Below are 144,179 nucleotides of genomic sequence, written 5' to 3'. Positions count from 1 at the left end.
CGTTCAATATCAACGGTAACGCACTCCGTGATCTACAGACGGCACCACACCAGCCAGGTCGTTCAATATCAACGGTAACGCACTCCGTGATCTACAGACGGCACCACACCAGCCAGGTCGTTCAATATCAACGGTAACGCACTCCGTGATCTACAGACGGCACCACACCAGCCAGGTCATTCAATATCAACGGTAACGCACTCCGTGATCTACAGACGGCACCACACCAGCCAGGTCATTCAAGATTGATGTCGAAATTGAACGTCTATCCATGTCCTGAGGACGTTGGGAAATGCTTATAAAACCGGTCACTAGGGGCAACAGTGAGCGCTACTACAATCAAGTAGACTTGAGTGTCCGATCCCAGTCATGGACACTGTTTTTTTATTTTGACCCTTAACTTCAAAAGTTGATGTTTGGAGAAATGGAACGATTTAGAGCAGCAGCAGCAACAAAACCACGTTTGGAGCAACTTCGAAAATTTGACGTTTGGAGAACGTGGATGAACGTCTAATTCTGCAGTGAGACTGTGAGGGCTTGTTGTTGACCACACGTCAATTAAAAGGGCAAGACATGCCCTAGGTCTGTTGTCCTGCAGTTATGGCCTTTTCTTTAGCGGTTGCCCTGACAATATTTAATTCAGTACAATGTACGGTATCAAGTGTGGCTGTTGTGTATCAGTGATACACAAACAACATTTAAGACACATCGTTGTTCTACAGCCTTTCATATTTAGTCCTGCTATTTTAGTCCAGATGCATGTAAGATATAAACACCATAGGGCTATGTACAGTTATAATAGTGTTCAAATTTTCTATGGTAAGCACATTCTTCTCCGTACCCCTATATGACCCCTGTGATATCCACCTCCATTCATACCAATGCTGTCAAGCTGTCCTCCTCTTCCAGTCCTCTACACAGCAGGCTCAATGATAAATAGACTTATTTCACCAAAATCAAACAGTCACATTTAAATATAGACAAGATAATGCAAAGGTCAACATTGTAATCTGATCCTTTGATCCTTTGATCTTTATAGAATTTCTGGAGTAGCACCATGATAAATCTTAAACAAGGCCATTTGCGTGTGTGTGTGTGTGTGTGTGTGTGTGTGTGTGTGTGTGTGTGTGTGTGTGTGTGTGTGTGTGTGTGTGTGTGTGTGTGTGTGTGTGTGTGTGTGTGTGTGTGTGTGTGTGTTTGTGTGTTAGTGTGTGTGTGTGTGCTAATAAAATTCTAACGATCAGAGCCTTAACGCACTTATGGAGAGTTTTATTATAATCGCCATGGAGAAGCTATCCATGCATTGAGATGAGGGCATCACACAACACGCAGTAGACACACACATCCTACTGTTTACTACACATCTTCTGTGTCCTGGGTTTACCCTCTTAGATTCTTTGCCATGTACAATTTGCTGTTAACAGAATCACAGTATCATGGTCATAAAATAACAAAATAAATCAAATAACTAAACATGTGTTCCAAGGACTATATACACAAAAGAAATGGAATTGTACAAGTGCGAAGACTCCTAAAAAGCTACAATTGTGCCATGCTGAGGAAGACCGAAAGATTGAGAGCAAACGGGAGCGAGACAGGGAGAAGGTGGAAAGGGTCGACGAGAGAGAGAGAGAGGAAACGTAACATTGAAGGGAGAGTTTGTGCCATTGAATGATGAAAAGTCCATATGTTACAATGGCATCATAAATTACGTCCAAGCGTACGGTGGGGCCAGCGAGGGGTGATCCTGAAATAGGCCACAAAGAGAGACAGGCAGAGAGGAAACAAATAGCCCCAATATCTGCAGGAGAGACCCACTGATATACACACAGACACACGCATGCATGCACAAGCACTGCTGGCCACACACAAGCACATTCGCAAGGACACACAAACATACACACGCACACACACGCGCACACACACTCAAACAAAAACACATCTATATGCAAGACCTCACGCGCACTCCCACAAACACTAGGATTGAGTGTGAGAGAGAGAGAGAGAGCAAGGAAAGATGGGAGGCCGACGGGCGGGGAGAGAAAGTGGAAACCGAGAGGGGAAAGGGGGAAGACTGGACGAGGAAAAGATGGCGAGGATAAGAGAGAGATGAGGGAGAGAGGTATAGAAGAAATATAGAGATATTATACCACACAGGCACCAGGGTGAAAGCTCATCTACCCTTCTCCACTCACCTACGCCCGTGGAGAGAGGATGGAGGAGGCAGGGAGGGATGGGGGGAGGTACGGCGTCAGAGAGTGAGTCAGAGTGGAGGGGTAGATTTACTAGAGCTGTGAATAGGGAGAAGAGAGGGGTTTCCAACTAGCTCTCAGTCTCTCGTCAGAATTAGACGTTCATCAATGTGACCTGGCTGGGGGTTTCATGGTGAGCAGGTCCACAGCTACAGGGTGTGGGGGTCAGGAGACCCCAGAGAGCTGCTTTACATAGCACACTGATGCTGGCCGTTGATTCCAGGTCGTTTTGAGCATAGGACACCTACCGTCACCCTGCTCTGTTCAACCAACTGTTTTGCACGTGCAAATGTACTGTTATTCATGAAGGTGACTATTTATATTGGCCAGCTGACAGAAGGGGAGAAAGAGCGAGAGAGATAGTTGTTTCAGTGACATCATGCTGTAGATGAGGGGTCGATGTAGCCCTGGCTTGTCCATATTGGCATGCCGAGCCCTTAGGGCTGCGATACCTGTGTGTAAATGTTATGTCCATGTTTGTGTGTGTTTGCCTCTATGTACATGCTTCCATGCATGTGTGTGTGTGTGTCTGTCTGTATGCTTGTGCATGTGCGGGTACTGTATGTATCTGTGATCATACATATGTGGCCAAAAGACTCGATTCGGTCATATGTAGCGAAATACAAAATTGTGTTTTTTACATGAGATAAAAGTAGAGACTCCGAGCTAGAAAAGTATATATTATACACTACAGCTGAGGAACAATGGGAAAGTCATTCTACTTTGAAAGTTGATAAACTTGTAACCCCATTTTTGAGAAAATGGGCCATGAATGTTTTTGTGCACCGACTGTAGAGCTCTTCTTTGTCTACACCCATTCAGAATTGTTCACACCGTCTTAAGCCTTAGCCCCACCCATCTCTTTAAGGATTCATGTGAGGCCATGTGCTACACAGAGTGTACAGTAGTATACTAAACAACCAAAGATTTCGAGACTAAAGGCTGGTTTGTACTACTTCTATCGACAGTTGTCGCAGTGACATCATGAAAATTCTATTGTCGTCTGACATCAAACTTGTCATTGTCGTTATGAAAAAGTATAAACACAAAAACAACAGGCAGCATGACATCAGCAGCCTGGTGGTCCAAAATAGCATAACTGGTGTATTTTAACACCAATAAACCATCCGTTTAAAAATGTATTTAGGGTATGTCAGTCTAGCACATCAGGCAACTAAAAGCAACTTTCTAAATAATGTTTTGCTTTATTTCTAGCAAGTTAGCTAGCTAGCTAACGTTAAGTTAGCTAGTTCAAATAATGACCATATCATATAGCTGACAATGTCTTAACTTTAGCTCGTTTGTATTCATTATTACAGGAAAATAAACAGACAACAAGATCATTTTTTACAAGTTAATGGCTAGCTAATTACAGAAAATAGCTTACAGTTGTGAGTGTGACGAAATAAAAGCAGGGCATTCTACAGATAGAATTTTAGAACTTGGACACCATCTCGTTGGCCTACCATTATTTCCTAATTTGACTTTGGTGCAGGTCATGTTGTTCTTCATGTTTCCGTTTCCGGTAAACACACACTATATCAAATAAAATCAACGTTTATTTGGCACACAGAAGGTGTAAACGGTATAGTGAAATGGTTACTTGCATAGTGGAGTCTGTTGTTTAGACAAGTAGCTAGCTAGCTAGCTAAACAATGAACCAAAATCCCAAATCATAACGTTACTACCCTACATGAATCTACAGGTAGCTAAAGCTAACCAACTAGGTTCAATGTTAGTTATCTAGCTAACATTAGGCTAAAACTAGCCATGCAAATGTCTCTGAGATATGAATAATAATACTATACAGATTATACACGTAACGTTAGCTAGCTAGCGAGCCAGCCAGCCAGCCAGCTAACGTTAGCTAGCTAACTAACAGTACGCTTTAACTTGCAATCAAAACAACTTTCTAACAAAATCAAAAATATATAATATCTGAAAATGTAGCTAGCTAGACTTTCTTACCCGTATACATGGATAAATGCTTCTCCCTCTCTGTCACGGATGCCATGGTTTCCCTTAGTTTGAAGATGTAATCCGGAGACAGGTGTCATATACAACAGCCTTCTGTGTGTTCTCTTTTCGACTACCTCCTCATATTTGCAGTCAAATGCCTGAATTTTCTCAATTTCCTTAGGTATTATACTCTGCTTCCATCAGGCATTCCACTGATTTCAAATCTCGGTCCTCCAGAAAGTGGAGAGCATTAGCAACATTTTTGCAGTTCTTCATGATATCTTTCAAAAAACCTGCGTTAGAAAGGATTGTTATAGACAGAAGAGTGATACATGGCATAGCAATCTGAACTCATCTCTGGGTCCAGCCCATCCATTGTCTCAGCTAATCATAGCTAACGGAAAGGTTCCTTACTTTTTCCATGGCTGAATCAACTAAGCTCGTAATTTACAGATTGCATAAAAGTTTGCTATTTAGGCACATGAAATATCACATGCTCCAGAAGGCATTTCTGCCCCCCAAAAAAACAAATTTTGATTAAATGCCTCTCCTGTGAAGTAATGATGTGTGAGCATTGTTTCCTGAAACCAGTCACATATGGTGTGTACAGGACTATTTTGCTAGCACAGAATGAAATATTTTCTGCGATTCATCCGACGGCATTGAGGAGTTTACCACATCAGTCATCTGCTTCATTAATTAATAAGTGCATTGACAATGTCATCCCCACAGTGATTGTATGTACATATCCCAACCAGAAGCCATGGATTACAGGCAACATCCACACTGAGCTAAAGGCTATAGCTGCCGCTTTCAAGGAGTGGGACACTAACCTGAAATCCCACTACACTCTCCGACGAACCATCAAACAGGCAAAGGGTCAATACAGGACTAAGATCAAATCCTACTACACCGGCTCTGAAGCTTGTCGGATGTAGTAGGAATTGCTGCCCAGTGACACGAGCCTACCAGATGAGCTAAATTTTTTCTATGCTTGCTTTGAAGCAAGCAACACTGAACCATACATGAGAGCACCAGCTGTTCCGGATGACTGTGTGATCACGCTCTTTAAACAGGTTAACATTAGCAATGGGTGCAGAGCCAGATAGATTACCAGGATGCATACTAAGAACATGTGCTGACCAGCTGGCAAGTGTCTTTGCTGGCATTTTCAACCTCTACCTGACCCAGTCTCTAATATCTACATGTTTCAAGCAGACCACTATAGTTCCTGTGCCCAAGAACACCTATCTAAATGACTACCCCCCTGTAGCATTTACATCTGTAGCCATGAAATTCTTTGAAAGGCTGGTCATGGCTCACATCAACACTATTATCCCAGACACCCTGGATCACTCAAATTCGCATACTGCCCCAACAGATCCAATGATGACACAATCTCTATTGCACTCCACACTGCCCTTTCGCACTTGTATAAAAGGAACACTTACGTGAGAATGCTGTTAATTGACCACAGCTCAGCTTTCAACACCACAGTTCCCTCAAAGCTCATCACTAAGCCAAGGTCCATGGGACTGAACACCTCCCTCTGCAACTGGATCCTGAACTTCCTGATGGGCCATCCCCCAGGTGGTGAGGGTAGGCAACAACACATCTGCAACGCTGACCCTCAACATTGGGGCCCGTCAGTGGTTTATGCTTAGTCCCCTCCTGTACTCCCTGTTCACCTACGACTGTCTTGCTGAGCACGACTCCAACACTATCATTAAGTCTGCTGACTACACAACGGTGGTAGGCCTGATCACCGACAACAATGAGACAGCCTATAGGGATAAGGTCAGAGACCTGGCACTGTGGTGCAAGGACAACAACCTCTACCTCAACATCAGTAAGACAAAGGAGTTGATCATGGACTACAGGAAACAAAAGGCTGAGCACGCCCCCTATTCACATCGACAGGGCTGTAGTGGAGCGGGCCGAGAGCTTCAAGTTCCTCGGTGTCCATATCACTAAGGATCTATCATGGTCCAAACTCGCCAACTCTGTCGTAAAGAGGGCACGACAACGCCTCTTCCCCCTCAGGAGAATAAAAAGATTTGGCATGGGCCCTCAGATCCTCAAAGAGCTCTACAGCTGCACCATCGAGAGCATCTTGACTGGCTGCATCACCACTTTGTATGCCAACTGCTTGGTATTGGACCGCATGGCGCTACAGAGGGTACTGCATACGGCACAGTCCTGGGGCCGAGCTCCCTGCCATCCAGGACCTCTATACCAGGCGGTGTCAGATGAAATTGTCAAAGACTCCAGCCACTCAAGCCACAGTCTGTTCTCTCTGCCACAGCTTGGCAAGTGGTAGCAATGCACAAAGTTTGGAACCAATAGGACCCTGAACAGCGTCTTCCCCAAAGCCATAAGACTTCTAAACAAGGCTGCTAAATAGCTAGTCAAATGGCTACCCAGACTACCTGCATTGACCATTTTTTTTGCAAAAACTCTCTTGCACTGACTCTATGCACGCACATTGGACTCTACCCACACATTCACATATATTTACACTGACAACCCAACAAACATATACACACACACACACCAAATACACTGCTGCTAGTCACTTTACCTCTACCTATACAGTATGTACAGTACATACAGTTGAAGTCAGAAGTTTACATACACCTTAGCCAAATATATTTAACTCAGTTTTTCACAATTCCTGACATTTAATCCTATTAAAATTCCCTGTCTTAGGTCAGTTAGGATCACCACTTTATTTTAAGAATGTGAAATGTCAGAATAATAGTAGAGAATGATTTATTTCAGCTTTTGTTTCTTTCATCACATTCCCAGTGGGTCAGAAGCTTACTTACACTCAATTAGTATTTGGTAGCATTGACTTTAAATTGTTTAAATAGGGTCAAATATTTCGAGGAGCCTTCGACGAGCTTTACACAATAAATTGGGTGAATTTTGGCCCATTCCTCCTGACAGAGCTAGGGTAACTGAGTCAGGTTTGTAGGCCTCCTTGCTTGCACATGCTTTTTCAGTTCTGCCCACAAATTGTCTATAGGATTGAGGTCAGGGTTTTGTGATGGCCACTCCAATACCTTGACTTGTTGTCCTTAAGTCATTTTGCCACAACTTTGGAAGTATGCTTGGGGTCATTGTCCATTTGGAAGACCAAGCTTTAACTTGCTGACTGATGTCTTGAGATGTTGCTTCAATATATCCACGTAATCTTCCTACCTCATGATGCCATCTATTTTGTTAAGTTCACCAGTCCCTCCTGCAGCAAAGCACTCCCACAACATGATGCTGCCACTCCCGTGCTTCACGGTTGGGATGGTGTTCTTGAGCTTGTAAGCTTCCCCCTTTTTCCTCCAAACATAATGATGGTCATTATGGCCAAACAGTTCTATTTTTGTTTCATCAAACCAAAGGACATTTCTCCAAAAAGTACGATCTTTGTCCCCATGTGCAGTTGCAAACCGTAGTCTGGCTTTTTTATGCCGGTTTTGGAGCAGTGGCTTCTTCCTTGCTGAGCGGCCTTTCAGGTTATGTCGATATAGGACTCGTTTTACTGTGGATATAGATACTTTTGTACCTGTTTCCTCCAGCATCTTCACAAGGTCCTTTGCTGTTGTTCTGGGATTGATTTACACTTTTCGCACCAAAGTACGTTCATCTCTAGAAGACAGAACGCGTCTCCTTCCTGAGCGGTAAGATGGCTGCATGGTCCCATGGTGTTTATAATTGCGTACTATTGTTTGTACAGATGAACGTGGTACCTTCAGGCATGTGGAAATTGCTCCCGAGGATGAACCAGACTTGTGAAGGTCTACAATTTTTTTTCTGAGATCTTGGCTGATGTCTTTTGATTTTCCCATGATGTCAAGCATTTAGGCAAAGAGTTTGAAGGTAGGCCTTGAAATACATCCACAGGTACACCTCCAATTGACTCAAGTTATGTCAATAGCCTATCAGAAGCTTCTAAAGCCATAACATAATTTTCTGGAAATGTCCAAGCTGTTTAAAGACACAGTCAACTTAGTGTATGTAAACTTCTGACCCACTGGAATTGTGATACAGTGAATTATAAGTGAAATAATCTGACTGTAAACAATTGTTGGAAAAATGACTTGTGTCACAAACAAAGTAGATGCCCTAACCTACTTGCCAAAACTATAGTTTGTTAACAAAAAAATTGTGGAGTGGTTGAAAAATGAGTTTTAATGACTCCAACCTAAGTGTATGTAAACTTCTGACTTCAACTGTAGCTACCTCAACTGCCTTGAACCCCTGCACATCTACTCGGTACTGGTCCTCCCTGTATATAGCCCTGTTATTTTCTAATCCCTATACATAGCCATGTTATTTTTACTCGTTATTTTAATTCTTTATTCAATGTGTAACTATTTACGTTTTTTATTCCGTTTTTTATCTTGGCTTTAACATTGTTGGAAATGGACCTGTAAGTAAGCGTTTCTCTGTTAGTCTACATTTGTCTACAAAGCATGTGACAAATAAAACGTGATGTGTGTGTGTGTATGGCTACCTGCCTGCAGTGACAGACAGCAGCAGTCAGAGGAACAGTGGGAAGCAAGAGAGACATGTCCATTTACAGGATGCCAGATGAGACCTGCAGGACACCTGCAGATTTAATTTCTTCCTGGTGCGGGACCTCCGATGTGTGCATGTGGGCCTAATCATAGAATTCCATACAGAACCCCTATTAATTCAATCGGATCTCTGTGGGCCTAGTCGTTAAGAACTTGTCATTTAACTTTTAAAATGTTTTATATTTTATTGTGGCATGAACACAACCAGTCACAATGTTTTCATCTGATTGTCAAACAATCACTTTGAAAGGATCCTTTACATGTTCATCCATGCACAACGTACAATTTCTCCAACCTCCAAACAGTGTTGAATGGAGAGAGACTTATTTTACACAAAACACCAAAAAGTGTAGGCCTATTGACATTTGAAGATTGTCATTAGGCCAGAATTTATGTCCATTGCTGTCCGTGCGCGTCTCGGTGTCGGCCACTCATCTCTGCCCTGGCAAAAAGTCTGTGTTCTCATTGAACCACATCACATTTTGGAGAGTAGGCTAACACCCATTTTCAAGTCCATTCGCAAATGTTTCATGCCTCTGACATGCGGTAATGATTAATAATGGTGTATTAGCCTACAGTTTGACATTGTCTTTTAATTATTGTGATTGTGGTTCATGTTTTACCAGTACGGCATTCCCCAACTATTTATTTTGCCGGGACGCCATACCAGACCGCCTTACTTTCACCCCTGACTATGCTACACAACTCCACAACACGTATAGTACAGGACATCAGTCTCCAGACCTCTCGACACAATCAAACTACCTACCAGCACCACCAACACAGTACAACCCAGCCCAGAGTAGAATAGAATAGAATAGAGTAGAATAGAACCGAATAGAGTAGAATAGAAAATAGTAGAATAGAGTAGAACAGAATAGAATACAATAGAATAGAGTAGAATATAATAGAATAGAATATAGTAGAGTAAAATTGAATATATTAGAATAGAATAGAGTCGAAATGAGTATAATAGAATAGAATAAAGTACAGTAGAATTGAATAGAGTAAAGTAGAATAGAGTAGAATAGAACAGAGTAAAGCAGAATAGAATAGAGTAGAGTAGAATAGAATAGAGTACAATAGAATAGTGCTGTCTCAGACCAGCCAAGATTCCCCCTATTATATCATATACACTAGTGGAAAATAACCACTCCCTAAAGATTAGATTAGATTTTGTATTTTCTTTCATGTCAGATAGACTAGCAGAGTGAAAAGTGTCTTGTAAAGGACTTCCCCTCTTCAGACTTTTTAAATATATATTTTTTTTATTTAACCTTTATTTAACCAGGTAGGCTAGTTGAGAACAAGTTCTCATTTGCAACTGCGACCTGGCCAAGATAAAGCAAAGCAGTGTGAACAGACAACAACACAGAGTTACACATGGAGTAAACAATAAACAAGCCAATAACACAATAAACAAGTCAATGACACAGTAGAAAAAAGAAAGTCTATATACAGTGTGTGCAAAAGGCATGAGGAGGTAGGCAATAAATAGGCCATAGGAGCGAATAATGACAATTTAGCAGATTAACACTGGAGTGATAAATGAGCAGATGATGATGTGCAAGTAGAGACACTGGTGTGTAAAAGAGCAGAAAATTAAATTAAATAAAAACAGTATGGGGATGAGGTACGTAAATTGGGTGGGCTATTTACAGATGGACTATGTACAGCTGCAGCGATCGGTTAGCTGCTCAGATAGTTGATGTTTAAAGTTGGTGAGGGAAATAAAAGTCTCCAACTTCAGCGATTTTTGCAATTCGTTCCAGTCACTGGCAGCAGAGAACTGGAAGGAAAGGCGGCCAAATGAGGTGTTGGCTTTGGGGATGATCAGTGAGATATACCTGCTGGAACGTGTGCTACGGGTGGGTGTTATCGTGACCAGTGAGCTGAGATAAGGCGGAGCTTTACCTAGCATAGACTTATAGATGACCTGGAGCCATTAGGTCTGGCGACGAATATGTAGCGAGGGCCAGCCGACTAGAGCATTGTCAGGTCGTAGTGGTGGGTGGTATAAGGTGATTTGGTAACAAACGGATGGCACTGTGATAGACTGCATCCAGTTTGCTGAATAGAGTGTTGGAAGATATTTTGTAGATGACATCGCCGAAGTCGAGGATCGGTAGGATAGTCAGTTTTACGAGGGTAAGTTTGGCGGAGTGAGTGAAGGAGGCTTTGTTGCGAAATAGAAAGCCGATTCTAGATTTGATTTTGCATTGGAGATGTTTAATATGAGTCTGGAAGGAGAGTTTACAGTCTAGCCATACACCTAGGTGTTTATAGTTGTCCACATATTCTAGGTCGGAACCGTCCAGGGTGGTGATGCTAGTCGGGTGGGCGGGTGCGGGCAGCGAACGGTTGAAAAGCATGCATTTGGTTTTACTAGCGTTTAAGAGCAGTTGGAGACCACGGAAGGAGTGTTGTATGGCATTGAAGCTCGTTTGGAGGTTAGTTAGCACAGGGTCCAAGGAAGGGCCAGAAGTTTACAGAATAGTGTCGTCTGCGTAGAGGTGGACCAGAGAATCACTCGCAGCAAGAGCGACATCATTGATGTATACAGAGAGAAGAGTCGGCCCGAGAATTGAACCCTGTGGCACCCCCATAGAGACTGCCAGAGGTCTGGACAACAGGCCCTCCGATTTGACACACTGAACTCTGTCTGCAAAGTAGCTGGTGACCTGGCGAGGCAGTCATTAGAAAAACCAAAGCTATTGATTCTGCAGATAAGAATACGGTGATTGACAGAGTCGAAAGCCTTGGCCAGGTCGATGAAGACGGCTGCACAGTACTGTCTTTTATCGATGGCGGTTATGATATCGTTTAGTACCTTAAGCGTGGCTGAGGGGCACCCGTGACCGGCTCGGAAGCCGGATTGCACAGCGGAGAAGGTACGGTGGGATTCAAAATGGTCAGTGATCTGTTTATTAACTTGGCTTTCGAAGAGGGCAGGATGGATATAGGTCTGTAACAGTTTGGGTCTAGGGTGTCACCCCCTTTGAAGAGGGGGATGACCGCGGAAGCTTTCCAATCTTTAGGGATCTCGGACGATACGAAAGAGAGGTTGAACAGGCTGGTAATAGGGGTTGCAACAATGGCGGCGGATAGTTTTAGAAAGAGAGGGTCCAGATTGTCTAGCCCAGCTGATTTGTACGGGTCCAGGTTTTGCAGCTCTTTCATAACATCTGCTGTCTGGATTTGGGTGAAGGAGAAGCTGGGGAGGCTTGCGCAAGTAGCTGCGGGGGAGGCGGAGCTGTTGGCCGGGGTTGGAGTAGCCAGGAGGAAAGCATGGCCAGCCGTTAAGAAATGCTTATTGACATTTTCGATTATCATGGATTTATCAGTGGTGACCGTGTTACCTAGCCTCAGTGCAGTGGGCAGCTGGGAGGAGGTGCTCTTGTTCTCCATGGACTTTACAGTGTCACAAAACTTTTTGTAGTTGGAGCTACAGGATGCAAATTTCTGCTTGAAAAAGCTAGCCTTTGCTTTCCTGACTGACTGCGTGTATTGGTTCCTGACTTCCCTGAACAGTTGCATATCGTGGGGACTATTCAATGCTATTGCAGTCCGCCACAGGATGTTTTTGTGCTGGTCAAGGGCAGTCAGGTCTGGAGTGAACCAAGGGCTATATCTGTTCTTAGTTCTGCATTTTTTGAACGGGGCATGCTTATCTAAGATGGGGAGGAAATTACTTTTAAAGAATGACCAAGCATCCTCGACTGACGGGATGAGGTCGATATCCTTCCAGGATACCCGGGCCAGGTCGATTAGAAAAGCCTGCTCGCAGAAGTGTTTTAGGGAGCGTTTGACAGTGATGAGGGGTGGTCGTTTGACCGCGGACCCATAGTGGATACAGGCAATGAGGCAGTGATCGCTGAGATCCTGATTGAAAACACCGGAGGTGTATTTGGAGGGCAAGTTGGTCAGGATAATGTCTATGAGGGTGCCCATGTTTACAGATTTAGGGTTGTACCTGGTGGGTTCCTTGATGATTTGTATGAGATTGAGGGCATCTAGCTTAGATTGTAGGACTGCCGGGGTGTTAAGCATATCCCAGTTTAGGTCACCTAACAGAACGAACTCTGAAGCTAGATGGGGGGCGATCAATTCACAAATGGTGTCCAGGGCACAGTTCGGGGCGGAGGGGGGTCGATAGCAGGCGGCAACAGTGAGAGACTTATTTCTGGAGAGGTTAATTTTTTTAATTAGAACTTCAAACTGTTTGGGTATAGACCTGGAAAGTATGACAGAACTTTGCAGGCTATCTCTGCAGTAGATTGCGACTCCTCCCCCTTTGGCAGTTCTATCTTGGCGGAGTGTGCTAAAGCAGTGAGTAAAACAAACTTAGGGAGGAGGCTTCTGATGTTGACATGCATGAAACCAAGGTTTTTTTCTATCACAGAAGTCAACAAATGAGGGTGCCTGGGGACACGCAGGGCCTGGGATTACCTCCACATCACCCGAGGAACAGAGGAGGAGTAGGATGAGGGTACGGCTGAAGGCTATCAAAACTGGTCGCCTAGAGCGTTGGGGACAAAGAATAAAAGGAGCAGATTTCTGGGCGTGGTAGAATAGATTCTGGGCATAATGTGCAGACAGGGGTATGGTGGGGTGCGGGTACAGCGGAGGTAAGCCCAGGCACTGGGTGATGATAAGAGAGGTTGTATCTCTGGACATGCTGGTCTCAATGGGTGAGGTCACCGTCAGGCAGACCTGTCGTGGTGATGCGGCGGGGCGCCGTGTCGACTAAGGATCCAAGCCAGATGGCGAAAGAAGTTGTAGTTGTAGTAATTTACAGACAGACACTACAGAGCCAACAACAAGACAATCACTTCTGAAGTTCTCCAGTGATCATTCACTCTGTCTCTTTCCTTTTAAAGATGGTTATTGTATTCTTCTTGAGAGGCAAAACACAGAGGGCCAGCTAAGTGTTTTGATCAACAACAAAACAACATGCATTTTTATAATGATGAGACAATCTTTCTCTTGTTATTTACCTTGATAACTCAGGAACAGTTCTTCTCTTCTCAGAGAGCCAGGGGTGTGGTTTGATCTTGACGATGTGTCACACGGGTCTGTGTGTGTGTCATACGGTGTGGTTCATAAGAAGCTGTCGCGAGCCTGTGTGTTTATTTACTCCATAAATCATCACATTACACATCATAAGTAGGCCATCATAATTAATTGGCCAAGAGAGAGTCTCACTGACAGCAAGCCTCCAGCGGCCACACACACACACACGCGCGCTCGCGCACACACACGTACGAAAACAGACACACACGCATGAAAACACACACACACACACACACACAGGCACGAAAACACACACATCACACTCAATCTCACACACACACACACACCACATCCACCAAATGTCGTTCATCTTACAGCTATGTTACTGCTGCTGTGTGTGTGTTTGTGAGTTTGAGAAAGAGAGAGAGGGAAAAACAGAGTGCAACGATGATGACATGAAAAAATAGATGGTTAATGTCATCATCGTTGCCCTCTCTTTTACATTCGCAATCTACGCATGTACATTCACAATCAATGTTCATGGGCAAATGAAACCAAACCCTTGGCCTTAATGTTCATTTTCTATATTCAATGTACAATATTATTATTACAATATTGGATTTACGTCAAGTCATGAAAGGTCTTTTAAAACGTACACTGAAAAGTTTCACTGTTATGTTGATCATCGCCGTACTGCACTCTTTCAATCCCTGCTGTCCATCTCACTCATCTGTCCTCATCCCTTAGATGTCCTCTCTCTATCCCCTCTCTCTCGACACTCTTTTTCCATTCTTTTTCTCCCTCCTTCCTGTCCCGATTTCCTTCACATCCCTCTCTCGATCCAGCCTGTCTTTGTGTGGCTATGATTAGCCCCTCTATTTAGCCTAACACTCTTCCATCTCTTCCCCCTCTCCTCTTCCTCCCCATCTCCTCCTCTTTACATCACAGATCCCATTGTTGGCTCTAAACTAAAGGAAGATGCATTTAAAGCAATAAATTCATCAGAAGGAAAGGTCACTATCAATGGTCAGTATGTATAAAGCATAATGAACAAACTGACTATAATGAATGTGTGTGCGTGTGCATGTGCGTGACTCTGACCTAACGCTACTGAAAGAGAGGAGAGCCTTTCAAACAGTGCTGAAAGAGAGGAAGAGAAAGAGCGAGGGAAGGAGACGCCAGTGAAAGAGAGAGGTAAGGTGACCCTGTGCAGGAAGAATGGATGACCCCTGATGTCTATCTGGTGATCCGGGGAAAGCAGATGTGATTGCGTTTGAATAATTAAATGGCCGTTCAACACAAGCAGAAACACACACCTAAACAAACACACATTAAACTCCTTTTCACATGAATAGCTGAGTTGCTGTTCTCTAAACTGTGGATAAAGCTATTATCTATTTGCTCGATGTATAAATAAAATGTAGGATTTCTCATCTCATATCTGCATAAAATCGGTTTTCTTGTCTTTTTTCATTATTGAATATGGAAGTATTCATAAGGGTGGTAGGTTTTGTAATCAGTATAAATAAATTGTAGTTCTTCCCTGTCTAAGATTTGAGTCTTCAGAGGTCACAACCATAGAAATAGTATTCTATCGATTGATCAATGATTCTGTTTCTATGGTCAAAACAATGCATAGTAAAAAAACAACAGAAGCCATGTCTGTGTATCAGAGCCCGTGTGATGAGAAGATATTTAATGTGGATTGGAATGAAAAGGTAATGTACAGATGCTCTCCCTCTGATGTAAATGGGCCCTAAGCCTCAGACACAGATTTATTGGCATCATTTCCCCACCTCTTACTCACGGACGCATATACACAAACACACACACACATGCACACAGACACTCACGCACACGCACACACGAACACGCACACATACAATCTCCCAGTCAGTGTTAACCAAGGTAGGAGGTGTGTGTGTGTGTGTGTGTGTGTGTGTGTGTGTGTGTGTGTGTGTGTGTGTGTGTGTGTGTGTGTGTGTGTGTGTGTGTGTGTGTGTGTGTGTGTGTGTGTGTGTGTGTGTGTGTGTGTGTGTGTGTGTGTGTGTGTGTGTGTGTGTGTGTGTGTGTGTGTGTGTGTGTTTGTGTCAGCGGAAAGGGGTCAAGGTCATCCACTTTTAGCTGGGTCAAGTTCACTCTGCCTCCTCCAAGGCTGCTCCATTCTGCATTCAATTACCCAGCAGCCACCTCACTCCACATTAGCATGACAACCTGATTTACCTCTTCACCCCAAACCTTACCTAGTACAGTTGCAAGATCTTAATTTGGGCCAGTTTGCTACAGCAGGAAAATAATTAGTATGTAGATTATGATTACTGGACATTTTTATAGGGGTTAATATAATAATTTAGAAGTTGAAATTAGAATCTTCAGAAGTCCTGCATCGCAGAAACGATTTCCTGCGACAGGGTGGTCAAACTAAGATCCTACACATGTACGTACCTACCCTACCCCTTCACAAAGACCCTACCTATAGTATCTATACTGTATAAACAAAAGTATGTGGAAACCTCTTCAAATTAGTGGATTCGACTATTTCAGCCACGCCTGTTGATGACATGTGTATAAAATCGAGCACACAGCCATGCAAACATTATTAGTAGAATGGCCTCACTGAAGAGCTCGGTGACTTTCAACGTGGCACAACCATAGGATGCCACCTTTCAAACAAGTCAGTTCGTCAAATGTCTGCCTTGCTAGAGCTGCCCCGGTCAACTGTATCTGTTGTTATTATGAAATGGAAACGTCTAGGAGCAACAAAGGCTTAGCCACGAAGTGGTAGGCCACAGAAGCTCACAGAACGGGACCGCCAAGTGCTGAACCTCGGGTTGCAACACTCACTACCGAGTTCCAAACTGCCTCTAGAACATCATTACAAGAGCTGTTCATCAGGAGCTTCATGAAATGGGTGAGCAGCCACACACAAGCCTAAGATCCCCATGCTCAATGCCAAGCATCAGCTGGAGTAGGGTAAAGCTCGCCGCCATTGGACTCTGGAGCAGTGTAAACATGTTTTCTGGAATGATGAATCACGCTTCACCATCTGGCAGTCTGACGGACAAATCTGGGTTTGGCGGATGCCAGGAGAACGCTACCTGCTCGAATGCATAGATCCAATTGAAAAGTTTGGAAGAGGAGGAATACTGGTCAGGGGCTGATTTTTATAGTTTGGGCTAGTCCCAAACACAACACAATTTCACAGATGTCTCAAGTTTTGAGGGAGTGTGCATTTGGCATGCTGACTGCAGGAACGTCCACCAGAGCTGTTGCCAGATAATTTAATGTTAATTTCTCTACCATAAGCCGCCTCCAATGTCATTTTTTAACTGGCCTCAAAACCGCAGACTACTAGTAACCATGCCAGCCGAGAAACTCCACATCTGGCTTCTTCACCTGCTGGATCGTCTGAGGAGGGGGGGTTGAGGAGTATTTCTGTCTGTGAAAAAAACCTTTTTGGCTGGGCCTGGCTCCCCAGTGTGTGGACCTATGCCCTCCCAGGCCCACCCGTGTCCCTGCTCAGAAATGTGAAAACCATAGATTAGGGACTCATTTATTTAAATTGACTGATTTCCTTTTATGAAGTGTAACTCAGTAAAATCTTTGAAATTGTTGCATGTTGCATTTATATTTTTGTTCATTATATCTATCTATCTTTCAAAAGACCTTGTCACGCCCTGGCCTAAGTATTCTTTGTTTTCTTTATGCTTTTTAGTTAGGTCAGGGTGTGACATGGGGAATGTATGTGTTTTTGTTACGTGTGTGTATTTTGGGTTGTTGGCAAGTGTTTCTCTGCGCCCTGGATGTTCGGGCTTATTCAGTTTTGGTTAAGAGTAAAACAGGAATATTTTTCCCAAGCGGCTCTCTCTCTCTGCGTCTGGTTCTTTCGCCCACCTAGTCCCGCGTGACAGAATTACCCACCTGAATCGGACCAAGCGGCGTGTCAAGCGTCAATAGGAGCAATACACACAGGATTTATGGCAAAGGGAGCAGGATCTGGGCTACACTACGTGGGAGGAGATCGACAGGTGGGCGATAAACCCAGGGCGAGTGCCGGAGCCCGCCTGGGATTCTCTGGGCGCAGTGCGAGGGGGGATACCGGCAAATGGAGGCAGCACGGAGACGTGGTAGGAAACCCGAAAGTAAACCCCAAAAATGTATTGGGGGGGGGGGGGGGGGGGTTAAAAGGGAGAGTGGCGAAGTCAGGTAGGAGACCTGCGCCTACTCCCTATACCTACCGTGGAGAGCGAGAGTACGGGCAGACACCGTGTTACGCAGTAGAGCGCATGGTGTCTCCTGTACGCATGCATAGCCCGGTTCGGTACATTCCAGCTCCACGTATCGGCCGGCTAGATTGAGCGTTGGGCCGGCTTCATGGCATCTGGCCACCAGTGCGTCTCCTCGGGCCGGCTTACATGGCACCAGCCTTACGCATGGTGTCCCCGGTTCGCCTACATAGCCCGGTGCGGGTTATTCCACCTCCCCGCACTGGTCAGGCGACGGGGAGCATACAACCAGGTAAGGTTGGGCAGGCTCAGTGCTCACGGGAGCCAGAACGCCTGCACGGTCCGGTATTTCCTGCGCCACCTCCCCGCCCCAGCCCAGTACCACCAGTGCCTACACCACGCACCAGGCTTCCAGTGCATCTCCAGAGCCCTGTTCCTCCTCCACGCACTCTCCCTGTGGTGCGTGTCTCCAGCCCAGTGCCTCCAGTTCCGGCACCACGCATCAAGCCTCCTGTGCGTCTCCAGAGCCCTGTACGCACTGTTCCTTCTCCCCGTACTCGCCCTGATGTGCGTGCTCTCAGCCCGGTACCACCAGTGCTGGTACCACGCATCAGGCCTATAGTACGCCTTGAGAGTCCAGTGTGCCCTGTTGCTGTTCCCCGCACTAGCCTGATGGTGCGTGTCATTAGCCCGGTACCTCCAGTTCCGGTACCACGCACCAGGCCTACAGTGCGTCTCAGCCGGCCAGAGTCTGCCGTCTGCCCAGCGGCGCCTGAACTGCCCGTCTGCCCAGCGGCGCCTGAACTGCCCGTCTGCCCAACGGCGCCTGAACTGCCCGTCTGCCCAACGGCGCCTGAACTGCCCGTCTGCCCAACGGCGCCTGAACTGCCCGTCTGCCCAACGGCGCCTGAACTGCCCGTCTGCGCAACGGCGCCTGAACTGCCCGTCTGCCCAACGGCGCCTAAACTGCCCGTCTGCCCAACGGCGCCTGAACTGCCCGTCTGCCCAACGCCGTCTGAACTGTCCGTCTGTACTGAGCCTTCAAAGCCGCCCGTCTGTACTGAGCCTGCAAAGCCGCCCGTCTGCCATGAGCCTTCAGAGCCGTCCGCCAGACAGGAGCCGCTAGAGCCGTCCGCCAGACAGGAGCCGCTAGAGCCTTCCGCCAGACAGGATCAGCCAGAGCCTTCCGCCAGACAGGATCAGCCAGAGCCGTCCGTCAGCCAGGATCAGCCAGAGCCGTCCGCCAGCCAGGATCAGCCAGAGCCGTCCGCCAGCCATGACCAGCCAGAGCCGTCCGCCAGCCAGGATCAGCCAGAGCCGTCCGCCAGCCAGGATCAGCCAGAGCCGTCCGCCAGCCAAGATCAGCCAGAGCCGTCCGCCAGCCAGGATCAGCCAGAGCCGTCCGCCAGCCAGGATCCGCCAGCCAGCCAGGATCCGCCAGAGCCAGCCAGCCAGGATCCGCCAGAGCCAGCCAGCCAGGATCCGCCATCCAGTCCGGTGCTGCCCCTCAGTCCGGTGCTGCCCCTCAGTCCGGAGCTGCCCCTCAGTCCGGAGCTGCCCCTCAGTCCGGAGCTGCCCCTTAATCCAGTGGGGTTAATTTGGAGGGTGGCCATTTGGAGGAGGCTACCAAAGCGGGTATTGACAATGTTGGAGTGGGGGCCACGTCCCGCACCCGAGCCGCCGCCATGATGGGGCCCACCCCGGACCCTCCCCTTTCTATGTCAGGTTGTGCAGTCGGGTTATGCGGTCGGAGTCCTCACCTTTGGGGGGGGGGGGGTACTGTCACGCCCTGGCCTTAGTATTCTTTGTTTTCTTTATGTTTTTTAGTTAGGTCAAGGTGTGACATGGGGAATGTATGTGTTTTTGTTACGTGTGTGTATTTTGGGTTGTTGGCAAGTGTTTCTCTGCGCCCTGGATGTTCGGGCTTATTCAGTTTTGGTTAAGAGTAAAAAATGAATATTTTTCCCAAGCGGCTCTCTCTCTCTGCGTCTGGTTCTTTCGCCCACCTAGTCCCGCGTGACAGACCTAGGATACGAACCCACTTATCAATATCACAACATACTCCGCAATGGACCGTCAATACATTTGAACCTTAAAAGCCAAGGTATTTATTGGTCCAGGGCAACATAACTTCATGTCTCTCGAAGGTGATGCTAACTAAAACCTCCACAGCTCCTCTATAGGGTTAACCAGTAGGGTGTAAGGGTGTGTACTGTAAACTCAGCCCAGGTATGGGTAGCGTCTCTCTAATCCGATAAGTACTTTCTGTCTCTTTGTTGGGGGCTGAAGTTAGCAAAGAGTACGACTTGTCCTCTCCCATTGATCAGAAATTCAATTCAAAGTCTATAAATATAAATAAATGAGCTTCAGTGAGCCGGGGCCCTCCCTTCTCACACACATACACACGCGCACGTGCACACACACGCACACACTCCTTTCAGGTGCCAGCTGGGTGGAAATCAGATCTATAATCCTTCAGCGGAGACAGCAGAGTCTCCAATAAGGGACACACACACACTCATACACACACTCATATACACACACACACACACACACACACACACACAGTGAATCATTCACATGCAAAACTGGGACAGAGGGCGCAGAATTAAATGAATTCCCAGTAATGGAATGAATGACGCAACTTGAAAGAATCACTTACACTTGCATACATCTCATACATGACTAGTGTCTGAAGACAGAGATGGAGGGAGAGAAAGAGAGAGAGAGAGAGAGAGAGAGTGAGTGTTAGCAAAACGAGAGAGAGAGAGAGAGAGAGAGAGAGAGAGAGAGAGAGAGAGAGAGAGAGAGAGAGAGAGAGAGAGAGAGAGAGAGAGAGAGAGAGAGAGAGAGAGAGAGAGAGAGAGAGAGAGAGTGGAGAAAAAAGCGAGTTGGCTAAGTCAACATTAAGATGTTAGATGTGAGGTATCCAATAGGACCTTGACATAACTGTTGACCCACTCATGACAGGATCACAGTGGCGCGGATTTGGAATTCTATTAGTATTACCTCTGGTGGGAGGGAGAAAGTCTGGGAGTCATCAGGAAAGCAAATCCATAGCTTCTATCCATCAGCCAATTACAGCTGTTAAAGTGGTATTAGATGGGTATTGACAATGAGAGAGGTGTGGGGTGGAGGAGAGGAGAGAGGGAAGGAGAGGAGAGAGGGAAGGAGGAAGGGAAGGAGAGGAGAGGGAAGGAGAGAGGGTTCGGAGAAGAGAGGCGATGAAAGAGAGCAGGAGAGGAGGGGGGAGGAGAGAGTGAGATATAAAGAGCAAAATTGGGGGAGAAAAAGAGAGGGACAAATTAAGAGAGGAGGGGAAATGGAAGGAGAGACATTTGGAAAGGAGGGGTAGAGGGACAATAACACAGGGGACAAAATATAAAGGAAGCATGGAGAGAAGGCCAAATGAGATGAGCGAGTGAGAGATGAGAGGAGTAAAGAGAGAGGGAGAAAGATGTGATAAGATATGATTATGAGATGGGAAGCATGACTTTATGATTCTCAGATTTGAAATAAATTTGAAGATTGTGAGGTTTATTAAAATGAACTAGAAAACACTGTGCGATACTATTTCATTGTAATCAAATATGTAGTTTCACCTTCAGACCAGTCCACTGTAGGATACAGTCTATAGCGACCCGTATTCCACAGAAAATAACCCCTCTGCTCTTTACAGATAGTCAATACACATCACACAGAAACACAGAAACACCCTGTTCATATGAACTATTCTAATACAGAGTAAAAGTCATGGCGAGGAAAGAGCGGAAGAAAGCGAGGGAAGGGAGGAGAGAGAGAGGAGAGTAAACTCAAAGCGATGTAATGAATTTATGCCTGGCTGGCAGATCTTTATAAGTTATTGGAAAAATAGCTGGGTTCTGTATTGACACTGCTGGGTAAGAATCAATACAATGAGAAGGAGCAATACATTTTAATTTAAAAGTGCTCAAACTTCAGCAGCAAATCCATGCAGCTCAGCCCCTGCCCCACGCGTGCACACACACACAGACACACACAGACACACACACACATATACTTGGCTTTTGCGACTACTAGATCAGAATCCCACTCACCCTGACCCCACACACAAATACATGTGCGCACACACACCTTATAGACATGCCCTGTCACTTTGTATGGACTCCATATGAACTGCGGGGCAGAGGAGTACAGTGAGGGAGACTGTGAAGAGGACTAGGATGTTTCAGGAGGTGTGTCTTCTTCTTCTTCTTTCAAAGGCCTATTCCTCCAAGAGTAGAATAAAATAATTTGTAAAAAAGGAGTAAAATAATCCTGCTGCATGGGGATTAGATTATTATAAAAAAATGTAATTGATCATTTCTATCAGGAAATTACCTTTGATAGGCTACAGCAATGTGGTCTCAGGGCAATTTGTATTATTCTGTCCTGGAAGGATACCCATTTAGATTTGAAATGGCCCGGGTATCCTGGAAGGATACCCATTTAGATTTGAAATGGCCCGGGTATCCTGGAAGGATATTGACCTCATCCCGTCAGTCGAGGATGCCTGCTCGTTCTTTAAAAGTAATTTCCTCACCATCTTAAATAAGCATGCCCTTTTCAAAAAATGTAGAACTAAGAACAGATATAGCCCTTGGTTCCCTCCAGACCTGACTGCCCTCGGCCAGCACAAAAACATCCTTTGGCGGACTGCACTAGCATCAAATAGTCCACGCGATATGCCACTTTCAGGGAAGTCAGGAACCAATACACGCAATCAGTCAGGAAAGCAAAGGCTAGCTTTTTCAAACAGAAATTTGCATCCTGTAGCTCTAACTCCAAAAAGTTATGGGACACTGTAAAGTCCATGGAGAATAAGAGCACCTCCTCCCAGTTGCCCACTCAAGAATTTCAATAAGCATTTTTCTACAGCTAGCCATGCTTTCCTCCTGGCCACCCCAACCTCGGCCAACAGCTCCGCATCCCCCGCAGCTACTTGCCCAAGTCTCCCCAGCTTCTCCTTCACCCAAATCCACACAGCAGATGTTCTGAAAGAGCTGCAAAACCTGAACCAGTACAAATCAGCTGGGATAGACAATCTGGACCCTCTCTTTCTAAAATTATCCGCTGCTATTGTTGCCTATTACCAGTCTGTTCAACCTCTCTTTCGTATTGTCCGAGATCCCTAAAGATTGGAAAGCTGTCGCGGTCATCCCCCTCTTCAAAGGGGAGACACTCTAGACCCAAACTGTTACAGACCTATTATCCATCCTGCAATGCCTTTCTAAAGTCTTCGAAAGCCAAGTTAATAAACAGATCACTGACCATTTTGAATCCCACTGTACCTTCTCCGCTGTGCAATCCGGTTTCCGAGCTGGTCACGGGTACACCTTAGCCACGCTCAAGGTACTAAACGATATCATAACCGCCATCGATAAAAGACAGTACTGTGCAGCTGTCTTCATCGACCTGTCCAGGGCTTTCGACTCTGTCAATCACCGCATTCATATCGGCAGACTCAACAGCCTTGGTTTCTCAAATGACTGCCTCGCCTGGTTCACCAACTACTTCTCAGACAGAGTTCAGTGTGTCAAATCGGAGGGCCTATTGTCTGGACCTCTGGCAGTCTCTATGTGGGCCGACTCTGTTCTCTGATCCACCTCTATGCAGACGACACCATTCTGTAGACATCTGGCCCTTCTTTGGACACTGTGTTAACTAATCTCCAAACGAGCTTCAATGCCATACAACACTCCTTCTGTGGCCTCCAACTGCTCTTAAATGTTAGTAAAACCAAATGCATGCTCTTTAACCGATCGCTGCCCGCACCCGCCCGACCAGCATCACTACTCTGGACGGTTCTGCCCCATATACCACCCACCACTGCGACCTGTATGCTCTAGTTGGCTGGCCCTCGCTACATATTCGTTGCCAGACCCACTGGCTCCAGGTCATCTACAAGTCTATGCTAGGTAAAGCTCCGCCTTATCTCAGCGATAAGGTCACAATAACACCCACCCGTAGTGTGCGCACCAGCAGGTATATCTCACTGGTCATCCCCAAAGCCAACACCTATTTTGGCCGCCTTTCCTTAAAGTTCTCTGCTGCCAATGAGTGGAACGAATTGCAAAATTAGCTGAAGCTGGAGACTTATATTTCCCTCACTAACTTTAAGCATCAGCTATCAGAGCAGCTAACCGATCACTGCAGCTGTACATAGCCCATCTGTAAATAGTTCATCCAATCTACCTACCTCATCCCCCATATTGTTTTTATTTACTTTTCTACTCTTTTGCACACCAGTATTTCTATATGCACATCATCACCACAGCACACATCTGCTCATCTATCACTCCAGTGTTAATTTGCTAAATTGTAATTACTTTGCTACTATGGCCTATTTATTGCCTTACCTCCTCACGCCATTTGCACACACTGTATATAGACTTTCTTTTTTTCTATTGTGTTATTGACTATACGCTTGTTTATTCCATGTGTAACTCTGTGTTGTTGCTTGTGTCGCACTGCTTTGCTTTATCTTGGCCAGGTCGCAGTTGCAAATTAAATCTTGTTCTCAACTAGCCTACCTGTTTAAATAAAAGTGAAATAAAAAAAATAAAAATATATGTGAACTCCATTTAGTATGATATGTTACGTTAGGTTATATTATGAATGGAATAGCGGTCGTACAATATCATGGGAATTAGAGGACGTACAATACCATACGATTGGATGATGTACTCATGATCTTGGCGAATGTATAGTATTGCACGTCTTTATCTGAGACCAGGTTGCTTGTTGCGCCATTACAACAAAGGAGCATTACAGGGATCATTTACGTTGGCAGTTAGGGGAACGATCAACAAAGGTTAGGAGAACTAAAACAACAAAGATTAGGTGAATTTATGTAGCAGGTTTTAGGTGAATTGGGTTAAGTTTAGAACAAAGTTTGGAGGAAGACTTAAAATGCTACAGATGTCCCTGAAGCGACTCAAACAATATGCCCACCTATCCTCTCCCGACCAACCTCCATACTTTTGTTTCTGTTTCAAGTAATCAGACCATTAGTAGGCATCGTAAGTCTTGGAGGTGCTCAGAAATACATCAAGTATATTTTGTTTGGCTCTGAGGCCAGGCTTGCTACAATAGGCAATAGCTTAGGTGTGAGATCTATTGAGAGAGAGAGAGAACAGCTGGTTTTCCATGAATTCATGTAAATCACGAGGCTCATTTGAATTTCATGTGCCGCAGTTCCTGCGACAATAGGGTGAGCAAATTAAGATACTGCATATGTACTATGATGTAATATTACAGGACACGAAAGCTAGCATAGAATAGTATATTAAAGCTAGTGAAAGCTAGCAGTGGAAAGGAAGTGTCAAAGAGCCTCAGTTGACTTCTCCCACTAATCAGACTCTCACTGGGACAAGCATTCTTTTATAGACAGACGAGTAGCAGTGTTTCCCATTTCACACAAACACAAACACAGACAAACACACACTCACACGTACACACACATACATACAAGTCTGTCATTGTGAGTAAATGACTTTGAGGAGGCGAAACTCAACACACACACAACTATGCACACTATATGTCTGCCACACACAGGTGCACAGAGACATGAGGTAAAACAGACGCTGGTATGATCTATTTTTCATCCCGGCTATCAATAACAGTTTAAGTGCATCATAGCGGACAGCTCTCGTCTCTGTATGGTTACGGCTCCCTCCCTCCCTCACCCCCTCCTCCCCCCCCTCTCCTTTCTGCTTCGGAAGCCTGTGATTCCCGGGAACGGGGAACCGTCTATAAATCACAACAAACACATTTCCTGGAAGAGAGCAGGGATTGAGTTAACCTCTTCTTCTCCTCTCTCCTCCCCTGGCTGGGAAAGAGGGTTAATGTAATGTACTGGATGAAATGCATGGTGATCACTGTAATGATGTAGGTAGGTGTGTGTGTGTGTGTGTGTGTGTGTGTGTGTGTGTGTGTGTGTGTGTGTGTGTGTGTGTGTGTGTGTGTGTGTGTGTGTGTGTGTGTGTGTGTGTGTGTGTGTGTGTGTGTGTGTGTGTGTGTGTCTCTGTGTGATACTAGTGAACAAATTACTTTTTGTGAACAGAAGATAAAATTAAACGCTATAATGGGATTTGCAACAACAACAACAAATTGCAAGTATCCATTGGATGAAAAAAATTGCAAACAACAAAGGTGTGTGTTGTGTGTATGTGTCTATGTGTTGATGTGCCATCCATCCCTGTCCAGCACCTCGGGACAGACTTGGCCTGTCTGTCTCTGTGTCAGTAGGTCAGCTGGAAGGGACAGACTATAGGCAACCCCGTCATTAAGAGCAGTGCTCATTATGGAAGATAGTTACTGTACCAGAGACTGACAGACAGACAGCAGGACAGTTATGTACCAGAGACTGACAGACAGACGGACAGTTATGTACCAGAGACTGACAGACAGACAGCAAGACAGTTATGTACCAGAGACTGACAGACAGACAGCAGGACAGTTATGTACCAGAGACTGACAGACAGACGGACAGTTATGTACCAGAGACTGACAGACAGACAGCAAGACAGTTACCGTACCAGAGACTGACCGACAGACAAGCAGGACAGTTACTTTACCAGAGACAGACAGACAGCAAGATAGTTACTGTACCAGAGACTGACAGACAGACAGCAGGAGAGTTACTGTACCAGAGACAAACAGACAGCAGGAGAGTTACTGTACCAGAGACAAACAGACAGCAGGAGAGTTACTGTACCAGAGACTGACAGACAGACAGCAGGAGAGTTACTGTACCAGAGACTGACAGACAGACAGCAGGAGAGTTACTGTTCCAGAGACTGACAGACAGACAGACAGCAGGAGAGTTACTGTACCAGAGACTGGCAGACAGACAGCAGGAAAGTTACTGTACCAGAGACGGACAGACAGACTGACAGACGGAGAGTTACTGTACCAAAGACAGACAGCAGGAGAGTTACTGTACCAAAGACAGACAGACAGACAGCAGGAGAGTTACTGTACCAAAGACAGACAGACAGACAGACAGCAGGAGAGTTATTGTACCAAAGACAGACAGACAGACAGCAGGAGAGTTACTGTACCAAAGACAGACAGACAGACAGCAGGACAAAGGAGTATAAATACCACAACAGATGGCAGACCAACTCTATTATACCAGTAGTCTTCCGCTGTTGATTCGTCTCAATAAATGAATCTTCCTGATCAATAATGTGTGTTAATTCCCTCCCATCTCCTCCCTAAACACTCATAACTCACTCCCGTCAGCTCCTTGTACAAGATTAGGTGAGGCTGATCATAGACGCTGATATAAGCTCAGTTTGTGTTTGCCTCCTAATGGTTAAGGTTAGGATTTGGGGAGAGTGATTTAACTTATCCCTGGAGTAAACTGATACTAGTAGTGTTATGTATTTGAAGGTAAACTGGTAGAACTAGTACACTTTCAGAAAAAAGGTTTTCAAAAGGGTTCTTCAGCTGTCTCCATAGGACAGGGGTGTCAAACTCATTCCACGGAGGGCCGAGTATCTGCCAATTTTTATTTTTTCCTTTCAATTAAGACCTACACAACCAGGTGAGGGGAGTTCCTTACTAATTAGTGATCTTAATTCATCAATCAAGTACAAAGGTGGAGTAAAATCCCAGCAGACATTTGGCCCTCCGTGGAATGAGTTTGACACGTGCCATAGGCAAACCCTTTTTGGTTCTATGTAGAACCCTCTTAGGAAAGGGTTTTATATGGAACCCAAAATAGTTCTACCTGGAACCAAAAGGTTTATACCTGGAACCAAAAAGGGTTATTCAAAGGGTTGTCCTATGGGGACAGCTGAAGAACCATTTTAGGTTCTAGATAGCACCGTTTGGTGTAGTAAACCAGTAGCACTAGTAGTGTTATTTATTTGTAGGAAAACCAGCAGCACCAGTAGTGTTATTTATTTGTATGAAAACCAGCAGCACTAGTAGTGTTATTTATTTATAGGTAAACCAGCAGCACTAGTAGTGTTATTTATTTGTAGGTAAACCAGCAGCACTAGTAGTGTTATTTATTTGTAGGTAAACCAGCAGCACTAGTAGTGTTATTTATTTGTAGGTAAACCAGCAGCACTAGTAGTGTTATTTATTTGTAGGTAAACCAGCAGCACTAGTAGTGTTATTTATTTGTAGGTAAACCAGCAGCACTAGTAGTGTTATTTATTTGTAGGTAAACCAGCAGCACTAGTAGTGTTATTTATTTGTAGGAAAACCAGCAGCACTAGTAGTGTTATTTATTTGTAGGTAAACCAGCAGCACTAGTAGTGTTATTTATTTGTAGGTAAACCAGCAGCACTAGTAGTGTTATTTATTTGTAGGTAAACCAGCAGCACTAGTAGTGTTATTTATTTGTAGGTAAACCAGCAGCACTAGTAGTGTTATTTATTTGTAGGTAAACCAGCAGCACTAGTAGTGTTATTTATTTGTAGGAAAACCACTAGCACTAGTAGTGTTATTTATTTGTAGGAAAACCAGCAGCACTAGTAGTGTTATTTATTTGTAGGTAAACCAGCAGCACTAGTAGTGTTATTTATTTGTAGGAAAACCAGCAGCACTAGTAGTGTTATTTATTTGTAGGTAAACCAGCAGCACTAGTAGTGTTATTTATTTGTAGGAAAACCACTAGCACTAGTATTGTTATTTATTTGTAGGAAAACCAGCAGCACTAGTAGTGTTATTTATTTGTAGGAAAACCAGCAGCACTAGTAGTGTTATTTATTTGTAGGTAAACCAGCAGCACTAGTAGTGTTATTTATTTGTAGGAAAACCACTAGCACTAGTAGTGTTATTTATTTGTAGGAAAACCAGCAGCACTAGTAGTGTTATTTATTTGTAGGTAAACCAGCAGCACTAGTAGTGTTATTTATTTGTAGGAAAACCAGCAGCACTAGTAGTGTTATTTATTTGTAGGTAAACCAGCAGCACTAGTAGTGTTATTTATTTGTAGGAAAACCACTAGCACTAGTATTGTTATTTATTTGTAGGAAAACCAGCAGCACTAGTAGTGTTATTTATTTGTAGGTAAACCAGCAGCACTAGTAGTGTTATTTATTTGTAGGAAAACCAGCAGCACTAGTAGTGTTATTTATTTGTAGGAAAACCAGCAGCACTAGTAGTGTTATTTATTTGTAGGTAAACCAGCAGCACTAGTAGTGTTATTTATTTGTAGGAAAACCAGCAGCACTAGTAGTGTTATTTATTTGTAGGTAAACCAGCAGCACTAGTAGTGTTATTTATTTGTAGGTAAACCAGCAGCACTAGTAGTGTTATTTATTTGTAGGTAAACCAGCAGCACTAGTAGTGTTATTTATTTGTAGGTAAACCAGCAGCACTAGTAGTGTTATTTATTTGTAGGTAAACCAGCAGCACTAGTAGTGTTATTTATTTGTAGGAAAACCACTAGCACTAGTAGTGTTATTTATTTGTAGGAAAACCAGCAGCACTAGTAGTGTTATTTATTTGTAGGTAAACCAGCAGCACTAGTAGTGTTATTTATTTGTAGCATCCGTAATTAAGTTCTGGTCTTAGAGGGAGGGGGCCGACATCTGTTTTCTTCCTGCACAATTAGCATAATTAATTAACATTAATCAATCCAAACAAATTATTTTTTAACACCTAGAATAAATCACGGGGCATCTTTCTCACCACTGGCCCAGTCTGCTGAGAACAGGCTCATTGATCAACAACAAATGAGACAACGCACCGCAATGAGCCGTATTGTATTCCTGCATCTGAAGCACACCCCGCTCATTAGTCAGACAAAACAGATGGATGGAGGGGTAGAGCTAGCAGTCCTCTCCTCTTTTTCCTCTCTTCCCTTCTCCGTCTGTCCCTCACCTCGTCACAAACACAGTTTTAGGTGATAGAACCGCTAAATATGCTAATGCTAGGAGAGGGGAGGAAAGGTGAAAAAAGCATTTTCCCGGTTAAAATTATAAACACTATTGAACGTGCACATGCACGCACGCACACACACACGAACACAGAGCCACGAGCACACTCATACCTATAAACATAGATTCCAATGTGTGGTGAGGGGTTTATGAAGAGACATGGAGAGGCCTGTGGGGATCCCAGCCCGACACAGGGTGCTATATTGCTGCCAGCTTCCTGCTAGTCCGATGGGTTAATCACAGAGGCAAGGGGAAAGGTGCTATCTGCTCCACACACTGCCACTTTTATTGATTCCATTTACACCCCGAACGCCGCCATGACACTCCTTTAACTATTAAATTGGCCCAAAATAGATTTTTCCATTTTACGCTGCAGAGACAGGGAAAACATTAGAGCAGAACCCAAGTGATAGAAACGTATCAAAAAACAGATGAACAAACATTGGGGAAGATTTATTACCAGCATTTTTTAATAAATGGGAGGAGAATGAATTGATTTTGGTTCGAGGTATAAGCAACAATTTATTGGGTGGGAAGAAGCATTATTTTCCGATTGTTATCAAGCTACAGTAAAACTGATTTGTGCCCTATTGCGTTTTATGGATAAAACGGCAGAGGAACCTCCGATGATTTAGATGGAATGTATTAATCAGAGGCAGCCACTGTTAACCATACATCTAGAACTAAAGAAGGGCTCTGACATGTCATTCTGCCCGGCTATTTTGGCGGCTCCATCTCCCTGCCTTTCCGCGCCGGCGGGGACACGCTCCTTTTTAATGTTATGGGGCTTCAAGTAGCTTTTAGTCATCCATGCGGTAAATAAGTGGGGATTAGGGCTGTTTATTGTTTTCCTGCCCCTGTAGAGGTGCCAATCCTTCACACGGCTACCATTGTGACCTCCACTGACTCTCCGAGACAGAGGCTTGTCTGTACTCTGTACACCAGCTTTCTCATTGTCAAGACAACACTCCCACAGAAAGAGAACCTTCGGTTTAGATACAATAGCTACGCATTGTTTTCGATGCTGCCGTCAATTGTTGTGGCAACATTTTGACCATCGTGGATTTCAGAGAGGATCCTTGCCTTGTAGAGCGATTTTGAATAGGACATACCATACAGAATCGCTCTAAATGACAAATAATCCAGGTATAACCCACAGAAAGAGAGCAAGAGAGGAGCAAAACATGTCGGACTGGTTTCCCGAACCCAGATTAATAAACCTACTCCTGGACTAAACTAAGCATGCTCAATGGAGTATCTCATAATGGCCATTCATGGGAGGAATTGCCCATTACATTAAGACCAGGGGTCCTCCAGACCTAGACCCATTATTAAAGGACAAAAAACACTGCCACATTGGCCTAATATGGAGAAACCCAGAGCTCTCTAAAGCAAAACGTACGGTAAATAATGACAAACTGTTTGGCCAGGGCAGTGGACAGAAACCCCTTCAGCACCAAAAATAGGAAGTAAATAACCTCCCTACAGAAACAGAAAGGGCTATGCAGTGTGACTGTGTGAGTTTATTTGAGTTGATTTGATAGTTAGATTGGAGAAGTTTTCCCTGGTAATGGTGTTTTATGCTGTTAGTTAGGCCTGCCTGGTGTGATTGGGGTTGAGAAAGCTAATCTATCAGGGGCAATAGACTCCCTACAGGCCAGCGGAGGGAGGGAGGAAAGGAGAGAGGGAGGGCGGAGGGTGGGAAGGAGAGAGGGGGGACGGAGGGAGAGTGAGGGGGAAAGGGGGAGGGAGAGAGAAAATCAGGGAAAGCAGAGAGGGACAGACAGACCGACAAATTCTCTGGAAAGTGCTCGAGCAGGACATACGCCGGGGCAAACACCTGCACACATATTACACACGATAAAACAATCACAGACATATGCTGGGGCAACAACGCTGGTGAGGTAAAGATACACTCACCTACACACACTTGAAAACACATATACAGTATATACACACACACACACACACACACACAGAGAAATGGGATCAGGGGCCTAGGTACCTCACGGCTGAACCATATCCACAGAGGCCTAGAGAGGGCAAGGGTCAAGGTCTTTACGAGGAACCAAACCCCCGCTTTGAAATATAGACACACACAACACACACTCTCTCTCTCTGTGCCGTAAAAGATGGATTGCAGTGCTGACTGGGGATCGCACAGATTAGGTTCAATTCCCAGCAATTATAGTCTGTTTCAGGAAATGAACTGCTAATACACTGTACTGCTCTGAGCACTGCTAATACACACCAGGTCAAAATTCTTTGCTGTTACTGGAGAAAAGAATCTGAGATTACAGAATTTGACATTATAACATAAAATAAAGCCAATCTAAGGAAAATTGAATTAGAAGTGATGTGACACACACACACAAACACAAACCCAAGCCTGCACGCATGAATGAATGCACGCACACGAACACACACACATGCACACTGATGGACAAACAGCTCTCTCTTAGCAAGCTAACAAGAGAGGAAGACAGACAGGCCACTGTGTGTGTATGTGTTTGAGTGTATGTCTGCAAACCTGTGTGTGTGTGTCCTTGTGTGTGTGTCAGTTCTGATTGCTCATGACTTCATTAATCTCTGCACCGCGGTTATGATTAGCTTTCCCAGCTACGCTAGAGGACGTCCAACCCCTCACCTGACAGGGTGGTGGCACACACACACACACACACACACACACACACACACACACACACACACACACACAGGTCTATGGTCGTCGCTGCCATGATCCCCAATTAGTCCTGGCAGAGAGAAATGGAGGGCTGCCACGACAGATCCAACCGCCTGCCATGGCTACATTGGGGATGGATGGATGAAGGGATGGAAAAGAGGAGAAGTGAAAAGAGGGAGACACGTAACCCTGTAGCCATGTAGACTGGCTACTGTTATTGGCGTTTTGTTGTCTGTGTTGCCGCCTTTGTTCAGGCCCCGGCGTTTACTGTTCTAATACAGACACCCTGCCATTACAAAGAGAGAGAGAGAGAGAGAGAGAGAGAGAGAGAGAGAGAGAGAGAGAGAGAGAGAGAGAGAGAGAGAGAGAGAGAGAGAGAGAGAGAGAGAGAGAGAGAGAGAGTAGGAGAGGGCAGAGAGAGAGAGAGAGTAGGAGAGGGCAGAGAGAGAGGGAGGCAGATAGAGAGCATGAGAGAGGGGAGTGGAAGGAACAGACAGAGAGAAAATATCAAAAGAGAGAACAATTGATTTCTGAATCATAAAATGATATAGAGGGAAGGCAAGCAGTGGTGGCTCAGATGGAAGCTTTAAGCCTGGTGGTGATCAGAGCAGGATAAGATTATTCATTTTCTCTTCGGTCCGCTGCAGTCAGGCCGCGCAAATATCTCTTTTCCATTAACCACCCAGGGTATTATTTTGGCCACATAAAGCCAGTCTGCTTGTGATGAAGAGAGGGAGGGAGGGATGAGGGGGCAAAAAGGGTCGGTGGAGACTGGAGGGAGACTCAGACAGCAGTCATGCATCTCTCCTCTCTCCTCTCCTTTCCTTTCCTCTCCTCTCCTCTCCTCTCCTCTGCTTGGCTCTGCTCTCCTATCCTCTCCTCTGTTAAATTTGATACAGTGAGTGACACAGTGATACAGTGAGTGACACAGTGATACAGTGAGTGACACAGTGATACAGTGAGTGACACAGTGATACAGTGAGACCCCTCAGCTCGGGGAAAACCTCAATCAGAAGCCGACTGAGCCTTTTTTGTGGATCCCCGATCTCCTATTATTGCTACCAAGAAAAATAAAAGAGAGGGAGGGAGGGAGGGAGGGTGGGAGGGGAGAATGTCTAGAGTCACTTGGATGATGATGGGGTGTTCACGAGTGGGGAGGAGGCAGAGAAATAATTGTGTGTGTGTGTGCAGTGATGAATTTCCCGCTGTGACGGTGGGGCCGGCAGCAGCGAATGTCCTTCTGAGTGGGACACACACACACAAACACACACACACACTGAGGATCATCATCGGACCTGCATGGTGGCGGCCATCTTAACAGATCACCCCTGTCTGCACGCACTCCGCCACAAATAATGATAAAACACCCCTACATTAAACTATTTTAAACAATGCCCAATTCATTACCCCCTTCCACCTCCTATATGGGCAATGGTGAGCTAATAAAGATATTATTTTTATTTTACTCCGCCGGCAAAATCACACTTTTTATCCATTAGTAGGATATTAGGGTGAGTTGAAGGGAGGGATGAGAAAGAGAGAGAGAGATACAGAGAGAGAGAGAGAGGTTCAAATTGGTCTAAAAGCGTGTGGGAAAGAACGGGAAACTAGAGGTATAAAAAAAAGTCATAATGGATTTCAATTAGGTGATCCCTGGGATGTGAGGGATGCCTAGCCACATGGATTAATGTGCTGCAGGCAGATGTTTAATAATGGTAGTCTGGTCCTGGAGAGAGCACTCCATCCACCACACCCCATGCCCCCTGGAACACACACACACACACACACACAAACACAGTCTGCAGACAGACAGTGAGCGCTGGGGTGGGGTGGGTAGGCAATGAGCTGTGTGAGAGTGTTTTGCCGCGTGTGTGTGTGTGCGCCGTGTCTGTCTGTGCATGGGTGCATATGAGAATGCGTGCACCTATATGTGTGTGTGTGTGTGTGTGTGTGTATGCCTGCATGTGTTTACCAGCTATATGAGCAGCCCTGGCCCCAGCCCTTGTGGCCCTCATTAAGAGACAATAGGCAGGAAGGAGGATGAGTGTTAGGATGAGTGTTCTGGCTGTGAGAGGTGACCAGAGGATTGGTAAATGACATGCACAATGTGGCCCTAGCCTGGAGCTGGCTATTTCATCTGCCTTACCTCAGTAAGGACCATGGCTTGCACACACAGGCCTAATGCAGGCCTACGGCACAATGGGCAAAATAAAATGTATATGGGTTAGTTGATAAGTTATATGAAAAATAATTGTATAACGTTAGAACAATATAATATATAAAGATATGTGTGCCTGTGTGTAATTGGGCACATGGCTGTATTCACACTGTTTGGGGAGATGTTGAGGTGTGTGTCTGCATCTCCGGCGGTCTCAATCTGGGCAGAAGTGGGTCACCTGGCGCCGTGTAAACAGCCTGCCTCTCCACAGCCTCTCCAGGTGACACCTCATCAACGTGCGCCAGGAGTGATGGCTTACACCCGTCTGCCTTGTCAAAACAACACTTCCAGGGCAATTACCAGGGTGGCCAGCCCACTGCAGCCCCCGATGGATGGGCCTGGCTGCCATGGGGTCACCCTTCTCCCCATAACTCTACCGGCCAGCACCGCAGTGGAGGGACAGCAAATTGGCCTGCGTCTTTCCGCTTGCTGAGCCCGTCCTCGCTGGTTATCTGTATTGCAGGAAGGGAGGGAGGGAGTGAGGGAGGAAGCTGGCGGATGGACACCTTGCCTCTATTGCCAAGGCAGAATATTTGACGTGTGGATAGGGGGGAAAGAGGGGAGGGAGGGTTGGAAAGGGGGGAAGAATAAAGTGATAACTCTGTGATGAGGGGCGATAACGTCGGGATGGGAGCAGGCTGAGAGTTGGTGAGCACTGACAGATCAATCGTCACTCCGACATTCTGCATCCTGGGATCTGTCAGCATTTAAAACGAGGGAAAGAGAGTGGAGCAGAGAGAGAGGGAGAGAGAGAGAGGGAGAGAAGGGGAATGTGACCAAGAAGAGGCGCTCTCCACAGAGGTAGATGTTCAGTGGCTCGATGTGGTGATTGAAAACCGTCAGAGCACTGACAGACTGTAGAGAACACAGAATAAGTATGACTTCGTACCTGCCTGCAGTCCTCCATTTTCAGTGTTGGCCTAAATGCTTGTTGTGAGGCAGGCAGCGCAATGGCAAATAGTTGAAGTTCACTAAAGAGTGTTTCGCTAGAAAGATTATATTCCAGCTGTTCTTATGCATCTTATTTTTCTGGATCCATTTTGTAAAATGTCAATTGAACTGCCTACCTGACTTCATCTAAAAGAGGTTGTCAAGCACCTTCCTTTGCCGTGTGACATGTTACTTTCTCACAGCAGGTAAATATAGGTATTATATTATAATAATATAGTATTATGTTAGTAATTTAAATCAGATACAATAAATAATCCATCAATTTACCTTAATTTTTCTTGCCGTAAATATAATTGATAAAACACATTATTTGAAAAACATAGGTAACCTACACAATGCTTGCAATATTCAGATAATAGATAACTATAATTTTCATATAACGTTCAAATGTATTTCCCCATCTGATACAATTCGCTAGGCTAAGGCTACGAGACTGAGCAAATTGCAAGGGTGTAAAAATAAATGCACACACAACAGCGTCCTTTAGCAATTCACTGGTACACAAATGTTTTTTTTCCTGTGCTTATTCAGCCAAACAACGGCCAAACTACCTTACAAGTTGGCTTCTGACGAGAAGAGAAAAACATTTTGACAAACGCCCGGTGCCCACAACTTTCCCACCCATAAGAGACGCGCAAATGGAGAAGGAAACGGTTGTGTCTCTCGTTGTCAAGGGAACATGTAAACTCTTGTGTCTTGGTCCGGAGAGCATGGCTAGGTTGGTCAGGTTGCAGAATGAGATTGAACGAATTAAAGAAGAATATTTCACCAGAAACAGGTAACGTTAATGCAGCTGTCGCAGCATGCACATTTAACTTGTAACCTACACTCTGTAACACGGTGAACTATTTCTAACAGTACCTGGCGTAACTGTTTTAAGTTGAGAAAAAAACTAGCTACTGTAGCTAGCTTACATTAGCTAGTTACTGGACCAGTAGCTAGCTAGTAAGGCAGCTTTGCTAACAACAACAACAGCGGATGCCTTTTATAGTATGATGAACAAACATCTGACTTGGTTGAACCATGCATGCTCGTACATTTCTGCATTTGCTGTGTAGGATAGCCGAGGAGAACAGACAGAGAGAGAACGAAGCAGCCATCCAAATACAGAGTTGGTTCAGGGGATTTCAGGTGCGGGCCTACCTCAGGTAAGAGATGTGTGTGGGAGTTAAAATAGCTAATTTTGTTGCAAAAGGGTTTTCCTAGTACATAAATTAACTTTGACAATGTAACAATAATTATAACACAAACTCCTAATTTCATCTCTAAAACATAAATATTATCATGCATGCAATTTCAAAGAATGAATACACCTAATTTGTAGTATTCTTTATCAAAACACTGCACCTTTTCTTCACCCCAAATAAAAATTGACCTTCAGCCGCATGACCCTGAGAAGAACCCCCACCCCCCCAAAACCTAAATGATCACTTTACAGTATGAAATGACCCCCTCTTGGTTTTAGAGAGCTGTGCAAATGGCTGAGGGAAATAAAGGCCTATTCCACTCTCTGCCTTGTACTGTGACCCTAACACCATTTTGCAGGGTCAGCTGACAAACTTCCAGACTGCAGGTTAATTCAGATTACTTTAGTTAATTGATCAATGTGTTAAGTGGCTAATTAGCCACATTTTGAGCTTCTTAAGTGCAACTCCGGGGTTACCATATCCCCCCTATAAGCATTGATTTTCTGGGCATATAAATGGCCTTTTGGAAATTGATGGCCTCGTTGAGGCTGGAATCGCAGTAGACTTGTATTTAGAGTATGTTTGATGATGAATACAAATGTCCACTTGCTCTGGGAGCCATGATCGCTGGACATAATTGAAAAGCCTTAAGTAAAGGTTGCTGTGCATTGTCCTGTCTGCAGGGGGGTGGACTATCTCTTATCGTGACCTTTCAACTCAACCAAAAAACTGATTTTTACATATTTCTTTCCTTTTTTCTGCAGATTATCGGCAAGTCGAAATACTAGTCCACATACTGTACATAGTATATCCCATATTGTCTTATACCAGTAAATTAATCTCTTCATATTTCTTCTTTGTAAAAGCATATGTTTTCACAACCTTTTCTCCCAGTCACCTAGACAGGAAGGCCACCATTATTCAGAAGATATGGCGAGGATTCACAGCAAGGGCACATTTCAGACAAATGGTGAAGGTACGTTAGCCGCTGAAATGCTACGGATATATTGATTATGTTATGATAGCATACATTAAAATTCAATTGCTATATTCAGAAGCCGCAACTCTGAACTGAAGACATATAATTCACCTATTACACATTTGGAAATTAGCACTTAGGAATACGAAGTCATATGGTATGGAATTGCAGCTCTATCGCTTCTGGAATGCATAAACGAGAGAGGAAGAGAGTAAAGAGGGAGGGATGGTGGAAGGGTTTAGATTGCCTCCAACTGCTTCTTAATTGAACAGATTGTTGATACAAAATCCAATCCCCACTGCTCTCACAAATAATTTTCTCTGGATTGAGTTTTGTAAACAAATCACAACAGCTATTTATCACCTCCTAAATTGACTGTTTGGTAAAGCATAACTGCCAGGCACATTTAGGAAGCTTTCACGAGCTGGAATCTGGGGATAAACCCTGATTTAATGTTAGGTAAAGGACATGTCACCAGACACACACAGTATCTGAAAAATAAAACAGAACTCATTGAATCTCTCAAAATTACCAAAACAACGTTCTATGACTTCAGAGTTCAGACTTTGCAGAGTTTAACTTGCATTATTATACATGACACAAAACCAACACCCTTATTTTTCCCTCTGAACTCTCATCTCCACATTAGGCCAAACTTCCTCTCGTCTTCCACGTCTTTGTCTTCCTCCCTGAGCGTTCCCTCTTTCTTATGTCGTTATTAAAAGAAGACATGTTTGAGATATGAATTTCTTTTATATCGTTCTCTCAAGTTTGCTCCTGTAAATGTGCCCCCAGTGGTCTGGGCACAGCGGAACGAGGCGTGAGGCGAGCCGTGTGAATATTCTGGCCTTTGTTAGTCTATCCTGGCTGGAGCGTCATTGGTTATCAAACCCAGCGGAGAGCACTGGGCCATCATACATCTCCATTAGCTCTCAGCTTGACTACCATACATTTTCTTGGCCTTGTCTGCATTATGTATTAAGAGAGGAGCGCCGTCCCCTCAATACAAAGTCTGACTTATATCTCCCTCTCCCTCGACACACACACGTAGACACAAGCTTGCATGTGCACACACACTCTTTCCCTCCCTCTCTCTCTCTCTCTCTCTCTCTCTCTCTCTCTCTCTCTCTCTCTCTCTCTCTCTCTCTCTCTCTCTCTCTCTCTCTCTCTCTCTCTCTCTCTCTCTCTCTCTCTCTCTCTCTCTCTCTCTCTCTCTCTCTCTCTCTCTCTCTCTCTCTCTCTCTCTCTCTCTCTCTCTCTCTCTCTCTCTCTCTCTCTCTCTGTGGTGTCTATGAGACTTATTATGTATAAGGTATAAAGACTTCTTTATCTCTGGGCTGCTCAGGACAGATCAGAGAGCCTGGATAAGGCGACAGAGATGTAACGCCGTCTCTCCTTTTGTTCACAGGCCGCATATTTTATCATGAAGATGAATTTCTACCACGAGATGTCCGTCAGGGTAAATATCACACTGTCTGTTTTAGCAAATGGAGAGTCCCCTGGTCTCACAATGTGATCCCCACGAGTAGTTCTGCAGTGCTGTTTCATTTCACCACCAGTGTCTCTGTCCCTATGTGGGGGTGCACAGTAGAAATACTACACATCCTGGATAATTCTACCTATATACCATACAGCAATTGATTGTAATGGAATGTTATCAGTATTATTTTGCATCGGATGGGCAAAATTCTTATTATATTTAGTCTAGATTTTAATATGCAGTTTTGATCAGACAATCTTATTTAAATTAAATTCAGGTCTTTTTCCGGATCAAAAGGGGTCTTAGGTGGTGGGCGTGGCAGGGGTGTGGCGGGGGACACGGTCGGCCCGTTGGCGCTGCTGAATCTTAGAGAACATTCTGGACACCTCCATCTTAGCGGTCAGCGACATTTTAGCATTTTTAAGCCGATTCACTGCAATTCCACACATTTCTCTATTAAAGGTAGACTCAGCGATTTTGACGTAGATGCAGAAAGTAAACGGTATAGTCGGTCAATTTACGCATCAACTAAGAGCGTTGAAGCGCGAGGCTCATCGTCTCTGCTGTTTTGGTGCCCTGGTTACCACGCTGTGAACAGCATGAAGCGAACTTGTGCACTAACACAGATACTGCGTGACTGTATGGGAGCGAAGTCTTGTATCTCGCTCATTTCAATATCTGCGGTGCTGCTTGTGGCAACGTCATTGCCACAAGCAGTCTACCATTAAGCTGAGACAAATTTGAGCAGTTTTAAAGCAAATTTCTTGCAATTCTACACATTTTGCCATGCAGCTGAGAGAAAATGTTGAGGTTTTACAGCTAATTTCGAGCAATTATGTGTTATTTTGCTCAAACATATCAAGAAAATCTATACTGCTAATTTCATTGTTTTGGGATTTTTCAATTGTCCCTGACTGTCTAGCTTTTATTTTGGTAATTGTTACTTATCAAAGATTATATTCTTAAAAAATATATAGGTCCATTATCTTTTCTACATACTTTATATGTGGTTTCAGTCGTTTAAGTTAACGCTGAAAGCATTTTTCCATCCCGAAAATTAATTAACACTGTTTGGACTCGGGCGACCCCCCCCCCCCCCCCCCCCCCCCCAAAAAGAAAGTTTTTCAATGGCAGAAAATCCCTGAAATTATATTATACCCTTTTGCACAGGCATTTATGTTTAAACTAAATGGAATAGTTGTACTCAGTTATGCTAAACCAGTCAGGAGAGAAGTTAGCATGTTTAGCCTTATTATTCGCATTTTTAGCTAAGCTGTGACAAATATCTGATTGAAAAACTTTTCTGCTGGCTTTTCCTCTAGAGCAGATCTCTCTGTCATAGCCCATATCGTCATAAGTCCCATTTGACCAGTTTAACAACTCCTACCACACAACCTATAAATCAAAAGCCTTTGCATTTGAGTGATGCTTTGGCACTTTTATGCGAGGATATCGCATCGAAACCTTATATTTTACAATTCCATATAGCCTCTCTTTTCCACCCCAAGTGAAATTGTTAAAGATTTTTTTATAAGCCCACAAAATGCTATGCTTTATTGAAGAAGGGTACATTACCAGTGAGTTGTTTGGACATTTGCTGAAACCACAGAAATTTGAGAAAAAGTTTTATGACAGACAGTTATCCAAACAAATAAAGAAGTCCAGGCCCAGTGTTTTAGTCAGGCTCATGTTACGTGCAGCCATCTGGATCTGACCAAGTGCCTGAGGTCACAGGGCCAAAGGTTAAAAGTCATGTCGGCACTTAGAGGAGAACAGAAGCTTCACAGCAGGATAGACCTGCTTTATTACTCCTGTAAAACATGTCATATGTTCAGGAATCTGAAAGGATGTCAAAATCTGATCAAATCAAAAATAAGGAAGGATTATTGTAAAATTGGTTGTTGTAAAATGCTGGGGGATCTTGAAAGGCCTAAGCATTTCATTCAAATTATACAAAATGTTATCCTCAAATGAAACAAATAGGGCCTCGTGCTAATGTTTTGCTTTTATTTATATTCATTTCTTTAAAAAAAAAATGTTTTAGGTAACTACACGATTGTATTTGTAAGTGGGAAGATTTAAACTGTACATGTACTGTACACTGTTGACCATATCAGCGACTCTCATATTTGAGTTGTATATTTCTCAACCTTCTTATATCACGATGAAGTCGGGTTTAAACCTGGTCGAATCAGTGCAGTGAGTCACCAGCCCACCAACTGATGAGAGGGATATAGAAGAAACAAGCGACAGTTACACCGACATGTAGTACAATCATGTTTACTGAGATGCTGGCACACCGGTTTCGGTGTGCCGGAGTGTAGACGCTATTTTTTCAAAAAGGGCCCAGTGAAAAAGCTGCATACACAGGTGTAGTAAACTTTGGAGCAACGCAGAGTATGTTGTGTGTGATAAACTCAGTCTCTAACTCTGTGTGTGTGTGTGTGTGTGTGTGTGTGTGTGTGTGTGTGTGTGTGTGTGTGTGTGTGTGTGTGTGTGTGTGTGTGTGTGTGTGTGTGTGTGTGTGTGTGTGTGTGTGTGTGTGTGTGTGTGTGTGTGTGTGTGTGTGTGTGTGTGAAGGACATCTCCACCCACCGCCTCTCATTGACCAGAAAAAAAAAGATACAATCATCTCTGAATCCCCTTGTGGCACTTCCTTTTCAATCAATTTTTACTCTAGTCCTTTTTCTTCCTTTCCTCCGATGTCTTTATCATCGTCGCTCTAGCAAAGGCTAATGTATTAGCACGTTAATAGAAAACAGTGTTTACAAGAGGCCCGAGACTTTTGATTAGATTTAACCCGGCCAATATGCATCATTGATTTCACTAGTCAAAAAAAGGTCAACAAGAACTTTGAGTAGCGAGCCGGGCAATTACTTTATTTAAAATGATCTATTGACTGCGGATCAATCGCAATTCTCATTTTGGTCTTATTTATTTTCTACTGGCTCTCCCCTCTTCTGATAATTCTTCTACCTGCTATTGTTTAATCTTCTAATTAGAGTGAAGGACATCCGCTCCCCTCTGTTTAGAGATCTGGCCCCAGCTTAGCGGCACACTCGTTGTGTGTGGGTGTTTGCGTGTGTGCGCACGTCCATACCGTGCATGCATACGTGTGTGTGTGTGTGTGTCAAGTCAAACTGACATAAATGCAAGGGACCTCTAAAGCAAGTGTTGCCAGTCCAGTTTGCATAAAGTTGTATTTAATACAAACAACAAAAAAAAGTGTCAATTTGGTCCCATCTCATCTAACTGGTGGATTGTTAAGTTAACTATAGATGTGTGTTGCTGTGTTTTTCTCCTACAGATACAGAAGAGGTGGAGAGGTTACTGCGTGAGGAAATACAGCCATAACTACTACGCACGCAAGAGATACATGGAGGGACTGGCCCGCAAAAACAAACAGATCAGGTACTATACATTAAGAGGACTGATAGAAGCCATCTGTCTAAAGTAGGTAACATACCAGAGATATTAACAGAGATAAATAGTCCGTGTCTAGCTATGTACTATACAAATGTCTCTGGTGAGTTCTCTATCCCTTTCAGTCGATTCAGTACATACCCAATTATGTATTCATTATTCCAGTTTGTAGTTTTATTTCGGAGGATAAGTTGTAGGCTATTGGAATAGATGTGTTTTCTTTACAGAGTGCTACATCACTCTTCCTATTGGCCAGTCTTTGCCGTGTGCAAGAAAGTCTGAAAAGGTATGGGTGTTATGCTAATGTGTATCGTGGCACCAAGAGACTCCTATTAGTTAACAAGGAGCAGACTTTATGCTTAACAGGAATTCACTCTGGGTGCTTGGGCAGAGATGAATTGATCTGATTAATCTAGAGGCGGCGAGTATGATGGCTATACATGTGTACCGGTAACCTGAAGGAGAAAAAAAAGTATTCAGAAGTGCCTTGGGTGGCCAGCGAACGACGTGACAAAATAAAAAGAAATGTGCCTGTGATTTTTTTTTTCCAGCGAGAGCTCCGGCATTAATAAAACATGCTAGGCTCCAGGGGCCGAAAAAGATGCCATCGTTTATTTTATACAGTAAAAAAAATAAAAAAAATAAATGTACGTTTAAGTCACATTTTTTATGTCGCTAATATATTTTCGTGGGGGGGTAAAAATATCTTAAGGCTTCAGCTAAAATTAAATGTAAATTTGTTAAGTGCTCGTCGGATCACTGACTCCCCCCTCCCTCCAGAGGTAGGCAGGCCTGGTGAGAAGTAATGAGGTTTGTCACCTCTGAGTTGTGTCACCTCAGACACCTGCACAGCTACAGCAGACTTGCAACACTAGGTTATACTGGTATGTGTGCAGTGGGATAGCCAGGGACATGATGGGTATGATAGAACCTGGTTACATTTGCATTTCCATGACGTCTCTGTATGATTCTAGCACGACAACCCACACGTCACCTGTCTTCTTTATGAGCATTTGTTAGTCCACAAACACAGTGGTGTTGAGAGGGTAACACAAACACCAGGTAGACAGTTGTGACGTTTAACCTGGAAGCCTGCTTCCCTGTTTAAGGTATAGGACACACAAAATGGCCAAATACGTAGAGATTTCAGTTAGGCCTCTTCCCCTATATTCAGCCTCGGTATTTATCTGGACTCATAGGCCAAATATGATCTGATTCATAGACCAAATAGGTTGTTGGGAGGCAGACTATGTGTTGTGATAAACTGGCTGTGGGTGAGAGTGGGTGAGATGGTTGTGGGTGGGAGATATCGCTGAGAGTCAGGAGGATGTTGCCATCTCAATGTTTCCCTGTCTATCATTCCCAGACACACACACACACACACACACACACACACACACACACACACACACACACACACACACACACACACACACACACACACACACACACACACACACACACACACACACACGGCCATTGAGCCCCTCCTCTCTGGCTGCTCCTCTCCATGGAGAGGTCATCCTCTCGCCAGTTAATCACTTGTTTATTTAGTGCTTCTGGGGCCGCGATCAATTAACGCAGCGCCACGTTTATTTAAAATATCCTTTCTGTGTTCGCCAGGGCCCCTCGGATCGCACACTGCCCGATCACTCACCCCGCAAAGGTCCGCTTTTTAATCCGCCGCTCCCTCCCTCCCACCATCCCTCCACCCCTCTGTCTGTCCACTGCATAAATTATTCAAAGTTTTACTAATGGCTCCCATTTAGTGCAGGCCGACTGGCCTGGCATGCCAATGACGGGAGACTGCCCGACGGGAGGACCCTCTCTTTCGCGCTCTCTCTTTTTCTTCCTGCTCCTCACTGACGGATCTCCCCATACAAAACCATCTGTGTCATTTCATTAACCGCACCCCCGACGCTCTCTCTCTCCCTCCTACCCTCTCTCCCCCTGGCCGGGGTTCACCATGTTAGTGTGTCCATCTTCATGGAGCTGTCCCCTCCTGCATAGCCTAATGAAGTCAGGACCTCTCGGCACCACTGTAATTCAAGCGACTAGAGTTGGTGCAACACAACAATTTATCACTTGTCAGGAAGACACTTAAAGTTGTGCTGCTTAATAAGGGCATCCTGCGAGCCTGGGCAATTAGGAGGGAGCCGTTTGCATATTTACTAAATGCGGAGTGTCATTGCCACCACGGCCTGTTGCCTGCATGAATTATTATTATATCTGCAATAAACAGCTGGGTAATTATTACTGCCATAATCAGATAAATTCTCTCTGTAATGTTCTAACGTGGCAAAATCTTTTAACTCATCGCGGGCTGAGGGAAATTTATGGACTCGGAGTGGTGAGGCTGAGGGATTTTACTCTCTGTGTGGCGTCCCGGTTTTCGGCTCAAGGACATCCATGAAAGGAGATCTGGGAGGACCGGTCCTCCAGTTACACACTTCCTGACGCTACACCAGGGGTGTAGAGGAGGTCACGTACACACTGGCTTTGATTGGAGGGTTTTGTCTCCGTGTGAAAAGTCTGTTGCTCTCCAGTTCAGTCACTGACTCGTTAGGAAGTACTTCGCCACAGGAAGGAAAGTGATGAAAAAAATATTGCTTTTGGTTGTCATCACTTTTTTGTGTTTTTTGGGGGTTTTGGTATTTTTGTTGAAGTTGACACCTCACCCTGGAAATCCGCTGTTTCTTCTTGTTACAGGAGGGAATCTGTTGAATAAACAAACCTGGTTAACTTCTGTTCTGTGATTTGTTTTTTTTCTGGTTTTGTGGTTCTATATAATTGCAGTAAACTTGTCCTGTTGATGGCGATGATGTTGTGTGTCCTCTGCCGTGGTAGGGTTACAGGTTGGTCAGGGTTGAGGCCTTCTCTATTAGAGGTCATAGGTCAGAGGTCAATATATCGAGTCAGACACTGGAAGTTAATGGACTGCTGAAAATTCCCTCCCTGCCAGCTATTGAATTATTTAATTGGAACAATTAAAACAGCCAATCGGCTTGTACGGTCATTAAATATTTAGGAGAGCCAATTAGCTGCTCCGGTGTTGGCCTGGAGGACTGGTGGGCCGGCCTGCTACCCCACCCCGCTACCCCACAAAGCACCAGGCTATGATTTCCCCATCACCCCACTCTACCCGTACCCAGCTCTATGCCCCAAGATTTTAAATATAGATAAAGCAGCTGTATGCATGTGTTTATGCTGTAATACACTGTCATCATCGTCATAGTTTCAACAGGGACTACAGAACAGCTGCTGGGATCTGATAGTTCACATGCGCAACATGAAAAGGAGACTTGTGTTCCAAATACAGATCCAACACTGTTGATTTAGAAATGTTTTCATAGAAGTAGTATTTCCTTGACATCCTATTGGATCCTTTAAACAGGTTAAATGTTGTTAACAGTATTTTGTCAATGAGTTGTATGTATACTCACATGTTATATTTAATGACCTGTTTTTTATTTATATGCTTTGTCATTTATATACTTGTATGAAGAGGCCTATATGACTTTACAATGAAAATGTTCCCTGTTTCATCAAATCATATCAAGCTTTATTTAAACCACATTTACCAGTCTCGACACATACAGACATACAAAAACAAAGATTAACAATGTCTAACAGACAAGTACAAATTCTCATAAAAGACAGATTTGTAAGAATATATCACAAATATCTAGAACACCTAGTACAAATACGTTGTTGTACACTCTGACCACTGTAATATTTCTCTCCTATCTGATTTTCTTTCCTTAATTGCTAACTATCATGAAAGTGCTTCTACAGTTTAAGTTGAGCATGAGACAACTTTCCTAAAAGAGAGGTTAACCCCTAGAAAAGTGTTCTGCCTTACTTCTGCCCAGCTTTGACTGAACTTCTCTCCTGTGTGAGTTGAGTGTTGAGGACACGGAAAGGTCACGCGTGTTGGGCCGCTCCCGTGCTCCCCCCTCACCCCCCCCCCCCCCCCCCATGACCATCAGAAGTAATGAGGGTTGTATGTTCTCCTGCTCAGCCGTGACACAGATCGAGGTCCCTTCAGCCGTTACAAATCTGTTTGGCTTTTGTCCACTACACTGCAATTAATAATAAACCTGGGATATAGGGAGACAAAGGTCACCGACACAGCCACCAGCATACATCGATGCACACATGGGCACACACACACCAGTGGCCGGAGACGGTGGAAAAAGAAAGGGGAGAGAAACCTGAAACAGACTGTCCCACAACTTCATCTTTTCACATTAATAAGCAATTTCCCCTTCACCGGGTGGCCAAATGGGGGCCACGCTACTCTGCATATTTCATTTATTTTGTCATTTAATCTTGTGTGGAGGGAGGAATGAAAATGCTGCGACGCAAAGGGAAATGGTGGTGATTTTTAAATGTCAATACGGCGGTGTGTGTAGTAACCTTACGTTAGGACGGTATGAATATTCTCCTTTGTGAGCACATAATTGAAAACTGAGAGCAGCTTGGGAACGAAAGCCTGATGAGCAATGGTTACCTTTTTATATCTCGCGCTTGCTGATGAATTGGATGGGCTTTTCTTTTAGTCTAATGTCTTTGTGCGTTTGCGTGTGTGTGTGTGTGGGCGCGCATTGTCATGCCCGTTTTGTGTGCGCGCCTGTTTGACTGCGCCGTTGTGTTTGCGTGCGCGCGTGTGTATGTTTTAGTAATTGTTTCCGATTCCCCTTAAGTTATTACCCCACACAGTAACAGTGTGTGATTGTAAAATGAGATTGCGTATGGGCTTTTAATGTGTCCCATTTAGACAGCTCGGATAGCAGATGTCATGGAGCGCCTTGGCTATTCTGATGGAATATATTCATCATCCCACTGCCTGGCACACTGACGGCTTCACTCTCTCTCTCACTCAGTCTCTCTCTCCCTCTCTCTCCCTCTCTCTCTCCTTCTCTTTCTCTCCCTCCCTCTCTCTCTCCCCCTCTCTCTCTCTCCCTCTCTCCCCCCCTCTCTCTCTCTTTCTCTCTCTCTCTCTCTCTCCTCTCTCTCTCTCTCTCTCTCCCTCTCACCCCCCCCCCCCCCCCCCCTCTCTCTCTCTCTCTCGGCCCTGATTGGAGTCATTAGGCATGTGTTTCCTGCTAGAGGAGAGATCAGGGATTCGCTTGTAGCAAGAAACTCCCTGATCCCTGATCACTGTGTACTCAGTCTTTCTCCCTCACACACATCCGCGCGCACACACACACAAAACACACACACACACTCAAGCGGGTAAATGGTCACTAAACAAACTGCAAACTGCTGTGTGTGCGTGTGTGCGTGTGTGGGTGTGTGTAGGAGGGATCTGGAGGAGTTTTCAGAGTTCCAGACGAGAGAGAGGGAGCGTCTGGCCATGGAGAGAGAAGAGGAGGAGAAGACTGTCCAGGCTCAGAGGATGCACTTCCTACTCAGCACAAAGCAGGTACACACACACACACTGGATTCAGAGAGCCATGCCTACAGCCACTGCCACTGACAAGCCTTCATGTTCCTTTTAGCGGGGGTGGCGTTGGCAGTAATTGAGAAGGGGATGTATAATTTAGGGGGCACGTCCAGTAGCGCACGTGTGTGTGTGTGTGTGTGTGTGTGTGTTTGTGGGCTGTAGGCGGCTGTAGGTATCTGCTGAGTGGGAGGTTTACACGGCTGCTCTCTCCTGGCACCCCTGTGTGCTCATAATGAAGATGAAGTAGTGTGTTGCTGGTCAGTGGGTGTGGGTGGGTGTGTCTCCACCAGGTAGTCATTTCCTTGTTGCCTGTACACTCTTTTCGTCGTCATCGTCTTTCCATCAGATTCTGATGTCTGTGTCCGTCCGCCTGTCCACTTACCTGTCCTGCTTCCATAATCACCCTCACTCCGGTAAAGGAATGTTCACACGGGCGTCATGACAACCGTTGCCCGGGAGTCATTGGGTTTGAAAAGGACCAGAACTGTGACATTTGACCGAAGCTGTTAAAGATGGGGTATAAAAGAGGCTGATTGTGAGAGAGATAGTGAAGGAGAGAATGGACTCCATGGCGCTGGGCTGTGCGTATGGCGGGAGAGAGGAGGAGAAGGAAAGAGAGTGGAAGAGAGATGAACAAAAAAAGTGGAGGAGTATAAAAAAATAGTTAGCCAAATGTCTCTCTGTGGCACTCCGCTGTGGACACGGTGCGAGAGAGAGAGTAGAAGGAAATAGCTATAAGAAAATGAGAGTGAAGAGAGAGAGAGAATGTTTAGTGTCTCTGGGTGGTAGTGGGCTGTGCATATGGTCGCGGGACTCCTTTCCTCTCCACTGTCTGACCTTGTCACCAGGAAATGGATGGGTCTCCCACAGTTCATCCTTAACGCCAGCCACTCCGCTGGACACAAGTGGCCGCTCTGACATAGATTTACTTCCCCTGTTCAGGGGGTCAACATCATTGCTCTTCCCCAGCACAGGGCGGTGGCCAGTCGAGGTGGGTTCACAGTGTGTTACCCCCTGCTACGATGCTACACCACCCTACAAGTCCCTCTACCCACAGTGGCCAGAAACTAGCAGCTACATGCAAGCACACACACACACATTCCACCCTGCCCTGTCCCTCTTCAGTGGCCAGGCAAAAGTAGTAGCACGAAGGCAGTCCCACTCCTAGTCTGGCCTAAAAAAGGAAGTTATTAGCATATATAGTAGCTAGCTAGCAGAGCTCCTCAAAGCTTTGGTCTCCTAATTAAAGCAGAGCAGTGGATCAGTCTGATGTGAATAATTATTATTTCTCGGCCTGTCTGTCTGTCTGTGACCAATCTCTCTATTTGAAGGGATGCGAGTCTGAGGCTAGGGCTTGGACAATACGTTCTTAGTCTGTGTGAACTTACATTGGCCCTGTGTTGGAGTTATAGCTGGAGTGGCCAACTCTAATCCCGGAGGGACACTGTGCGTGCAGGCTTTTGTTCCTGCTCAGCACTAACACACTAGCAAACAGTCATTTGTTACAAAACATTTAATCACTTGGTAATTCTCTCTTTTCCTCATATGTCCAGTGTAACTGGTACAACTACTGTAAAGCGTAAGTAATGGCTGGTGCGTGGCAAAGTGTTACATTCATTTTCCTGTTTATTCTCCCGTGCTGTATTTGTAGATAATGCATTGGTTATACGATACTGTACATTCCCTGTCTTTCCCTTCACTCTATCCTGTTCTTCCTCTGCAGTGCCCTGGAGTATTCAACTCTCCATTCAGACCTGGGCCAGATGAAATGGAGCTGAGGCTCCGGAGGACCAAGCCCCTGCCACCCAGAAACTTTCCCAGGGACAGAGCCTCTCTCCTGGGTAACACCAGCCCCTCAGCCCCCTCCTTTCCGGGAGTCCCTAGAGCCTTTGGAGCCAAGCCCCTGCCTCCCATTCCCAGCAAGAAACCACAGGTGAGACATACTCAGCAATGAAAGGAAAGAGAAATATCATTGCACTATATTCCCAGTCTGGTAGTGTTATTAGTAACAGTATAGCAGTCAAGTATCAGTATAGGGCCAGTATAGTTGTCTTATTAGTATCATTATAGTAACAGTATAGCAGTAACGAGTTATATTAGTACCAGTATTGGTACCAGTATAGTGATCGTATTAGTATCTTGATATCAGTATAGCAGTCTTACTCGTAACAGTATTAGTACCAGTATATCAGTATTATTAGTAACAGTATTAGTAGCAGTATAGCAGTCTTACTAGTAACAGTATTAGTACTGTTATAGCAATCTAGCAGTAACAGTATTAGTAGCAGTATAGTAATCACATTAGTAACTTAGTAGCAGTATAGTAATCGTATTAGTAACTTAGTAGCAGTATAGTACTCGTATTAGTAACTTAGTAGCAGTATAGTAGTCGTATTAGTAACTTAGTGGCAGTATAGTAGTCATATTAGTAACTTAGTAGCAGTAGAGTAATCGTATTAGTAACTTAGTAGCAGTAGAGCAGACTTATTAGTAACTTAGTAGCAGTATAGGAATCGTATTAGTAACTTAGTAGCAGTAGAGCAGTCTTATTAGAAACGTAGTATCAGTATAGCAGTCCTAATAGTAACAGTATTAATACCAGTATAGCATTCTTTCTAGTTTAGTTTGTTTGCACAAATAGAAAGACAGTTTGTAACAGTATGTGCAAGAGGGGAAAAGGCCCAAAAGGGCTTAAATCACACAGATTCCGCAGTGTGGACAAACAAACAATAAAATAAAAACTAGACGCAAAAGAGACAGACAGTCAAGCTACTGCGGTGTAGAACTGTGATGGACAGTATGTGCCTCTTAATTTCTTTCTTAACAACGACAGGGATAGCTTGGCAAAATCAGGCGAGAATGAGTTCCAGATCATAGGGCCTCTATAGGTCCTTCAGAATTGAGAATTGGTTGTTCTTGAATATGGCTGATGTAGCTGTTGTCTGAATTATGGAATTAATATATATAAAAAATATCTAATGTATGATTTATGCGGTCATTTGCCTCATGTATTTCGTCAATTAAGTAAGTAACAGCCATGTAGCGAGAGAGATTTTCTGAAGCCATACTGATGTCTGTATAACAGACTTTCCTTGTTAAGATATTTGATAAATCTGTTTTGTGCACACTTCTCAACCCAAAAAATTATCGCTGGCAAAATTTGTATAGAAGTAGTAACATTATTAGTATAGAAGTCTTACTAGGAAATTAGTAACAGTACTACTACTAGTATAGCAGTATATCTGTAAAGTCTCAGGCCTCTTAGAGGAAACAGATGTGTTCACTGACTTCCTCTGACTGGTCCAATCAGGCTCCAGAGATGGGGATAACAAAGTGTCATAGCAATTATCGGAGGAGCTCTCCCCCTGGTGAGGATGATGAAAGGGGGCGCGTGGTGCCGTGAGATGATTCTTTAAACTCCCCTTAAAAAAGAATGATATCATTAAAACATGGCGGCGTGTCTCTCGCGGGGCCACTGGAAGACGTTTAGACCCTCCGATCCAGGCAGATCAGCAGGTCCTGTCAGCCCAAGCTGCTGCTATTAAAGTGAGCCCATCAAACCAGGCCTCCGCCAGGGAATACTCCGCCATTTAAAACAGCCTTGATGAAGAATTCTTTAAGTACCCCTGGATTCCGGCGTGTCATCTCGTCCAGCTGTGAGAAAGATTTGATGAGAAGCGTTTGCCATTTGTGTTATTTACGGTCCAAGGCTTTTATGGTAACTGGTTCCTATTATTGGTTTCTATTAATGTAAAACATAAGTGAGCAGAAATGAGGCGTGGATCATCTCTTTTTATTAGCCCAGAGTCCCTCACCCCGGGCACTGAGATGGTGCACACACACACACACACACACACACACACACACACACACACGCATACACATAGAGACATGCACGCACACACTCTTATGCACACCCTGCTCCGGCTCCATCTGGCTCTTGCTAACAGGAATTCATTATAGAAGGCTGGGATGTCTAGCACTGCTCCATGGATGAGATGAGCCTATATTATTTATCTGTGTTTTACCCTCGCTAAGGACAGGGTTCACCCCCATTTCCTCTCCTCCCTCCGCCTCATCCCTCTCTTTTATCTCTCCCTCTTTCTCTCTCCTCCCCCCCACGCTCTTTCTATTGCTTCCTACCACTGCCTCTACCAACCTCTCTGTCTCCTTCCCTCCTTCCCTTTATCTTTCCCAGTCTCTCCCTTTGTCTTATTGTCACCCTTTTCTCTTTACTTCTCTCCCTCCCTCTCTTTCTCTCCCTCCCTCCCTCCCTCTCGCTCCCTCTCTTCCTCTTTCTTTCCCTCCCTGTGTTTCCCAGTGTTCTTGGTGTGTGTGTTCTCCAGTAGTGTGAGTCCTGGCCTGTCCCCAGTGTGATAACATCAGTGGTGATGGATAGGTGGAGGTGGTTGTTTGGGAAGTGTTTGGGTCTGGTCAGGCCAGGGTGCTGATCCTGTGGTGATAGGACCAAGGACAGGGGCTCCCTGCTAGCTACTCTCCCCAACCAACCAACAGCAACAACAGCTGAAGGTCACTCCACTAAACAACAGCTACCGAACAACACAACCACATTGAGAGAAGTTACAGGACTAAGGAAAGTTAAAGGACTATGGGAAGTTAGTGGAGACAAGGGGAAGTTACTAAACTAGACTAAGGAAAGTTACTTAACTACACAAAGAAAAGGTACTTAACCAAACTAAAGAAAGTTATTCAACTAGACTAAGGAAAGTTACTTAACTACACACAGGAAAGTTACTTAACCAAACTAAAGAAAGTTACTAAACTAGACTAAGGAAAGCTACTTAACTACACAAAGAAAAGGTACTTAACCAAACTAAAGAAAGTTACTAAACTAGACTAAGGAAAGTTACTTAACTACACACAGGAAAGTTACTTAACTAGAATAAAGAAAGTTACTAAACTTGACTAAGGAAAGTTACTAAACTAGAATAAAGAAAGCTACTTAACTACACAAAGGAAAGCTACTTAACTAGACTAAAGAAAGTTACAAAACTAGACTAAGGAAAGTTACTTAACTACACACAGGAAAGTTACTAAACTACACACAGGAAAGTTACTAAACTAGACTAAGGGAAGTTACTTAACTACACAAAGAAAAGGTACTTAACCAAACTAAAGAAAGTAATTTAACTACACGAAGGAAAGTTACCAAACTACACAAAGGAAAGTTACTTAACTAGAATAAAGAATGCTACTTAACTACACAAAGAAAAGGTACTTAACCAAACTAAAGAAAGTTACTAAACTAGACTAAGGAAAGTTACTAAACTAGAATAAAGAAAGCTACTTAACTACACAAAGAAAAGGTACTTAACCAAACTAAAGAAAGTTACTAAACTAGACTAAGGAAAGTTACTTAACCAAACTAAAGAAAGTGATTTAACTACACAAAGGAAAGTTACTAAACTACACAAAGGAAAGTTACTTAACCAGAATAAAGAAAGCTACTTAACTAGACTAAGGAAAGCTACTTAACTAGACTAAGGAAAGCTACTTAACTAGACTAAGGAAAGTTACTTAACTACACAAAGGAAAGTTACTTAAACAGAATAAAGAAAGCTACTTAACTAGACTAAGGACAGTTACTTAACCAAACTAAAGAAAGTCATTTAACTACACAAAGGAAAGTTACTAAACTACACAAAGGAAAGTTACTTAACTAGAATAAAGAAAGCTACTTAACTACACAAAGGAAAGTTACTTAACTAGACTAAGGAAAGTTACTAAACTAGACTAAGAAAAGTTAGTAAACTAAACTAAGGAAAGTTACTGTAGATTAAGGAAAGTTACTGTAGATTAAGGAAAGTTACTGTAGACTAAGGAAAGTTACTAAACTACACGAAGGAAAGTTACTAAACTACACAATGGAATGTTTCTTAACTAGACTAAGGAAAGTTACTAAACTACACAAAGGAAAGTTACTTAACTAGAATAAAGAAAGCTACTTAACTACACAAAGAAAAGGTACTTAACCAAACTAAAGAAAGTTACTAAACTAGACTAAGGAAAGTTACTAAACTAGACTAAGGAAAGTTACTAAACTAGACTAAGGAAAGTTACTTAACTACACAAAGGAAAGTTACTTAACTAGAATAAAGAAAGCTACTTAACTACACAAAGAAAAGGTACTTAACCAAACTAAAGAAAGTTACTAAACTAGACTAAGGAAAGTTACTAAACTACACAAAGGAAAGTTACTTAACTAGAATAAAGAAAGCTACTTAACTACACAAAGAAAAGGTACTTAACCAAACTAAAGAAAGTTACTTAACTAGACTAAGGAAAGTTACTAAACTACACAAAGAAAAGGTACTTAACTAGACTAAAGAAAGTTACTAAACTAGACTAAGGAAAGTTACTTAACTAGAATAAAGAAAGCTACTTAACTACACAAAGGAAAGCTACTTAACTAGACTAAGGAAAGGTACTTAACCAAACTAAAGAAAGTTACTAAACTAGACAAAGGAAAGTTACTAAACTACACAAAGGAAAGTTACTTAACTAGAATAAAGAAAGCTACTTAACTACACAAAGGAAAGCTACTTAACTAGACTAAGGAATGTTATTTAACTACACAAAGGAAAGTTACTAAACTAGAATAAAGAAAGCTACTTAACTACACAAAGGAAAGTTACTAAACTACACGAAGGAAAGTTACTAAACTAGACTAAGAAAAGTTAGTAAACTAAACTAAGGAAAGTTACTGTAGATTAAGGAAAGTTACTGTAGACTAAGGAAAGTTACTAAACTGAGGAAAGAGACTGTAGACTACGGATAGTTACTAAACTAAGGAAAGTTACTGTAGACTAACGAAAGTTACTAAGCTAAGGAAAGTTACTAAGCTAAGGAAAGTTACTAAACTTTAGTAACCAAGGAAAGTTACAAAACTAGTCCAAGACTAAAGAAAGTTACTAATTAGATGAAGGAATTAGACTGAATTGGCTGTGGATTTACTGCTAAGCCATAACTACCTGTGGGGGGGGGCGTATCAGAGAGAGAGAAGAAAGAGTGACAGAGAATGATAGAAAGAGTTGGAGAAATAGAAAGAGGGATAGAGAGAAAGAGATGGAGAATGATGCAGAGAAAAGGAGAGCGAGCCGGGAGAGGATGAGGGAGAGACTAGAGACAAAGTGCCTCTGATTAAGATGTCAGTTCTTAACACTGCAGGGCTTCTGACTTCCATTGCAGCATGTTTGATCAATGGAAAATGTTTTGAATGTTGGGAATGTATTTGTCATGCCCGCTAGTGTCTGTATAATGGCTTCCCCATCTTTCTCCTGTGTGTTAGGGTCCGTTCCGTGAGCCAGCGGAGGTGTGGGCTCAGAGACAGCGTGGTCTCGAGCCGTCTCTGAGAGTCCAGACCTCCATCTCTGACCTGGAGCAGGCCCAGGACCAGCTACGCTCTGAAGAATGGAGAAACCGCACCATGGAGACCATGTAAGTACACACGAACACAGATGCAGCCTTTTGTCCTAATGGATAGCTACTTTTCATCACATGAAAAAGGGCTTTACAGTGTGTGTGTGGATAATGGACTTCATCCACCTCCTGTGTGTGTGTGTGGCTCACACCTGAGCCTTTTGGGGAGACTGACAGTGCAACAGCAGCACTACAGCGACAGCAGCACTACAGCGACAGCAGCATCACTACAGCGACAGCAGCATCACTACAGCGACAGCAGCATCACTACAGCGACAGCAGCATCACTACAGCGACAGCAGCATCACTACAGCGACAGCAGCATCACTACAGCGACAGCAGCAGCACTACAGCGACAGCAGCATCACTACAGCGACAGCAGCATCACTACAGCGACAGCAGCAGCACTACAGCGACAGCAGCATCACTACAGCGACAGCAGCATCACTACAGCGACAGCAGCAGCACTACAGCGACAGCAGCAGCACTACAGCGACAGCAGCATCACTACAGCGACAGCAGCAGCACTACAGCGACAGCAGCATCACTACAGCGACAGCAGCATCACTACAGCGACAGCAGCATCACTACAGCGACAGCAGCATCACTACAGCGACAGCAGCAGCACTACAGCGACAGCAGCATCACTACAGCGACAGCAGCATCACTACAGCGACAGCAGCATCACTACAGCGACAGCAGCATCACTACAGCGACAGCAGCATCACTACAGCGACAGCAGCATCACTACAGCGACAGCAGCAGCACTACAGCGACAGCAGCATCACTACAGCGACAGCAGCATCACTACAGCGACAGCAGCATCACTACAGCGACAGCAGCATCACTACAGCGACAGCAGCATCACTACAGCGACAGCAGCATCACTACAGCGACAGCAGCATCACTACAGCGACAGCAGCATCACTACAGCGACAGCAGCAGCACTACAGCGACAGCAGCATCACTACAGCGACAGCAGCATCACTACAGCGACAGCAGCATCACTACAGCGACAGCAGCATCACTACAGCGACAGCAGCATCACTACAGCGACAGCAGCATCACTACAGCGACAGCAGCATCACTACAGCGACAGCAGCATCACTACAGCGACAGCAGCATCACTACAGCGTCTGAAGTATCACTACAGCGACAGCAGCATCACTACAGCGTCTGAAGTATCAGAACACATTCCTTCCACAACAGAACATAATCACAGTATAACAGGGGATTATCATCACCCCATTTTAGACTAGAAGGGCTGTTTAACTCTGTAGTTTAATTACCAGCTCACTGTGTTATATGCAGACTATATTCAAACACAACCCCATTACCACAGCACACACACACACACACACACACACTCACATGAATGCATGATCCTACACACACACTATGCACACAGAAACACCACAGATAGTTAATGTGGGAATCCAATTATTCTCGATATGTGTGTGCGAGCGTGTGTGTGTGTGTGTGTGTGTGCGTCTGTTCGTGGGCAAAGAGAGATGCCATTAACCCCCTGTTTGATCCACCAGCCGCCAACACACACAGTCATTTCAACTAGACGTTTCAAGGGACCACACTGAACTTGCCTGCGTACCCTCCTTGTCTCCCCCACTCTCTCTCCCTTTCCAGTTGAATGTGTCTCTAATGAGTTATCAGACTCTCCAGTGTAGCGTGATGATGATGGTTTTGGGGGGGGGGGGGTAAACAGTTCAAGTGGCTGAGGTGACAACTTCACATCTGAAGAGAACACTGTTACAGTACTGTAGGTCTGTAACGGGTGAATAGGGTTACCGTAACACGCTGGTTTGTTTCACAGGCAGGTTTACGTTTATTTTCATAAGTCTTGTCTTGGAGGCAGAACAGAGCGATTTCCCCTTCAAGTCAAAATTGGCTATATTGTAAAAATGTGTGTGCTTTTTGGTCTTAATTTAAGTTTAGGGTTGGGCATTAGGGTTAGCAGTGTGGTTAATGTTAGGGTTAGGGTTGCACATTTTGGGGAATATTCAGAGCTGGAAACTTTCCGTGGGAATTAATGGGAATATGATGATTAAATCCCACGGAAAGTTGGGATCAAATGATTAAATCCTTCCAAAATATATATTTTTAAACTATTTAGTTTACGAATTGAACTTTAATTAAATGAGTTGACTCTTCACATGGGATGATTTCACTGAACAACAAAAGAAAGGGAATATTGAATGATCCCCAATGATCCATCGCATCTCCCAAAAACATTTTCAACATACATCTGTAAAATGATAGTCTAGAAACTAAAGCTTTGGTTATCTTCCTCCCGGGCTTCCATGTCTTCTCCCCGGACCTCCTCAATGTCCACCTCTTGAACATCAGACTCTGAGGCCTCATCTTCACTGTCACTTTCCAACCTAGTAGAAGGATGGCTCGTCGTCAGGCTCAAAAAGCCTCAAATTTGCCCGGATGGCCACCAATTTTTGAAACCTTGTATTGTTTAGCCTGTTGCGTGCTTGGGTGTGTGTGTTCCTAAACAAGGACCAGTTGCGCTCTGATGCGGCTGATGTTGGTGGGATTTGGAGGATGGAGGCAACAGGGGAAAGAGCCTCAGATTCACAAAGTCCCTTCCACCAGGTGGCTGATGAGATATGTTGGCACCATTTCCATTTTGCATCTCCATCCCAAAGCCCTTGGAAGTGTACTTCACCAGACTGCCAAGAACCTTGCCCTCATCCAGGCCAAGGTGGCGAGACACGGTAGTGATGACACCATAGGCCTTGTTGATCTCTGCACCAGACAGGATGCTCTTGCCAGCATACTTGGGGTCCAACATGTACGCTGCGGCATGTATGGGCTTCAGGCAGAAGTCTTCACACTTTTTGATGTATTTCAGAACTGCAGTTTTCTCTGATTGGAGCAACAGTGAAGTGGGCAGGGCAGTACGGATTTCTTCTCTTACATCTGCAAGCAGAGTCTGAACATCCGACAGGATGGCATTGTCTCCCTCAATCCGTGCAATGGCTACTGCTATAGGTTTCAGGAGTTTCAGGCTGCTTACCACTCTCCCAAAATACATCATCCAGGAGGATCCTCTTGATGGGGCTGTGCATATCGGAAGATATGTCAAACAAGATGACAACACCACCCCAACGGGTGTTGCTGAGCAGCTTCAATGTGGTGCTCTTATTCTTCTCACTTTGCTTGGTGAGGTAGATTGCTGGTATAACTTGATGACCTGTTACATACCTAACCATTTTCTTGGCTCTCTTGTAGAGTGTATCCATTGTTTTCAGTGCCATGATGTCCTTGAGGAGCAGATTCAGTGCATGAGCAGCACTGCCAATGGGCGTGATGTTAGGGTAGGACTCCTCCACTTTAGACCAAGCAGCCTTCATGTTTGCACCATTGTCTGTCACCAATGCAAATACCTTCTGTGGTCCATGGTCATTGATGACTGCCTTCAGGTCATCTGCATTATAGAGACCGGTGTGTCTGTTGTCCCTTGTGTCTGTGCTCTTGTAGAATACTGGTTGAGGGGTGGAGATGATGTAGTTAATTATTCATTGCCCACAAACATTCGACCACCTATCAGAGATGATTGCAATACAGTCTGTTTCTCTATGATTTGCTTGACATTCACTTGAACTCTGTTGAACTCTGCATCCAGCAAATGAGTAGATAAAGCATGTCTGGTTGGAGGGGTGTATGCTGGGCGAAGAACATTCAGAAATCTCTTCCAATACACATTGCCTGTGAACATCAGAGGTGAACCAGTTGCATACACAGCTCGAGCAAGACATTCATCAGTATTTCTCTGACTACGTTCCTCCATTGAGTCAAAAAAACTTCTGATTCCGGGAGGACCATGAGCTGTTGCTATCGAATAAGGTGTCCGATTCAGCATTGTCACCTTGAATTAAAAGTAGAGGGACTTTTGTCAGCGGTTGCTTGTTGTGAGCGCTGAGAGAACTTTATGCACTTGGCCAGATGATTCTGCATCTAAGTTGCATTCTTCACATATGATTTGGCACAGTATGTGCAAATGTACAGAGCTTTTCCTTCTACATTATCTGCAGTGAAATGTCTTCACACATCAGATAGTCCCCGTGGCATTTTCCTGTAAAGATTAGAAAAAAATGAGTAAAAAAAAAACATACAATTCCATGTACAGATAAATAGTTAACCTTTCTAGCGCAGGCGTTCCTTGACAACATTCCGCTGAAAAGGCAGCACGGGAAATTCAAAAATATTTTTGGGAAATATGTAACTTTCACACATTAACAAGTCCAATACAGCAAATGAAAGATAAACATCTTGTTAATCTACCCATCGTGTCCGATTTCAAAAAGGCTTTACAGCGAAAGCATAACATATGATAATGTTAGTTCAGAGCCAAGTCAAAAAAACACAGACATTTTACAGCCAAAGATAGGAGTAAAAAAAAGCAGAATAATAGATCAAATTAATCACTAACCTTTGATGATCTTCATCAGATGACACTCATAGGACATCATGTTACACAATACATGTATGTTTTGTTCGATAATGTGCATATTTATATCCAAAAATCTCAGTTTACATTGGCGCGTTACGTGCAGTAATGTTTTGATTCCAAAACAGCCGGTGATCTTGCAGATAGCCACAGAAATCCCAGAAATACTCATAATAAACATCGATAAAAGATACAAGTGTTATTCACAGAATTAAAGATAAACTTCTCCTTAATGCAACCGCTGTGTCACATTTCAAAAAACTTTACGGAAAAAGCATCATCTGAGTACGGCGCTCAGAGCCCAATCCAGCCAAATCCAGCCAAAGAAATTTCCTCCATGTTGGAGTCAACAGAAGTTAGAAATAACATGATAAATATTCACTTACCTTTGATGATCTTCATCAGAATGCACTCCCAGGAATCCCAGTTCGACAATAAATGACTGATTTGTTCCATAAAGTTCCATAAAGTGCATCATTTATGTCCAAATAGCCACTGGTTGTTAGCGTGTTCAGCCCAGTAATCCATCTTCATGAGCACTAGGTCCAGACAAAAACTCCGTTACAGGTCGTAGAAACATATCAAATGATGTATGGAATCAATCTTTAGGATGTTTTTAACATAAATCATCAATAAAGTTCCAACCGGAGAATTCCATCGTCTGTAGCAAAGCACTGGAACGAGAGGTAACTCTGTCGTGAGCGCGCATCACGAGCCTGAGACACTCTGCCAGACCACTGACTCAAACAGGTCTCATGAGCCCCTCCTTTATAGCAGAAGCCTGAAACAAGTTTCTAAAGACGGTTGACATCTAGTGGAAGCCTTAGGAAGTGCAACTTGACCCCTTAGACACTGTGTATTTGGTAGACCAAGCTTTGAAAAACTACAAACCTCAGATTTCCCACTTCCTGGTTGGATTTTTCTCAGGTTTTCGCCTGCCATATGAGTTCTGTTTTACTCACAGACATCATTCAAACAGTTTTAGAAACTTCAGAGTGTTTTTTATCCAATACTACTAATAATATGCATATATTAGCAGCTGGGACAGAGTAGCAGGCAGTTTACTCTGGGCACGCATTTCATGCAAAAGTGAAAATGCTGCCCCCTAAACAACTCCTTTGTAAGATAAATGTGTTAAATGAAACATGTATGGAAACATGTGAATTAACACTCCTCAGTTAACAGGCTCAAGCAAGCTAAAACCCACATGGTAGCAAAAACTAACTAGCAGAAATTGTTAACAAGTAAAAAAAATATTTAATCACTCTTTGCTGTAAGCTACTATTTACTAGTTAAAAAAAATTAATGTAGGTCATATAAAATATATTCACCCCACCAAGTATTGTAATCAAAACTTACCAGAAAGCATGCAGTCCTTGGCTCAGACAGTGTAGTAGTGTGGGCTCAATAGCATCTCATTAGTGTGCAAGATCTTGAGAATCAGCTGTACATGTGATGGAAGAATGCATTGTGCATGCAGAGGGTTGCAATTCCATTGAATTGGGGATAGTTTAACCAAAATATGCCACAAGACCTAGAATTGCCTTATGTGTATCTCACAAAAAAAGGTTCACTGTTATGAGCTAACTTTTTTGATGAATTTAAGCAAAATTCTCAAAATTCCAGGACTTAACTTCCCATTCTGGAAATTTACCGGAAAGTTTCCGAGCCTTTGCAACCCTAGTTAAGGTTAAGGTTGGGGTTAGGTTTCAAATCAGATTTTATGACTTTGTGTCTCTGCCAGCTAGTGACCACTCTGCAGAGCTGCCTCCAGAACAAGATTCATGACAAACAAAACGCTTCACTAATGCTAGTGGGTCATTGTCTTCAGTACATGCTCAGATGGGAGTGTATACATATGGCCACTCATTGAACAGGATGTTACCAAATGAAGACTACGGAATACAAGCTATAGTACAGGACAAGTGAGCTCTGCCTAGACCCAGAGAAGACAAAGAGACTGGAGATTTGAGAAAGAAAGCGATGCAGTCCTTTCGTACCCTGGTCACACACAGCCTAAAGTATCTGAGAGTCCAGGTTTAACAGGCACATTATCAGTCTCAGTTGACTGAAACAACACAGTTTACACACACACACACACACACACACACACACACACACACACACACACACACACACACACACACACACACACACACACACACACACACACACACACACACACACACACACACACACACACACACACACACACACACACACACACACACACACACATCTGTCTCAGTTGACTGAAACAGCACAGTTTATGTAGTCACCCACAGACACGGGAGACTGATCAACTCAACAACCTCCCCCTGCTCCCCTCTCTCTCTCTCTCTCTCTCTCTCTCTTTCATTTTCCTAACCTCACCCTCTCCCTCTGCCGGTTTTTGGTGGCAGCGTCTGTGTGTGTGTGTATGCGTGTGTGCTCGTATGCCCATGTGTGTGTGCATGTATGCCCATGTGTGTGTGAATGCGTGTGTGTGTAAATGTGTATGTGTGTGTTGTCACCGGGGCCGGCAGCTCGGCCTCAGCCCAAAGATCCCTGGTGAGGAGTCAAACTTTCCTTAATGGCCCTGAATGAATAAAAACTAGCCTATTAAAAGGCAATCGGGAGGCAATAAGAGCTGTGAGTGGAACCAGCCGGCGAGGCGAGCTGCGCCCGGGCCCAGTGCAGCCTGGGACATTGGGGCCACATTAATATCACGCCGCTGATGTCCCTCCCATGTGCACATTAGCTAGGACTGCTGGGTAATCTGTCTTGTAGGGTCTCTGGTGGCCACAGAGTGTCTTTGCCGCCTTGGCTGTGTTTGTGTTTGTGTGTAGACGTGTGTGTGCGCGTGCAGTACCATCGCTTAAACTGACCAATTCCAGGCTTGTCATGCCACCTTGTGTGGTGTACACGTCCCTCTCTCTTCCTTGTCTCTCTATAAATATGTATAGTAGGAAATTAGTTCACTAGCTCTTGAATACATCACACTAGTGATAGATGTTGATTATGTATTTGCTACATGCATTATATTATTGGCAAACACAATTTCCACACAGACTGACATGTTCATGTAAGTACTATTTTATTTAACTGGGCAAGCCAGTTAAGAACAAATTCTTATTAACAATGACGGCCTACCCCGGCCAAACCATAATCTGGATGACGCTGGGCCAATTGTGCGCCGCCCTATGGGACTCCCAATCACGGCCAGTCGTGATACAGACTGGAATCGAACCAGGATCTGTAGTGACTCTAGCACTGAGATACAGTGCCTTAGACCGCTGCGCCACTTGTGAGCCCACTATACATACGCCAACGCCACTATACATACACCAAAGCTACTATACATACGCCAACGCCACTATACATACGCCAATGCCACTCTACATACGCCAAAGCTACTATACATACGCCAACGCCACTATACATACGCCAACGCCACTATACATACGCCAACGCCACTATACATACGCCAACGCCACTATACATACGCCAACGCCACTATACATACGCCAACGCCACTATACATACGCCAACGCCACTATACATACGCCAAAGCTACTATACATACGCCAAAGCTACTATACATACAGCAAAGCTACTATACATACGCCAACGTCACTATACATACGCCAACGCCACTATACATACGCCAAAGCTACTATACATACACCAACGCCACTATACATACGCCAAAGCTACTATACATACACCAACGTTACTATACATACGCCAACGCCACTATACATACGCCAAAGCTACTATACATACGCCAACGCCACTATACATACGCCAACTCTACTATACATACGCCAACTCTACCATACATATGCCAACGCCACTATACATACGCCAACTCTACTATACATACGCCAACTCTACTATACATACGCCAACTCTACTATACATACGCCAACTCTACTATACATACGCCAACTCTACTATACATACGCCAACTCTACCATACATACGCCAACTCTACCATACATACGCCAACTCTACCATACATACGCCAACTCTACCATACATACGCCAACTCTACCATACATACGCCAACTCTACTATACATACGCCAACTCTACCATACATACGCCAACTCTACCATACATACGCCAACTCTACCATACATACGCCAACTCTACCATACATACGCCAACTCTACCATACATACGCCAACTCTACCATACATACGCCAACTCTACCATACATACGCCAACTCTACCATACATACGCCAACTCTACCATACATACGCCAACTCTACTATACATATGCCAACTCTACCATACATACTCCAACTCTACCATACATACGCCAACTCTACCATACATACGCCAACTCTACCATACATACGCCAACTCTACCATACATACGCCAACTCTACCATACATACGCCAACTCTACTATACATACGCCAACTCTACCATACATACGCCAACTCTACTATACATACGCCAACTCTACTATACATACTCCAACTCTACCATACATACGCCAACTCTACCATACATACGCCAACTCTACCATACATACGCCAACTCTACTATACATACGCCAACTCTACTATACATACGCCAACTCTACTATACATACGCCAACTCTACCATACATACGCCAACTCTACCATACATACGCCAACTCTACCATACATACGCCAACTCTACTATACATACGCCAACTCTACCATACATACGCCAAAGCCACTATACATACGCCAAAGCTACTATACATACGCCAACTCTACTATACATACGCCAACTCTACTATACATACGCCAACTCTACCATGCATACGCCAACTCTACCATGCATACGCCAACTCTACCATACATACGCCAACTCTACCATACATACGCCAACTCTACAATACATACGCCAACTCTACCATACATACGCCAACTCTACCATACATACGCCAACTCTACTATACATACGCCAACTCTACCATACATACGCCAACTCTACCATACATACGCCAACTCTCCATACATACGCCAACTCTACTATACATACGCCAACTCTACTATACATACGCCAACTCTACCATACATACGCCAACTCTACTAAACATACGCGAACTCTACAAAACATACGCCAACTCTAAAAAAGTCAACGTGGAAAGTGTATCTATTGAGTAGGGTTTTAATACAAACCCAGCTAGCACATTTGGTTCCTTGACAGTTGTGGGAATGTAAGATTTTGGTTTCCCATTGCTTCTGTGAACGAAGTCATAAGTTTTCTAACCGGTAACATTTTTAAACGTTCTGAGAACGGAAGTGATTATTTTGCTTGTTCTGGGAACATACATTTTTAGGTTGCAGGGAGGTCCTAAGAACGTTTTACTATTTTTCCCTGAGAATATTTTTCAGTAAAATGTTGAATAACATGTTAGTTTAGGTTAACTGCTTTGAGCTCAGATAGGACACTTGGAAATTAATTTGCTTAGGTATTAATCATGCAAACCTATTTATTTTTTTAATCTGGCACTTGCGTCAGTGAGATTCAAACATTTGAACTTCTGCTCTTTATCCATATAATTAGTACACTGCGCCACCAGGATGGCAAGCAGGTCACCTGTAATAAAAATCAGTATTTGGTGTCCATCCATGTCTGAGGAGGTCGGAAGATGACTTGGACACTGACCACTAGGGGCAACAGTAAGTAATGGAGTCCAGGTGAGTCCGGTGAAGTGCTGGTGCGACTAACGATGGCGACAGGTGTGTAATGATTAGCAGCCTGGCGCCCTCGAGTGCCAGAGAGGGGAAGCGGGAGCAGACGTGACAGTACCCCCCCCCCCACCCCCCTCAAGGGGAGCCACCTAGCGTCCTACCTGGGCGAGCCTGACGGGCCGAGGCGTGGGAGCCCGACGAGCCAGCTGAGGCATGGCGTGGGAGCCTGTCGAGCCAAGCAAGGCTTGTGAGCATCTCGAGCCGGACCGAACATCACCAACAAAAAACTCCCTGATGCTTCCAATTGTGGTGTCTGCATTCTGTAACGGTTCCGTAACTACAGACGCTGTGAGATGGGAAGCAAGTATAGGGTGAGGATTTAATAATAAATAGACATGAAACTAAACAAGAACAGTGTCTGGACAAGAGAAACAAAACAACATCAGTGCAGATATGGGAATGAAACTGAGGGAGTGACAGATATAGGGGAGGTAATCAATGATGTGATGGAATCCAGGTGAGTCCGATGAAGCACTGGCGCGCGTAATGATGGTGACAGGTGTGCGTAATGATGAGCAGCCTGGCAACCTCGAGCGCCAGAGAGGGGGAGCGGTGGCAGATGTGACAATCTAATTCTGACGTGAGACTACGAGAGTTTGTAAAGGATGGGTCTAGCATACCATGTTTTTTTTTTATCATACAAAGCTGTTCATTAAAGTCGATTCAAACAGACCCATTTCAAAGGAAACAAGCACCCACCTGAACAAACTGAACTTCTTATGGCTGCAGGGGCAGTATTGAGTAGCTTGGATGAAAGGTGCCCAGAGTAAACGGCCTGCTCCTCAGTCCCAGTTACTAATATATGCATATTATTATTAGTATTGGATAGAAAACACTCTGAAGTTTCTAAAACGGTTTGAATTATGTCTGTGAGTATAACAGAACTCATATGGCAGGGAAAACCCTGAGAAAAAATCCAAACAGGAAGTGAGAATTCTGAGAGTGGTCGATGTTAAAGTCATTGCCTATTCAATTCCCTGTAATATATGGATCTGTTTGCACTTCCTACGCCTTCCACTAGATGTCGACAGTCAGTAGAACGTGGAATGAAGCTTAAGCTGTGTTGTGGGACCGGATGGGAGGTGTTTGAGTCAGTGGCTGGCAGGGTGCCAGTTAATTTTATCTCTATTTCTGCTTTTTGTGAAAGCTATCTTTCGCTGGAAAAATGGCTGTGCTTATTGTGGTTTGGTGGTGACCTAACATAATCGTTTGTAGTGCTTTCGCTGAAAAGCATATTTGAAATCAGACACTTTGGTGGGATTAACAACAAGATTACCTTTAAAATGATATAAGACACATGTATGTCTAAGGAATTTTAATGATGAGATTTCTGTTGTTTGAATCGGCGCCCTGCACTTTCACTGGCTGTTGTCATATCATCCCGGTAACGGGATTGCAGCCATAAGAGGTTTTAACAAGATAGAGGCTATAGAGAGTTTGTTGGCGCTGATAACAGAATGTGTATGTTTTTAAATAACATACTTATAACGTTATTTGAATGTTACTAATGTTTTCTTGTAGTTTTTATGGAAAGTGTTCTTAATGTTCTGAGAACATTACTTTAAACAGAACCATGAGGAAACCTGTATGAAACGATATGCTGAATTACTGAAACCACCTAAAAAACATATGGTCCTCAGAACGTTATGTGCTAGCTGGGTATCCTGCACCATTCCCAGAACTTCGTGGGAAAGTTGTTTGAAAAATAACCATAGGACAACCACACTCTCACCAAGCTCTAAGAAACATATGGTCCTCAGAACGTTATGTGCTAGCTGGGTATCCTGCACCATTCCCAGAACTTCGTGGGAAAGTTGTTTGAAAAATAACCATAGGACAACCACACTCTCACCAAGCTCTAAGAAACATATGGTCCTCAGAACGTTATGTGCTAGCTGGGTATCCTGCACCATTCCCAGAACTTCGTGGGAAAGTTGTTTGAAAAATAACCATAGGACAACCACACTCTCACCAAGCTCTAAGAAACATATGATTCTCAGAACGTTATGTGCTAGCTGGGTAGTGCCTAGGTAGCGTTTTTGTTTGTTTGTTTGTTTGTTTAGTGATGTACTCAAGTTGACCCCCCCCCCCACACACACACACACACACACCTAGTGCACAGGATAAATATTCCCCCAAGCAATGTGTCTGGGGTGTAATTTACAAAATCAACCTGATGGAAATGAACAGCTGGCTTTTCTCCTCGGCAATAGCGATTTACTCTGAACACCAGAAAACAACAAAAAACAACCACACACACACCTCCTAACTCTTATATGTAGTGATAAGCTCTGCAGACAAGAAGTCCCATTTGGCTGCAAAAACACACACTATAGAGCAGGGCTGGGCAACTCCAGTCCTCGGGGGCCTGATTGGTGTCACACTTTGTCTCCGTCCCTAGCAAACACAGCTGATTAATCAAATTGCATTCTAAACTGAACATCATGATTAGGTGATCATTGGAGTCAGGTGTGTTAGCTGGGGCTGGGGCAAAACTGTGACACCAATCAGACCCCCAAGGACTGGAATTGCCCACCCCTGCTATAGAGGCTCTTTGAGTGTGTGGGCGGAATTTGGATGGAAATCAGACGTGTGTGTGTGTGTTTCCTGGGTCATTTCCACTGTGTGGTCCAAAGCAGAGATACAGAGAGACATAAGACAAGGCCTACTGGACCAGTAGGCATTCGTGTAATTTCAGACTGGGATGGAGATGAAGAGAGGACCCTGCCATCATGGAGGGAAGCGGGATGAAGGGATGGAGGGAAGCGGGATGAAAGGATAGAGGGATCGAATAGGAGGCCCATACTGAATGTTGTGTCTAGGAATTGTCTTAGAGATGGGGCTTAGGTTTACAGAGATTAGACTGTATATTGTTTTGAAGGTGCACTGGATTCTTTCGAAAACATTATTGTCGACGTTGTTGACATGAGACTTCATAGGTCCTCTCCTTCTCTCCAGGTTCCAGCCGTTCTCTAAGGTCCATCAGAACAGGAGTTATGAGAGGATGCTCCACACCACCTCTTCCTTCCAGCCTGTCCCCTACGGGACCAAATACTTCAGAGAGGAACACCAGGAGGACCTGCAGGGGAAACAGGTACCAATGTTGTTTTCTTTGTGTGTGTGTTTTCCGCCTGGGAATTCCTGTTCTTCTCACATCATCCTCTATGCATTGTGTATTATTCAAGTCAACCTTTTTTGTTGTTGGACATCCCGCTATCTTTTTAACTATATTGTTATTTGAGATATGAGTCCGTTCAATATCTGAAGACACACACAGCCTCAGTTTAAGAAACAACACTCGCTTTTACCATGGAGAGCACTCTAACACAACCTCCCAACTTCAGCTATACACATTTGTCAAACCTGACAGCAATTTAATAAATCCATGCACTCTCTCACGCGCAAATGCACACACACACACACACAATCACAACCCACACATACGCCCTGGCCACAGTCAAACCCCCCCCCCCCCCCCCACACACACACACACACCTGCGGGGATGCATACGTAAATGAGTGGGCTGTGGCAGCAGCATTGTGGTCGGCCCCCCCGGCCCCAGGCATTAGGTAATTGAGTGTGTCTTTGCTCAAGGCCTTTCATGGATCAGGGTTTTTTATTAGCTCTGTTCCCAGCAGCCACAGCTCCGCAGCGCGCACACACACACACACACACACACACACACACACACACACATACACACACACACACACACACACACACATACACACACACCAATTGCCTGGAAACGAGGCAAATGAGAGAACACTTTGCCCAGAATGAGATAAACAAGGCGGCACGCCACAGGGTCTCCCGCCGCTGACGGCAGGGGCAGGATATGTCGCGTGCCTCAGCAACACTGGACACTTTGCTACAATATTTTTTGCATGTTCTATCAAAAGATAGATCAGGATAGAGTCATGTTAAAAAAAAAAAAAGATATATTACAACATCGTCTTTGTATCTCAAAATTGTTGTCATGTGGTTAACCGTAAAAATCTAAAGGGACATGATTAGAGAGATCATGGGAAAAGGCCACACTTGACCGTTGCACTTGAATCATTCCCACGGTGAATGGCTAGACCTGCTACGCTATGAAACCACACACTATTGCAGAGACTTTGATGTTACCGGCCACAATTGATATGGTGAAAACAAGGCAGAGGCGCAGAAACTCACATCAATACCTTTGTCAGATGACACTGTTGAACAAAGAATGTATGCTATTGCTAGCAATCAAGAGGAATCTCTGACAGAACGACTCAAACTCCCCAGCTTATGCGCTCCAAATGGACCTTATGCCCATGGATTGACCTTTGTTTGCTACACATGCTATTCACAAGAACATATTGTTCTGCCTCACGATTCCTCACGATTCCCGAGCATGATGGGGTTGTTCAGTGTGCTCCGTGGCTTTATTGGCGAAGAACAGATTCCACGGGATCGAATGGTGGGCTTTTACACAGATGGGGCTCTATCTAAAGCGGGGTGGCGGGCAGGCCTCTGCACTCTAGTTATGAATGTGTGAGAGCAACTGGTGGCAAAAGAGCTGAGCACAGAACTCAGAGATATACTGCAGCAGGTAACTTCGATTGTAAACTACATCAAACCACATCCACTGCACACACCTGTTCACAAAACTATGTGGAGATATGGGATCAAAGCATGCCAACGTTCTATTTCACACCGAGGCTCGGTGGTTATCGAGGGGGAGTGTTGGAAAGATTTTTCGCATGGAGAGAGGAACTGTTGTCATTCACAATGGATGAAAAAAAAAACAGACTTGGTTGACTTTCTGTGTAATGAAAAGATTCCAACAATTCCTGACATTTAATCCCAGTAAAATATCCCTGTTTTAGGTCAGTATCACCACTTTATTTTAAGAATGTGAAATGTCAGAATAATAGTAGAGAGAATTATTTATTTCAGCTTTTATGTCTTGCATCACATTCCCAGTGGGTCAGAAGTTTACATACACTCAATTAGTATTTGGTAGCATTGACTATAAATTGTTTAACTTGGGTCAAACGTTTCTGGTAGTCTTCCACAAGCTTCCCACAATAAGTTGGGTGAATTTTGGCCCATTCCTCCTGACAGAGCTGGTGTAACTCAGGTTTGTAGTCAGGTTTGTAGGCCTCCTTGCTCACATATGGTTTTTTAGTTCTGCCCACAAATGTTCTATGGGATTGAGGTCAGGGCTTTGTGATGGCCACTCCAATACCTTGACATTGTTGTCCTTAAGCCATTTTGCCACAACTTTGGAAGTATGCTTGGCGTCATTGTCCATTTGGAAGACCCATTTGCGACCAAGCTTTAACTTCCTGACTGATGTCTTGAGATGTTGCTTCAATATATCCACATAATTGTCCTGCCTCATGATGCCATTTATTTTATGAAGTGCACCAGTCCCTCCTGCAGCAAAGCACCCCCACAACATGATGCTGCCACCCCTGTGCTTCACGGTTGGGATGGTGTTCTTCGGCTTCTTCGGCTCCTCCAAACATAATGATGGTCATTATGGCCAAACAGTTCTATTTTTCTTTCATCAGACCAGAGGACATTTCTCCAAAAAGTACGATCTTTGGCCCCATGTGCAGTTGCAAACCGTAGTCTGGCTTTTTTAATGGCGGTTTTGGAGCAGTGGAGCAGTAGATATTTTTGTACCTGTTTCCTCCAGCATCTTCACAAGGTCCTTTGCTGTTGTTCTGGGATTGATTTTCACTTCGCACCAAAGTACGTTCATCTCTAGGAGACAGAACACGTCTCCTGAGTGGTATGACGGCTGCGTGGTACCAAGGTGTTTATACTTGCATGCTATTGTTTGTTCAGATGAACGTGGTACCTACAGGTGTTTGGAAATTGCTCCCAAGGATGAACCAGACTTGTGGAGGTCTACAATTTTTTTTCTGAGGTCTTGGCTGATTTCTTTTGATTTTCCCATGATGTCAAGCAAAGAGGCACTGAGTTTGAAGGTAGGCCTTGACATACATCCACAGGTACACCTCCAATTGACTCAAATTATATCAATTAGCCTATCAGAAGTTTCTTAAGCCATGACATAATTTTCTGGAATTTTCCAAGCTGTTTAAAGGCACAGTCAACTTATTGTATGTAAACTTCTGACCCAATCAAAATTGAGATACAGTGAATTATAAGTGAAATAATCTGTCTGTGAACAATTGTTGGAAAAATTACTTGGGTCATGCACAAAGTAGATGTCCTAACCGACTTGCCAAAACTATAGTTTGTTAACAAGACGTTTTTGGAGTGATTGAAAAACAAGCTTTAATGACTCCAACCTAAGTGTATGTAAACTTCCGACTTCACCTGTATATTGTTATTTTCTACTGCTCCACTTTAATTACCTGTTACTTTTATCTCTTTTTCATATCCATATATTTTTTTACTGCACTGTCGGTTAGGGGCTCGTAAGTAAGCATTTCACTCTAAGGTCTGCACCTGTTGTATTCAGCGCATGTGACTAACACAATTTGATTTGATTTATTGGAGAGAGAGTCTTTCAAAAGCGAACGATGCCCCCTTTCCCTTGGCTGTGCATGTTTCTAACAGAAAACAGCATCAGTAAGTGTCCCACACGAGTGATGACTGCTCCCCTCCAGCGCTTGGAAGAGGACTGTGGGGCCTACTTCCCAATCCGCTTGACTGTGATCCTGGCTCAGTTGACATGCCAGTAAGTGAAATCGAACAGCTGATCGAGCTGTCATGTGACCAAATGCTGCAGACAACGCATTCCCGGGTCACTACGGAGGAGTTTTTGTTCCTGACTCAAAGGGAATAAATACCCTGCCATCTCCCTCTGAGCCTTAATGCCGCTTTCAAAACAACTAGGAACTGGGCGCTCGGAAATCTCTGACTTCCGACTTCAGTGCTTTCAAAACAACTGGGGGGGAAAAAACAAGCTCTGACTGGGAAATATGGTTTTGAACGGTCATCCAACTCGGAATTCCTTTCTAGAGCTCCGACTTTCGACCTGAAGATCACTGACGTCATGATTTGACCTTGGATTTTTCTGAGTTCCCAGTTGTCTTGAAAGCACCATAAAACTCATGGTACCCTTCACCAACTCATATCCGTGTGAAGCTGGATTCAGTGCTCTCGTCTGCATTAAAACCAAATATCGATCCAGGTTGGATGTGACAGCAGAGATGAGGTGTGCACTGTCGACCACGCCCCCTGACTTTGAGAATCTCCGCACACGACATATAAGATACATTATGTCAGACTATGTCAGACTAATTAACAATTGACTGTCATAGCCACACATTAAAAGTATCTGATGGTGAGTTGAGAAGACAATCAGAAATACTGCTGGAATGTTTTTCGATTGACTGCCATAGCCCCATGTAAAAAAAAGTAAGCATTGGCTGTTAATTACATGATTATTTTCACGTGGTTGGTGTCGCGCGAACTCTCAGATATCAAAATGCGATCGTGGGCCAAAATGTTTGGTATCAAACACCTGGTGTAGGTTAAAAGGCATTTTGGGAATATGTTTTGATGTGGGTGTATTTTATGGTTCAGGGGACTGGTTTATTCCTCTCTCTCTCTCTCTCACTCTCTGTCTCTCTCTCACTCTCTCTCTCACTCTCTCTGTCTCTCTCTTTCTCTCTCTCTCTCTCTCTCTCTCACTCTGTCTCTCTCTGTCTCTCTCACTCTCTCTCCCTCTCTCTCTCTCACACTCTGTCTCTCTCTCATTCTCTGTCTCTCTCTCTCTCTCTGTCCTTTCTGTCTCTCTCTCAATTCAATTCAATTGCCTTTTATTGGCATGGGAAACATGTTTACATTGCCAAAGCAAGTGAAATGGATAAACAAAAGTGAAATAAACAATATTCTCTCTCTCTATCTCCCTCTCGCTCGGTCTGTTCTCTCTAACTTTAGAGGTGACTGGGGGAGTGTGTGTTTGTTGCAGTGTGTGTTTCTGGTTGTTGTTGTTGTTGTTATTGTGAGCCCACAGGCTGGCCCGATCAGTTAGCCTGCTGGAGAGCTAGCACCCCACCGCTGAGTAACACACACTAACACGCGGCACGGAGGAGACGCGGTGCTTTGACTGGATTAGGGAGCGCACACACGCACGTACACGCACACGCGAACGCGCACACGCACAGTTGATGAATTCAGATTTTTTTGGGGACGTTTGTAAGTGAGCACAACCACAGACCACTGTTCCGACAGACTGCATTCGTGGTGAATGTTGCCACGTAGCTGGCTACTTGGACGTCTAGCTTGTAATGATCTAGTCATTCTGTCTCTCACTTCAGTTGTGTTGCAATCCTGTTTCCCCAAAACACAGGTACAATCATGGCAAGTACTCAATGGGAATGTACAGACAGTGTATAACTCAACTGAACATACAGTATGAAGCGTTCATATAAACACATGGCTCACCCTTGACCGCTTGGTCTGGCCATTTGAGGCCTACTCTGGTCAGATTGTGTTCTCTGATACTCTCTGAGGAAAACTCAACAGTCCTATTTCACTCAGACAGGAAGTGAAGATACCACTCACAGTTTAATCAGAAACCACCAAGTCATTACCTCACTCCAGTCTGCCTCCACTTCTACCTCTTATGGAAAAGGGCTTTTTTGACTCCTTCATTTCTCAGCAGGGAAGCTTTTCCCCATGATGATGATGATCCCAAGCTGGGAAACATAAATTGATTCTAAAGAGGAAATTAGATGGTGCTTATTACACTGTCTAACTAGTAATCCTCTGTCATTCGTCTGGCGCGTGATGAATGTCCTGCTTTTTGCCTACCTCTCCTGCTTACCAATGAGGTGGCGTCAGAGAGAGCCTGCGCGCACACACACACACACATACTGAAACACACACACACAGTGATGCTTTCATACACACAGTGAAATAGACACTCGCACGCACAGACACACACACACACACACACACACCTACCTGGCTGTCTAATGAATCTCTATCGGCCTGCGCTCCTCTCCCATTGACTGAGGAGAAGATAATGATGGATATGGTGATTTTCAAGTGCATTTCTGATTAAATTATACCCATTTTTCTATTCTCTCTCGCTCTCTCTCTTTATTCTTACTACCTCTTCTCTCCTCTGTGATGTGTGTGTGCATGCGTTCACACGTCTCTCTTTGTGTGTGTGTGTTTGTGTATTTGTGCATGTGTGTGACACACACACACACACACAAACCTCGATCAGTGTTATTTCCCCAGATTAGCATGCGTTAACCCAGGGAGCAGGCAGGCAGGATGATTTATCTGAATGCAGCAGGTAGATAGAAGAGGAGATGCAGCAGGATTACAGCAGATCCACTGTGGCTCTGTCTACAGTATCTCTGATACATGGCTAGTGACCTTTACACCTACACATTCTACAGCACTCACCCCACTAACTCACCCCACAAGCTCAGACCACAAACTCAGACCACAAACTCAGACTACAAACTCACCCCACAAACTCACCCCACAAACTCACCCCACAAACTCAGACCACAAACTCAGACCACAAACTCACCCCACAAACTCACCCCACAAACTCATACCACTAAATCACCCCACTAACTCACCCCACTAACTCACCCTACTAACTCACCCTACTAACTCATACCACTAAATCACCCCACTAACTCACCCTACTAATTCACCCTACTAACTCATACCACTAAATCACCCCACTAACTCACCCCACTAACTCAACTGTTCTGAGAGCAACCAGGGCTGAGGAAATGACCCTGTTGGATTGAAACTACTCTTTTGTTGGACTTTCTTTTTTTAACGTAGGTGTAGTTTGCCTAGGCTGATTGAAGACGATTTTTCTTGGAAGTCGTTTGAAATAAAAAATAATTTCTATTTGGTATTTCTATGTCATGATAATATATCATGGATAAGCCATGACAACAAACCCATTTGAACTCATTCAACAGTCTTGTATAAAAGCTATTGTTATTTTAGGGGAGCTATCCACGTACCCCTAGCCCTCCATGTTCTTCCATATATTCATTTGTTTCTGGTATCAAAAGAAAAGGAAGAGTACTTTATTGATCCATTTTCCTTACAGTGCATGAAATCTACTTTTTCCCAACCCCTCCTAGTCTGGGTCAGAGAGGTTGTGTGGGTGCCATTTCTCCCGTCTCTTCTCCAGTAGGGTCTTCATTTGATCACTCTGTTGCAGGAGAACTTTCCTGCACTCTTCTTTGTCATTTAGCAGACACTCTTATGACTGCAATGCAGGAAATGGAAAACTTGTTGTGTATTTGAGGTTTATAAAGGCTTCTGAAGTTTAACATTTCAGACTTGATTTTTCCCTTACAAATTTTTTTTTATCAACTCCTACAAAAATGTATCAACTCCTAACAAAAATGTATCAACTCCTACAAAAATGTATCAACTCCTACAAAAATGTATCAACTCCTACAAAAATGTATCAACTCCTACAAAAATGTATCAGCTCCTACAAAAATGTATCAGCTCCTACAAAAATGTATCAGCTCCTACAAAAATGTATCAGCTCCTAGAAAATGTGTCAACTCCTACAAAAATGTATCAGCTCCTACAAAAATGTATCAGCTCCTACAAAAATGTATCAGCTCCTACATAAATGTATCAGCTCCTACAAAAATGTATCAGCTCCTACAAAGATGTACCAGCTCCTACAAAAATGTATCAGCTCCTACAAAAATGTATCAACTCCTACAAAAATGTATCAGCTCCTACAAAAATGTATCAACTCCTACAAAAATGTATCAACTCCTACAAAAATGTCCATGAATTATAATCCATATAATAGTTCACATTTCCTGTTGCTGCAGGGTTATGAACTAAATGACTACCGCCCTGTAGCACTCACTTTTGTCATCATGAAGTGCTTTAAGAGACTTGTCAAGGATCATATCACCTCCACCTCCACCTTACCTGTCACCCTAGACCCACTTCAGTTTGCATACCGCCCCAACAGGTCCACAGACGATGCAATCGCCATCACACTGCACACTGCCCTATCCCATCTGGACAAGAGGAATACCTATGTAAGAATGCTGTTCATTGACTATAGGAAACAACCTCTCACTCAACATCAACAAAACAAAGGAGATGATCGTGGACTTCAGGAAACAGCAGAGGGAGCACCCCCCTATCTACATCGAAGGGACAGCAGTGGAGAAGGTGGAAAGCTTTAACCTCCTCAGCGTACATATTACAGACAAACTGAAACGGTCCATCCACACAGACCGTGTGGTGAAGATGGCACAACAGCGCCTCTTCAACCTCAGGAGGCTGAAGAAATTTGGCTTGGCACCCAAAACCCTGACAAACTTTTACAGATGCACAATCGACACCTACAGCACCCAATTTCACAGGAAGGCCAAATCATCAAGGACATCAACCACCCGAGCCACTGCCTGTTCACGCCGCTATCATCCAGAAGGTGAGGTCAGTACAGGTGCATCAAAGCTGGGACCGAGAGACTGAAAAACAGCTTCTATCTCAAAGCCATCAGACTGCTAAACAGAAATCACTAACTCAGAGGGGCTGCTGTCTACATTGAGACCCAATCACTGGCCTCTTTAATAAATAGATCACTAGTCACTTTAAACAATGCCGCTTTCAACGATGCCACTTTAATAATTTTTACATATCTTACATTACTCATATCATATGTATATACTGTATTTTATACCATCTATTGCGCCTTGGTGAATTAGATAGTTGTTGGGAAATTGTTAGATTACTTGTTAGATATTACTGCACGGTCGGAACTAGAAGCACACGCATTTCACTACACTCGCAATAACATCTGCTAACCATGTGTATGTGACCAATTTGATTTGATTTGATGTTCCTGCTGTAGCAAATTGGCTCCAATTTAGATCTTACATCTGTATGCGCCAAAACACACCGTAATTAAAACGGCAACGCACTCCATAATCTACAGACGGCACCACTGCACTCCATCAATTAAAAGGGCAAGACACTCCATGTCTCTGTTGCCTGCGGTGGAGGTTGCGTTGCCGTGTGTGTGTGTGTGTGTGTGTGTGTGTGTGTGTGTGTGTGTGTGTGTGTGCGTGTGCGTGTGTGTGCGTGTGTGTCAGTGAGAGCCATCTCTACCCTCTCTCATGTGGCTGTCTCACTGTTGATTGCTGCTCTGCAGTGACAGCACTCAGCTCACCTAATGACCTCTCATCCCCCTGGTGATGCTAGCCATGATGATGAGGAGGAGGATGATGATGAGGAGGATGATGATTATTTCCTGTCATCGTCAGTGAAGGTCCCCAGCTCTGCCACGTCAGGCTGCTGTCACCGAGATGAGATACGGATAGAAAGTCCCCTCTCTCTTTCTCTCGCTCTCTCCGCCTCGCTCTCCATCTCTCTCTCTCTCTCTTTTGCTTTCTCTCTCTCTCTCTCTGGTAATTAGTGTGTTTGCTTACCGCGTGTGTCACCGGCAGCAAACGGAGAGCACAACCCCTGTATCAGGCTCAGAGGGCTGCTAGAGTGGACAACCTCAACCCTGGTGTCTCCCCAAATCTCCCTCACCCCTCACCCCTTCAGCCCTCACCAAGCCACCCTTCCCCCTTGCTCATCACTGTTACCAAGATGTCATCTTCCCTGATTCATTAGGTATTCCTGATATGTTGCCCTCTAAGCATCAGTAGTGTTTTCCCTTTCTTACATCTCTATCATATCATTAAAATGTATGTCTAGTATTTTCCTAAATGTATATATATTGCCGCTACAGTCCTGTATATCCCCAGCCTCATACTAATGAGTACCCAGCCTCATAGCAATGCGTACCCAGCCTCATACCAATGCGTACCCAGCCTCATACCAATGCGTACCCAGCCCCATACCAATGCATACCCAGCCTCATAGCAATGCGCACCCAGCCTCATACCAATGCGTACCCAGCCCCATACCAATGCGTGCCCAGCCCCATACCAATGCATACCCAGCCTCATAGCAATGCGTACCCAGCCCCATACCAATGCGTACCCAGCCTCATAGCAATGCGTACCCAGCCTCATAACAATGCGTACCCAGCCTCATAACAATGCGTACCCAGCCCCAGACCAATGCGTACTCAGCCCCAGACCAAAGCATACCCAGCCCCAGACCAATACGTACCCAGCCCCATACCAATGCATACCCAGCCCCATACCAATGCATACCCAGCCCCATACCAATGCGCCCAACCCCATGGTCCTTACCTTAGCCGCCAGTGACAAGGCAGCAGACCTAGATCCCATCCCCAGCCCAACTTCCATTCCCTGTCCGGGTCCCCCTGTCCTTGCCCTTGCCCCAGCCCCTGTTTCCAACCTCCAGCCCAGGCTCATATCCTACCTCTAACCCAATGTATCCCCAAGCCCAATCCCCAGCCCTCTCCCTGGCCTTTGATGTTGTGACATTAAGCTAACGGTAGCTAGCGTTCTTACCACCAGTGCTGTCTAATGGTGGACGGTAGCTAATTACAGTGTCTAATGAAGTGCACGTAGTGGGCACGTCTGGCCGCCTCTCCTCTCCTTCCCCTCGCATTAGGCTTTCATCCATCAGCCCGCTCAACTGATGCCTCTACACCACTGCCTAGACCCACTGCCTAGTGCTAGACACAAACATTTGCACACACGCACACATGTATGCGCACACAAACGCACATGCGCTGATATAAAGACAGAAATACACGCACACACATTCACACACACACACACACACACACACAAACATAACCATTCACATACACACACACACACTTTCACGCACGCACACACACCGTTGTTAACGTTGCTTCAGTAATTGCTTGTTTTACTCCTCTATCCTTTCTAGTCCCCCTCCTCCAACCCTCCTCCTCTTGCCCCCTTCCCCCCCCTCCCTCCCAGCCACACATTTTATTAGGATCATTATTGTGGAGCCAGGCTCCAGGCTTGTGGCAGGACAGGACAGGACAGGGCAGGGCAGAACAGGGGGAAAAATGTTTCATCTGAAGATGACGATTTGCTGCGGCCTCCTCTTGTTAATTATCCTGGGCGTAATGCATCAACGTGACGTGTGTGATACACGAGCTGTGTTTAAATACCAATGATATTCATTATGAGCCATTAATAAGTAAAATAAAGTAGGCCACTCGTAAGGATGGGGAGGCGGGGAGGGGGCAGTGTGTGTACTGTGTGTCTGTGTGTGTATTGTGAGAGTTTTGGGCTGCGCGGTACACCGTATTTGACTATATACCGGTATTGATTTGAATTGACCTTCTATAACGGTATTTGAATGTTAGTTTTGTTAAGTGTGATACGCCGTGTGTAACGTCCATTTTATAGTTTACTTCGCTTCTTGAGTCATCTCTCTCCGCTCTCTCTCCATGCGGCTTTCCACACAGACCAAGCCACGCCCCCTGTCACTTAAGGAGCACATTTGTTTGTTCCTCAACCACGAGACACTTGTGTTCAGTCTGCATGGTCAATGCAGCACATACAACAATGTTGATGACAACAATGCTGTTTTCACTTTGCTTCTTAATATAAATCCACTAGCAGCATTCTATAATGACACTATTAGTTTGTGTTTCCTACATCTGCAAACAGCTATTATGTATTTTCTTAGCAAGTTGGGCCTAAATCTTGTTAGCCACTAATGTTAATCGCTAGTTAGCTGGCTAGCTAATAAATGTACTGAGTAAGAGCAAACGTAATTAGCTATACAGCCTGATAATACCAGTGATGGTGTAGACCTAAATCAACATGATATTTGTGCAACAGTATCTTCTAAATCAAAGAGGAATATGCAAAGCATGAATATGTTAGCTACATGAAGTAGCTAAGAGAAAACATTAAATAAAGATTATAGTGTCCCCTAGGAAACACTTATCAACACTTTGTTTCCTACCCTGTCACAATAAGTCCTCCCTGGCATTTTAATTTGTTGTCAGAATGGCGAAATACCCATTGAAATCACTTGTATGTGTTGCCACCCTTGGCTCACGCACTACTCATAAAGCACATTTTTAAAGCAAACTTTCATTATTAAAAAACATAATACCGTCAAATACTGTCTTACTTTGTTTTAAATACCGGGATATGATATTTTGGCCATATCGTCCAGCCCAAGTGTGAGCGTGCGTGTGTGAGACGGTGTCTCTGTCCCGTCCATCCCCATCAGACCCCGTCCCCAGTCCTCTCTCCAGCCTCTCCATGTACATTAGCATCCGGGCAGACGAAAGAGGGCTAATTCACCATAACGGTTTTACTGCGGTGTAAAACTCCCAGACTCCTTCATTTGCAGTGTAATAAAGCATTCCCCTGACATGCTCCTTCCTTCTCTTCCCCGTATATTTATCAATTAACCCCGCACGTTTCTCCATTATGTCAGCATTTCCCCCTCCAGACTTGCATACTGAGTAACCAGGCAGAGACAGGAGACAAGGAGAGGAGAGGAGGAGAGGCCAGAGGCGTTATGGCTGCCTGGTGCTTTAAAAGGGGTCCCTCTCAGTTGTTATACACGCGGTGATCCGCCATCAGCAGAACGTAGAACAGATATCACAGCTTTCACTGTCATATTAAAATGGGTCCATGTAAAAACAGAGCTAACATTGTCAATCTGTGCTGAGAATGTCATCTTCATTGTGATATTTGATCAGAAATCACCACCATATCTACCATTACCAAATATATTTTTAAGAATGCACTTGTTTCAATTTTGTTGATGTTTGAATAGGCCATGTTTGAATAGGCCAGATCATCATAATATTAAGACATATTTAGGCATGGTGTTTTTGCTGCAATTTAAATGTTTTAATAATTTATAGCCCTTACTCAGCACGTCACGGTCATATACTAATAGACGCGGAGAAGATTCACCATCAACATTTCTTTTCAAGGTGAAGCATTTTATTTACTGATCAAAAGTTAAATGCAACATGCAACAATTTCAAAGATCTTACTGAGTTCATATGAGGAAATCAGTCAAATGAAATAAATTCATTAGGCTCTAATCTATGGATTTTACATGAGTGGGAATACAGATATGCAGCTGTTGTTCGATGATAACTTTAATAAATGGGCCTCACAATGGGTCCTCACAATGGGTCCTCACAATGGGCCTCACAATGGGCCTCACAATGGGTCCTCACAATGGGTCCTCACAATGGGCCTCACAATGGGCCTCAGGATCTATTCAAGGTACTTCTGTGTATTCAAATTGCCATCGATAAAATGCAATTGTGTTGGTTGTCCGTATCTTTATGCCTGCCCATACCATAACCCCACCGCCACCATGCGGAACTGTTCACAACGTTGACATCAGCAAACAGTTGGCCCACACGACACCACACACCACACGACACCACACACGTGGTCTGCGGTTGTGAGGCTGGTTTGACGTACTGCCAAATTCTCTAAAACAATGAGGCGGCTTATGGTACAGAAATGAACATTAAATTATCTGGCAACAGCTCTGGTGGACATTCCTGCAGACAACATGCCAATTGCGCGCTCTCTCTTGTGTGACAAAACTGCACATTTTAGAGCGGCCTTTTATTGTACAAGGTGCACCAGTGTAATTATCACACGCTGTTTAATCAGCTTCTTGATATGCCACACCTGTCAGGTGGATGAATTATCTTGACAAAGGAGAAATGCTCACTGACAGGGATGTAAACCAATTGGGTTTTTTGTGCGTATGGAACATTTCTGGAATCTTTTATTTTCCGCTAATGAAACATGGGACCAACACTTTACATGTTGCGTTTATGTTTCTGTTCAGTGTACATAAAAGCAATTTACCCCATATTCTATGGAAATCCAAATGGCTACGTATACTATAGTACGAAATACGCAAAACTAGCTGTAGAATACGCAGTGAATTCCTGAATACAAGCAGGTTGTTGGAAGGGAAGACATATACTTGATGTTGGAGGTATATTTAGATATGGGAGATATTTCACCCAGTATACATGCAAAACAGAGCCATAAGGATAAGACTAGGTGTGTTTTAATTGAGCCAGCAGGCCTGTGAGAGGGGCTATGCTCCAGTGAAGCATACACTACTAGCCTGTCTGTATCCCCTCTCCCTGGCCGGCCCTGACACACATTCTGCAGCAGCAGACACATCACTAGAACAGCAACATGACAGCCTTCATATGGACTGTGTCTATGATCAGAGTTCAGCAGGGGAGAGAGAGACAGAGAGAGAGAGAGGGAGAGAAACAGAGAGAGAGGGAGAGAAAGAGAGAGAGAGGGAGAGAAACAGAGAGAGAGAGGGAGAGAAACAGAGAGAGAGAGGGAGAGAAACAGAGAGAGAGAGAGCGGGAGAGACAGAGAGAGAGGGAGAGAAAGAGAGAGAGAGGGAGAGAAACAGAGAGAGAGAGAGAGAGAAACAGAGAGAGAGAGAGAGAGAAACAGAGAGAGAGAGGGAGAGAAACAGAGAGAGAGAGAGCGGGAGAGACAGAGAGAGAGGGAGAGAAAGAGAGAGAGAGGGAGAGAAACAGAGAGACAGAGAGAGAGGGAGAGAAAGAGAGAGAGGGAGAGAAACAGAGAGAGAGAGAGAGAGAAACAGAGAGAGAGAGAGAGAGAAACAGAGAGAGAGGGAGAGAAACAGAGAGAGAGAGAGAGAGGGAGAGAAACAGAGAGAGAGAGAGAGCGGGAGAGACAGAGAGAGAGAAACAGAAAGAGAGAGAACATGTAGATGCTGTTTTAGTTATAGACATGCAGAATGTTGTGGACAGGATACACATATGCACACACACACACACACACATTAAATACACAAGCATGCACACACACACACACATATGAAGCAAGTGTATGCAGGTACACACACACACGTACACACTTCTGAACACTCAAAGAGAAAAGACAGTACATCCATGTCACATTAAACAAAAAACAAACCATGTTTCATGTATTTGCTGCGTTGCTTGCGTATTTGTTCTCTTTTAAAGCACTCATTAATTGTGTCAGTAATTTCCTGTGTCATAAGGACACAAGATGAGAGTGTTGCTATCATTGTGGCATCCTATATTTCCCACTTTTAGATATTGCAATAATGTGCTATTATTATTGATGGGGGAAAAATTCATACGGTTTACATTTTGGGATAATATTTTTGCACCTGCATGAAAACTACATAGCATGTTCTCCATCTTCTTTTTAAAAAGGGAGGCAATTTGTTTGCAATTTGTTAAAAAGGGAGGCAACTCTTTTTCTCATGGCTCGCTCTCTTTTCCTTCTTCAGCAGACATACGGTGAGCAATATGATTGGAACATCGAATCGCAAAAAAAACGCAGCATCAAATGACAATACTGTACATATAGAATTGTGAGAATCGTAATGCGGTAAGTATCGTGATATCCCTGGTAATTCCCAGCCTGGTAAACATTGCTGTTGTTTTAGTGTGTGACCAGAATCCTGTTGGACCTGTGTCTTCCGCATGGTAGAGTGGAATGAGATCTGATCACACACACACACACACACACACACACACACACACACACACACACACACACTGACACACGGCACTAGCAATCGCAAACACTTACAGCTGCAAATGACCATTGTGTCATGCTAAAAGGTGTGTTGACGAATGAGGCCGCTAACCCTGGCTGAGAGAGCCCAGCGTTGGGATTAGACGGAGACGGCTGATCACATCGCCTCCGCTGCCGCCTGCTTTGCATGGGAATTGTGCATATTTAATCTGTGTGTTGCGGACGGGCGGGGAGACAGGCGTATTGCGCCCAGACCAAGCCGTCTCTCTGTTTCTCATTACAGCGCTAACTGTCTGTCTGTGGATCTGTCCCTAATAATGCCCCAGCAACCAGCCACACATCACGGAGGGTACACTCTTAGAAAATAGGTTTCCGAAAGGGTTATTCGTCTGCCCCCATAGGAGAATCCTTTTTTGGTTCCAGGTAGAACCCTCTGTGTGAAGGGGTCTACAGTACATTGAACTCAAAAGAGTTCTACGTTGAACCAAAATGGTTCAACCTGGAACCAAAAATTGTTATTCAAAGAGTTCTCTTATGGGGACAGCCTGAAGAGCCCTTTTAGGTTCTAGATAGAACCTTTTGCTCTAAGAGTGTAGCTTTAGCTTCAGTAGACCAGTAAAGGACGTTTGTCGATGTTGAGAAAAGCTGGGATGCTCGCATTGGAAAACACAGTGTTAATCTAGCCCACATAGCTAACATAAAGAGTGGTCTGATTTTGTGGAGGAATTAGGTTTGTCAAAGAATTAACCAGTGATATCTTTATTAAAACATCAGTACCATATTTCATGTGGCGATATGGGCGAACAGGCTTTACAATGAGGGAATAGGCTTAATGTGACTGGGTTTTTTATTTGCAATGTGTTTGTAGACGTACGTCTTGGTCTGAGATGGTAACTTAAGTTTAGTATTCTGTTTCAGTCTGCTCATTAATGTGATCGCGTGTCAGTGAACACAACTCTATCAATCCTATCCCTCTCTCTTCCTCCCTCTCTCATCTCGTTCTTATCCGTCTTACACTTCTGTTGGGGGGGGGATTACAATTAATGTTCTTTTTATTTCCGCCCTTCTTCGCCTTCTCATCTTTCTTCTTCTTCCTCTCTCTTCTTCTTCCTCTCTCTTGTTCTTCCTTCACTTCTTCAGAGGACTTTTTCTCATGCATCTCATATATTACGGAATACCAACAAAAAAAACAAGTGGGTGTGTTTATTATTTTTTTACGGAGGCCCCTCGCTGTGCGTGTAATTTCTTGTTTGTGTGGCGCTCCGTCGTGCCGCTCCTCGTCTCGCTCGGCCCCCTGCGAAACCCTCTGGTGTGGACGAGAGAGAGGGAGAGGAAAAAAAGAGAGCGAAAAATACAGGAGGATAACAAAGGCAGCTCGGATTTCACAAACGCATATTTCATCAATCATGTGAATACGTGTGAGTGATTATGCATAGCCGTGGCAGGGTTAGGCCTGATTACCATGCACCATAAAGGCTGCTTTCTTATCTCATACACACTGATTAGTTTCTGTCTGCAGATAGCCTCTACCCTCATCTACACACACACACACACACACTTGCTAAAGCCAGTGAAATAGACTCATTTCCCTGAAATGACGTCCCACTCTCCCAGCCTCGGATTAGATAGATGTAGATCCAGGTAAAGGCCTAATTCAGGTTTAGTTAATCAGGGAGTAGGAGATGAGATATAGATTAACCTTGGATTACAGCCCTCTGAACTACACACTCTGAGAACTTTGTTAAATGAGCCTTAGCTATATCCAAGGCAGGATTAACACGTGTCCATGATAACCAAATTTAATCAGCCATTTACCGCAAGAGCAACCTTAATCAGGAGCTGGTTGGTTTTGGTAGAATGACCTGTATTTTAGTCATATACACTGTACACATTTGATGGCCACATAGGAACCATTGTCATGCACTGAACTGAACTTGATCTGTTTTTCCGTCCAGACGTTCATTTTGTTTTAAGGCCTCTCAACATTCTGTGGTCGATCCGAGTGGTGTGTTGTGTCACTGCTTAAAGGAGAAATGTTCTGAGAACGCCCCGTGCGTTATACTCAAAAGAATGTGTCGTCTTTTCGGTATTGTGTCACGTTGGTCTCACAGTGTCCTGGACATGCTTGGCAATCAGACAGAGAGAGAGAGAGCGAGAGAAAGAGAGAGATGTAGAGGGAAAGGGAGAGAGAAGAGAGGGATGAAGAGCGAGAGGTTGAGGCAGAATTAGCCATGTATGAAAGGCCTCAGTTCCAGCCTCAACCAGGAAATTAGAAATTACTCTGTCAACTCTCTCTCTCTCTCTCTCTCTCTCTCTCTCTCTCCCCCCTTCTCTCTCTCTCCCCCTCTCTTTCTCTGAGTGGTTGAAGTAAAGTAACTCATTTTGGCTGGGCCGGGGCTGGTGTCAGGGTGTCTGAATGCTAGAAGTGTGCGGGACGCATTAGGACTTGACAGGGCCCTTCGTGAAATAAGTGAAATTAATGGAGCTCTTTTCATGTTGGACAAGGCCGCGGCACCCCTTTCACGCCGCTTACAGTCACCGAAAGTCAATAGTTTTTTATTACTCCTCGGTCGACCTACATTCCACACTACAAGTGCTAGACCCACTAATTGGTTTCAGTTTGTGGAAAGGGAGAGAGAGAAAAAAACTTCAACCCAAAGAACACTGAAGCAAATAAATCAATCTCATATTTTTTCCCCTGTCTTTTTTCATTGAGTTGGAGGGAGAGAGGAGGGGGAGCGAGCTAGGGAGGGATAGAGTGAAAGAGAGGATAAATGCTTGGTTAGAGCACTGGTCCCGTGAGGTAACAATATCTAGGGTGTTAATGGAGGGGTCTGGTTAAAGTGCTCTGGACTGATGAGGTGACCTAAACCTATGGGGTTTCCATTCCAGTACGTCAGAGCTTTACCTCAGGCTCACGCGAATGTAAAGTCCTTTGAAAAACAAGAAATAATCATTATTCATCATTTCAAAATATGTTGTTACCATGGTATTAGCATTTAGCCCTCATTAGGCTACACCACCTATCCTATGCCAAACCAAAACAACACAGATACATACAGGCAGTGAATGACAAGATGACTGAAATTCGGTCACTTGAAGAGTTGAATCGAAATCCAATTCAGGATAACTGTCATTCATTTTCAATGAATATTTAAGTGTTTTATCCTTGAATTGAGGATGACCCCGACCCAGAATAGGACAATGCAAGTTAAAGCCGTATACTAAAGCCTTTTGTAGTAGTGATTTATCAGCCGTGCTGTGTTCCAGTGTGCGGTCAGTTCTTCTGCTGGACAGACAGACATACAGTGTCAAGCTAAACTAAACTGAAGTGACAGTGGTTAGCCTCTTCAAGAAATGCCACCACAGCCACAAATTGATATGACACTTTGACCCCCTCCCCCTATGTTTGTGTTGCGTTCCAGGAGCGTTGCTCTGTCTCTCTTCCTGCTTTCACAGCTCTGGTGGCTGTGTGTGCGTGTGCGTGAGGGATCGGTGTACCCGGGTGCAAAGGAAGCTGTCACACGAAGCTCCAGTCATGGTCCTCTCTGCCTTCTGCCTCAGCCTGACAAGTCCCTGCCTACTACCCACTGGTTACCACACCACAGAGAGATGGGGCCACGCACACGCACTGACACACACTCTCCACCGACACACACACATCCGCATGGCACATGTCTCCACAGACACTGACATGCCGTATACTGCACTCCATCCACACGAACATTAAACACATTAACTCACCATAGTGACACCAACATGGCCACTTTGGTCAGCTTCACACATCACAAGTAGCGGGAACAAAATCCACTTAGTAATCTAGTGATTGACCTTTCAGAGCCCTAAGTTAGTCAAAGATCACATCATGCTACTAGCCAAGACTTGGATGGGTTTCTGATCTCTAAGGGATTTTGACTGAGAGATCTGTCTTAGATGTTTTAACTGTATGATCAGTGTGCAGAGGATATATGTATTTGGTGGTGACAGCATGCGCGCGTGTGTGTGTTTGTGTGTGTGTGCACTGCTCTTCCGTCGTTAGTGTCAGTGTGCGGAGGGGGGCTCCTGTTTACAAGGACAGGCTTGTCCCCGCCCCCCAGGCGTCGGTCGGCATGGCGATGATTGTCATGGCGATGGAGTGTGAGTGACAGGGCGATCACATGTTTACCCCGAGAGCAGGAAGTACACAGCGCCCCAGTCTCTGACATTAGTTTGTCCTTCCTCAACTTCTACTAACTACATATAGAAATAAATAACTAAACCCCTTCCCTCCCTCCCTCTCCCTCCCTCTCTCCCTCTCTCCCTCCTTCCCTTAGCGACCAGCTCTAATTCCGAGGCGCCACTTTGTTCTGGGTTGTGGCCGCTGCCGTGCTGCAAAGGTTGCTGGGTAATCACAGGGCCTGGGCGAGGGGGTCAGAGTTCACACCAGGTCACTCTCTGGTGTGTGTGGAGGCGGGGGAAGGCATGGACATCAGAGCACACACACGCAGTCACTACACAGGAACTCACATACACAGACATATATATATTTATATATATATATACCTACACACACTCTCACAGTCACCTACAGACACGTACAACTACACATACACACACTTACCTGGCGGTGTGGCGTTCCCTAGCATGTAGGCCAGTTATAAAGTGGGCTCAGGCCCAGCTATAAATACCCCAGCAGCCTTTTCTGCAGCGCAGCAGAAAAGGAGGTCAGGGTTTGAGCGGAGACTCTGCATTCATCATTAGCGGGCTGCCGCTGCCGGTAATTCGCCCGTTACAGCCGTGATTAAGGGCCCGGTTAGTTTCAGCAGCCGCTCCACTCTGCTACCGTTCCTCACCGACCATAGCGCCATCGACCGCCAGAGGTTACGGCCATGTTACGGTTCTGCTCCTACAGGAACACGCGGTCGCATGGTCAGAGAGATGTAGAGAGCGAGAGACAGATTGTATCGGTGTGTGTGTGTGTGTGTGTGTATATGTGTATGCGTGAGTGTCTGTGTGTGCAGGGTTGGGTTGGGTAGGTTACTTTCTAAATGTAATCCATTACAGTTACTACAAAATTGTAATCAGTAACATAACTTTGAGATTACCCAAGCTCAGTAACGTAATTTAATTACTTTCAGTAACTTTTAAACTACTTTCACCTTAAGAGGCATTAGAAGAGGACAAAAATGAATATTACCACTTGAACGACATCTATTGCAGGATAAATCAATGTTAAAGGTTACATAGCTGGCCATATATGGATGTTACATTTTACTTTATGGGTTGGTTATGTAGGCTTCTTCTAACCCATCGCTTTCTACTACATATAATAATACAATTAGATTTAGATTTATTAGATCCCCATTAGCGACAGCTAGTCTTACCGGGGTCCAACACATAACGAAAAATACATTACAGACAAAACACTTTACAATTTACATACATTTAAAAACATTAACAGGTAGTGTGTGTGTGTGTGTGTGTGTGTGTGTGTGTGTGTGTGTGTGTGTGTGTGTGTGTGTGTGTGTGTGTGTGTGTGTGTCTATCAGTTCCACATACATGTCAGTACATAAACAGAACAAATAGGTCACATGAGGGAGAGTTGTTGTGCCGTGAGGTGTTGCTTTATTTGTTTTTTGAAACCAAGTTTGCTGTTCAATCATGGCTCTGTATAATACTATACTCTGTACAATACTGTGTGTTTTCTTGAATTTGTTCTGGACCTGGGGACTGTGAAAAGACCCCTGGTGGCAGGTCTGGTGGGGTAAGTGTGTGTGTCAGTGCCCTGTGTAAGTTGACTATGCAATCAATTTGGAATTTCCAACAGGTTAAAGTTTCTTAAGAAAACAAGAAGCTCTTAGCCAAGAGAGACTGGCATGCATACTATTGATATCAGTCCTCTGATTACAATGAAGAGCAAGACGTGCCGCTCTATCCTGGGCCATCTGCAGCGTAACTAGGTCCTTTGCAGCACTTGACCACATGACTGGACAATAATCAAGATAAGACTAAACTAGAGTCTGCAGGACTTGCTTTCTGGAGTGTGGTGACAAAAAAAGCAGAGCATCTCTTTATCACGGACAGACCTCTGCCCACCTTTACAACCATTCAGTATGTTTTGACCATGACAGTTTTGAATCTAAGGTAACGCCAAGTCATTTAGTCTCCTCAACTTGTTCAACAGCCACACCATTCATTACCAGATTCAGCTGAGGACTAGAACTTAGAGAATGATTTGTATGAAATGCATCGGTCTTAGTTTTAGAAATGTTCAGGACCAGTTTATTACTGGCCACCCATTCTAAAACTGTCTGCAACTCTGTGATTGGGGCTGCAGTGATTTCACTAGCTGTGGTTGCTGACGCGTATATGGTTGAATCATCAGCATACATGGACACACAGGCTGATACATAACAGTACAGCTCTCACAATCTTCGTATTATCAATTTATTTCAACCAGTCATCAGTCAATTGTCTCAGTGCAGTACATGTTGAATGCCCTTCTCTGTCTGGTGTTCATTTGTTTATAGATAAATACCATTGTACTTGAATGACTTTGGCTTCCCTCCAGGCCTGAGGACAAATACTTTCTTTACATTAAAAACCGAAGTATATGAGATTTCCAGTCATTCCAGTTCATTTTACACCCCTTGGTCTTCAAGAACAGAACTTGTAAATTTGGAAGTATAGATTATCCAAATTGTTTTGGGTTTTACATAGTATGTTCTAGATAGCACCTTTTTTCCCGAAAAGTGTACCGAAAAGTGTTGTATGTGAAGAGTGCATGTCATATGCTGCGTTTACAATAGGCCTACTGTTTACCTTTTTGTTTGGTGACACTTTGATGTCTCGATAAGCTGTTGAAGTCGAGCAAAGGTGTGCGAGTTTGAGCATGTGTCCGTTAGGCCTATGGGCATTTTTTTTTATCAGCACGAATGAGATTGAGCAACCAAAGCCCCACTCGTGGCCGTCTTAAATTAAACTTGTTGTTGACATTATGAAGGACAACACCACTGAGGAGCTTAGAAGAGAGGAACTCCCTCAAACGTTTGTTCCGTAGGCTGGGATCTGTACTATACAACTGTTGCAAGAGCGCATTTTTCGTCGAAGTAATCGTCGAAGTAATCATCTAGTTTTTCAAAAGTATTTGTAATCTGATTACAACATTTGTGCTGGTAACGTAACAGATTCTAGTTATGTTTTTTTTGTAATCTGCTACATGTCACCCTGTTGGGGAGTGTGTGTGTGAAGTTATTTTCCTGAGTCTGTGTGTGTGTGTGTGTAGTTATTGTGTTCTGTGTTGGGTTGTTGGGGTGTTGTAGCAGTACGTCCATGCCCTCTGTGAGAGGCTTGGGGGGCCGATGACAGACCTGTCACAATCACTCATGAAAAGAGCAGTCACTGCCGAAGACACACACACACACACAGGAACACACACTGGCTTTATGAGGAGAACATGCTGTATACGGACTTAATGCTTCATTGAATATGTTTCTGAATAATGACAGATTTATGTTATGTCCCACTTTGAAATCTCTCATAGCTACTCCTCGATGACGACAGCTAAAACCGGAAGTGAGTGACTGTGTGTTTCCTCTCTCTCCTTCTCTCTCTCTCCTTCTCTGTCTCTCCTTCTCTCTCCATCTCTCTCTCTCTCTCTCTCTCCAGCCATTCAAGACAGTCTTCACCACTTGTCATGTGTTTGATAAATTTGGACGCCTCTACTCCAACGCTGGGAAGATTGTATGAAACTATCGTTCAGTAAGAAAATTCAACTCTACATTATCACACTGAGAAGTGTGGACTTGTATTGGTAACTGTATTCCTTTTGTATCCCTTTTCTTTTGGGTGTCTTACTGTATATGGACGGAAATTCACAAAATTCATTAAATTCACGATCACAAGAAATGTACCATAATGTTATGATGAGCATTTTCTTCAACCTCTGTTCCAGTTCAACTTAACCTAATGATAGTGTTTCATAATGCCATGCATTTTATACAGTAGCAATGTAATCACACACACACACACACCTCTCTCTTCCAAGAAACGCCTCATTCTGTCAACCGCCAACACCGCCAAACACACACAGCACATGAGCACATAAAGCCGACTACCTCATCCCTCTGCTCATTTTCCCCGTCCTGGAATCAGGCTAATGCGGACGTTTTTCCACAGAGCGGGGCCACACTTGGCGGCCCAAAATAAATGTGCTTTCATTTGAGAGAGTGGAGCAACTCATCTGCCTATAGCTTCCTGATTTCATTTCCACACCTCATACTGAGTGCTTTGTTCTGTCTGGGCGGGTGTTGTCTGGTGATGAGTCCAGGGCAGCAGTGTGTAATCTGGAGATTCAGTAGAGGGATTGTTGTGCTCTGGCCTAGTCCATCACTTCCCTATAACTCAGCCTGTGCTGACAGTGTGTGTGTGTGTGTGTGTGTGTGTGTGTGTGTGTGTGTGCATGTGTGTCTTTATATGTGGATTGTAGTCCAAGCACGTTGGTTGGGGGGGGGGGTCTATTTTCTGTGTGTGTGTGTGTGTCAGGGAGGGGGTGTAGGGATACGGGGTCAGGGGTGTGACAGGGGAGTGACGGGCTGTCTCAGCACACTGCAGCCTCACAGCAGGAGAACGTCAGAGACACACACACACACGTTCCTGACACACCTGACCTTCCAGTCCACACACATGCACACACCCTTCCTGCCCACCACCCCACCTGCCTGTCTCAAGCTCACCTGTCGGACACATTCAGTTTCTAAAGTGTTTGTTAAAGTGACGCTCCAGAACTTTTGTGTCATTTCAGCCGGTAGTTTTAAAAGTGGTGCTCACGAGCCAAAACGGGTCCCCGTCTTTAGTGTACTACGTCAGCCAATGCTGTACTACGTCATCCAATGCTGTACTACGTCATCCAATGCTGTACCACGTCATCCAATGCTGTACTACGTCATCCAATGCTGTACTACGTCATCCAATGCTCTACTGCGTCATCCAATGCTGTACTACTTCATCCAATGCTGTACTACGTCATCCAATGCTCTACTACGTCATCCAATGCTGTACTACGTCATCCAATGCTGTACCACGTCATCCAATGCTCTACTACGTCATCCAATGCTGTACTACGTCATCCAATGCTCTACTACGTCATCCAATGCTGTACTACGTCATCCAATGCTCTACTACGTCATCCAATGCTCTACTACGTCATCCAATGCTGTACTACGTCATCCAATGCTGTACTACGTCATCCAATGCTGTACTACGTCATCCAATGCTGTACTACGTCATCCGTTCTTGTTGTTGTGCAATCCGTACGGTATGTTATGAATCCAATTCATGCAATATGTTAGTCATTTGTTGTGTGTAAGATCATCTTTAAGTGGTAAGTGGTTTGTGGTCTGTTAATAATCTGTTAATAATTTGTTGATTGTGGAGTGAGAGTGGGGTTGAGAAGGGGAGGGGTAAAGTGGGTGAGGAGTTGAGACATCGTTGTCAGGCTGAGACGGGGTGAGGCAACACGATCCTGTAGTTTCCATATTATGGATGAACGTCTATTTTTGGACTCCTTTAATTCCGTGTGGTTACAGGTTTATAACAGAAACTACTCAAAGGTTAAGAGTTTAGGCATCGTTTCAGTGTGGTTAAGGTTAGGGCTATGGTTTGAGGAACCCTTAAAACGAAATCATTGAAAATGACTCGCTCTTACCATCGAGTGTCATCAATTATTCTCACGGATTACTCGAGTGTTGCCGCCATCGCAGCGGTCTGAGCAGCAGGCTTTGGCTCCGAGCGTCACCAGTTCACGCCCGGTGCTGGGTAAATGTCTTTATTATTGTTCTGTGAGTGCAGAGGTAGTGGGTTCTCGGGATCTTCTCAAACTTCCGGAATCCAAGTCTATTTTCGGTGATCAGGCTGGGTCGAGGAGGGTAAAGGGCAGGGTGGGGAGGGTGAGGAGGAGGAGGAGGGGGTGAGATCATTGTCAGGCTGGGTCCTTTCCATGCCCTCCTCTGGTCTCCATCGAGCTCTCAGTAACAGCTGCCAGACCTGGCAAATAGGAAGCGCAGCACGCTCACACACACACACACACACACACACACACACACACACCAACACACACATTCACATTCCCTGACACACTGACACACACTCAGTCAAATCTCATCTTGATATCAAAGCACCAATGACCTGTACATTTATCTTAACCCAGGTGGACATGTTTTTCAGTGAGTGTATTTGAGATTTGTATATGTAACACTGTATGTATTTGACCCAGGTCTGGTTTGTAAAGCAGCTAATGGATGGGTGTTGATCAGACAGCATTCAGAGCCCAGAGTCTCAGTCTCCATAGAAAGCACTTAACATGTTTGTGTGGAGCAATGTGAATGACTTTGGACTGTTTTTAAAAGTCTCTCTCTCCTCTCTCTATCTTCTCCTCCCTCCCTCTCGCTCTCTCTCTCTCCCCTCCCTCTCTCTTCTCCTTCCCTTCTTCTCTCCCCCAAGTCCCTCCCAGTCCCTTGGGTCTGTGGTAGACTGTGAGGGGAGAGATGGAGCGTTTTGTAATGGTCTCTTAATGGACGTGTAGACAGAAACATTAGGGTGGGTAGTACCAGGCAGCGGGCACAGACGAGCTGCCTGCCAGATGCCAGACCAGATGTGGGTGAGCTGAGGATCACTCACGCTCTCGTTTGTAATTACATTTCTCATGCAGATACAGCCCAGGCGTCGCGATGCTCTCACTCTCTCTCTCTCTCTCTCTCTCTCTCTCTCTCTCTCTCTCGATCTCTCTCTCTCTCTCTCTCTCTCTCTCTCTCTCTCTCTGTTCCCTCTGTTTCCTGTGTCATCTTCCCTCCTCTCTTTTCCTCTGTTCCCTTTTCTTCGTTTTAGTAATCACTGATCTAATATGAGCCCAATAATCCCAGGGTTCTACTACATAGCTTTCACAGATCCAGTCATGTCATCAGAGATCAGAGATCAGTTCAAGGAAAATAATGGTTGGAAAGTATTTAGGTCTCATGTCATGTTAAAGGTTTCCAGTTGGAGGCGCCATTTCTCACCTGTTCCATTGTGTCTCTGAGGAAGCCACAGCAAAGGCTTTCAATGCCGCAATTATGATAATTCCCCTTTGTGTGTGTGTGTGTGTGTGTGTGTGTGTGTGTGTGTGTGTGTGTGTGTGTGTGTGTGTGTGTGTGTGTGTGTGTGTGTGTGTGTGTGTGTGTGTGTGTGTGTGTGTGTGTGTGTGTGTGTGTGTGTGTGTGTGTGTGTGTGTGTGTGTGTGTGTGTGTGTGTGTGTGTGTGTGTGTGTTCTCACGGTCATTGTCCTCAGACAGGAAAAGGTCCCTTTTGTCTCCCCTCTGATCAGAAGTCCAGAACATGTGGTGTCTCAACCACACACACACACACACACACACACACGCCTGTTCAAGGTGAATCAGCGATGATGGGAGCTGATCAGTGCGGTTAGGGGTATTGGCAGGTGATTGTTGTGAGAGGTGATGAGTACGGAGGCAGGTGTCTGTCTCTGTAGCTGCTGTATTGACAGCTGTCCCGGCCTGCCGATTGTGCTGTGGGTTGACTGGCAGCACACTATTGATGGACAGGATATGCTGACGTTCCTTTACAATGAACTATAACCTCCACACAACGTCTGACCAACTCTCAAGGTCCTGAAGCACAATGTCCTGCCTCACATTGGTTTGCAGTGGTGAGATACACAGACTCACTTCTGATCTTGGCAACAGTCTCATATTTCTCCCCTCTGATCATGTAGTGCAATAGCAGCGATCCAGGAGCTAAGTGAAAAACCATCCTGGCTCGCTGCACTTGTTTTTGTAGTCTCGTATTGTCCAGGGCCAGTGGAGTTGAGTTAAACAGAGACCGACAGTAGCTCTCAGCTAGCACCCTGCCTCCCAGACACACATACGCACGCATACAACACACGCACACACACATTATGCGTTGTCGCAGGACATGCAATTGAAATGGTATAAAATACCTCTGTGAGAGAAGAGGGTGAAGAAAGGACCTAAAAAGTCAAAATCACTTTCTTTCTTTTTTTTGCTTTCGGGTTTTATCAGCGTTTGATTTCTTGTGCGAGCAGCATTTTCCAACGCTCTCTTCCCTCTGACCTTCCCCTCGATCACACACACAGACACACACCCCGTCACACGCAACCTAAGTCTGTGTCTTGCAGCACCTCAGGAAACTTGGGGCTAATTTCATTATTTGGGGGGGAGAGGAATGCAAATGAGCGCAGACAGCTGGTGTAGACCTGGTAGCAGGGAGTGATGGAAGGCCTGGAGGCTGGCGCCACACACACACGTAGAGTCACACACACACGGCTCATCAGTGGCCCCTATCAGACAGACACCGCTGGGTAGGCAAGGCAGGGGTTAGTGGGGGCTCCAACGGAGGACCAGATGGTGTGTGTGTGTGTGAGAGAGAGAGAGACAGAGACAGAGAGAGAGATGGGTTTGTGGCTCATTCTGTTAATGTACTGGTCTCTGTACTGACCACCTGGGCAGCTTGGATGTGGCTAGGTGGCTAAGTAACTATTCTCAGAATTCACACACATATAAACCATGTCCGTATGGCGGGGCAGCTCACTTGCAGACAGGCATGGTTCATACGCGGGGGGGGGGCATCGGCCCTCCCGTCAATCACATACTGGTCGCCGTGACTATTGCCTTCTGCTCTGTCGCGCCGCGCCATTGGTCATCATGTGGGTTGTCGTGGCGCTGTGCTATCTGCTGTGTGATTGGTGCGCGGGCCGTGGTAGCACGTGTGCCTGTCTCGTCTCACTCTATAGGGGATAGCACTGTGGTGTTTTTGCTAAATTACAGTCATCATTAGGAGACCGCAAGTGGTTTCATTCTAATTCTATCTACTCACAAAGGCCCCTTTCACACTCAAGTTGTACAACCGATGTACAACGCATTTGGCTCAATGGTTGTGATTCACAGAGTTTTTCTGCAGCAAAGTTATTACACAAGCATTGTGGAGATTCCGCCCAATGGTTGTGTAAACAGTTTTGTACTGACAAACTCTCCATTGTATCATGAAAATGTAATTTATATCATAATCATTGTGCCAAATATGTTGTAGATCAGTTTGTACAGCCTGGGGGCCCATACTGTATATCTGTGTGGTTTTTATTCTATGGTTTGGTATTGCATTCAGTGTCCCAGTCAGCTCTGTAGCAGTGCAGTCAGACATCCACTACCGTTCAAAAGTTTGTTTTTGAAAGAAAAGCACATTTTTTGTCCATTAAAATAACATCAAATTGATCAGAAATACAGTGTAGACATTGTTAATGTTGTAAATTACTATTGTAGCTGGAAACGGCTGATTTAAAAAAAAAAATGGAATATCTACATAGGCGTACAGAGGCCCATTATCAGCAACCATCACTCCTGTGTTCCAATGGCACGTTGTGTTAGCTAATCCAAGTGTATCATTTTAAAACGCTAATTGATCATTGGTCCTGGTCAGTCCCTGGATGGGAGACCAGATGCTGCTGGAAGTGGTATTGGAGGGCCAGTAGGAGGCACTCTTTCCTCTGGTCTAATAAAATATCCCAATGCCCCAGGGCAGTGATTGGGGACACTGCCCTGTGTAGGGTGCCGTCTTTCGGATGGGACGTTAATGGGTGTCGGATGGGTGTCCTGACTCTCTGAAGTCATTAAAGATCCCATGGCACTTATCATAAGAGTAGGGGTGTTAACCCCGGTGTCCTGGCTAAATTCCCAATCTGGCCCTCAAACCATCATGGTCACCTAATAATCCCCAGTTTACAATTGGCTCATTCATCCCCCTCCTCTCCCCTGTAACTATTCCCCAGGTCGCTGCTGCAAATGAGAACGTGTTCTCAGTCAACTTACCTGGTAAAATAACGGTAAAAAAAAAAAAAGAAAAAAAAAATTAGAAAACCCTTTTGCAATTATGTTAGCACAGCTGAAAACTGTGCTGATTACAAAAGCAATAAAACTGTCCTTCTTTAGACTATTTGAGTATCTGGAGCATCAGCATTTGTGGGTTTGATTACAGGCTCAAAATGGCTCGAAACAAATAACTTTCTTCTGAAACTCGTCAGTCTATTCTTGTTCTGGCAGCTTCATTAAATAGTACCCGCAAAACACCAGTTTCAACGTCAACAGAGTTGCAAAGAAAAAGCCATATCTCAGACTGGCCAATAAAAATATAATATTAAGTCCATTTCCTAACTCTACCTCTACGTGTCCGCTCAGGGCTTGGTTATAATCATATTGTAGCCCAGCCACTGACTACTGCACAAGTTATTATCCACACAATATCGTCCTCTGCAATCACACACTCCCACGCACCCACAGATGCACGCACGCACGCTCACACACACACACACACCCTAGCCTTCTGAAAACAGCAGCACTCACACAGTAATCCTGTTACCTCTAACTCTTATGGAATACGAAGGGGTTTTATTTTTTATAATTCTAATTCATTGAACCATAACCCTTTCAAATTGAGTAAATAACTAAATATTAAGAAGGTGTCCTTAATGTTTTGTACACTCATTGTAAGTGCCTATTTGTAACTCTTACGGAATTAGAAGGGATTTTTTTTTTTTTTATCATTCTAAATCATTGCACCATAACCCTTTCAAATTGAGTAAATAACTGTATTAAGTAACTTTGTATTTCGCTATTCTTAACATTTCGATGTTCTGAGTATACAGATCTACTGTATAGAAGTGTGACATGGGTTGGTTCGTAGATTCCCTTCTTTAGGTCAGTTAGGATCACCGCTTTATTTTAAGAATGTGAAATGTCAGAATAATAGTAGAGAGAATTATTTATTTCAGCTTTTATTTCTTTCATCACATTCCCAGTGGGTCAGACGTTTACATACACTCAATTAATATTTGGTAGCATTGCCTTTAAATTATTTAACTTGGGTCAAACATTTCGGGTAGCCTTCCACAAGCTTCCCACAAAAGTTGGGTGAATTTTGGCCCATTAATTCTGACAGAGCTGGTATAACTGAGTCAGGTTTTAAGGCCTCCTTGCTCGCACACGCTTTTTCAGTTCTGCCCACACATTTTCTATAGGATTGAGGTCAGGGCTTTGTGATGGCCACTCCAATACCTTGACATTGTTGTCCTTAAGCCATTTTGCCACAACTTTGGAAGTATGCTTGGGGTCATTGTCCATTTGGAAGACCCATTTGCGACCAAGCTTTAACTTCCTGACTGATGTCTTGAGATGATGCTTCAATATATCCACATAATTTTCCTCCCTCATGATGCCATATATTTTGTGAAGTGCACCAGTCCCTCCTGCAGCAAAGCACCCCCACAACATGATGCTGCCACCCCTGTGCTTCACGGTTGGGATGGTGTTCTTCGGCTTGCAAGCCTCCCCATTTTACCTCCAAACATAACAATGGTCATTATGGCCAAACAGTTCTATTTTTGTTTCATCAGACCAGAGGACATTTCTCCAAGAGTACAATCTTTGTCCCTATGTGCAGTTGCAAACCGTAGTCTGGCTTTTTTTATGGCGGTTTTGGAGCAGTGGCTTCTTCCTTGCTGAGCGGCATTTCAGGTTGTGTCAATATACGTTTTACTGTGGATATAGATACTTTTGTACCTGTTTCCTCCAGCATCTTCACAATATCCTTTGCTGTTGTTCTGGGATTGATTTGCACTTTTCACACCAAAGTACGTTCATCTCTAGGAGACAGAACGCGTCTCCTTCCTGAGCAGTATGACGGCTGCGTGGTCCCATGGTGTTTATACTTGCATACTATTGTTTGTACAGATGAACGTGGTACCTTCAGGCGTTTGGAAATTGCTCCCAAGGATGAACCGGACTTGTGGCGGTCTCCAATTTGTTTTCTGAGGTCTTGGCTGATTTCTTTTGATTTTCCCATGATGTCAAGCAAAGAGGCACTGAGTTTGAAGGTAAGCCTTGAAATATCTCAAATTATGTCAATTAGCCTATCAGAAGCTTCTAAAGCCATTTTCTGGAATTTTCCAAGCTGTTATACCACGGGTCTGATATACCCGTGGTATATCAGACCGTATACCACGGGTATGACAAAACATGTGTTTTTACTGCTCTTATTACGTTGGTAACCAGTTTATAATAGCAGTAAGGCTTCTCTGAGGTTTGTGATATATGGCCAATATACCACGGCTAAGGGCTGTGTCCAGGCACTCCGCGTTGTGTCATGCTTAAGAACAGCCCTTAGCCGTGGTATATTGCCCATATACCACACCCCCTCAGGCCTTATTTCTTAATTATCCTGGGCTTAAACTACAGTTTTAGTCACAGAGGGGTCAAGCCAGTCATTTCTTGGATACGTGATGTAGAGAGCTGAAATAGTCCATTTCTCAGGACCCCCAATTGAGCCACCCACCGTATTAAGCCATCAGCCTATCTCAAGTCTATTTAAAATGAATGAATCTCATTTTCTATTGACACAGCACCAGGTCTGAAAGCTCTTTACATTGTATAGAGGGTAACTTACCTCATCCACTACCAATATGTAGCCCCCACCTGGCTGGTGCCATGGTAGACATTTTAGGTTGTGTGTAATCATGATGATTGACAGGTAGTGAGAGGGTGGACAAGAGAGGCTGTCATGTGGTTAATTTGATAGGTAATGTCCTAAGGAGGCAGGGGTCCATCAGAACACACACACACATTTGGCTGCTGTTTTATAGTGGGTTAACCATGAGAAGAAAGGTGTGTGACCCTGTCAGGATTGTGTACCACCTGTGTGTGTGGGGGGGAGTGTGTGTGGCTGGATGTTTGTGTGCGTGAGTGCATGTGTGTTTGCAAGCTTTCCAAAGGGCCACCGCTCATGTCTCTGACAACATGGGGAATCATTTCCATACTATTACCTTTAAACAGCATACCCTGGCCCTGCCTCCCCTCTCTCCCCAACAAGATCTCACGGTCTGACCAATTTGACTTCAGATTCCAACGTTTATCCACGTCTCTCCAAACGACAACCTGGGTTGCTCCTCCTGCTGCAGCTGCACTCTGGGTTGCTCCGCTGCTGTGGCCAACGCCTCGCGGCAGGTTACGTTTAGGCATTCATTCTGAATGGTTAACTCTGAAGTTAACTCTGAAGTTTCTAAAACTGTTTGAATGATGTCTGTGAGTATAACAGAACTCATATGACAGGCAAAAACCTGAGAAGAAATCCAAACAGGAAGTGGGAAATCTGAGGTTGGTTGATTTTCAACCCAGCCCCTATTGAGTACACAGTGGGATATGGATCTGTTTGCACTTCCTACGGCTTCCACTAGATGTCAACAGTCTGTAGAACCTTGTCTGATGCCTCTACTGTGAAGTGGGGCCGAAGGAGACACGAATGACTCAGGTCTACCATGAGCTGACCATGCTCTGACCATGCGCGTTCACATGAGAGGGAGCTCTGTTCCATCGCACATCTGAAGTCAATGGAATTCTCCGGTTGGAACGTTATTGAAGATTTATGTTAAAAACATTCTAAAGATTGATTCAATACATTGTTTGACATGTTTCTACTGACTGTTACGGAACTTTTTGACATTTCGTCTGCTTTTAGTGAACGCTCTTCCTGACTTTGGATTTGTTTACCAAACACGCTAACAAAAATAGCTATTTGGACATACATGATGGACATTACCGAACAAAACAAACATTTCTTGTGGAAGTGGGAGTCCTGGGAGTGCATTCCGACGAAGATCAGCAAAGGTAAGTGAAGATTTATAATACTATTTGAGTTTTGTTGACTGCACAATTTGGTGGGTAACTATATGGCTTCCTTTTATGGCTGAACGCTGTTCTCAGATTATTGAATATTGTGTTTTGCCGTAAAGCTTTTTGAAATCTGACACAGTGTCACGATCGTCTTGCGGAGAGAGAGAGGACCAAGGCGCAGCGTGTGAAAAATACATCTTCTCTTTATTAGAAGAAGAACAAACGAAACAAAACAACAAACAGACGAACGTGAAGCTATCAAAGACTAAGTGCAAACATGCAACATAGACACAGACAATTACCCACAAAACCCCAATGCCTATGACTGCCTTAACTTCTTTGCGATATAGGGGGTGCTGTTTCGACTTAGCGAAAATTGGTCTCCAAATTAAACTGCCTAGTACTCAATTCTTGCTCGTACAATATGCATATTATTATTATTATTGGATAGAAAACACTCTCTAGTTTCTATAACCGTTGGAATTATGTCTCTGAGTGCAACAGAACTCATTCTACAGCACTTTTCCTGACAGGGAGTGAGATTTCAGAAATCTTGGCCCCTGGTCCCAGTTCAGTTTTAAGGTCCCTGTAAATGCTATGAGGATACAAACACTGCTTACGCCTTCCTCTAGATGTCAGTAAGAGGTGACAATTTGAATGGAGTCGATTGCGCAATCAGGGCCTGTATAAAAGAGCACAAGGCGGAAGTAGCTTTCTTTTCTTCCTGCGCCTGACGCACGATGGACGTCGGACTGGCTCTCTTTCCAAGCTTTGGTTTAGCCACTTCTAAATCGCCGGTCATGTTTTTACTCGTTATAGGTGTTAAAAACATAATAAGGTAGTTAATTTAAACCGTTTTATAGCAATTTATATCCGTTTAGTGCGATTTTGAGGCATTTCTTTGTGATGCACTTTGAACGGCTGGACACGTTTCCTGTACATGCCGAATGTTAGTGACCATTTCGACAGGGCAAGAGGACATCTTTCGACCAAAAGACGATTAGACCGGAGAAAGGATTCATTGCCCAAGATTCTGATGGAAGATCAGCTCATAGTAAGAACTATTTATGAAGATAAATCGTTGTTCTGTAGAAAAATGTTAAACGCATATTTCGCCATTCTTTTTGGTGTAGCTTCGCTTGGCGAACCCTGTATTGCACAGTAAGGATAATTTTAGAAATGTAATTCAGCGATTGCATTAAGAACTAATTTGTCTTTCGTTAGCTGTCCAACTTATATTTTTTTAGTCAAGTTTATGAATAGTTATTCATTAGACCAGACAACTGTCAAAGATGGCGGCCGACGTTTTCGGCCCAGGTTGGCTACTATTGTCATTGTATAACCACGTTTTTTTGTGGCTAAATATGCACATTTTCGAACAAACTCTATATGTATGTTGTAATATGATGTTACAGGAGTGTCATCGGAAGAATTCTGAGAAGGTTAGTGAAAAAATTAATATATTTTGGCGATGATAACGTTATCGCTCTCTTTGGCTTGAATCAATGCTCGGGTAACGTTTGCACATGTGGTATGCTAATATAACGATTTATTGTGTTTTCGCTGTAAAACACTTAGAACATCTGAAATATTGTCTGAATTCACAAGATCTGTGTCTTTCCATTGCTATGCGCTGTGTATTTTTAAGAAATGTTTTATGATGAGTAAATTGGTAATACAAGTTGCTCTCTGTAGTTATTCTAGTCGCTTTGGTGAGATTTGTGATGGTGGCTGCAATGGCAAACTATGATTTATACCTGAAATATGCACATTTTTCTAACAAAACCTATGCTATACAATAAATATGTTATCAGACTGTCATCTGATGAGGTTTTTTCTTGGTTAGTGGCTATCAATATCTTTATTTGGTCGAATTTGTGATAGCACCTGATGGAGTAAGAAACTGATGGAGTTAGAAAAGTGGTGTCTTTTGCTAACGTGGTTAGCTAATAGATTTACATATTTTGTCTTCCCTGTAAAACATTTTAAAAATCAGAAATGATGGCTTTATTCACAAGATCTGTATCTTTCATTTGGTGTCTTGGACTTGTGATTTAATGATATTTAGATGCTACTATTTAATTGTGACGCTATGCTAGCGATGCTAATCAGTGGGGGGGGTTGGGGGTGCTTGTCAAGTGGGACGCTAGCGTCCCAACTATCCCAGGGAAGTTAAATATGGCTCTCAATCAGAGACAATGAACCACAGCTGCGTCTAATTGAGAACCAATCTAGGCAGCCATAGACATAACTAGACAACTACCCTAGACACTGCCCCATACACATACAACACCCCTAGACACTACAAAAATACATACATTCCCCATGTCACACCCTGACCTAACTAAAAAATATAAAGAAAACAAAGAATACTAAGGCCAGGGCGTGACACACAGCGGTTGCATTAAGAACAAGTGTATCTTTAATTCTATGTAAAACATGTATTTTCATCAAAGTTTATGATTAGTATTTTTGTTATTTGACATGGCTCTCTGCAATTTCTCCGGATATTTTGGAGGCATTTCTGAACATGGCGCCAATGTAAACTGAGGTTTTTGGATATAAAAATGAACTTTATCGAACAAAACATATATGTATTGTGTAACATGAAGTCCTATGAGTGTCATCTGATGAAGATCATCAAAGGTTAGTGATTCATTTTATCTCTATTTCTGCTTTTTGTGACTCCTGTCTTTGGCTGAAAAAATGGCTGTGTTTTTCTGTGATTTTCACCTAACATAATCGTTTGTGGTGCTTTCGCTGTAAAGCCTATTTGAAATCGGACACTTTGGTGGGATTAACAACAAGATTACCTTTAAAATGGTATAAGATACATGTATGTTTGAGGAATTTTAATTATGAGATTTCTGTTGTTTGAATTTGGCGCCCTGCACTTTCACTGGCTGTTGTCATATCATCCCGTTAACGAGATTGCAGCCATAAGAAGTTCTAAGTTAAGGGTTAAGGTTTGAGATAGGGTAAAACATATATAAAAGAGTGCCTATCCCTGGGATTGAACACGCGACCCTCGGAGCCAGAGCCTGCAGCTTACGCCCATCCACAACACACTAGCAAAACCCAAGCCTGCTTGATGGTAATATCGCTCACCGTTGCCCCTAGTGGCTGGTATCTGAAGGCATCTCATAACGTCCTGGGTCTCTGGACGGACGTCGGATTTTGAAGTGGATCTTGCGCGACCTGGCTGCTCTCTCCCTTACCTCCCTTACCCAGCTTACCCCTGACCCAGGAGGTATAGGTGTTGGGGTGTATTGGGGGAGTCCTGTCAGGTGTCAGACCACAGATGGGGTGGGGGTTGGGGGGCAGGTCACGTCTGTTACCCCCCCATTGCTTCTGAGTGAATTGTTAGCGTGTCCGTGAGAAGCTTCAACTGTTTGACATCTGCCAGCACCCCCTAAACCCCCTCTACCCCCTACCTCCCCTGACTCCTCTACCCCATCATATCACCCCATCTCCGCAGCCGCCTCCCTTCATAAACAACCGTTCATCTACACACGCGCACACGCACACACACATACACGCACACACCGCTCCCTGTCTATCTGCCTGCATCTCCCAGAGTCCCAGTCATCAACATTTAGATACAGTTATAATTTACTGATGCCTGCTGTCAAACAACATATGGACTACACACTCTGGAGAGAGAGGTGGGAGAGAGAGGTGGGGGAGAGAGTGATGGAGGTAGGGAGTCTGGGAAAGAGGAAGACAGAGGGGGTAGTGAGAGGGGATGAAAGGGTGAAGAGAGAAAGACAGAAAGAAAGATAGAAAGACAGAGAGAGAGGGTAGGGGTTAAAGAGAGAGGGGATGTAGAGGGAGAGAGGGACAGGAAAGAAAAGGAGGGAGGGAGAAAAGAGAGAGGGGTAAGTAACGGGGGTCAGTCAGGTATCAGGAAGTGCATAGAGGATGTTGTTTCCACTGTGATGATTACAACTTAACCCAACCAGAAACTGTGCATAGATGGCAGCAATTCAAAGGCTCAGACACGAGAAGTATGTGGCAGGGACTCCAGACAATCACAGATTAGAAATGGAAACCAGCCACATCGCGGAAACTGACACCTTGCTCCCGGAGTAGCTTAACACCTTCTTCGCCTGCTTCGAGGAAAACAACATTGAGCCGCTGATGAGGGCCCCCGACGCATACGAGGACTGTGTGCTCTCGTTCTCCGAGGCCGACCTGAGAAAGATATTTAACCTTATTAAACGTCGCAAAGCTGCTTGCCTTGAAAGCGAAGGTAACTGAACTAAATAACTATAGCCCCTTAGCACTCACTTCTGTCATCATGAAGTGACCCTCCACACTTAACATCAACACGGGGGCTCTTCAGAGGTGTGTGCTTAGTCCCCTCCTGTACTCCCTGTTCACCCACGACTGCGTCGCCACGCATGACTCCAACACCATCATTAAGTTTACTGACGACATGACGGTGGTAGGCCAGGTCACAGACGATGGTGAGATGTCTTTAAGGAGGAGGTCAGACACCTGGCAGTGTGGTGCCAGGACAACAAGACAAAGGGGCTGATCGTGGACTACAGGAAACATAAGGCCGAGCGCATCCCCATTCACATCGACGGGCTGTAGTGGAGTGTGTCGGGATCTTCCACCGTTCCTCGGTGTCCACATTACTAAGGATCTATCATGGTCCACACACACCAACACAGTTGTGAACAAGGCACCTCAGGAGGCTGAAAAGATTTAGCATGGGACCTCAGATCCTCAAAGTTATACTGCTGCACCATTGAAAGCATCTTGACTGGCTGCATCACTGCTTGGTACGCGGTACAGAGACTAGTGCGTACAGCCAAGCCAAGCTCCCTGCTGTCCAGGATCTCTATACCAGGCGGTGTCATAGGAAGGCCCTAAACATTTTCTCAAATTCCAGCCACCCAAGTCATAGACTGTTCTCTACGAGACCTCATGGCTGTCACGTTCCTGACCTATTTCTGTTAGTTTGTTGTATGTGTTAGTTGGTCAGGACGTGAGTTTGGGTGGGCATTCTATGTTGTCTGTTTCTATGTTGGTTTAGGGTTGCCTGGTATGGCTCTTAATTAGAGGCAGGTGTTTGGCGTTCCTCTAATTGAGAGTCATATTTAGGTAGGTTGTTTCACTGTGTTCGTTGTGGGTGGTTGTCTCCTGTGTCAGTGTTTGTCGCACCATACGGGACTGTTCGGTTTGTTTGTTCATCGTCATTTATGTGTAGGCTATTTTCCCTGTTCATGCGTTCTCGTGTTTTATTGTAAGTTCGTATGTCCAGGTTTGTCTACTCCGTTTTGTTATTTTGTTAATTAGTCAAGTGTATTTCGTTTTCGTGTTTTCCGTCTTTACTTTAATAAATATCATGTCTTCACAATCCGCTGCATTTTGGTTCAATCCCTGCTCCTTCTTCAGATGAAGAGGAGGAGGACAACCGTTACAATGGCTACCGTTGCACCAAGTCTTGAACCAACAGGACCTTGAATAGCTTTTACCCCCAAGCCATAACTGCTAAATATACTGAACAAAAATATAAATGCTACATGTAAAGTGTTGGTCCCATGTTTCATGAGCTGAAATAAAAGATCCCATAAATTTTCCATATGCACAAAAAGCTTATTTCTCGCAAATTTTGTGCACAAATTTGTTTACATCCCTGTTGGTGAGTATTTCTCCTTTGCCAAGATAATCCATCCACCTGACAGGTATGGCAAATTAAGAAACGTATTAAACAGCATGATCATTACACAGGCGCACCTTGTGCTGGGGACAATAAAAGGCCATTCTAAAATGTGCAGTTTTGTCACACAATAAAATGCCACAGATGTCTCCAGTTTTGAGGGAGCGTGCAATTGGCATGCTGACAGTTGCCAGAGAATTTAATGTTAATTTCTCTACCATAAGCCGCCTCCAATGTTGTTTTAGAGAATTTGACAGTAAGTCCAATTGGCCTCACAAGATCACGTGTAACCACGTATAAACTGCATGTTAAGTTTATATTTTTTTGACTCATCACATACGCTGCTGCTACTGTGCATTATCTATCCTGTTGCTTAATCACTTTCTTCCTAGTTATATGTACATATCTACCTCAATGACCTCGTACCCCTGCACATGGACTCTGTACTAGTACCCCATGTATATAGCCAAATTATCATTACCCATTGTGTATTTAATATAACTTTTATAATAATGTGTTATTACTTTTCTATTATTTCTCTATTTTCTTTCTCTCTGCATTGTTGGGAAGGGCCTGTTTTCACTGTTCGTCTACACCTGTTGTCTACCAAGCATGTGACGAATACAATTTGATTTGATCGTGTTAGATGAGGGATAGACAGAACGGCCTGTTTGATATAGGAAGCGGGGAGTAGGAGAGTAGGAGAAAAACCAGGAGGTCTGAGATTGGGAGAGGTGTGTGATCGGCCTGGGTGTCAGGATGGTGGTGACGGGTGTGTGTGTATGTGTGAGTGGATTAGCTGAGACCACAGGCAACAGTGCAGTGAGGACCCTGGGTGCTTCCGGATAGTTCCGAATGTGATGGGGAGACACAGTTCCATTTGTCCCACTATCATAAAAGATAATTAAGCTGTCAGTCTGGAAAGTCCAACAACAACTTCATTAGATTGGAACAGGAGGGGGGGGGGGCAGCTCAGGGAGTCTGAGGAACCATCATACACACACACACACACACACACACACACACACACAGTGCTAGGGAGCTATTTCCCCAGCCCCCACTAAGCATATGTCAAAAATATACATGTAAAATGAGTGTGAACCATAGCTCCAGGTAGCTGTGTGACATCTGAATGGCAGACACACAGAGACATGAGGACCCGACAACTCCTACATTTAAACAGAGAATAGACAGGACGCTAGTGAACCAAAATTAATTCAACCTTGAATGGCAAAACCTTGGTGACTTTTTTTTATTTTTTATTACAAGTCAATCTCATCTACAGCAGCACTTAACTCAGAAGAGCTTTGGAGTGGCGGGAAAGACAAAGAGAACGAGTCCTTGGTTAGAAAAACAGTGTTCAATTGGGGTTGAGAAGTCGTCGTCACATCACCGGCGGTTCATAATGACCTGGTAGAGTGGCATGTCTGACGGTGGAGAGGGAGGTGGAGAGGGAGGTGGAGAGTGAGGTGGAGAGGGAGGTGGAGAGGGAGGTGGAGAGGGAGGTGGAGAGTGCGGTCAAGAGGAGTCTAGTTGAGAAGGCGGAGTGGCTGATGAGGCTGGTTCGTCGGGTCAAACAGGGTATGCTCAATAGACGTGGCGATTAGGTCCGGAGGGTTAAGAGAGTGTGGTCGGGTTAGGAACGGTTGAGAGAGTACGGTCAAGAGGGGTAGTGAGTGGCTATGGCTGCTCTGTCGATTAACACAGACACGACCGTGACTGTGGTCAAAGCATTAACTGTAGAGAAGCCTCTGGACCATGACTGTAATACTGAACCTGGTCCTCTCTGCCCCTAGCTCGCTGACGACACACACACACACACACATACACACACACACACACACACACACACACACACACACACACACACACCCCTGTGTGTGGGTGGCTCTGACTGAAGGTGAGCAGGGAGTGTAGAAGACATCTCCACCAACAGATGGAGCATCTGCCGGCGAAGTGACTGAACAGCCAATGTTGCATGGCAAAGTGATTTAGCTCTCAAGGATCTGCAGCAAGTAGTTAGTGATGATGGCATCTGTGCCGAGAGCAAACACTCCTTAGATATGATCTATCGCCTCCACACACACAAGCGCGCACGCATCCCAACACACACACACACACACATTCTTCGCTTTTGCACAGCCTTATTGGCACCCTGGATAATAAGTTCATGCTGAAACACTCACAGATATGTTTCTTTTATGAGCAACTTCAAAGTTATCTACTCTTCCCACAGTTACAGAGAGAAGGGGAAAGCAGAGAGAGAGAGAGAGAGTTTGTCATGTGATCATGCTCATTTAACTTCTACTGATATCTATCCACCGGCCACTAAAAGACGAACATAATTATATCTTTGAATGTTTGGCTTTAGAGTCCTTTCTTTCTCCCTCAGTATCATTATATAGGCCTCGCTCGCTCTTTCTCTCTCTCTGTCTCAGCTGGAGGTTTCCCTCTAATCTATCTCTCCTCTCCTCCACAGCAGGATCATTTGCTTATTAAGTGTACTCTTGTTTTCTTCAAATAAACTCATCATGAGATATTTAGCATTGGCACCTTGAAATATTATCTCCTCGTGTAGAATCTTTTGGAGGGGTGGAAATAAAACACGTTTTTCATTCCTTTATCATTCTCACAGAGTTAATGAGGAATTACATGGGAACGGGTATGCTCATTTCCTCTGTCTCTCAGTAAGTCCTGCAGTGATGTTCATTTCCTCTGTCTCTCAGTAAGTCCAGCAGTGATGTTCATTTCCTCTGTCTCTCAGTAAGTCCTGCAGTGATGTTCATTTCCTCTGTCTCTCAGTAAGTCCTGCAGTGATGTTCATTTCCTCTGTCTCTCAGTAAGTCCTGCAGTGATGTTCATTTCCTCTGTCTCTCAGTAAGTCCTGCAGTGATGTTCATTTCCTCTGTCTCTCAGTAAGTCCTGCAGTGATGTTCATGTGTCCCAGTCACCAGGGGTAATACAGAATATATGTAGCTATTTACTTTATAAAGGTTTGGTTGTTAAAATAAAAAGCTTTTGCAGTCTGCACCTCAGATGGTTATTGACAAATGAAATAGCTTTTCGAAATGTTACAACATTAAGTGTCAATTGTTGACGTCCCATCACAATATCACCCATGTAGAATACATGTGATAGTGTATTACTGTCAAGCCCATGTTGTAGTATTGTTGTCCAGAAAAAAGTTGACTGTGCTACTGTGCTGTCTAGATAAGTAGCAGCCATGTAGAGTTAACTGTGCTACTGTGCTGTCTAGATAAGTAGCAGCCATGTAGAGTTAACTGTGCTACTGTGCTGTCTAGACAAGTAGCAGCCATGTAGAGTTAACTGTGCTACTGTACTGTCTAGATCAGTAGCAGCCATGTAGAGTTAACTGTGCTACTGTGCTGTCTAGATCAGTAGCAGCCATGTAGAGTTAACTGTGCTACTGTACTGTCTAGATCAGTAGCAGCCATGTAGAGTTAACTATGCTACTGTACTGTCTAGATCAGTAGCAGCCATGTAGAGTTAACTGTGCTACTGTACTGTCTAGATCAGTAGCAGCCATGTAGAGTTAACTGTGCTACTGTACTGTCTAGATCAGTAGCAGCCATGTAGAGTTAACTGTGCTACTGTGCTGTCTAGATCAGTAGCAGCCATGTAGAGTTAACTGTGCTACTGTACTGTCTAGATCAGTAGCAGCCATGTAGAGTTAACTGTGCTACTGTACTGTCTAGATCAGTAGCAGCCATGTAGAGTTAACTGTGCTACTGTACTGTCTAGATCAGTAGCAGCCATGTAGAGTTAACTGTGCTACTGTGCTGTCTAGATCAGTAGCAGCCATGTAGAGTTAACTGTGCTACTGTACTGTCTAGATCAGTAGCAGCCATGTAGAGTTAACTGTGCTACTGTACTGTCTAGATCAGTAGCAGCCATATAGAGTTAACTGTGCTACTGTACTGTCTAGATCAGTAGCAGCCATATAGAGTTAACTGTGCTACTGTACTGTCTAGATCAGTAGCAGCCATGTAGAGTTAACTGTGCTACTGTACTGTCTAGATCAGTAGCAGCCATGTAGAGTTAACTGTGCTACTGTACTGTCTAGATCAGTAGCAGCCATGTAGAGTTAACTGTGCTACTGTACTGTCTAGATCAGTAGCAGCCATGTAGAGTTAACTGTGCTACTGTACTGTCTAGATCAGTAGCAGCCATGTAGAGTTAGCTGTGCTACTGTACTGTCTAGATCAATAGCAGCCATGTAGAGTTAACTATGCTACTGTACTGTCTAGATCAGTAGCAGCCATGTAGAGTTAACTGTGCTACTGTACTGTCTAGATCAGTAGCAGCCATGTAGAGTTAACTGTGCTACTGTACTGTCTAGATCAGTAGCAGCCATGTAGAGTTAACTATGCTACTGTACTGTCTAGATCAGTAGCAGCCATGTAGAGTTAACTGTGCTACTGTGCTGTCTAGATCAGTAGAAGCCATGTAGAGTTAACTGTGCTACTGTGCTGTCTAGATCAGTAGCAGCCATGTAGAGTTAACTGTGCTACTGTGCTGTCTAGATCAGTAGCAGCCATGTAGAGTTAACTGTGCTTGCGTACTGTCTAAATCAGTAGCAGCCATGTAGAGTTAACTGTGCTACTGTGCTGTCTAGATCAGTAGCAGCCATGTAGAGTTAACTGTGCTACTGTGCTGTCTAGATCAGTAGCAGCCATGTAGAGTTAACTGTGCTACTGTGCTGTCTAGATCAGTAGCAGCCATGTAGAGTTAATTGTGCTACTGTGCTGTCTAGATAAGTAGCAGCCATGTAGAGTTAACTGTGCTACTGTACTGTCTAGATAAGTAGCAGCCATGTAGAGTTAACTGTGCTACTGTACTGTCTAGATCAGTAGCAGCCATGTAGAGTTAACTATGCTACTGTACTGTCTAGATCAGTAGCAGCCATGTAGAGTTAACTGTGCTACTGTACTGTCTAGATCAGTAGCAGCCATGTAGAGTTAACTGTGCTACTGTACTGTCTAGATCAGTAGCAGCCATGTAGAGTTAACTATGCTACTGTGCTGTCTAGATCAGTAGCAGCCATGTAGAGTTAACTGTGCTACTGTACTGTCTAGATCAGTAGCAGCCATGTAGAGTTAACTATGCTACTGTACTGTCTAGATCAGTAGCAGCCATGTAGAGTTAACTGTGCTACTGTACTGTCTAGATCAGTAGCAGCCATGTAGAGTTAACTGTGCTACTGTGCTGTCTAGATCAGTAGCAGCCATGTAGAGTTAACTGTGCCAGTGTCAGAGTGTCCATGTAATCAGAGTGCTACTGGTCCATGTCTTAATGAGTCCTGCACACTAAAGGTGTTTATGGTAACTCATTATCTGGCCCATTGAACACAACTCCTCTCCACATCACAGACCCCTGTGTCCTCTAAACACACCTCATCTGGGTGTGAGTGTGTCCTCTAAACATACCTCGTCTCTCTGTGTGTGTGTGTGTGTGTGTGTGTGTGTGTGTGTGTGTGTGTGTGTGTGTGTGTGTGTGTGTGTGTGTGTGTGTGTGTGTGTGTGTGTGTGTGTGTGTGTGTGTGTGTGTGTGTGTGTGTGTGTGTGTGTGTGTGTGTGTGTGTGTGTCCTCTAAAACTCACGCCTCACATAATGGTGGGGCAGTGGTTAGGTAATGGTAATTGTTATTGAGGCCTGAGCGTCATGAGGGAAGTTGTGTGTGAGTGAGAGGGTGAGTGAGAGAGTGAGAAAGTGAGTTTCTATGAAAGGCCTTTTCTCTGCTCTGCCAGGTGAGGAAATCGCATGCCACTAGCCAACTATTGTCACTCTCCCTACCTGTTCACCTGTCTGCTTTGCCCAGTTAACGCTCTTCTGACAAATCAAAAGAACGGGAGGCAACATAATGTGTGTGTGTGCATTTTCCCTTGTGTGTGTTATCATTGTTGTCTGCCAAAGGAAAGTGTTATCAGGCGAGGAAGGCAAGGCGTGAAGCTCAAGGGCACATTTGTAAAAAGCTAATGGTAGGATGTAAATGGGCAAATTTCCTCTGTGAGAAGAGAGGTGCAAACACACACACACACACACCCACCCAGTGCACCATCGTGTTGATGGAGTGCAGAATGTCATTACGAATCTAATACAATAAGGTGTGTGTGGACGGGGAGGCGAGCAGCCAACCAGATTAGCCTTATTACTTCACTACGCTGCTGGCTGAGAGACACACAGCGCAGAGCAGCTCGGAACACGCGCGCACACACACTCTTACACTCACAAACACACACACACACAGAGGACAATCACATTAGAGGCAGGATGAGCTGAGGGAAAGACTCAGTCTTTGAAACACCTTAATTGATTCTTCACCAGATTAGCGGAGACGGCTTCAGGGAGACCTACTGTTGCTGGGTGGCGGTTGTTAGCGCGGTTCGAACGTTGTTTCTGGGTTGTTTTAGTGTTGTTTGTTGTGAGCGAGTGTTTTTGGGGGAGGAGGGGGATTGTGGGAAGTGTTTTCCTACAGTGTGTCGCTGTATAGTAAACTGTTTCCGAGTTTTGTCATTGTTGGGAACAGGGGTGGTGGTGGCTGGTTGGGGGCGGGGAGAGAAGTCGATCACAAGGAGGAGTGCGTGTTGGGGAGAGGGGTGAGCGGGCGAGGGGGGAAGGGGGTGAGGTACAGGACACATGGGGGAGAGTTTGTCTTTGTCTCTCTAGGCAGCACCAGAGGGAATTGTGGCATAGTGGAGGTTAATGAAGATCATCCTGTATGGTTTTTCTGCTGTTGTGGCTCTTTTAGCGAGCCACTGCATTTCACTGTACTTTGCCGCAAAAGTTTTGGACATCCATCTTTGAATTTGTGTGAAACACTGGGTTTGTAGGTGGTCTGAGCACCACGAGGCCATTGAGCTAAAAACCAAGGTATACGCTTGGGGAACTAATGCAAACCTTCAGGTCTTTGGTGACTCAACATGCAAAGCCAATCATGTCCGCCACATGAATGTGTTGGTTCGTTAGTTGTGTGCCAGTCAGATGAAGAAATAAGCACGTTTGTTTTCTGAACAGATCTGGGACGAAGTAGTTCAACAACAGGGACGTTTCGATTATTTACACAGGCAGGTTTCATTGAGTCCAACCAAAGCGATATAGCACACAGACACACTACAGCACCGCCCTCCTCTCCCCACTAACTATTCCCCAGGCTGCCGCTGTCAATGACAATGTGTTCTCAGTCAACTTAGCTGGTCAAATAAGGGTCAAAAAAGAAATGATAGCTCTCACGGTTTGAGCGATTTGACTTCTGTCCACATTTCTCCAAACGTCAAATTTTGAAGTTGCTCCAAACATCATATTTAGAGGTGTTTTGGACGCTGGGTTGCTCCGCTGCTGTTGCAGGTGCCTCATGGCCGGTTAAGTTTAGGCATTCATTCTGAATGTTAAGATAAGGTTTACGTTTGGGAGAGGGTAAATAAATCAGGTGATTGCCTATCGCTGGGATTGAACATACGACCCTCGGGGGCCGGTGCTCGCTGCTTACGCACATCCCCCACGCCCAATCACAACGCCCTCGCAAAACCAAAACCTACTTAATGGTAATAACGCTCACTGTTGCCCTCAGTAGCCGCTTTTGAAGGCATCTCCCAATGTCAGATTTCGAAGTGGATCTTGAGCCACCTGGCTGAGCGCACGCACACACACACACACACACACACACACACACACACACACACACACACACACACACACACACACACACACACACACACACACACACACACACACACACACACACTGAGAGGCTGTCCGAGGTAGTCCCTAGTGGCCAATGGGTCTGATAACGGTCCATCAGTTGTCAGTGTGTGTGACGGTATTGTGTGTGACACCTCACCTTCACCACTGATCTCCACTGTCCTTTTACTGCCTGCCTACTGCCCTGCGGCCAGAACAACACACACACACATTTACACACACATACGCACAAGAAGGCGATGCCCCCTTCCTCTACCTCTCAGCCCCGATTTCACTCTCCAACTCCCAAAATTCCTCTCCTCTCTCTTTACCTCCTTTCTTCCCATATCTTCTCCCTCACTCTCATCTTTTATACCCTGTCTTTCTCTTTCTGTCTTCCACGCACACACACCGCAGCGCTGGAGCAGCTTCTCTAATCAGTGTTTGTGCTGACCCCTGGTTTCCTCCTGATACACACATTTATTGGTCTGAACACAAGTCAAGATGTCAAAGACAACACACACTGTCTAGGGGTCAACCACTACTTTCTCTGTCTTACACACACACACACACACACACACACACACACACACACACACACACACACACACACACACACACACACACACACACACACACACACACACACACACACCAGCAGTCTGGATGTCCAAAACAAATGCTACAATTTGGGAGGGCTCCAGAGTCAACAACATCTTGCCTCTCTGTGTCCAGAGGTACAAGCATCCAAGTCTTCTGAAGCTCCCACGGTTTGGCTTTTTACAACAGTACTGTGACAACTACATGTAACACTGCTAATTCTACCAGTAATATTCCTTTCCTTGGCTCTTTTGTAGCAACCACATCTTGTTGAATTGCCTCAGTGTCTCATACATCACTCAGGAAAATACTGTCATCACATACCTCTGCTTTCAGCTGCCACACACACACACACACACACACGCACACTCCTTTCCTGGAGGAGGAGGATCCACAAGGAGCGGCATGATGAGAGGACAGGATGGAGGAGATGTCAAAGATAACAGGGATAGGTAGGCAGGGCGGAGTAGATGATCTGTGTATCTTTACTAATCACAGATCTAAGAGGCTGTGCATGTGTGAATGTCCGTGTGTCCATTGTGTGCGCGTGTGCCTGTGTATGTGCACTTGCATGCGTGCGCGCCTGTGTGTGTAGTTGCATGCATGTGTGCGTGTGTGTTTGCACGTGTGCGCCCGCATGCGCGGGAGTGTGTGTGCGCTAATGAGACTGGTAGAAGCAGCGCAGCAGCGTGTCCTCTCCTCCCCGGCAGGTCATAGCGACAGATGTTCCCAGCATATGTGGAGAATTAATTACCCACTAGTAAACAGGCTCTGCCATGCGCCATGTCGTTTTGTCCAAATTCCTTTCCTTCAGACTGTTATTAGACTGTTATTAGGGACATCATGTTTCTTGATCAGCCCGTCCCACTCCGGCCCCAGCCATCTTTAATGGACAGGGGCGAGAGAGAGTGTGTATGTGTGATTTGGACAAGGTGATTGGCTGACGGTGGCGAGGAGAGATCCCCCTTGACGATCTAATTGGATGATTGAAGCTCTGCGCTGTCTGCCAGGCCTGGGGTTCCCAGAACTGGGCTCAGGACTGGGAATGTTTTCACAGCCTCAGAATAACTTGGCAGGACCTGGAAACACACCGAGGGGAAGTTTGGAGAGACGGAAGAGATCCGGGAATACTCTGCACAGACCGTCTGGGCAGAATGGGGAGAAGGCTATAGCATAGCCACACGCACGCACACACACACAGTCTTGGTCTGTATACAACTAAGGCTGTCTGGGTACGGTGTGTATTTGTGTGTGTATGTCTCTGTGTGCGTGTGTGTGTGAGATGGTAATGAAGTTGTTAGTTAAAGCGGCTCCCGGCCCAAGGGACCTGGCTTAAGCTGTGTGTGATTGCTCAGGGATGGGAAACACACAAACACACAACCATAAACACACACACACACACACTCAGACTCTCATTACTTCATTAGGTACATGAACTATTGATTTCCTGTCATCGTTCCATCAGGATAAGGCATTCCTGGGAATATGGAGACTGCTTGGGAAATCCAAGTGTCACAGCTCTTCTCCTCCGTTCGTTATGGAAGGACACGCAGGACTAGAAAGGCCAAGGCTGAATTCTCTCTCTCTTTAGCTAAAGCTTCTCACACTTCGGTGTTTAGATTTTTTTGTATGCCGTTTTTAGTCAAAATAACTCTATTAATCATCAGTCTATCTTGTGTTTTCTTTCGTCTTTTCTCAGTTAGATTGAATAAAATGTTTGTCCGTCTGTTCGCCATAAACAGTTGGGTAATCAGATTGTCTCTCCGTGTTGATAGTGGGTTGAATCCGATCTAGAGATGTCATTGCCCGTCTGAAATAGAAATAATTCATGGATGTCAAAGGCACATTTTCAGAACGATTCTACACCAACAGATGACAAATCAGAAGAAGGTCCTATAACACAAATTAGAAACATACCGACAATAACGACTGTCAGTAAATCAAACGGAAGTGAAAAACACTGTCAGCCGCTCAACAAAGGAACGCTGGTGTATCAAGACAGGAACATGGTGATTCATCCAACCCTCTGTTCTCTCTCCTCTTTTTCTCTCCCTCCCCAAGTCTCCAACTTTCAACACTATCAATCAGATATCCCCAACACCAGCCCCCCTGACTCCTCCTCTCCCCTCCAACCCCTCCTCTCCTCACCCCTGTCCCCCCTCGCCTCCCTCTTCCCAGGATTTGGGATCAGTGATGTAAATCCCTGACAAGGGTATCTATATATAATATTAATGGCCGCAGTGGAGCCTTCCGAGTGTGGGACCCACACACACACACACACACGCTCAGTGCCAAATAAAGAGTGATCAAATGCTGGTTGGGCGCTGTGTTGGGAGGCCCCAGGATAGATGTAGCATCACTAGCTAGAGGAGCCATTCTCCACAGAAAAGGCCGGGCCGGAGGTACACATCAATCTACCACCACACGCTCCCTCTGATAGTGTCACACACGAACACACACACACACATACAGGAACACACAGGTTCCTACTGTCACACAGTGCGAGCAGGGACAGAGAAGGAGAACGGTATGCTGACATCCTCCTTTATTCCTCCTCTTCCTCATCCTCCCATCAGCCAATCCTGGACCCCTTTACACGGGAGGTGGGCAAAGGAAGGAAGGAAACAAGGAAACATTAGTATGGTATTTGAACAGGGCCCAGCCTCAATAATGGTATCCACAGTGATAAAAAAAAAAACATCTCTAAAAGAGAGAGGAAGCACACACACACAAAGACAGATGCTCTGCTGTGTCGAGATAAAATCTTGAATAGCAAGCATGTGTGTGTGTGTGTGTGTGTGTTTCTCATTGCAGTTCATTGATCTGCCTTGTTATGCTAATAGTACTAGGCGGCAGGTAAAAACAGTGGTAGTATTTAAATGAAAGTGCTGTCGGGATAGAAGCCTTTACAGAGAATAGAGCCTCTTTCCGTTCCCTCACACAGCCTATTGGTAATCAATGGGCTGGCTGCAGGCATTGAACAACTGTCTGCCTTTCAATTGTGTTCCGTTTGAGAAACAATTTGACAATAGCGCGGGTTAGAGAGGAAGGTAGAGAGGGATTCAATAAGGGAGGCGTGTGAAGGACAGTTTGGGGGAAAGGCAGAGTGTATGGCCTTTGTCTCTCTGTCTGTCTGTTGTCACTGACACCGCGCCTTTGTACACATTTCAGATACTGAAGAGCTGAGTGTTGAGGACTCATTAGAATGGTGGAACAGCACTTATATAGGCACAGAGAACACAAACACACACACACACGCTCTCCTTTTCATCAGTCTTATTTGTAAGTGAATTATTACATTTTGTATTTAAATATATAAATCAACGTTGAGAAATGGAGATTATAGTCAGGGAGATAGCTGGATCAAATATTAGAAACATACAGATCTGGAAAAGTTTTGTTCTTTTGTTTAATGTCACTGTAAATGATGATGTTTACAAGATGAAATGATAAAGACACACATTTTACTCCAATCGTTTATAACATTTATAATCATCCAAGGGTTCAAATATGTCATTTATAGTCATTTATAGCAACTCTTCTCAGACTAACTCTTTTCAAATGACAATGTTTTCAATGGTTAATAAATTCGCAAACACTAGTATACTATGTTTTTCAACATTAAGATGTGAGGTTTGTATTACAAAATCAGATTTTGTGATCTAAATCATAAAACGCATAATTAATCAATTAATCAAATACTTTGCTGGAAGTGGAAGTGCCTACCAGTAAGGGCTGCATTTTATAGTACCCAAAACTGCAATTTCATTAGACTACAGGAAATGTTCCTTTATGCTAATGAATACATTATGAATTGCATTGCGTACCTGTATTGGTTTGATTGAATTGAAACCAAAGTGTGTCTTCACCCCTTTCTCTCTCTCTCTCTCTCTCTCTCTCTCTCTCTCTCTCTCTCTCTCTCTCTCTCTCTCTCTCTCTCTCTCTCTCTCTCTCTCTCTCTCTCTCTCTCTCTCTCTCTCTCTCTCTCTCTCTCTCTCTCTCTCTCTCTCTCTCTCTCTCTCTCTCTCTCTCTCTCTCTCTCTCTCTCTCTCTCTCTCTCTCTCTCTCTCTCTCTCTCTCTCTCTCTCTCTCTCTCTCTCTCCCTCCTCCTATCTCTATCCTGTTCTCTTACTGCCATCTCTTGTTCCATTCTGTTCCTTTCTTCTCCTCCTCTGCCAGACAGCTTTGAGAGGTCTTCCAAGGAGAACTTTTAGACTGTGTGTGCGTGTGTGAGTGCGTGCACACGTGTATGTGTGTGTGTTTACCAGCAGAGGGAGGGGTGTGTGTGTGTGTGAGCGGCATTATCTGACTTGTTAGTCCACCACTGTCCAATTTGTTGAGGGTGTGTGTGGTTGATTAAGGCAGGGGTCCCTGCTGGTGTGGCCCCCTCCCATCAATCACTGTGATAAGTCCCAGAAAGGGAACATATTGCCTGGGACAGGGACGACCAGGGATATCAATTTCACTGTCTCCCCCTGTCTCCCCACCCAAACACTACGGGCCACTACTGGAGAGGTGTGGACCTCCGGGAAGGAGGTGAAGGGGAGGGAGGATGGAGAGACTCTCTGGGAGGGAGGGCGGGGGCTGGTGTGTCGTTTGGGATGGGGAAGAGGGGGCCTGGAGTGTCGTTTGGGGTGGGGAAGTGAAGGGGTGGTAATGTTTGGGGTCTATTCAAGTTTTTCATTGTTTTCCTCGTGCCTCTTAAACTCCTCTGGTGCTTCCTACAGTTAAACTGATGTCTTGGCTGTAACGAATGAAAGGAACGGAGAAAGACAGAGAGAGAGAAAGGGGACATGTTTTTTTCTTCCTCCCTGAATGCCCTTCCTGTGTTCTGGCTCTGAGTCACTCCTCACAGACAGACTCTTCCTACCAGACAGACGGACAGACGGCTGTATTTCAACACCTCAAACACCAGGGACGAGAGGGGGAGACAGACACAACGCCAGCCCAGGATCACTGCCTCTGTCTGGGGATGCTGCGTTCTCCCAGCCCTATACCCCAGCCCCAGCCCTATACCCAGCCCTATACCCAGCCTATACCCTATCCCCAGCCCTATACCCCAGCCCAAGCCCTATACCCCAGCTCTATACCCTAGCGCCATCCTATCCCCAGCCCTATACCCCAGCCCAATCCCTATACCCCAGCTCTATACCCAGCCCCAGCCCTATACCCCAGCTCTAAACCCTAGTGCCACCCTATACCTCAGCCCTATGCCCCAGCCCTATACCCCAGCTCTATACCCCAACCCCGCCCTATACCCCAGCTCTAAACCCCAACCATGCCCTATACCCCAGCTCTATACCCCAACCCCGCCCTATACCCCTTTTATTACCCAGCTCTAGACCCCAACCCCGCCCTATACCCCAGCTCTATACCCCAACTCCGCCCTATACCCCAGCTCTATACCCCAACTCCACCCTATACCCCAGCTCTATACCCCAACCCCGCCCTATTCCCCCGGCTATAGACCCTAGCCCCACCCTATATCCCAGCCTCAGCTCAGATCATGTTGTCTTGTTAGCGGTGTATACAACCATCAGGCCTGCCAATCGATAGCCATACAGGCGGTGTGGACAGCAGGCCAAGGTGAGGGTCACGGGTACCACCTTGCTTCTAACTAAATAAGTGGATAAATAGACAGATGAATAGAAAGAAAAATAAATGAATTACTGGAGAGGGACAGATTTGAAATGACGGAGACGGGGGTGCATTAAAATGCAATTCTGATTTGCGTTGCTCAGCTGAAAATAAACATTATTGTTGCAGACAGATTTAATTTGGAAGCATGAAAGTATTATATATTTTTGAACGGTTTCTTCATTATGCCATTGCGATGTGTGTATCATGTATTTATCATGTATTTATCATGTATTTATCATGTATTTATCATGTATTTATCATGTATTTATGCTGAAGGACATTTCAATGAATTCCTGTTGTATATTATTATAATTTAGTCATCATTCTGAGTATTAGTCATAACATTGAGTTACTTCATTTAAAACCATTTTAATACTACGTGATAATTACAGTCATTTATTTTCATAGTTTAATAGTTGTCTCCCTAGTTATTTTAATAATAGGTAACAGCAGTGGATTTGTCTGTGTGTTTTTCAACAGTGAGTTTTGATATTGCCATTTCAATGTCCGCGAACTAATAATTCCAACCAAAATAATTGGAAAGTGAAAATATTTTGATTTGTGCATGTGACAGGCTTTTAGTTCTCCTTTATGCTTCACTATTGAAAATTATCATTTAACATCAACACAACAAAATCTTCTTGTAATATAATCATGCTAGAATACTTTTGAGACATACGACTTCTCCTTATTTAGATCTAATATCATATTTCGCATACCATTTAAAACCCATTGAACGTTTCATAAGTGTTTGATAACCTTTAGAAATGACTGCATACATACAACACTAGAGAAGAGCAGCAAGTTAAACGACTTGGGATTCCTTTAGACTAGTGATTGTGGGTTAATTAGTCCTTGAGTTTGGCCTGTCATTCTCATAACCTCATTTCCTTTTAATTCACTCTGACTACTGTAATTAAGACAAGGGTTTGGGCACACCACACACACACACACGCAAGCACGCACGCATGAGCGCACACACACACGGACATATGCGAGCGCGCGCACACACACACGCGCACTAGCAGGCACGTGCATACAGACAACAGACAGGACACACACACGTGCGCAAACCCCTGTACGCATTGTCGTAGGGACATTATGTAGATGTTGTAGTTTATATTTGGTAAATTACCAAATGAAACTATTGCTATTGATAATTAAATATGTACTATGCTAATTAGATCAGTAAGTAGTAACGCTGATAAAAGCACAATGGCAATAATAATAAAACAATTTGTTTAATGGTACTACTACTTCTGATAACGATATTGATATTGATGAACAACAATAGTTATGACGGGAAAATGTATTCTAATTAGAATAGAAATAATAACAATACACTATGCTGATAATACTGATGAAAATGATATCAAGAACGCACGAATACTCAGACGAATATAATGATAATTATAATAATGGTGTAATAAAAACAAAGTACAAGAAGACGCATGTTAAATCCATTTTTACAATATTTTGTTTATAGAACATTAAAATGTTTCATTTATTTTCAAAAATGCACACCAACGTTATGGCTAATACATGGTCATCAGTGTGTCAACAGCAACGTGTTGTCATTTCCTGGGATAATTATTGACAGTATCCATAACTATTGGGCATCTCTGTTGACAAACTCCTCCCCTAAAGGATGATGACTTCATCTGTCAAAGCCACACACACACACACACACACACACGCGCGCGCGCGCGCACGGCTCCCCTATTCATACACTTAGGCACGTACAGTTGCTACCAGCTTTTGCTCTCCACGTAATTGAATCAGATTCTCACCCACCCCAAAAAACCTTCTCCGTCAGCAGCTTTCCCTCTTTCCATGCCCACGTCTATTGTCCTTCTGTGGCCTGGCTGAATGATAATGATACAAATGACTCTTCCCCTGTATTATTAATCCCCCAAATCTTACCGAGCATCCCCACCAAGATGCAGGGTGAGAAAAGTAGCGGTCGTTTTTTTTTTCGGTCTCCTAGCTCTCGCTAAGTGCTAACTTGGGATTTCCTGGTGGCATTGTCATGTCAAGCGGAGCCTGGGCCTTCCATTGTGATGATAATGGATTCAGTGTTGTTGGCTCAGAGGTCACGGGGTCAACATAAGCTCCTTAATGGACTGTGAAATAACTCTAACTGCATTACCCTCCCGGATCACACAGACCGGCACGCACACACACACACACAATCTTACACAGACACACTCTCTCACACACAGACACACACTCTCTCTCACACACACACACACACACAATCTCACACAGACACACTCTCTCACACACAGACACACACACTCTCTCACACAGACACACACACACACTCTCACACAGACACACACACTCTCTCTCACACACACACACACACACACACACAGACACTCACACACACTCTCACACAGACACACACACACTCTCACGCACTCACTCTCACACAGACATACATACACACACTCACATAGACATACACACACACTCTCACACAGACATATACCCACTCACACGCGCACACACACATATACACATGTGTGCACACACACACACAGACACACACACACACACAAACACTCCTCAGATCACAGCCTTCCCGGTGACAGCCGATTGGATTGGCCTTTAATTGGCGAGGCTCTCCCACCTAGAGGAAGGCAGGAGGTTTAATCAGGGGGAGTGACGGAGCGGACGAAGAGAAACGAGGGATGGAATGAAGGGATGGAAAACAAATAAGACGGACAGAGAGTCATCATGGGTAGGAGTCTGTCCTGCATCCATCCGGTCATTACAGAGTGGAAAACACACACACACCAGGGCCTACATTACAGTAATGCGCTTTGCAAATACTTCTGGACATTTTAGAGTATATTAGAATGTGAGTCACATGTCCATATGCTGTGGGTTATATGGACATCCTAACTAGGATGTGTTCTGGCTGAATATGGTGTCTCTCACTCTCACTAGGCCTAGTTGTCTCCAGTCCCAAACAATCTGTTTTTGTTTTTTTAATATATTTGACTATAAGTGACCAGGTGAGCACATTAGGTCCAACAGCATTACCTATTAAGGTCTTCCATTCCTATGTGCTGTATCCTGTGATGCCCCTGCTAGACCAGGTTTGCTGTTGGTAATGACATTGACCTATGTACCATGGTGGAGCTGTAATTGCATGTTTCTGCCCAATTAGGTTCAGTGCCCGACAAATACTGGAGCACAGTCATCGTGATGAAGGAGCTCTACAGGTGTGTGTTTCATCTCCGTCAATGAATCACACAAGTGATTCTGCAGATTCCATTTGGCCTTTACTTTCTTTATTGTATGTAAACACTGTATCTGCTTCTTTTGTATTTTTACCTGTCTGCTTATGGCCGGGATTCACAGCCAGGTCGTTCAAGATTGACGTGGAAATGGGACATCTATCCATGTCCTGAGGACGTTGGGAAATGCTTATTAAACCGGCCACTGGGGGGCAACAGTGAGTGCTATTACCATTAAGTATGCTTGGGTTTTGCGAGGGTGTTGTGGGCAAAGGTGGTGGATAGGCCTAATCCCATTACTATTTCAATTCCACGACTCTTGGTCAGAAGGTTGAGTGTTTGAAACTGTATTTTTTTGGGGGGGGGATTTAACCCTATCCCAAACCTTAACCCGTACCGTAACCATTCGGAATGAGTGACTAAACTTAACCCTTAACTTCAAAAGTTGACGTCTTGGAGAAATGGAACGATACAGAGCAGCATGGAGCAACAAAAACACTTAGACATTTGATGTTAGGAGCAACTTCGAAATCTGACGTTTGGAGAACGTGGATGAGCGTCTAATTCTGCAGTGAGTCTGTTATTGAATCCGCTCGGGTTGTCGACAAAGCAGCTTTTAAAGATAATTCCCAATTGGGCCGACATCTGCAGCGTTTACCATGAATCCGGTCTTTGCTGGAACATTGCCTTTAAATGCCGCTTTGTCTTTGTCCATAACTCTGAGTCCAGACTTAAGTTTGCCTATGTCTGCTTATAGCAGTCATAAGAATCTCAAAGCTAAGCAGCCGTAAGCAGCCATTAGTCTTTATGTAGCTGTGTAACTCAGTCCAGTGAAGAGATGAGGCTCCACTGACACCCAGTGTCGTCTTCTTCTTCCCCCTGCGGTGAGTGTGAAGTGTCGAGGCGAGCGGTTGAACTTGATAAAGCTGATGAGGCATGTTCCATGTGACTGACGGATAAACACATTCATTTCTGTCAATAAGGAAAGATTTGGGTTCCCCGATTGGCGTCGGACTAGAGCCAGAACAATTACTGCTCCATTTTACCCTGCCAAATGGGGCTCCTAGGGAAAACAGAGGATTGGGTCCGGTGTAAATCAGTCTTCATTTTGCCTTCCTCATTAAAAAGGCGCCATTAAGACCCGACGCGCCTCATTTCATCTTCCTCTTGTTTCACTTTTTCAATTTGTGCGAAAGGGGGAGTTCACTCATCATAAAATTTCACTTTGGCTGGCCTATCATTTGCATCTGAGCCAATAAATAGCAATTAGCATTAACAATTAAACCAGTGAGTGGAACCGCTGGCCGCTCCCTAGGATGGCTGATGAATGGCTGTGGAGGGGCTGTTTCCTACAGGAGAAGGAGAAGTGTGTGTGTGTGTGTGTGTGTGTGTGTGTGTGTGTGTGTGTGTGTGTGTGTGTGTGTGTGTGTGTGTGTGTGTGTGTGTGTGTGTGTGTGTGTGTGTGTGTGTGTGTGTGTGTGTGTGTGTGTGTGTGTGTGTGTGTGTGTGTGTGTGTGTGTGTGGTCATTACCTTCAGTGGGGCCAGCTGTAAAACCCAACAGCTCTCACAGAGTCTCTAGATGTCCTGTTAAATGCTGATGTATTCAGTGTCTCTGTGCTGTGCCCCTAACACATCATTCACATAGTCTGCTACGGTCGATGAGGAAAGTGAGTGTGTATGCGTGTCTGATTGTTTAACTTTGTCTTTGCATTGTTTGAGTCAAAATTGTTCCATTTCTCTCTCGGTAGATATCCAGCCATTTCACTCCAAATCCAATGCAATATTCAACGTTTGTCCAGGTCCCCAGGACGTCGGGAGATACCGTCAATACCGGCCACTAGGGGCAACAGTGAGCGCTATTACCATCAAGTATACTCGTGGCTTGCTAGCGTATGGGAATGGCGGCTGGGCGTAAGTTGCAAGCTCCAGCTCTTGCGGGTTCAATCTCAGTGCTATATTTAAACATCTTTTTTTTAACCCTCTCTCAAACCTTAACCCTTACCTTAAAGACATCCTCCAGCGATTTTTGAACTTTTACTGTTGAAAAGTGATATTCCAAGTATAAATACTGTAAAGGACACACACTTAAAGGATCAAAAAAAAAGTTTGGAGCAAAATCGTGTTTGTTTTTTTGACACAAGTGCAAACTTCAAGGAGCAGGGCATTCAACGAGTTGTTCTGATGAGGATTTGTGATGTCATCGGCTTCCCACCTTGCATAAGGAACAATAGAGGACAAAAAGACGAAAGGCCCACCCTTCAACTTGTGCCATGTCATGACGATACCTGGACCCCTATAGAGCCCCACAGTGGAGGTGTCAAAATACCATAAAACCTAGAGGTCAAACAGGGAAATGGTTCCAATTTTTCTCATAAGGGTTTTTAGAAACACTTAAAATAAGGGCTGTGTTTCGTGTAGGCTTACCCTGGCTTACCCTGGCGTGACGTTTTGATAACTATATAAATCTCTCTCGGACAAGATGACTTATCAATATATTCGGCTCTATTTACTTGCAGATTCTAAAATGCTAATAAGCATCAAAGTAGGCCTCCCGTCTGTCGCAGCCGGCCGCGACCGGGAGGTCCGTGGGGCGACGCACAATTGGCATAGCGTCGTCCGGGGTAGGGAGGGTTTGGCCGGTAGGGATATCCTTGTCTCATCGCGCTCCAGCGACTCCTGTGGCGGGCCGGGCGCAGTGCGCGCCAACCAAGGGGGCCAGGTACACGGTGTTTCCTCCGACACATTGGTGCGGCTGGCTTCCGGGTTGGAGGCGCGCTGTGTTAAGAAGCAGTACGGCTGGTTGGGTTGTGCTTCGGAGGACGCATGGCTTTCGACCTTCGTCTCTCCCGAGCCCGTACGGGAGTTGTAGCGATGAGACAAGGTAGTAATTACTAGCGATTGGATACCACGAAAATTGGGGAGAAAATGGGATAAAAAAAAAAAAAAAGTAGGCCTCCCGGGTGGCGCAGTGGTCTAGGGCACTGCATCGCAGTGCTAGCTGCGTCACCAGAGTCTCTGGGTTCGCGCCCAGGCTCTGTCGCAGCCGGCCGCAACCGGGAGGTCCGTGGGGCGACGCACAATTGGCATAGCGTCGTCCGAGTTAGGGAGGGTTTGGCCAATAGGGATATCCTTGTCTCAGTGTGTAAAACGTAATGAAAATGTAAAAAAAAAAAAATGTTATAAAATGTATGCACTCTACTGTAAGTCGCTCTGGATAAGAGCGTCTGCTAAATGACTAAAATGTAAATGTAAATGTAAAGTAGACATCATGCAAAACTACAAATCCCTGCAAGCTCCTGCACGTCATCTCTAGCTGACACCTTTGCTAACAGGTATTGTGTCAATTTAAACCTTGCACAAGTCAGTTTACAGAATTGTCCATTTAAAGAAATTACTATATTTAGCAGTCTTGTCCAGATCATCATGGTATTTGTAGTTCTTTATGATAGCCACATTAGCGTTTCATTTTTGGGGGGTAAATACAGGCGAATATATTGACAGTCACCTTGTCCAAGAGAGATTTACACGGTTATTAAGTGTTACTAAAATCCCCTACAGGAAAAAATAATGGTGGAAAAACGTTTGAAACCATTTCCTTGTTTGACTGCGAGGTTTTATGGGTATTATGACTCGTACCGTGGTACTCAATTGAGATGTGCATTTTGTTAAAGGTCCAATGCAGTTGTTTTTTTTATCTCAATATCAAATCATTTCTGGGTAACAATGAAATACCTTAATGTGATTGTTTTCAAATAAAATTGTCAAAAATAAACAAAAATAGATTCTTAGCAAAGAGCAATTTCTCAAAACAAATTGTTGCTAGGACTGTCTGGGAGTGGCCTGAGTAGAGAGGGGAAAACTGAAAACAAGCTGTTATTGGCGGAGAGGATTGGAACTCTTTTTCTAATTGGTATATTAACTCATCTGGTGATGTCACCAGGTTGGCCAAAACATCATCTCACCAAAACAGGCTGAAATTCCAGGAGGTTCTTTCAAACAGAACATACACTGAAATTACATTTTCATAATTTTCACAATTTCACCGTATTATTCCAACCTGGAAATATACACTGACTGTAAAAACATGTTGCCCTCAGAACAGCCTCATTTCGTCAGAATGGCACGCATACACACAATCCATGTCTCAATTGTCTCAAGGCTTAAAAATCTTTCTTTAACCTGTTTTCCTCCCCTTCATCTACACTGATTGAAGTGGATTTAACAGGTGACATCAATAAGGGATCATAGCGTTCACCTGGATTCACCCGGTCAGTAAATGTCATTGAAAGAGCAGGTGTTCTTAATGTTTTGTACATCCAGTGTATATAAAACACGGCGAACTCTAGTCTTTGACTGCACTGGGTCTTTAAGTAAATCAAGTGATAAATGAGCTGAAATAGAGACTGGAGTAGGAATTCTACCATTCAGAATGAATTCCTAAACTTCACCGTTGAGTTGTTTATGTTATAATCTTAACCATTCAGAATGAATTCCTAAACTTCACCGTTGAGTTGTTTATAATCTTAACCATTCAGAATGAATTCCTAAACTTCACCGTTGAGTTGTTTATAATCTTAACCATTCAGAATGAATTCCTAAACTTCACCGTTGAGTTGTTTATAATCTTAACCATTCAGAATGAATTCCTAAACTTCACCGTTGAGTTGTTTATAATCTTAACCATTCAGAATGAATTCCTAAACTTCACCGTTGAGTTGTTTATAATCTTAACCATTCAGAATGAATTCCTAAACTTCACCGTCAAAACTCGACATTTGGACGAAAGTTGAATACTGAAGTCAGACCGTGTCCAACAGTGAAATCTTATTGAGACATCAGCTACACCTACAGTACACACACACACACACACACACACACACACACACACACACACACACACACACACACACACACACACACACACACACACACACACACACACACACACACACACACACACACACACAGATGATTGCCTCCACATAAACAGATGAAAACGATTTCTCCCTTTAAATTAGCCAATAGCCACGTTACTATGCATCTTCATCTCCCAGCCTGCCCCATGTAGCTCAAACACATAAGTTACATTTCATTCACATACACAACATGCTTATATCAGACTGGGCAGTATCAGGTCACTGATGCTTCTGAAGCATCACACACACAGCACTGATACAGGTCAATAGGGAAGATACGTTCCTCTCATCTCGACACACACACGAACACAAACACACATGGTTACGTCTTTCAACTCTAACTTTCACCACTCGTCTCCTGGTCAAGCTGATTAAAGTAGCGAGTGCCACACAGGGAGGTTACCGCGGGAGGCTAACGGTTGGAGCAGCACTGACATGTTTTAATGTCCCGCTCCCTCTTTTCTCTCTCTTCTCTCCCTGCTCTTTACTCTAACATTACATCTTCCTTCTGTCGAGGATGAACACCAAAACATCCATTTTGAAAACCTTCCAGAGAGAGAGAGAGAGAGAGAGAACTCATTGGTTGCCACTAATCCGGTCAGCCAAAAGTTTTGAATGAAGGATTGTTATTTTTTGTGAATATACTGTATTAAATTGTCTAACTAGGTGATTCATGTCTCCATTTCTAGTAGCTCCAGGATAGGGTGAATTATGATAGTAGCTCCTTGCACCTGGATAGGGTGAATTTTGATAGGCCTCTGCGTGTGTGCATACATTCCACTGTAGATGTGCGTGTGCGCGTGGATGCGCGTGTGTGTGTGCGTGCGTGTGAGTGTGTCTGTGTGTGTGCGCACGCCTGAGGCATGGCACTGAAACGGCATGGAGATAGTGCGGTATTGTTGTAGGCTGATGAGTCCATCCGCATGCATTAATCATCCAATAGAAGTCCTGACACAGCACTACAGCAGGCCTGCCTAACAAACCATGGAGCAAGGACAGAGGCACCCAACAGCAGAGAGAGAGAGTGGGTGGAGAGAGAGAGAGAGACAGAGACAGAGACAGAGAGAAAAAGATGTGGATGCTACTGAATGTGATCCTCTCTCTCTCTCTCTCTCTCTCTCTCTCTCTCTCTCTCTCTCTCTCTCTCTCTCTCTCTCTCTCTCTCTCAGGTCTTTTTATTGTTATGAACTTCCCAGTTCCATCAGAATGCGCTCTGTTCTTCTTCACTAGAGCAATAAATGAAGAAGGCCTCGTGCTGCGGGCTCCTACAGCCTAGGCCTTTCACTACAGGGCCCCTCACACAAACACACCTCACACACACACCCCCGCTCGGCCCTTACACACACACACAGCCCACCCCGTTCACACACACTCTGCACACGGGGGCCAGCGGCGGGAATGTTGTAAGACGTGTGTAAACAGATGTTCTGTAGGCTGTGTTGGTGATTTATTGTTAATTTGCTCTGATCACAATGGAAAGTCTTTGGTCCATTAATTAGAGAGCAAGCAGAGGCTAGAGTAAGCAGCAGAGGCCTCATTACCGCCCAATGACTTTGACACATCATCACATTGTGAAAGTGAGAGAGAGGAACACGGACAGCAGGGGCAACTTTTTACGGACGGAAGGAAGCGGAGGAGCCTTTTGGATGCCCTAAGCGAGATTTGGTTGATTTGATATCTGAATGTAAGTGAAGAACAAAAGCAATAGTGGCCCCCTGGAGGTCAGGCCCCTGGGCATGTGCCCAGTTAGTAATTCGGACATGATTACTACAAGTTTAGATCGCTGGCTAGACTAACTTATCAAACTAAAAAATGTTAGCTGAGATGGACTGTCAGTGGCTGACATAACAAGAGGAAAACTGCTGATATGCAATCAAATTTCAAAATTGCACCTTGTCTACTATCCTAACTCACAACAGTAACTTTAGACCCCAGCTGAGTCCCCAAAAATTCCTTTCCTTTCTTAGTCTCTCTCTCACACATTCTAAATCCATGATCTTCTCTCTTTCTCTGTCTCGCTCTCTCGCTGTCTCTCTCTCTTGCTCTCTGTCATTGAACACTGTCACATTAATTATGTTTGCCTACTGTTTTACCCACTTCATATGTATACGAAACAAAAATATGAACGCAACATGTAAAGTGTTGGTCCCATGTTTAACGAACTGAAATAAAATATCCCAGAAATGTTCCATACGCACAAAAATCTTATTTCTCTCAAATGTTGTGCACAAATGTGTTCACATCCCTGTTAGTCGAGCATTTCTCCTTTGCCAAGATAATCCATCCACCTGACAGGTGTGGCATATCAAGAAGCTGATTAAACAGCATCATCATTACATAAGTATTCAGACCCTTTGTTATGAGACTCGAAATTGAGCTCAGGTGCATCCTGTTTCCATTGATCATCCTTGAGATGTTTCTACAACTTGATTGGAGGACAGGTATGGTCTATTCAATTGATTGTACATCATTTAAAATGGCACACACCTGTCTACATAAGGTCCCACAATTGACAGTGCATATCAGAGCAAAAACCAAGCCATGAGGTCGAAGGAATTGTCCTCAGAGCTCCGAGACAGGATTGTGTCGAGGAACAGATCTGGGGAAGGGTAACAAAACATTTCTGCAGCATTGAAGGTCCCCAAGAACACATTGGCCTCTATCATTCTTAAATGGAAACAGTTTGGAAACACCAAGACTCTTCCTAGAGCTGGCCGCCCGGCCAAACTGAGCAATCGGGGGAGATGGGCCTTGGTCAGGGAGGTGACCAAGAACCCGATGGTCACTCTGATAGGGCTCCTCTGTGGAGATGGGATAAACATCCAGAAGGACAACCATCTCTGCAGAACTCCACCAGTCAGGGCTTTATGATACTGGCCAGAAAGAAGCCACTCCTCAGTAAAAGGCACATGACAACCCGCTTGGAGTTTGCCAAAAGGCACCTAAAAGACTCTGACCATGAGAAACAAGATTCTCTGTTCTGACGAAACCAAGATTGAACTCTTTGGCCTGATTGCCAAGCGTCACGTCTGGAGGACTGGGAGACTAGTCAGGAACGAGGGAAAGATGAAATGCTGCTCCACACCACTCAGGACCTCAGACTGGGGTGAAGGGTCAGCTTCCAACAGGACAACAACCTTAAGCACACAGCTAAGACAATGCAGGAGTGGCTTTGGGACAAGTCTCTAAATGTCCTTTAATGGCCCAGCCAGAGCCCCGACTTGAACCCGATCGAACATCTCTGGAGAGACCTGAAAATAGTTGTCCAACCTGACAGAGCTTGAGAGGTTCTGCAGAGAAGAATGGGAGAAACTCCCCAAATACAGGTGTGCCAAGCTTGTAACGTGATACAAGAAAACTTCAGGCTGTAATTGCTGCCAAAGGTGCTTCAACAAAGTACTGAGTAAAGGGTCTGAATACTTGTGTAAATGTGCAAAAAAGGTTGAAAAACCTGTTTTTGCTTTGTCATTATGGGGTATTGTGTGTAAATTGATGAGGGATTTAAAAAAAAAAATATATACACATTTTACAGTAAGGCTGTAACATAACAAAATGTGGAAAAAGTCAAAGGGTCTGAATACTTTCCGAATGCACTGTATATTTATATTCCGGACTCTGACATCGCTAGTTCTGATATTTCTTAATTTCTTTCTTACATTTTTGGGGGGATTTGTGTGTATTGTTAGGTATTACTACACTGTTGGCGCTCGAAACAAGCACTTCGCTGTACCTGCAAAAACATCTGTGAAATATGTGTACTCGACCAATAAAATTAGATGTTATTTGTCTCTAACTCTATCTGTCCGTATGGCTGCCTGTCTCTGTCTCTCTCAGAAACACCAAACCAGACAGTGTGAGAGTCAGAGGTATTTTAGGGGAGACAGAGGAAGTGCTGGTTCTCACCTGACGTCTCGAAAAAACTGGATTCATTACTGACACAGACCAGAGACGCCATCAGAGGACAGATTCAATAAAGAGAGAGGGAGGGAGAGTGAGTGTGTGCTTGTATGTGTGTATGTGTATCTATCAACTGGCCTCGTTCCACTCATCATCCATTGCGGGCCATCCCAATGCAGCTGCTTTGTTTGGTCAAATGTTCACCAGTTATATCTCCTCCTTTCCTCCTCTCTCCTCCTCTACTGTCTTTCACAGTTATATCTCCTCCTTTCCTCCTCTCTCCTCCTCTACTGTCTTTAACCAGTTATATCTCCTCATTTCCTCCTCTCTCCTCTACTGTCTTTCACCAGTTATATCTCCTCCTTTCCTCCTCTCTCCTCCTCTACTGTCTTTCACCAGTTATATCTCCTCCTTTCCTCCTCTATCCTCCTCTACTGTCTTTCACCAGTTATATCTCCTCCTTTCCTCCTCTCTCCTCTACTGTCTTTCACCAGTTATATCTCCTCCTTTCCTCCTCTCTCCTCTGCTGTCTTTCCACAGTTATATCTCCTCCTTTCCTCCTCTCTCCTCTACTGTCTTTCCCCAGTTATATCTCCTCCTTTCCTCCTCTCTCCTCCTCTACTGTCTTTCCCCAGTTATATCTCCTCCTTTCCTCCTCTCTCCTCCTCTACTGTCTTTCCCCAGTTATATCTCCTCCTTTCCTCCTCTCTCCTCCTCTACTCTCTTTCACCAGTTATATCTCCTCATTTCCTCCTCTCTCCTCCTCTACTGTCTTTCCCCAGTTATATCTCCTCCTTTCCTCCTCTCTCCTCTACTGTCTTTCACCAGTTATATCTCCTCCTTTCCTCCTCTCTCTAATGTCTTTCACCAGTTATATCTCCTCCTTTCCTCCTCTCTCCTCCTCTACTCTCTTTCACCAGTTATATCTCCTCCTTTCCTCCTCTCTCCTCCTCTACTGTCTTTCCCCAGTTATATCTCCTCCTTTCCTCCTCTCTCTCCTCTACTGTCTTTCACCAGTTATATCTCCTCCTTTCCTCCTCTCTCCTCCTCTACTGTCTTTCCCCAGTTATATCTCCTCCTTTCCTCCTCTCTCCTCCTCTACTGTCTTTCCCCAGTTATATCTCCTCCTTTCCTCCTCTCTCCTCCTCTACTGTCTTTCACCAGTTATATCTCCTCCTTTCCTCCTCTCTCCTCCTCTACTCTCTTTCACCAGTTATATCTCCTCCGTTCCTCCTCTCTCCTCCTCTACTCTCTTTCACCAGTTATATCTCCTCCTTTCCTCCTCTCTCCTCCTCTACTGTCTTTCACCAGTTATATCTCCTCCTTTCCTCCTCTCTCCTCCTCTACTGTCTTTCACCAGTTATATCTCCTCCTTTCCTCCTCTCTCCTCCTCTACTGTCTTTCACCAGTTATATCTCCTCCTTTCCTCCTCTCTCCTCCTCTACTGTCTTTCACCAGTTATATCTCCTTCTTTCCTCCTCTCTCCTCCTCTACTGTCTTTCACCAGTTATATCTCCTCCTTTCCTCCTCTCTCCTCCTCTACTGTCTTTCCCCAGTTATATCTCCTCATTTCCTCCTCTCTCCTCTACTGTCTTTCACCAGTTATATCTCCTCCTTTCCTCCTCTCTCCTCCTCTACTGTCTTTCACCAGTTATATCTCCTCCTTTCCTCCTCTCTCCTCCTCTACTGTCTTTCACCAGTTATATCTCCTTCTTTCCTCCTCTCTCCTCCTCTACTGTCTTTCCCCAGTTATATCTCCTCCTTTCCTCCTCTCTCCTCCTCCACTGTCTTTCCCCAGTTATATCTCCTCCTTTCCTCCTCTCTCCTCTACTGTCTTTCACCAGTTATATCTCCTCCTTTCCTCCTCTCTCCTCTACTGTCTTTCACCAGTTATATCTCCTCCTTTCCTCCTCTCTCCTCTACTGTCTTTGACCAGTTATATCTCCTCCTTTCCTCCTCTCTCCTCTACTGTCTTTCCCCAGTTATATCTCCTCCTTTCCTCCTCTCTCCTCTACTGTCTTTAACCAGTTATATCTCCTCCTTTCCTCCTCTCTCCTCTACTGTCTTTCACCAGTTATATCTCCTCCTTTCCTCCTCTCTCCTCCTCTACTGTCTTTCACCAGTTATATCTCCTCCTTTCCTCCTCTCTCCTCCTCTACTGTCTTTCACAGTTATATCTCCTCCTTTCCTCCTCTCTCCTCCTCTACTGTCTTTAACCAGTTATATCTCCTCATTTCCTCCTCTCTCCTCTACTGTCTTTCACCAGTTATATCTCCTCCTTTCCTCCTCTCTCCTCCTCTACTGTCTTTCACCAGTTATATCTCCTCCTTTCCTCCTCTCTCCTCCTCTACTGTCTTTCACAGTTATATCTCCTCCTTTCCTCCTCTCTCCTCCTCTACTGTCTTTAACCAGTTATATCTCCTCATTTCCTCCTCTCTCCTCTACTGTCTTTCACCAGTTATATCTCCTCCTTTCCTCCTCTCTCCTCCTCTACTGTCTTTCACCAGTTATATCTCCTCCTTTCCTCCTCTCTCCTCCTCTGCTGTCTTTCACCAGTTATATCTCCTCCTTTCCTCCTCTATCCTCCTCTACTGTCTTTCACCAGTTATATCTCCTCCTTTCCTCCTCTCTCCTCTACTGTCTTTCACCAGTTATATCTCCTCCTTTCCTCCTCTCTCCTCTGCTGTCTTTCCACAGTTATATCTCCTCCTTTCCTCCTCTCTCCTCTACTGTCTTTCCCCAGTTATATCTCCTCCTTTCCTCCTCTCTCCTCCTCTACTGTCTTTCCCCAGTTATATCTCCTCCTTTCCTCCTCTCTCCTCCTCTACTGTCTTTCCCCAGTTATATCTCCTCCTTTCCTCCTCTCTCCTCCTCTACTCTCTTTCACCAGTTATATCTCCTCATTTCCTCCTCTCTCCTCCTCTACTGTCTTTCCCCAGTTATATCTCCTCCTTTCCTCCTCTCTCCTCTACTGTCTTTCACCAGTTATATCTCCTCCTTTCCTCCTCTCTCCTCTACTGTCTTTCACCAGTTATATCTCCTGCTTTCCTCCTCTCTCCTCCTCTACTCTCTTTCACCAGTTATATCTCCTCCTTTCCTCCTCTCTCCTCCTCTACTGTCTTTCCCCAGTTATATCTCCTCCTTTCCTCCTCTCTCTCCTCTACTGTCTTTCACCAGTTATATCTCCTTCTTTCCTCCTCTCTCCTCCTCTACTGTCTTTCCCCAGTTATATCTCCTCCTTTCCTCCTCTCTCCTCCTCTACTGTCTTTCCCCAGTTATATCTCCTCCTTTCCTCCTCTCTCCTCCTCTACTGTCTTTCACCAGTTATATCTCCTCCTTTCCTCCTCTCTCCTCCTCTACTCTCTTTCACCAGTTATATCTCCTCCTTTCCTCCTCTCTCCTCCTCTACTCTCTTTCACCAGTTATATCTCCTCCTTTCCTCCTCTCTCCTCCTCTACTGTCTTTCACCAGTTATATCTCCTCCTTTCCTCCTCTCTCCTCCTCTACTGTCTTTCACCAGTTATATCTCCTCCTTTCCTCCTCTCTCCTCCTCTACTGTCTTTCACCAGTTATATCTCCTCCTTTCCTCCTCTCTCCTCCTCTACTGTCTTTCACCAGTTATATCTCCTTCTTTCCTCCTCTCTCCTCCTCTACTGTCTTTCACCAGTTATATCTCCTCCTTTCCTCCTCTCTCCTCCTCTACTGTCTTTCCCCAGTTATATCTCCTCATTTCCTCCTCTCTCCTCTACTGTCTTTCACCAGTTATATCTCCTCCTTTCCTCCTCTCTCCTCCTCTACTGTCTTTCACCAGTTATATCTCCTCCTTTCCTCCTCTCTCCTCCTCTACTGTCTTTCCCCAGTTATATCTCCTCCTTTCCTCCTCTCTCCTCTACTGTCTTTCACCAGTTATATCTCCTCCTTTCCTCCTCTCTCCTCTACTGTCTTTCACCAGTTATATCTCCTCCTTTCCTCCTCTCTCCTCTACTGTCTTTGACCAGTTATATCTCCTCCTTTCCTCCTCTCACCTCTACTGTCTTTCCCCAGTTATATCTCCTCCTTTCCTCCTCTCTCTACTGTCTTTCCCCAGTTATATCTCCTCCTTTCCTCCTCTCTCCTCTACTGTCTTTAACCAGTTATATCTCCTCCTTTCCTCCTCTCTCCTCTACTGTCTTTCACCAGTTATATCTCCTCCTTTCCTCCTCTCCTCCTCTACTGTCTTTCACCAGTTATATCTCCTCCTTTCCTCCTCTCTCCTCCTCTACTCTCTTTCCCCAGTTATATCTCCTCCTTTCCTCCTCTCTCCTCCTCTACTGTCTTTAACCAGTTATATCTCCTCCTTTCCTCCTCTCTCCTCCTCTACTGTCTTTCACCAGTTATATCTCCTCCTTTCCTCCTCTCTCCTCCTCTACTGTCTTTCCACAGTTATATCTCCTCCTTTCATCCTCTCTCCTCCTCTACTGTCTTTCACCAGTTATATCTCCTCCTTTCCTCCTCTCTCCTCCTCTACTCTCTTTCACCAGTTATATCTCCTCATTTCCTCCTCTCTCCTCCTCTACTGTCTTTCCCCAGTTATATCTCCTCCTTTCCTCCTCTCTCCTCTACTGTCTTTCACCAGTTATATCTCCTCCTTTCCTCCTCTCTCCTCTACTGTCTTTCACCAGTTATATCTCCTCCTTTCCTCCTCTCTCCTCTACTGTCTTTGACCAGTTATATCTCCTCCTTTCCTCCTCTCTCCTCTACTGTCTTTCCCCAGTTATATCTCCTCCTTTCCTCCTCTCTCTACTGTCTTTCCCCAGTTATATCTCCTCCTTTCCTCCTCTCTCCTCTACTGTCTTTAACCAGTTATATCTCCTCCTTTCCTCCTCTCTCCTCCTCTACTGTCTTTCACCAGTTATATCTCCTCCTTTCCTCCTCTCTCCTCTACTGTCTTTCCCCAGTTATATCTCCTCCTTTCCTCCTCTCTCCTCCTCTACTGTCTTTCACCAGTTATATCTTTTCCTTTCCTCCTCTCTCCTCCTCTACTCTCTTTCCCCAGCATCTCCTCTTTGGCCCACTGAAAGCTACTAAAATGAAGTGGTGTCACTTCTCAATGACACTTTAATGATAACGCCGCTCAGTGAAAGAGATGGGGATGGTTGTGAGCATCTGCTAAAGATAGGCCCTAGACAGAGGGGAGATGGGCACACACAAGCACGTCCAAATGTGTGAGCCTCCCTTTGTCTCTACTGCCACGGCGACCGCAGGGGACGGGTGGAGTCTAATTAAGAGGGTCCGTAGGGAGAGACACGCACGTGTGTGTGTGTGTGTGTGTGTGTGTGTGTGTGTGTGTGTGTGTGTGTGTGTGTGTGTGTGTGTGTGTGTGTGTGTGTGTGTGTGTGTGTGTGTGTGTGTGTGTGTGTGTGTGTGTGTGTGTGTGTGTGTGTGTAATGAAAACAGTGTCATTCTGGCTTGGTATCATCATCACCTGCCTGGCACAGCCAACATGGTTGGCATCAGGTCCTAGGAGGGAGGAAGAGAGAGAGAGTGAAAGAAGAACTATGGTATGGCAGAATAGTACTGTATAAAGGATGAGGAAAGAGGATAGACAGACAGACAGACAGACAGATAATGAGAGGAAAGGTTTTGGCACATGTGGTGCATGGTACTTTGATATGCTCTCTTCCTTCTCTCCCTGACTCATGTCTTCCATCCCTGTGTGTGTGTGTGTGTGTGTGTGTGTGTGTGTGTGTGTGTGTGTGTGTGTGTGTGTGTGTGTGTGTGCGTGTGTGTGTGTGTGTGCGTGTGCGTGTGCGTGTGCGTGTGTGTGTGTGTGCTGCCAGCCAGTGGATTCTAACAGGTAGAACATGTCTTGATAGAGTCAGCACAAACTAACACCACTACAGACACAACGATCCATTACCACACCGCATCAATTAACATGTCAATAAATAAAAAGTAATTATGCTGTCTGTAAGAGTAGGAGCACAGGCTTAATGGCATTTACATGACCGCACCCCCCTCTCACACACACACATCATTCTCACACACAACAGCTGCTGATATAGAGGACATGTAGAGCACTTAGGAGAGCTGTGGCCTAAACAAGCTTAGACCAGAGAATTACAAAAGCTCAGAATCTGTGTGGGTGCAACAACATTTCATAGTTTGCCTTTAGTTTTCGACATTTGTCCAGGGGGGGGGGGGGGGGTAAACGTCAAATTTCGAAGTTTGGGCATTAATTCCGAATGGTTAAGGTAAAGGTTAAGGGTTACAACAGAAACTACTTGACGGTTAAGTTAAGGCATTGTTTAAGGTAAGGTTTGTGATAGAGTTAAAACAGATCAAATGTAAACGAGTGCTTGCCCTGGGGTTGAACACAAGACCTGCTGAACCGGAGCTTGCAGTTTACACCAATCCGCCATTCCCATCCACAATGCCCTAGCAAGCCACAATCCTACTTGATGGTAATAGCACTCACCATTACCCCTATTGGCAGCTTTTGAAGGCATCTTCCAACTTCCTGAGGACCTGGACAAATTAAATATTGTCTTGGAACGCAAGTGACCTGGCTGGTGTGTGTGTGTGTGTGTGTGTGTGTGTGTGTGTGTGTGTGTGTGTGTGTGTGTGTGTGTGTGTGTGTGTGTGTGTGTGTGTGTGTGTGTGTTGTGTTGTGTGCGCGTGCGTTCGTGTGTGTGTGTGTGTGAGGTTATGGCAGGGTCAGGGCTCCAGCTACAGGGCAGTGTGTCGACTGATTGCTACGGAATCTTGACCAGAGGGCTAACGGTGGCCTGGACGAAAACGCACACACACTGAGATGTCCAGCGGGGTCTGACAAGACCGAACAGGACATCAGCGTCGAGATGCGGCCCCTCACCCCTTCTGCCTGTCCCCGATCTGGCAGCTCACACACACACACACACACAGAGTGAGCCCTGGTAGTTGTGTTGACAGACACGATATGAGGAGACAAGGTAGAGATGTTCTCTTTTTACAGACGTCACTGCAGCCACTGTAACAGATCCCTGCTCGCTGATCGAATTATAATGTGTGTGTGTGTGTGTGTGCGTGCGTGCGTGCGTGTCTGAGGTGGAGGAGGTGGGTGGCAGGGTAAATATCTGGATAAACAGGCAATAAGAACAGATATAATCTGGTAGAAACTGACTGTAGTGGACAGATCCTTTATAGAGCCTGTTAGATGACTTCATCTCACATCTCTGTCTCTGTGAGTAGATGAAAACTGATAGATAGCTAGATAGATAGATAGATAGATAGATAGATAGATAGATAGATAGATAGATAGATAGATAGAAACTGAAGTCAGTAGATAGAAACGGAAGTCAATAGATGGAAACTGAAGTCAGTAGATAGAAACTGAAGTCAGTAGATAGAAACTGAAGTCAGTAGATAGAAACTGAAGCCAGTAGATAGAAACTGAAACCAGTAGATAGAAACTGAAGTCAGTAGATAGAAATTGAAGTCAGTAGATAGAAACTGATGTAAGAAGATAGAAACTGAAGCCAATAGATGGAAACTGAAGTTAGTAGATAGAAACTAAAGCCAGTAGATAGAAACTGAAGCCAGTAGATAGAAACTGAAATCAGTAGATAGAAATTGAAGCCAGTATATAGAAACTGAAGCCAGTAGATAGAAACTGAAGTCAGTAGATAGAAACTGAAGTCAGTAGATAGAAACTGAAGCCAGTAGATAGAAACTGAAGCCAGTAGATAGAAACTGAAGCCAGTAGATAGAAACTGAAGCCAGTAGATAGAAACTGAAGCCAGTAGATAGAAACTGAAGCCAGTAGATAGAGCACACATCCATACAACTTATTCAGTGCATGAAAATGTTCACTCTCACGGTTGATACTGTGTCTTTTTTCTTCTTCTAAACCTTTATTTAACTTGGCAAGTCAGTTAAGAACACATTCTTATTTACAATGACAGCGTTGGAACAGTGGGTTAACTGCCTTGTTCAGGGGCAGAACGACAGAATTTTACCTTGTCAGCTCAGGGATTCAATCTAGCAATCTTTCGGTTACTGGCCAAACGCTCTAACCACTAGGCTACCTGCCGCCCCAGTTGATTTTATCTTGATTGTGATTTACACTAACAAAGTAACATTGCCTTTAAAAGCTGCATTGTTTACAAGCGCGATTGAATTGAAACCCGGCCTTAGGTTCAGTTTTTTCAAATATGTTTAGTACAGAAACAGTCTCTCTCTCTCCACATTTATGTATTCCCATCAAAACTTGTGAAATGTTCCCGAGCTCCCAGAGGCTTTCCCTGCAATGGAGGGAGTTGAGGTGGTCTGATGGAAGTGTTTTCCTGTTGTGGAATTCAATCCTCATTTGTATTGCAAAGAAATCTGTCTCGGCACACACACACCCAGACAAACACACACACACACACACACACACGCACAAACACCATATAAAGTAGTCAATCAAAAAAGGGAGGAATGATTACATTGGGGGCCCTTTCATCTCCTGGGGGGTCTAAGGAACTCGAAACGGCCAAACAGACCACACACACACACACACACACACAGAGACCAACTTGAACCGGGACTACCTCTCCAGGTTTACAGAGGTCAACAGGTTATAGAGGTGCAGGGGAACAAGACAGAGGGGGCAGAGGGAGAGGGGGAGAGAGGAAAAGAGGGAGAATTCAAGCTAAAGGGGAACAACAACAGGCAGGGGAAGGGGGTGAGAAATAGTTTGAGAGATAGAGACAGCTGTAAATAAGCTCATGAATGGGCAATGCCGAGGTCCTTGTTTCCACGACAATCAGGACCAGCATCCTCTCTGTCAGCCACACTTTAAAAGGGTTGCCATGAATTTGCAATAACTTAAAGTGGCAATTAAAATTCTGTATTTCATATTACAGTACACCTACTGTAATGTAAATATGGAATCAAAGAAATTACTGTGAAATGACAAACATTACAATACTGTAAAATGTACTGTATTATACTGTAAAAATAATTATGCTATGATAATTGGATTGAATGGATGAATGGGAGGGGTTTGTATTTCACAGTATTTTACTGTAATTACAAGGGATTGGCGCAAGCAGGTTGTCTGCTACACTGCATTATGTTACCGTAAATTCCAAAGAAATGTAACAGTACATTACTGTCAAGAAGTGCTTTCTTTACCTACACTGTACCTACACTGTAAAAAACTTAACTTGTAACAAGTTACAGTTTTTACAGTGTAGGTAAAGTGTTTACACAATACAGCATATTAATGAAGATGTTGTGTTTTATATCACTTGCACTTCTAGAGACCTTCACAATCTGTCCCCTATTCATTTTCAGTTGATGGGCACTATAACCACTTAGGAGTTAAATTGGTACAGCATTCTTAATCACGGGTGCAGCACATATAGCCTCTTACAAGGCACAACTCAAAATATGTTAATAAGCCAGAAACAACAATACCATGCACCCACTAGTGGTCAAAAGGTTTTTGGCATGCCAAAGATACGGTATGGTACTGTACTCTGTGGGGTCGAAATACAGCAATTATTTCCCCGGCCACAACATTTTCACACAATACACCATAATTTACAGTATGCTACAGTAAAACATTTCAGAGTATTTTACTGTTAATAATACCCTAAATTACCCTACAAATGACAGTTTTCTGTTACAGTGCAGAGCACGTCACCTGACTGGGGACCAGACGTAGCTCTGCCCCAGTTAGTCCCTGTTTCAAACCCCTGTCTAACTACGTCTGTTTGTCTGTGACTATATCATGATCATGGAGCCTTTATCACTACTACACTATAAGTTTGTCCACACACTTGGACCCGTATAGATGTTCCACAGATACTCAAACTATCAACAAACTATCGAGTACAACTATTGTTGACAATAGTTAGTGGATCAGTTTGTTGATCGTAAGTGGAACATCTATAAACCATCTGTAGGGGACAGCTAAAGTCTAACACAGAAAGTTCTAGTCTGTTTCCTGAGGTATCTATAGAGGTCTATAACCTTGAAGCCTTCGTCGCTCCATCTCTCTGTCTCTGTCTCTCTCTTTTTCTCTCTCTCTCTCTCTCTCTCTCCCCCACAGAAGAAACCAAAGCCCACCTGATTGGGGCAGAGCAAGGTGTAATGAAGCTCAACTCAGCGGACCTCTCTATATAGCCAGGAGAGTCCTGTGCTCGTTCTGAGGTCAGAGACAGAGCATGAAATGAATTATTAATTACAGAGCAGATTGAAATATTGTCAACCTGCTGCAGGGACTTGAGCTTCAAGCTAAGAGACGATGCAGGCCAGGACACAGACACACACAACATCCTGTACATACCAGGGCAGTCCCTCGCAGCTTAAAAATACATTTTAGGAGGGTAAATGACCAAATAATCCATTTCTTCACTTAAGGTTGTCGTCTTAATACAGC

General features: G+C 44.4%; 1 protein-coding gene across 1 annotated transcript; it reads left to right on the top strand.

The window, feature by feature from the left end:
• The first annotated feature begins 36,481 nt into the window (after positions 1-36,481).
• On the top strand, positions 36,482-92,305 carry spata17 (spermatogenesis associated 17). Its single transcript, XM_055864406.1, has 10 exons — positions 36,482-36,578; positions 36,859-36,948; positions 37,882-37,963; positions 39,375-39,425; positions 42,754-42,857; positions 48,174-48,297; positions 50,042-50,251; positions 55,628-55,776; positions 68,911-69,046; positions 92,062-92,305. The coding sequence occupies exons 1-10, from the start codon at positions 36,511-36,513 to the stop codon at positions 92,140-92,142; spliced, it is 1,095 nt and encodes a 364-aa protein (XP_055720381.1). The 5' UTR covers positions 36,482-36,510; the 3' UTR covers positions 92,143-92,305.
• Positions 92,306-144,179: the final 51,874 nt, after the last annotated feature.

The sequence above is a fragment of the Salvelinus fontinalis genome, chromosome 16, assembly GCF_029448725.1.
Source record: "Salvelinus fontinalis isolate EN_2023a chromosome 16, ASM2944872v1, whole genome shotgun sequence".
NCBI classification, from domain to species: domain Eukaryota; kingdom Metazoa; phylum Chordata; class Actinopteri; order Salmoniformes; family Salmonidae; genus Salvelinus; species Salvelinus fontinalis.
The sequence above is the reverse complement of the archived record's forward strand: the minus strand, read 5'-3'. Positions and strand labels throughout refer to the sequence as shown.

Excerpts from the sequence above, each read along its gene's own strand:
- spata17 (XM_055864406.1), top strand. The coding sequence starts at position 36,511 with ATGGCTAGGTTGGTCAGGTTGCAGAATGAGATTGAACGAATTAAAGAA. Across the intron at positions 36,949-37,881 it reads CAGGTGCGGGCCTACCTCAG|TCACCTAGACAGGAAGGCCA; the intron begins GTAAGAGATGTG and ends CTTTTCTCCCAG. Across the intron at positions 55,777-68,910 it reads AACCGCACCATGGAGACCAT|GTTCCAGCCGTTCTCTAAGG; the intron begins GTAAGTACACAC and ends CCTTCTCTCCAG.